The sequence below is a fragment of the Medicago truncatula genome, chromosome 4 (assembly GCF_003473485.1).
Source record: "Medicago truncatula cultivar Jemalong A17 chromosome 4, MtrunA17r5.0-ANR, whole genome shotgun sequence".
Lineage (NCBI taxonomy): Eukaryota > Viridiplantae > Streptophyta > Magnoliopsida > Fabales > Fabaceae > Medicago > Medicago truncatula.
In genome coordinates this window covers 27,400,304-27,544,482 of record NC_053045.1, presented here as the reverse complement: position 1 = coordinate 27,544,482, position 144,179 = coordinate 27,400,304, and the positions used below count along the sequence as shown (strand labels likewise).

The 144,179-nt window shown below is 33.0% G+C and overlaps 12 protein-coding genes across 14 annotated transcripts; 5 read left to right on the top strand and 7 right to left on the bottom strand.

The window, feature by feature from the left end:
- Positions 1 to 12,013: 12,013 nt before the first annotated feature.
- Positions 12,014 to 21,447, bottom strand: LOC25492296 (alcohol-forming fatty acyl-CoA reductase). The gene is made up of 10 exons (XM_013600388.3): positions 21,194 to 21,447; positions 20,977 to 21,080; positions 18,134 to 18,336; positions 17,928 to 18,028; positions 17,601 to 17,793; positions 15,600 to 15,761; positions 14,443 to 14,524; positions 13,696 to 13,965; positions 13,265 to 13,392; positions 12,014 to 12,610 (listed from the first exon to the last, which is right to left on the bottom strand). The coding sequence occupies exons 1-10, from the start codon at positions 21,270 to 21,272 to the stop codon at positions 12,457 to 12,459; spliced, it is 1,476 nt and encodes a 491-aa protein (XP_013455842.1). The 5' UTR covers positions 21,273 to 21,447; the 3' UTR covers positions 12,014 to 12,456.
- A 20,491-nt stretch (positions 21,448 to 41,938) lies between these two features.
- LOC25492293 (protein HIRA) lies at positions 41,939 to 51,877 on the bottom strand. 2 transcript variants are annotated; one of them, XM_013600385.3, is made up of 10 exons: positions 51,331 to 51,877; positions 49,944 to 50,231; positions 49,080 to 49,331; positions 48,534 to 48,931; positions 47,162 to 48,182; positions 46,550 to 46,760; positions 44,566 to 44,806; positions 43,832 to 43,954; positions 43,331 to 43,445; positions 41,939 to 42,544 (listed from the first exon to the last, which is right to left on the bottom strand). In XM_013600385.3, exons 1-10 carry the CDS (start codon positions 51,436 to 51,438, stop codon positions 42,206 to 42,208), a joined length of 3,096 nt encoding a protein of 1,031 aa, XP_013455839.1. In that variant the 5' UTR covers positions 51,439 to 51,877; the 3' UTR covers positions 41,939 to 42,205. The 2 variants fall into 2 exon arrangements, with proteins under 2 accessions (XP_013455839.1, XP_024637866.1); XM_024782098.2 differs by lacking the exon at positions 51,331 to 51,877 and having other exon boundaries at positions 49,080 to 49,334; positions 49,944 to 50,076.
- A 14,012-nt stretch (positions 51,878 to 65,889) lies between these two features.
- LOC25492290 (subtilisin-like serine-protease S) lies at positions 65,890 to 71,213 on the bottom strand. The gene is made up of 11 exons (XM_024781769.2): positions 71,110 to 71,213; positions 70,758 to 70,849; positions 70,497 to 70,594; positions 70,268 to 70,420; positions 70,081 to 70,192; positions 68,834 to 69,371; positions 68,478 to 68,572; positions 68,060 to 68,299; positions 67,832 to 67,946; positions 66,705 to 66,912; positions 65,890 to 66,603 (listed from the first exon to the last, which is right to left on the bottom strand). The coding sequence occupies exons 1-11, from the start codon at positions 71,185 to 71,187 to the stop codon at positions 66,056 to 66,058; spliced, it is 2,277 nt and encodes a 758-aa protein (XP_024637537.1). The 5' UTR covers positions 71,188 to 71,213; the 3' UTR covers positions 65,890 to 66,055.
- A 1,411-nt stretch (positions 71,214 to 72,624) lies between these two features.
- On the bottom strand, positions 72,625 to 77,970 carry LOC11443452 (subtilisin-like serine-protease S). Its single transcript, XM_024783018.2, has 11 exons — positions 77,856 to 77,970; positions 77,437 to 77,528; positions 77,207 to 77,304; positions 76,974 to 77,126; positions 76,788 to 76,899; positions 75,825 to 76,362; positions 75,464 to 75,558; positions 74,824 to 75,063; positions 74,598 to 74,712; positions 73,957 to 74,164; positions 72,625 to 73,423 (listed from the first exon to the last, which is right to left on the bottom strand). Exons 1-11 carry the CDS (start codon positions 77,931 to 77,933, stop codon positions 72,876 to 72,878), a joined length of 2,277 nt encoding a protein of 758 aa, XP_024638786.1. The 5' UTR covers positions 77,934 to 77,970; the 3' UTR covers positions 72,625 to 72,875.
- Positions 77,971 to 78,811: 841 nt separating this feature from the next.
- LOC11446229 (protein SUPPRESSOR OF K(+) TRANSPORT GROWTH DEFECT 1) lies at positions 78,812 to 84,560 on the bottom strand. Its single transcript, XM_003606074.4, has 8 exons — positions 83,781 to 84,560; positions 82,915 to 83,020; positions 80,922 to 81,120; positions 79,933 to 80,001; positions 79,779 to 79,853; positions 79,578 to 79,676; positions 79,331 to 79,486; positions 78,812 to 79,237 (listed from the first exon to the last, which is right to left on the bottom strand). Exons 1-8 carry the CDS (start codon positions 84,250 to 84,252, stop codon positions 79,112 to 79,114), a joined length of 1,302 nt encoding a protein of 433 aa, XP_003606122.1. The 5' UTR covers positions 84,253 to 84,560; the 3' UTR covers positions 78,812 to 79,111.
- A 4,003-nt stretch (positions 84,561 to 88,563) lies between these two features.
- On the top strand, positions 88,564 to 92,625 carry LOC11445165 (serine/threonine-protein phosphatase 2A activator). Its single transcript, XM_003606076.4, has 2 exons — positions 88,564 to 89,792; positions 92,250 to 92,625. The coding sequence occupies exons 1-2, from the start codon at positions 88,633 to 88,635 to the stop codon at positions 92,254 to 92,256; spliced, it is 1,167 nt and encodes a 388-aa protein (XP_003606124.2). The 5' UTR covers positions 88,564 to 88,632; the 3' UTR covers positions 92,257 to 92,625.
- Positions 92,626 to 92,893: 268 nt separating this feature from the next.
- Positions 92,894 to 94,140, bottom strand: LOC11445733 (fasciclin-like arabinogalactan protein 11). The gene has a single exon (XM_003606077.3). It carries the CDS (start codon positions 94,066 to 94,068, stop codon positions 93,178 to 93,180), a length of 891 nt encoding a protein of 296 aa, XP_003606125.1. The 5' UTR covers positions 94,069 to 94,140; the 3' UTR covers positions 92,894 to 93,177.
- A 6,987-nt stretch (positions 94,141 to 101,127) lies between these two features.
- LOC11443449 (uncharacterized) lies at positions 101,128 to 105,688 on the top strand. The gene is made up of 5 exons (XM_003606080.4): positions 101,128 to 101,439; positions 102,290 to 102,396; positions 102,960 to 103,464; positions 105,066 to 105,184; positions 105,318 to 105,688. Exons 1-5 carry the CDS (start codon positions 101,203 to 101,205, stop codon positions 105,514 to 105,516), a joined length of 1,167 nt encoding a protein of 388 aa, XP_003606128.1. The 5' UTR covers positions 101,128 to 101,202; the 3' UTR covers positions 105,517 to 105,688.
- A 294-nt stretch (positions 105,689 to 105,982) lies between these two features.
- LOC11443450 (UDP-D-apiose/UDP-D-xylose synthase 2) lies at positions 105,983 to 108,927 on the bottom strand. Its single transcript, XM_003606081.3, has 9 exons — positions 108,451 to 108,927; positions 108,244 to 108,336; positions 108,041 to 108,142; positions 107,660 to 107,774; positions 107,276 to 107,409; positions 107,075 to 107,176; positions 106,730 to 106,822; positions 106,529 to 106,664; positions 105,983 to 106,304 (listed from the first exon to the last, which is right to left on the bottom strand). The coding sequence occupies exons 1-9, from the start codon at positions 108,709 to 108,711 to the stop codon at positions 106,195 to 106,197; spliced, it is 1,146 nt and encodes a 381-aa protein (XP_003606129.1). The 5' UTR covers positions 108,712 to 108,927; the 3' UTR covers positions 105,983 to 106,194.
- A 1,342-nt stretch (positions 108,928 to 110,269) lies between these two features.
- Positions 110,270 to 112,731, top strand: LOC11446970 (protein WHAT'S THIS FACTOR 9, mitochondrial). The gene is made up of 2 exons (XM_003606100.3): positions 110,270 to 110,404; positions 110,678 to 112,731. The coding sequence occupies exon 2, from the start codon at positions 110,706 to 110,708 to the stop codon at positions 111,777 to 111,779; it is 1,074 nt and encodes a 357-aa protein (XP_003606148.2). The 5' UTR covers positions 110,270 to 110,404; positions 110,678 to 110,705; the 3' UTR covers positions 111,780 to 112,731.
- On the top strand, positions 110,279 to 116,849 carry LOC11443451 (uncharacterized). Of its 2 annotated transcripts, XM_024782653.2 has the most exons (8): positions 110,279 to 110,404; positions 113,419 to 113,577; positions 113,673 to 113,792; positions 114,081 to 114,286; positions 114,695 to 114,838; positions 115,126 to 115,343; positions 115,880 to 116,138; positions 116,242 to 116,835. In XM_024782653.2, exons 2-8 carry the CDS (start codon positions 113,502 to 113,504, stop codon positions 116,368 to 116,370), a joined length of 1,152 nt encoding a protein of 383 aa, XP_024638421.1. In that variant the 5' UTR covers positions 110,279 to 110,404; positions 113,419 to 113,501; the 3' UTR covers positions 116,371 to 116,835. The 2 variants fall into 2 exon arrangements, with proteins under 2 accessions (XP_024638421.1, XP_003606130.1); XM_003606082.3 differs by lacking the exon at positions 110,279 to 110,404 and having other exon boundaries at positions 113,425 to 113,577; positions 113,677 to 113,792; positions 116,242 to 116,849.
- Positions 116,850 to 118,363: 1,514 nt separating this feature from the next.
- On the top strand, positions 118,364 to 119,358 carry LOC11445167 (zinc finger A20 and AN1 domain-containing stress-associated protein 3). Its single transcript, XM_003606084.4, has one exon. It carries the CDS (start codon positions 118,661 to 118,663, stop codon positions 119,171 to 119,173), a length of 513 nt encoding a protein of 170 aa, XP_003606132.1. The 5' UTR covers positions 118,364 to 118,660; the 3' UTR covers positions 119,174 to 119,358.
- The last annotated feature ends 24,821 nt before the right edge of the window (positions 119,359 to 144,179 follow it).

Here is a 144,179-nt window from a genome sequence, read left to right as displayed (position 1 = left end):
TCAGCATTTCTCTAAATAGAAGGCGAACCGAACACGAAACATGGGGCATGTTGGTGATAACGGCTTTGAACATTTTAGTGCTAGTTAATAATTACTCCTAGTTTGATCTTCTTAAAACAAATTACTGCAGTTCGATAGTATATATTACTACTATATATCAATAATCATTAACCACAATATTTTAATTTTTGAGAGGAACAACAATATTAATATTGATAGCATTAAATATATTACATGTATAGCCATATAAAATAATGGATCATGTTAACTTGTTCCCTAAAAAAATTAATAGTGGGAGGATGGGGTCAGTGCCACTCCCTGTCGACACCCCTCAATCCGTCACTGGTTATGGGAAATCATTTTTCCTTATAACCCTCGACACTACAAGAGAATATGTGATTAGCTACGACATTAATGGTAGCTATATCCTAGCTAACTTCTAGCAAAAGTCATTCAGCTACCATTTTAGGTCAAATGCATCTAAAGGTCCTTTAAGTTTTTCGTTTTTTTCCAAAGTCGTCCTTTAAGTTTCAAAAGTCTCAAACAAGTCCTTTTAGTTTTTGAATCGTTTCAAACAAGTCCTTTTAGTTTTTGAATCGTTTCAAACAAGTCCTTTTAGAGGATGATGGTGATGATTCAGATGATAGCAACAAAGAGCATTATCCACCATTTGACATGCCTAAAAAGATGACTAATTTTAAGTGGGTGTTAGGCGCCAAATTTGGTACCAAAGATGAGTTCAAGGAAGCAATTACCAACTATGGTATCTACAATAGGACTTGTTTGAAACAATTCAAAAACTAAAAGGACTTGTTTGGGACCTTTGAAATTTAAAGGATCACTTTGGGAAAAATGAAAAACTTAAAAGAACTTTAGATGCATTTGACCACTATTTTACTGTGAATTAGCTGTCATGTTGATCCTAGCATGGATTGGGTGGCAAATTATCTAGGAAAATGTTTACTAGTTAATTTGCAACTAATTTTAATAATATCCTAGCTAAATTCCAACCAATACGTAGTAAAATAATGTTCAAATGTTTATGTTCATAACTATATAGCTACAGTGAAAACAAGCAATTCCGTAGCAAATCTATAGTTAAAAATTTGTATAAAATTTTAGAATTTTAATATTCTTACACATATAAATTAGGATTCACAAAACATACACACACATTTGAATGGATACACTTCCTTGGTTGGGTTAATAGTGCTTTTCACCCCTGTAATATATGTCATTTCCGATTTTCGCCTCTATAAAATTTTCGGTTTGATTTTCACCCTCGTAAAATTTTTATTTTCCGGAAAACACCCTTAATAGGCCATTCAAAAACCAAAATTTCTTGAAAAAAAATTCTGAAAATGGCCTATTAGGGGTGTTTTCCGGAAAATAAAAATTTTACAAGGGTGCAAATCAAACCGAAAATTTTATAGAGGCAAAAACCGAAAATGACATATATTACAAGGGTGAAAAACACTATTAACCCAATAAATAAACAGGCTTTTACTGCAAAGTAGAACAAACAATAAGATAATTTCTCATGCTCAATTCAAACACTCCTATTCTCTGTTTTACATAGCCAAATATATAGAGATATCAATTTTATTAGGATAAAAAAGAATCAAAAAGCAATCTTAATTAATAGGAATCAGCTCAGAATTACAATCACAAGATCCAACATAGTTGTGGCTAACATAGAGTTTTCTTTCATAATATAATATTACAATTATTTTAAATCGCATTAGTAATATTACACTTTTCTACTTCTATCTAATCATAATTTCCTTAACTTCAATACAAAAAAAAACATAAATTATGTATAAAAAAATACAAATTGCATCCTATTGGCTAAGTTCCTCATGTCTGTTATTGCATACCTGATGACAACATAATCAACATATCAAGAATTAGAAAAAAGCTAAGATGTGTAATCTCCACCAATGAAAGAACAATTTAGACAAGTAACTTCAAAAATAGCTTAGAGCATATACAAAAACAATTTAGCTTTATTTTATCATTTGCTATAGAACTAGCTTATGTAACCTTATACATAGGTGCTTATCATGAAAAGTACTTGTGCTATAAGCTCCGAATAAGATGTTTATCTAAACAGACTCTAACTGAATAGTTCTCCAAAGTTTGATGCAGCATAACAACAACTCACACTTGCTCCAAGGGAATTTCAACATTGAATAACACATCAGAAATTCAAATCAAAATAAGTTGAGCAGACAAATTTCTAGGTTGCGGAGGAATGAATTGAACTAGAAACAATACGTAGTCAACAAGAAAACTCAAAAGGATACGAGATGAAGATGCACCAAGGGGGTGTTTCTTATTACAATCATCTGAGATGGGCAGCAACAATTTCACATATTGAGATTCTAGTTTCCTGAATAGAAAAGAAACAAAAATGAGCATAATTTACAAACATTAAAGGCAAAGACAACCAACTATAATAGGCTGGCACAAAATTCGTAGGCAGAAATACTTATTCAATAAAAGATTGCTGAAAGACGAAAAGCAAACAACCACAACAGAAACAAACCTGAAATCATCTGAAAATTCATTCGAGAGAGCAAAAACGTCTTCCTTGTGGAAAGAAAGGATAGCTAAGAAACATGCAAACCGAAAAACAATTGCTAGTTGACCTATACTTTAATATAACACTTACAAGAACATCAAAATGCCACGATTCAGGACCGACGAGTTGACCATTACTGAAAAAATGGATATAATAAACGAGAAAGAAGGTCAAACAAATTCTGTATCGAAATGAGATCAAAGACATGCTTGCCTCTGAGGAAGTCTTATCTCTTTTTGACAATCACTGAATTGCTTAACACCATTGGGTTTCTTTATGGCTTGGTTCCTTGTTAACAATTTGCTCCATTTTGATAGCAAAACCCTTGCCCTTGCCCTTGTACGGTTGAATGCTTTTAAGCTACTTCATAAGCTAATTGAGTTATCACATTGCTACAGCTTAGATCCCGCAGCAAGTACAAGCTGAAAAATCCAAATCAAAAAAAGAAAAATTAAGGAAGTACTTTCACCAAAGAGCCAAACAAAGTAAAAATAGCAATTTGACTAAACAACTGAACATGCCAAGCTTCTGGCTGAGATCACCAAGACTGCGTCAGATACACCGACAATAACAATTTGAAACAATCTGAAGTTATATACTAATTTAACAAGTTTCTCAACAAATTACAAATCTACATTTCAAGAAAAATTCAAGCAATCGTAAAACATAGAAAATCAGTCAAACTTTTCAAATGGTAGAATGAGGGTTGGAGAATTCAAAATCTCTCCGATCTCACTCATTTCCAAGAACAGTCAAAATACACTATGTGAATTCAAATATTTAAACTAGTTAGCAAGCACTTTATGAGGAAGTGTTAAATTCATACTTGTCATCTTGCATGTAAGGAACTCGTAATATGAACTCATATTACGAGTTCCATATTACGAGTTCCTTACATGCAAGATGGCAAGTATGAATTTAACACTTCCTCATAAAGTGCTTGCTAACTAGTTTAAATATTTCAATGTTCTGGTAAGTGTCGTTTCTTGTTTGTTCTAATTTGATATTGCGGTAATATCTTAGGATGTAGCATTGCACAAAATTCTATATGGCTTAATTTTGAGAAAGAGATAGAGTATAACAAGCTGAATGGGAAAGAGATGGTTCCATCTTTTGTGAAATTCTATATGCATCGGTTGGTATATATATATGTCAATTTTCTTGTAGTGTCTTAATTTTTTGCCTTAAAAAAACATCCTTAATTTTTTATTTCCACATTCAACACTAGTACTATGTCATACACCGTTAATTTGAAGGAAACATAGGACGATTCTCCCCTTTTGTTAAAATTTTCAAAGTGTGATAAATGTAATACGCAGGTTAGTAATTTTTTATGTCTCTGTAGCATGCAACATGATATCTAATGATTTTGGTAATAAACCTGACACTTACAATTGGACATTAACATATTTTAATTTAGATTTAACCTCTCAAGCTATATCCTGCTGCAACTATAAGACAATTCGTCCTATATTTCCTTGAAATTAGAAGAGTGTATTGATGGTCGGATATATCAAGTGTACCAAATCGTTTACCAAGTAATAAAGGGATAAGTAGAGTATCGTATCCACAAGAATTGTCGTTTCATCCAAACAATTCGCGTTACTTATTTTTGTAGGTTGACAATATAAAAGTTAGGTTGCAATATTTATTTGTTTGCAACACAGCAAGTTTACATGTTTTTGGTTGCAGAAAAGTAAGCGGCGGTTAGGATTCTTCGAATCCCCCCTGTTTATATTGTTGGATATTAAGTAACAGTAATGTCGCGTTTATTTATCTTAGGTAGACTATACAAGTGATGAGGCAGTTGGGACGTTACTAACCTAATTTGGTATATCCCTCCGATGGCTAACTGCACCTGCTGATCACACGATGATCCACTGCATCTAGGTTGCCAAGAGAGCCTACATCATTCTCCGCCACAACATCATCATCAGGAAAAGCAGGAGCCACAAAGCAAGCTCCATCCTCCATCAAACCCAAACCTTGCGATGAACAGTAACTGCATTTGTTAATCTGAAAATAGGAAACAAGATAATTAGTGAGGATACAACAGAAGGTTTAGTTGAACTGATGTTTTCGCAGACAAACATGTTCGATGACGAACTTATATACAAATGTCAAACACTACTCCATATTGCATCTGTAATAAGGGTTGTATACTTCATAATATTTATCTATCAACAAATAAATAAAGTTCAAATATTGAATGACATAAGAGCTTGAGTTTAGAATAAGCTAGCAGAAGTATTAAACGAGAAAATATACTATAATCAAAAAAACTTATCAGACTACTGGTAATAATATTCTTATCATACTACTAAACTTTAACATACTAAAAAAGAGAATTGAGAATAGACTCATAACACGTCTGCTAACATTCATTTCATACTAAAAGTACTTGAAACTACAGAATGGGGGCAATGGGAACTTGTTCTCTAGTTTCATAACACATTCTAGAAAAATTATTGCATCATTCACAGTTCTTTCCCATCTAGACATTACAAAAGTAAACTGCACTTCAAACGAGCATACACATGTGACAGAATGCTATAGAAGATGCGTCATCAAACAATCACATAAAAATTGAATCAATTCTAAGTACAAAAATTACATAAAAATCTAATCAAAGGCACCAAAAGACATCCTTTGACAATCACAACATCTATAATCGATCATTCATATAAACAAAAAAAGATATTTCTAATTCGACCAATGCTAATTGCAAAAAGTTCCCATCAACAACCACTTATATATAAGAAATTGCGTACCATCATCAGAGTGTGGGCTACCGGTGGACGCAAGGATGGTATCCTTTCAAACACGATTACCTAACACAATCTCATATAAGAACGATGTATATAGGAAAATGCTTATTATTATACCATGAAAAGTTAGTGAGCAATACATACCTCAAAAACTAGAGGGCCCCCTATTAATATATGCTCACCAGGCTTCTCCATCTTCCCTTTCAGATCTTCAAGGGGTCCATGGATGTGATCATAGACAACTTTTGCCCAGTTGATATTATCAAAAATCTCCAAGTCTTCGACTAACCTCCAAATACTTTTACGGAAATATTAATGTTGCTGGAGCACAGCAACAATTGGTCCACCAAATAATGCAACATCAATTTTTTAAACCATAATATTCTCTCCTCATCATCTACTATCATATCTCTAAGGATTTGTTTCAAATATTTTGGTTGCAAGCTTTCTCTTCCAACTAAATGTTCATATTTAAAGATTTCTATAAATTCGGGTATTTAACTATCTTTAGAAAAACATTTATATGCATTTCCGTCATCTTTGATGCCAAGTACATCCGCTACCTCCTTGGTGCAAAAACATAACAATGTTTGGTCGTTAACGACAAAACACCGGTTTTTTGTGTCATAAAATGTGCACAATGTTGAATCCAGAGTTGCAGAACACTGTCTTGCATGATTGACTTGTACAAGTTTATGAAAAACCGAGTTTTTCATTAACATTTTTTTTTAGTTGTTAGCTTAAGGTAAGTAATCATACTCAGGCTGCCTGCAACCTTAATAGGCTTCCTAGTTTTATCTTACAAAAGGAAAGTAACGATATATGACTAAAGATGCTAAATTTCGTCTCAAATCCACAGGAAAAATCAAAGAAAATGTCACAAAATTGTTTAACTAACACAAATGAAATCAACAAACAGTAAACGTACGTACATCAATTCAACCATTTTAGTATATGTAGATAATATGATTGGTATATAGATTAACGTTGATGCAAAGTACATCCGCTACCTCCTTGGTGCAAAAACATAACGATGTTTGGTTGTTAAAGACAAACCACCGGTTTTTTGTGTCATAAAATGTGCATAGTGTTGAATCCAGAGGTCCAGAACCCTGTTTTGCATGATTTGATTTAAATAAAAGTTGCGTGAGTTAATTAAGACAACAAAGTTCGTTAATTTTTCACATTGGAATTTTTTTTTCGACAACATAAAAAAACATATGTAATACTAAAACAAAATTAACCCAAATCAAGAACACAACTAGGGTTTCATAGTTTCCACATTCTCTTTAACATATCTCGACACGAAAATATAACCCACATCTCCCTAACCCTAACCCTAAATGGTGATGTGGGTTTTATTTTCGAGTCAATATATGCTAAAGAGAATGTGGAAACTATGAAACCCTAGTTGTGTTCTTGATTTGGGTTAATTTTGTTTTAGTATTACATATGCTTTTCAATGTTGTCGAAAAAAAAATTCAATGTGAAAAATTAACGAATTTTGTTGTCTTAATTAACTCATGCAACTATTATTTGAATCAAATCATGCAATACAGGGTTCTGGACCTCTGGATTCAACACTATGCACATTTTATGACACAAAAAACCGGTGGTTTATCTTTAACGACCAAACATCGTTATGTTTTTGCACCAAGGAGGTAGCGAATGTACTTGGCATCAATTTTAATCCATTTATACCAATCATATTATCTATATATATACTAAAATCTTTGAATTTATATACGTATGTTTACTGTTTGTTGATGTGATTTGTGTTAGTTAAACAATTTTGTGACATTTTCTTTGATTTTTCATGTGGATTTGAGACGGAATTTAGCATCTTTAATCATATATCGTTCCTTTCCTTTTGTAGGATAAAACTAGGCAACCTATTAAGGTTGTAGGCAGCCTGGGTAGAATTACTGACCTTGAGCTAACAACTGAAAAAATAATGTTAATGGAAAGCTCGGTTTTTCATAAACTTGTACAAGTCAATCATGCAAGACAGGGTTTTGCACCTCTGGATTCAACACTGTGCACATTTTATGACACAAAAAACTGGTGTTTTGTCTTTAACGACCAAACATCGTTATGTTTTTGCACCAAGGAGGTAGCAGATGTACTTGACATCAAAGATGAGGGAAATGCATATAATTTTTTTTCGAAAGATAGTCAAATACCCGAATTTTCAGAAATCCTAAAAAATGAACATTTAGTTGGAAGAGAAAGCTTGCAACCAAAAGATTTGAAACAAATCCTTATAGATATGAGAGTAGATGATTAGGAGAGAAAATTATGGTTTAAAAAATTGATGTCGTATTATTTTGTGGACCAATTGTTGTTGTGCTCCAACAACATCAAATATCTCCGTAAAAGTATTTGGAGGTTACTCGAAAACTTGGAGATTTTTTATAATATCAACTGGGCAAAAGTTTTCCATGATCACATCCATGAAGTCCTTGGAGATCTGAAAGAAAACATGGAGAAACCTGATGAGCATATATTCACAGGGGGCCCTCTAGCTTTTGAGGTATGTAATGCTCACTAACTTTTCATTGTATAATAATTAGCATTTTCCTATATACATCGTTCTTATATGAGATTGGGTTAGGCAATCGTGTTTGAAAGGATACTATCCTTGCGTCCACCGGTAGTACCACACTCTGATGATCCTCCCATACATAAGTACAAATCCCTAAGGAAGCCGAATTGGTTGGAGCTGGCCACACTCAGCCCCGAGACGGAATGCAATTTCTTATAGATAAGTGGTTGTTGATGGGAACTTTTTGCAATTATCATTGGTCAATTGATAATTATCTTTATTTGTTTATATGAATGATCGATTATAGATATTGTGATTGTCAAAGGATGTCTTTTGGTGCCTTCGATTAGATTTTTTATGTGATTTTTGTACTTAGAATTGGTTCGTTGAATATTATCATTCTTCATTTATTTGAATGCTTCAATATTAACTATCTTCCTAAGTGATTGTTTGATGATGCATCTTCTGTAGCATTCGGACATGTGTGTATGCTCGTTTGAAGTGTAGTTTACTTTATGTAATGTCTAGATGGGAAGGAACTGTGAATGATGCAAGAATTTTTCTTAAATGTGTTATGAAACCTAAGAACAAGTTTCCATTGCCTCCAGTCTGTAGTTTCAAATACTTTTAGTATGAAATGAATATTAGCACGCGTGTTAGGTGGCTATTCCCAATTCTCTTTTATCAGTATGTTAAGCTTTAGTAGTATGATAAGAATATTTTACTAGTAGTCTGATAAGTTTTTCTTATTATAGTATATTTTCTCGTTTAATACCTCTGCTAGCTTATTCCAAACTCAAGCTCTTATGTCATTCAATATTTGAACTTCATTTCTTTTTTGATAGATAAATATTATGTAGTATACAACCTTTATTACAGATGCAATATGGAGTAGTGTTTGACATTGATATATAAGTTCGTCATCGAACATGTTTGTCTGAGAAAGCATCGGTTCAACTAAACCTTCTGTTGTATCCTGACTAATTATCTTGTTTCCTATTTTCAGATTAACAAATGCAGCTACTACTCATCGCAAGGTTTGGGTTTGATGGAGGTTTGGGTTTGGGTTGCGTGAGTTAACTCACGCCGAAATTAACGTCTGCGTGAGTTAACTCACGCAGGTTCTGTTTTTGCATTTTCAGCATGTAAGTACTAAATTTATTTGGGTACATGAAACATCATCATCACGTATGCAAAGTACACCATGTCCAGGTTTCATTCTTTGCATAGATGATGATGATGTTTCATGTACCCAAATAAAATAGAAACATTGTTATGTCCAACATGTTTAAGAATGAAACCAGGATATGGTGTACTTTGCATACGTGATGATGATGTTTCATGTGCCCAAATAAATCTAGTACTTACATTGTGAAAATGCAAAAACAGAACCTGCGTGAGTTAACTCACGCAGATGTTTATTTTAGCATGAGTTAACTCACGCAGCGTGAGTTAAGTCACGCATGTGTAAAAACTAAGTCACGTATTTTTTATACTTGTGTTAGTTAACTAACGTGTAGGAGTATTTTGGTCAGTTTGGTTGGATGGGAGCGAAACTTGCTGGGAGAAGAGCAGAATTCCACATACAATCTAAGGGAACGCTCATCGAAATACAATTGGGCCTAACTATTGCTAGCCTGACAATTTTTGTATGATGGAGAAAACGTTGATATTGTATTATGACATTAAAAAAAAAATACCACCTATAATTATTATAAAACAACATCATATATATATATATATATATATATATATATATATATATATATATATATATATATATGTTGTTCCTTTTAAAATTAAATACTTCTTAGGGTCTCAATTATAAGCAACATTTAAAAAAAAATTAGGTTCATTAAATAATTATTGTATTTAATCTATATTACACACCAAATATATTAGTTATTCAATTAATCCAAAAAATGATTTTTTTTCTATTTATAATTGAGACCTGCTGGGAAAAATAAATATTGTGTCTAGCATAAAAATGATTTCCACCTAACATTTCTCAAAATATAAACAACACCACTAAAATAGAACTTTAAATTACAAATTAAAAATCAGTTAAATCACATTAAAATATACAACACCACTACAATAGAAATAGTATTTGAAACTATTAAAAGTACTTACTTTAATTTGTTTGTCAAAAATATTTGATCATAGTATATACTTAAATTCATATATCATTTTATATACAATTAAACACATAGAAAAAAAGTTTTCATGAACTTAGCTCAGTTAGTAAGGACAATGCATAATAATATATGTAAGATCTGGGGTTCGAACCCCGGACAGTCGGACACCACCAAAATACATTAATAGCATCTTTCCACTTGTAATAATAATAACAGCAGTAATTACTTAAATATATGTTATGCAGTCTGCATACATGTTATATTTCGAAAGAGAAAATGAAAGAAAGATACAAAATAGGATAGAACTAAGTCATAAATTTTGTACCTTATTGTGAAAGCGGTGCGAGACAGTATTTGCATTTTCAGCTCATAAAAGAAGATAAATCTTAACATTTGGTTGAACTCTCATGTTATCTTCTCCAAAAAAACAATCAAACATACAAGCCACGTACATATATCCATTTTTAAGGTATATATAGAGAGAGACATAAAGAGAAGTTAGAAGGAGAAAATGGTCTTATCTTAAAGAAAATGGAGTATATACTACTTCCCAACGCCATTGTAGTTGTACTAGTGAATAAAAATCAAAACAGAAAAATGTGTCAATTAATTAATTAATGAGAGGAAAAAGTTGAACAATGAGTTTTTCCATACAAAACTGACACAAAAGAGTGTACCACAATTATTTCTTCAGAGGTTAAAACTTAAGTAACATGCGTCAATGTTCAAATGTAAATGGCAGGTTTTATTAATTATTATCAAAATTATAAAGAGAAACGGATAGAAATGTAACAAAAAAATATATAAATGGATAGAAGGAACATACACCATAATGGAGAAACCGTTTCCTCCCTTCTTAATGGTGAAAATATTAATTACCAAAATTCACAATGATGGATGATTTCACCTAGCACCAGAATTAATACGCACCTTCATGGTGGATAGAAAATGTTAGAGCACCCACATCCATGTCATCCATATGGGTGGTATAAATGGACTCCACTACTTAATACATTATATTATTTTACACTTTTTAATTATTTAAACCATTCACTTACATTTTCTAAATATTCGTACCACTCATCTAAAATTTTAAATGGTCCCATCAAACATCACAATATCTCTTACATTTATATTTTATACTCCCTCCGGTCCTATTTACAAGAGAAAATTGATTTTTTAGATACATTGAATAATGTATGTATCTAATCAAGAACCTAAACCAAATACATAAATTATTTAATGTATTTAAAAAGTAAATTGTTTCTTGTAAATAGGACAGGAGGGAGTATTATTTTTATCAAAGAAAACAGGAAAACTACCGTAGCAATGCACTACTACGGTGCCAAGAAAAAGCCTGCAATATTGCTATGGGGAAATTATTTATTATATACTATCAGAAAATGTATACTTGAGTCAAAAACAAAAATCATACAATGTATAATAACTTAAACTAATATTTTTTCCCATTATTATAAGATATTTAAGGTAAAGCATAATAACCTCATTGTCAGAGAAAGGAATTGTTATGCTGATAAATTGGCGATTATTGGTTTAACCACTAACTATTTGGTTTGGATGAATGACATTCCAATTCAAGCTAGAGCTGATTTCATTAGAAATTAAATAGGCTAGGTTTACCTTGCTATAGATTTGTAAATTTCTACAGGTTTAGGTCTATGTCCCCCTTTCTTCTTGTTTTGTTTGTTTCCTTTTTAATATATAGTTGACGCTCTTTGCATCAACAACCTTTATATTAAAAAAAATATAAAATTAATTAGAGGGAAGTTGAATGTATGAGAATATCACTTGTCAATTGTTATAATTAGAAAAACCTTACTTTTATATATAGAGTTTATTACTTAAATGTTGATATCATACATTGAATTATAGTAGAATAACATTTGATTATTACTTTAACATCATATAGAAAGAATGGTCGTGATTAAGAGATAATGAGAGAGAGAAAGTGATGTTATCCAACAAACCAAGCTGAAATAGTATTATATGAAATAGTTATATTTAAGAGAAAAGAAACATATATATGATATTTGATAATACACTTATCAATATTGATCAAACCTTTGAAATTAACATAATTGGCAGCTAGCTAACACAATTTAGACTACCATCAAGCAACACTAGTGTAATTCTTCCATCACAAATTTGAACTTAACAACATTATTCCAGTGATAAATGCTAATAACACTCTCTTTTGAGAACTCTATCTATCATTCACTATTTTATTGGTTTAAATTAATGTGGGACCTATACTTTGAAAATGAAGCTTGCATAAAGTGGTGGACATACATTGATTTCACCCAATAAAACAATGAATGCTAAAAAGAGCGCTTAAAAGCGCTTTTTGATACAATTCATATTCTTCCAGCATATATATGTATCTCATCATTTTATATGGTATCACTTTAGAATGTATTTAACGACGCCAGGGAGGTGAATGTTCAAGAAATAATCATCCCATTTGATCACTTTGGGATCAAAATAAAACAAATCTGTCTCCACCCCACCTTGTCTTGCTGCCATTCTCAACTTCTCTGTATTCATGTCATCAAATCTGCATGCCATAAACAATATGTTTAAGCTTATATATGCTTCAATAATAGCATCTCGGGATAGATAACCTTTAGAAATTGATTTAACTACTTAGAATTTAAATTAACCCTAATTAATCAACTCATCAAAACCGGCTTGTAATGATAATGCACGAAGCATATTTATCACCTAATACTTGGTGACCCAATGGATCTAAGATATACATTTTTAGAATTCTTGTTGGATTTAGCTCCACTAACTACAAAATCAGTCAACCCTTAAAAATATCAATTTGTAAGACGAGAAATGTCTCTCATTTATAAAGGTTAGGACTAGACATCTGAAGTGTGCCCTAAGTGACCTGACAGCGAGTAGTCTAATGAATCTTGGATGATATATATATATATATATATATATATATATATATATATACAAAATTTGGGTTGAGTGCATGCCACTTGGGTCAAATTCTAGCCTTGCTAAATCGGCTTATAGGGCGAGGGGTGTCTCTTACTTTTTAACATATTTTCAAGTCATATCTCATTAACATCAAAATCTTAATTTGACTTGTTAGATGACAATTTTCCACCACTTAAAAGTATTTAATTAAACATATCTATTCAAATATTTGATTCAAAACATAGATGAAACATATAGTCATTCTAATAATACTTACACGCCCTTGAAGAACAAGTAAGGCTTGTAGAGGTCTACCAGCCGCATAACAATTTGGATCTTCCTTTTGAGATCAAGATATGTCCCTTTGAAATACTGGCAAAGTGCAGTATTAGCTATCTCAAGTCCCTACCAAATGCAAAAAGTACATGAGACAAAATTAACTACTTTATATCCTTGTAAAATTTCTAAGGAAAAAATTGAGTGATTGTGAATTAGTGATCATGGCTTTAAATCGCGGTCTGCAAACGTAATATAAATGATTTTGTGGTCTCCATAATGGTATCCGACTGCGAATTTGAGTGTATCAGGTTGCATTTTTTTCCGTATTTTGCCACAATATAATAACTCGCACCATAACTGTGACCGCAATTTAAAACCATGTAAGTCATTATAAAAAATAAAGATATAGAATTAACTCTAGCTAGAAACCTTTAACATAAGAAGGTAACGAATGAACATGAATCTGCTGAAGCTGTCCATGTTGCTAAACACTGTAACTTTACCAACTTTAACAGGCTTTCCATCTTTGTTTATATATGGTTTTGCTTTGAAATGTCTAAAGCCAAATTCTTGAAGATCACTATACATAAGAGGTCTTCTAATAGAGGAACCAACATGATATATAGCATCGTTATTAGGATGATTTGCATGAGCTACAATGGCCACTAATATTGAATTCACCACCATGTCAGCTGGTATCTGATTATTGAATAAGTGGCATTTAAGATGAGACTAGAAAATTAATGGAGAAATTATAATTAGGAAGGGAAAATATAGATACAGTGACAAAATTTATCAAGAAAATTTCAAGACAGTTTATTTGTTAACACCTATGAAGCACGAACACTCCTCGGATTAGGTGTGTCCCAGTGTCGGACACGTGTCGTGTCCAATACCGACACGACACCAACACTTGTAATTACACCGAATTATGTGATATTTTCAAATTATTAGTTGTGTCGGCGTGTCAGTGTCTGTGTCGTGTCTGGTGTCTGTGTTCGTATCCGTGCTTCATAGGTTAACACCTTTCCTTAATTACACACCATTACTTCCCTTGATTTCCGCCAAATAACAAATTTAATTGGTTGAAAAATTTTCTTGATAAATTCTTAAATAAAACTCTCTAGATAAATAGCAATTAGGAATAAATACTATTGGTTTCATGTAGAACCTCACCACATCAACAATTGCATTAAGATCTCCAAGGAAGCATGTTAATTTTCCTTTCCCATAAGCTACAGCTAAACTGTCAATAGTCCTGTAATTAACAAGCACAAACATTGATATAAATTAGGTCTTATTTTTTCAATCAAGTCCTACTATAATTTTTTTTGAAATAGCACACATAAAAATTTGGCTACTATTAATATTCAAAGTTGGTCCTCAAATTTTTAGGTATATGAAAAATTAATAGTAGCACTTGATTGAAATAATTTTCAAATTTGGTCCTCTTGATTGAAAAGAAAAAAAAAATAGAAAGATATTGGTCATCAAATAAATTTATTTTTGGTCGTTTCCTAAAAGCTGTACAGAATACATCAACTTTTCCAAACCTATTTTTGTTTATATAATTTGGAACAAAGAGGCTATTTCTATCAAGTCCTACTATTAATTTTCATTTACCTAAAAATATCTCAACATTGAAGGTTCTAAAGTTAAAACAAAATAAAAACTTGGAGAATGTAAGTTTAGAATTGCAAGAGGGTAAAATTTAACATATGTTGATTTTGGATAAAAGTTTTTGTTTCATTCGATAATTTAAGTAAAGAATGGATTTTAAATGGTTGAGTTAATTTTAAGCAATTGGGGCGACGCAGAGGATCTGCAAGACCGTAAGTATATTTAAATGAAAAAAATACTACAAAACTGAAGGACATAAAACTTGATCAAGTTTCCTCAAAACAAAAACAAAAAAACTTGATCAAGTGTTATGGAAAAAATGAACAACCCTAATGGGTAAATAGGCAACAAATCAAAATTTGGTACACCACTTGCACAATCCAACGAGTCCACATACGGACATGAAACCAAATTATAAAAAAAATGAATTAGGTGTGTGTGCTGATGAGCATTGGACCTAGATTTTGATATATAACGACAAGAGGTTTGATGTTAAGATATTAACGAATTCACCAACCAACAATTTACTATGAATTATTGTCATAAACATAAATGGTTGAGTTAATTTTAAGTAATTTTCAATCAAGATTTTTTTTTTTTTACTAAATTGCGAAAAATTATTGAGTGACCAAAATTATTCATCATTTATAGTGAAATGATTAAGATAAACAATGAGATTAAGTTTAAAAAGGTAAATTTAAAGGAAATTATACCTTACACCTTCAGACCAACCAGGGAAAGGTTCTTTGAATGTACTGGTGACAATGGCTGGACGAATAATAACAACAGACAAGTTTCCTTTCAATTGCCCCACAAGCATTTCTCCCATTGCTTTTGTGAATACGTATGTGTTTGGCCATCCATATAATTTTGCCCTAGTTTGATTGTTCATAAAGTAAACTAAAATTGTTGTCCCAGAAACATAAACCAGTATTGATTGAAATTAAAGGTAGTGTACGTGCCAAATATCTAAGAATTTAAGGCTTTGTTTGTTTGTTTGTTTGGCCCAGAAAAACACTTTTGACTTCTCAAAATTGTTTTCTTCTATTTATGATAAGATAAGGGTCATGCTACCTTATGCCCTAAAAGCACATGTTAAGCAACTAAAAAGTAGAAGAATTTACAAATAGAAGAAAACAATTTTGAGAAACATTTTATTACGACTGCATTTGAATTTAATTTTACTTTAGGGCTCAAAATGTTAAGGGTCATACTATTTTGTTTAGGGTCTTGCTATTCAGTGCTCTCAGGGCAATGGTTAAAGAATTTATAAATAAAAATTTTGTCTTGAAAATATAATTTTTTTTTTAATCAGCAAATATTATTAAGCAGAGCTAGCATAAGGTGCACTTAACCCGCATAGGAGAAAAAAGAGTATACAGAAAGAGGAAAATATAAGATGTTACTTTTGATAAAGTAATGATTACACAACTTTTTCATAAAAACTTACTTGTTTTAAATTCTTAATCAATACCCTTGAGGCATTAGTTAGCATTCTCTTTTATTTTAATATCCTCTAAAAATATTGTTCTAAACAAAGTGGGAGATTGATAGGAAATTTTTTAAGGCAAAACAATAGTAAAGACAAAATTAAGAGATGTGGGTGCATCTCGTATGCCAATGGTGGTTAGTTGAATATATTTATTACTCCCTAGTCTTAAGATTGCAAAAATATCTTCTCTAGCCTTAAAATTTTGATTGGGACTAATTAATAGTACCAGTATAAGAGTGTCTCCAATCTATAAACACATGCACATATATATCATCTATTTTAGGACTATAAACACACTCCCCCACATATTTATTTGACGGAAAAATTGCAAAATCTCTTCTCTTCTCTCTTGAATTTATGTTCAGTTTAATCCATATTTATAAATCCAACTCATAAATTTATGTTGAGTGTCTATCTCGTCTTCTTATAATATATATATATATATATGCATGAGGATTGGGTACATAATCTTTGAATTTAAGGGTTTGTGCGAGAAAGTAGGAGGGTATAGGGTTTTTGATAAAACGAATGATAAAAGGAAAATTGAAATATATATATAAGGAGAGTTTTAGAGGGTTCAGCTAAATTCTTGATGTAACCTTCAAAACTAAAAATGTATCAACTACAAACATTTTTATGTCATACTCTACAAACAAAAAAAAAAAACTTCCATAATAGTTGAAATATTTCTCTTTTCCTCTAATCCCCCGGTATGTTTGACCCATGATCATGATTCATGAGTGAGTTCTAATATCTCTCTTCTTAAATATATCCAAGAGAGATGGGTTGTTCATGTTTGGTAAGAAATTATTTAAAATATTTAATGGAGCAAAGGCAAGCCTTGTGTCGATTAATTAACTACTACTATAATTAAGTTGGGTGTCAAGCTAATAAATCGGCCATTAAATTAGTCAATTTTTTTATAAAAAAAATGTTAGCACTAGTGTAATACTAAACAATCCACGAGTTTGTCCTTGTGAGCTTAGCTCAGTTAATATGAACAATGCATAATATATGCAAGGTCCGGGGTTCAAACCCCGACCACCATCAGAAAAACAATCCACGAGTTTGACTCGTGAAGTCACCAACTTTAAAGATAGTAAATGTCCCATTTCGACTTGAGAAATAGTCTCATAGCAGACCCAATTAGCCTAAGCCATAGCAATGGATAATTAGAAGAAAACAATTAAATAAATAATCCTAATTAATAATTTTCACAAACCTGCTAATACCCAAGTTCTTCATGGCCATTTTAATTTCATCCTCTGTTGCTCCCAGCTGTTGTAACTCACACAATTTATCTCGCACCACTTTCTCTTCTATGTCAACATCTAATCCATTCACACCATTTAAGGAGTGACCCAAGTGATATGGTTTCTCTAATATGAGCCCTTCTCCCTCCCCACATACATATGCTGAAATTAATTAGTTAAGGTACAATAATTATTGTGAGGCCCTTTCAAAATAAAAATATTGTGAGGCTAATTAATATTTTTCCTAACTTTTGTGATTGATATTGACATAAATTTATTTCTTATTACGTACTGACCTGTTGATACATGCACAAGAACCTTGAGTTTATTGCATTTTTTTGCAAAGTTTATAATATACTTAATCCCAAATGTATTTAGGCCCAAAGATATATCATACCTGCATAGAGATGAAAACAAAAAGTAAAATTGAATATAAAAAAAAGAATGAAGGAATAAAAAAATCTACTTTGGTAGAGTAATAAAAGCCTGATATTTTTAGTACCTTTCATCAAAGTTTGTATTTGCAGCTAAATTAACAATAACATCTATTTGATTGTGAATTTCTTCCTTTAGAATAGAATCTTCCAATCCCAAGTCTTCAAGAGAAATGTCCCCAGGTACTAGAGTCAACTTTTCCGAAAGAAATGTAGTAAAATTTGCCCCCAATTTTTCCTTTAGACATTTAAACAAGTCCTTTCCTATTATCTACATAACAAAATACATATTTAGTTAGCTTCAAGCTTCATTAACTATCAATGATTGAGAAAAATAGAAAAAAAAAATGATACCCCACCTTAGTTAATATATAAGCTGGTTTATTTAGTTTTAAGCATATTGTAAAGAATATTTACCTCTGTTGGTATAATTTCATTGATATATAAGGGTTAAAGTTTTAACTTCGAATTTATTCCGTTTCAAATATACATATTAAAAAGTTCTTCTTTTCAAAAATGTATTTTAAATCTCACTTAATATTTAAAATTATTGGGTCTGAGTTGATGAGAGATTATGAGGCTAAATAGTACAAAGAAACGAGAAATGAAATTTCACGACAGTGCAATATAGGTAACCATGCATGGATAATATGGTAAATAGAAAATGGTCTACGGGATAAACAAGTAATTACAAGGATGATGTGGTAAATAGAAAATGATTTGTGGGACAAACAAGTAGTTACAATTCAGTAATAGTTCAATTCTTAGCTTGCAAAATAAGGGTGGATCACTATATTAACATACCTACCGTGATATCAAACAGATTATACATTTTATATTTCAAAAAATAAGGGCTTAGTCATTGGCTAAAACAGACTCAATCTGAAGAAATATATCATCTTTCTTATTTTTACAACAAAATGATATATAGGGCTAGGCGTACCAACAGTACCCTAGAAACCAAACAAAACAAAAAAAGCAAACAAAAGGAAACAAAAAAGACTCCCACTGCCTACAACAACACCAGCAAAACCACACCAAGCCTACTATCCCAAAATCTCAGGGTACGTTCATCTAAATACATTTATGTCTAAGACCATCCATAATAATGGGTGTTTCACCTATTTATCACCACATTAAATAGGTATCTCTATTGTGGAGTATAATATATGGAGGAGGGTGGCTATGGAAGCATCCTCTCTCTCTCTCTCTTCAATTTTCATGGGTCCCATTTAATATATCTTAGTAAAATGAATAAAAAAAATTTAAAGAGACTAAAATGAAATATATTACCACAACAAAAAGTCCTTCCTAGCATAAGACATGCCAGAAGAAACAGAGTTTATACAATATTAACAAAGGTCACCAAATTGAAACGGCGACAGAAACAAACAAACAGACAAAAATTATCCAATGCCCAAAACAGTGAAGGGTGAAAAAGCCACCAGCCATGATAGTTGAGGTGATCAAGTGAAGGAAACTTCGCCTTCAACCACAAAAAAGGTAGCGACTTAATTTTATTAACCACCTTATTAAAAATGTAATGGTATAGAGTTATTTGTGGGGCCTAGTTAATAATTTATTTTGAGGGGTTGGATTAAAAAAAATTGGTGTTTATCAAATGTTACCGTAAAATTGATGACGTGAACATGGGGCCCATTTAAGCACTCAATATGGAGTGCTCGATTGTGGATGGTCTAACTATTGCTAACATGCTAATTTGGTATGATAAATAAAGAAAAGTTGATATTGTATTACGACACTATATATAACAACACCATATATAAATATAGTATTCCTTTCAAAAATAAATAATTAAATAAATATGGTGTTGAGCAGAAAACTTATTTCCACTTAACATTTCTCTTTCTCAAATTTAAGTTAGACTTTTAGTTCTCAAAATTTTAGACTCAAAAAATCAATTTAATTATAAATATATAATATAACGTGCTAGTTATAAATGTTTGTCCGGTTTAAATATTAGTCAAGATGAGGACTCATATGCTCTGTGGTTTGAACCTTAAGCTTAGCAAAACTTGATTTATTTTATTTTTATAAGCCATGTGCTATATATATTTTAAAATAAAAGAAAAAGGTTTTACTATTAAATTTGATTTAGACCTCTACATATGTTAGGTCGACTTTGCTTGGTAATAAGAATGTAAACATTATAACTTCAAGAGATGAAATTCAAATCTCATATGAAAGGGTTAAAAAATGGTTATTTGTGTGATTACTGTTATTAAAATTTTCTCCTTTACTAAATTTTTTAAACTACTATATAATAATAATAATGATAATAATAATAATAATAATGATAATAATAATAATAATAATAATAATAATAATAATAATAATAATAATAATAATAATAATAATAATAATAATAATAATGATGATAATAATATATACCTTTATATAAATGGAATACATGATTTTGTGATACCTTTTTCATTTCAAATTTTATCCTTGAGTTAAACTACATTATATTTACAATTTTATCCATTTTAATTTATGACTTAAATAATTAATAAAAAATATCAAATCTCATTAAAAAAACAACACCACTATAATATGAATTTTAATTTTAATTATTAATTAAAGAAAATTAAATCACATTAAACTATGAATAACACCACTTCAATTGAAATAATATTTTAGACTATTAAAGAGCTTATTTTAATTTGTGTCGCCAAAAATATTTGATCAGTAGAAAAGCAGATAGACGAACACGTTAATGTCCATCTTTCATCGATAATAACCATAGAAGTAGTAATTTCTTAATACTTATGGATACAAAGGGAAGAGTAAATGCCATGACTACATGCAGTCTGCAGACATTTTTTGTTTTGAAAGAAAGTACAAAATATAAATTTGGCCTGGCAGAGACACTGAGTTATCAATTTTGTACCTCATTGTGAAAGCGATGAGAAGCAGATTTTGCATCTGAAGCTCTTAAAAGAAGATAAAGCTTCTTAACATTTGGTTGAACTCTCAATATCTTCTCCAACAAAACTGTCAAACATACAAATCCAAGTACATAAGTGCACATATTATAGTACCATCTTTAAGGTACATAAAGAAGAAGAAGAAAAAACATTGAGAAATTAGAGGGTACTCATTCATACTTTTAGCAAGAAAACCAGTGGCACCAGTGATTAAAATGGTCTTATCTTGAAGAAAATGGAGTACACTTCCCAACTCCATTGTAGCAATAAAAACAAAAACAGAAAAAAGAAGAATAAAGTGTGTCAAATTAAGTATTTAATGAGAGGAAAAGGTTGAACAGTGAATTTTTCAGAGAAAACCGACACAAGAGAGTGGAGAAGTATAAGCCCATTTGGCCATTTCATATAAAGAGAAATCAAGTGGGAACAGCAATTATGAGATAGAGTATACGCAAGCTATTGGAATAGTGTTGATAGTTTAATTAATATCTTAGGTAGACTGAAGTAATTGCAATAGCAATAATTTCATTTCTATAATCTTTCTTGTGTTTTGTTGTTCAGGAAAATATTTAACCAATAAAAACCCAAATGTAATTTTCTTTTTAATTACTATTGTACACAGTTTTACCTACAAAATGCAGGTCAACAATATAAGTGAATATAGCAAGAGTCCTGTATTTGATGAAACATAACATGAAGATAAGTTTATAACTGGGGCAATCTTCATTTACAATTTGTTTGGGTAAGGTTTTCTTCATATCAAATACTATTCAAAATTCATCGGACTACTTGTTATCATATTATCTTTATTGTGCTACCTAAGTTACATTACAAATCTGTAATCTCTAATCCGATATGAGGGATGTGTTAAGACCACCATATTAAAAAATTATAATATTTTTCTTACAAAATCTAATTACGTCAACCAAAATTTTAAGAGTAATGTTGTAACATCTCAATATTTGTATACGCTATATATGTTGTTAATAATTTTCTTGATATATTAGAAAAAATGATATTTGTACAACCATTTTAGTTAGAGCTGTTAAAACAGGCCGGGTTTTATGAGCCAGCCCGTTTAACCCGATTAATTATAGGGCTTGGGCCTTAAATATTGAGCTCGAATTTTAATAGGGCTTTTTAGCCCGGCCCTAAAAAGCCCGGTACCCATTAGGGCTAATCCGAACGGGCCGCGGGTAGCCTGTTAGCCAGCATCACAAAAAAATCCTATAAATTATATATATATATATATTTCAAATCATTCTTTACTTAGTTGATTATCAAAGTAAAAAATAAAAGTGAAAATTCAATGAATTAACACATATGAATGTAATATAAAATTATATTTATTCGTTTCGTTATTTATAATTTTAAAGATCAAATATATAAATATCTATAACTTTTTTTTAGGGAAATAAATATCTATAACCATAACGTATCTAATTTATCTTTAAAAAAAAATTCCTCGCCGTTTTAGTTTACGGCTAGTGTACGAAAATGTTTATAATTTATTTTTGTGCTAGACATTATTTAAACATATTAAAAATTTATTTATAAAAAAATCTATAGAGTATTTTATAGTACTTTTTTATATAAAAAAAAATGTAATTTTTAATACGGACCGGCCCGTTAGCCCGCGGCCCGTGTAGGCCGGGCTCTGGTAGTATATTTCAAGCCCATTTTTCAACCGGGCTTTTTGGCCCGGTTTGATAAAACCCGAAGCCCGTTAGGGCCGACCCGTTTAGGGCCGGGCCGCCCGTTTTGACATCTCTAATTTTAGTACAACTTTCTCTTTCACTCAGATTATGTTTATACTTTATCTCTCTATTGCTTTGATTTTCGTATTAATAACTACCTTTTTTTAGAGAAATGATATTTGAACAACCATTTTTTGACAACTTATCTATCATACTCACATTATGTTTTAACTTTTTCTCTCTAATGTTTTGGTTTTTGTGTCAATACTTCATTTTCTTTGTAAAATTTTGATTGTCTCAAAAGTTGTCATATAAATGCATCTTCAAATAACACAAATCTTTTTTTATAAATCTATGGTTGTCCCATAAGTTGTCAACCAAATAGTAGTTTAAATAACATACTTTGAAGGCATGAAACAAGAGATCAACATCGGTTTCAAACAAAATTGATTTGTCGAGTGAGGAACTTATGGAGGCAACGGTGGCGGAAAGTGCTTTGGCGCAGTGGCAATGAGTTTTCGCGGTGGGACAAAAGGTGTTTATAAGCACGTTAGAACTCCAACGCTCAAGTCAATATGAGAAATGAGATGGAATGTGTGAAAAGTGTGGGAAAAAAGAACATACTTACCTTGGTAGCATAAGAGTGAACAAAAACTGAAATTTTTGTCACTCTTAACCATTGGACAACTTTTTTTTTTTAGAGTACAAACCATTTTTACAACTTTTTCTCGAAATTACAAACTATCAAAAATACTAAAATCCTTTTTTTTTTATTTACTACATAAAATGTATTATCTCTCTCTATTCTCTCATGTAATAATCCATCTCTCAAGTTTCTCTCCCTCCCTTATCACTCTCTCTCCTATCTCTCTCTACTTTCATATCTCTTTCTCTCCCTTTCTTAACTATCTCATGCCTTTGTCCCTCTCTTCTCTATATCTCTCCTTTTTTTTCTCTTTCTCTCACCCCCCACTAATCTCTTTCTCTCTTCTCTCTTTTTGGTGGCATTGTTCTTCTCTCTTTTTCTCCTTCTCCTTTTGGTGACATTGTTCCTATCACTTAATCGATCATTCTTTTTCATCTAAATAATTTATTTTAATCATTCATGTATCATTTTCTCTCCTCTAAAATACATTAATATCACCAATGTCATCAAAACGCTATTTCACTCGAGTGAAATCCCTCTTCTACCGTTGTCCTTCTTGTCTCATGTTTTTCTCCTTCTACTCTCTCAGTGTCTCTCTCTCTTCTCGCTCCATATCTTCTATCTCTCGCATTTCTCTCTCCCCCTCATATCTCTTTGTCTCTCTCTCATATCTTTTATATATAATCTATATCCTACGTTTCTCTTTTCTTTCTCTATCACTCGTCTCTTCTCTCTCTTATTTCTCTCCTTTCGCTATCTCTTTACTATCTCTCTCTCTACATATCTTTTTTCTCCTCCCTCGCCTTTATTAATATTTTCATTCAAACACGTGTATATATATAAAGAACAATGTAGTAAATGGTATACTATTTTATCTAGTGCATAGACATGTCAAATAAGATATAGTACAAAAATATATTCTTTTATGCATCAAGCATCAAACTGAGTGGAGTACAAAAAGTTGGCACGTACAATTTTGTAATTTTAAAAATTAACGATTTTGTATTGTCATGCACACTTTTATTCATTATTTATTGTTTTGTAAATTAAACACACTCTTAAAATAGAAAATTATTCGTCATTGCGTTCATTACCATTAAACTCTCTTCAGATACTTAGTACTATAGAAGATTACATTGTTTAAATTGAGTTGTTCTCTCTTGATATAAAAAACGAGATATTTCACTTTTGCGAATAATGGAGATCTCACTAGGAAAATTAATTATATGGTCATAACCGTTTAAACACAACATTTGAACACACTCATACAAAAATATATGTAATTTACTTATTTTATAAATAGACATTATTTAAGTCTTTTTCCTTTTTACCCCTTTTCAAATATGTGTGTGCAAAAATAATGTAACAAATAGTTGTAACATGTAAGACTTCCTCGTTCGCTAGAGCATAAAATATTTTCAAATTCACTATACATACAATTTCAATTCCAATTGTCATTTTTATTCTAGAACTAGAACTCGATCATTTGCGATAAGCACACACAATAGTGTTCTAAGATAAATTAGTTGGGATCAAAATTTGGTAAAAAAAAATATAAAAAAAATTAGTTGGGAAGGGTTCATGCATATTGAATGTGTCAAGTCGGCTGGGGACCATTATTAGTGTCGAAAAATAAATTACTATAGGATAAACGTGCTTGCTATGTTAGGTCATTTAATTTTCCTCAAAGAAAAAAAATGTTAGGTCATTTAATTTAGGTGGGCAATCCTTGTAGGTTAAGGATGGGACCAACTATATTACATATATTACCTTTGTTCTTAATAATTTAAAATTTGGATAAAAACTCTGATATCCTAATGTTTGATTAGATATGTATTTATCATATAAACGTTCAATTATTGTCATACTTTTATTCTAATTTATTTTAAAATAAATTCAAAATTTGAATGAAAATACTGACTATAACTTATCGATATCCAACCAAAGTCAAGTCCCTAAGATTTTACCAATATGTTTTTCCCAAATATAATTAAGTTCATTTCCTATTTATTAAATGCATTTATCGATCACTAATTAATTAATATTATTAACTTATTTTGTAATTTCAGAGATTTCTATAGTCAATATTTTTGCGAAGTCTTAAATTAAATGAGATATTTCTTAAACTGTGTTTATAAGCGATTGACAATCATCACTTTACGACTTGATTTTTTGGGATTGAAGTCTAACTCGAACTTTAAGATTGTGTTAAATTTTATCTATATTGATTACATCATCTGTTATAAGACTTTTCCGGTCACACTCGAGATATTAAGTCTATATATGAGGAAAAGCGTGTTGCAAAAGTCTCACATGAGATAGAAAATGTGTTTATAAATGTTTTAGTCCTTTCATTCAATTAAGTGATTTTGTGGGCTTGACTAACTTTCTATCCAAATTCTAAGAAATACTATTAACTAAATGATACTCCTAATCAAACAATGAAAAGGAAAAATATATTTATAAGGAACCTAGGAAAAAAACAAAGTCGTCATATTCTAACTTTTTTCCAAAGGTTCCCTCTACCTAGGGTATTCTATTTATATTATTTGTTAAAAATTCATCAATAATCCGTTCATGAACAATGCTCTTTAAAAATATTTTCTTTATTACTTTTTTTGACTGAAACAATGTTTTTTTGATTAAAATCAAAGTAACACCATGCATGTGTAGTGCTAGCAATACTCTATTTTGAACTCTCGTTAATATTTGAATCTCTTATTTAGTTTTGAAAATAGAACTCATACAAAGTGGTGTGATATACGTAAATTTCATCTAATAAAAGAGTAAGTGTTAGATGGTCATTTATGATCAAACACTCTAAACTAGATCTAAACTGTAATTTAGGTGTTGCATGTGCATGATGATATTGACCAAATGAACAAGAAATCCAAAATCTCATTCTTATTAGAACCATGTGGACTTAAAGAAGTAGGTGAAAGAGAAGCATTGATTATTAGCAGACTGATAATTTGGTAAGTTGGAGGTTATAGTCAAACATGTAAGAGCCATTTTTCTTCACAAACGTGAACTATAAATGTGAACATGTTAACTATTGGTTAGTATAGTTAAGTATAAAGCAACAAAATACCACAAGTAAGTTACTTAAGTCAATTTGTTTCTCTAAAACAATATAACTTTCTATTATTAAGCTAAACAAGTCTTTGTTTTTTCTTGTTGCTTTGGGTGAAAATTACGTTTGCATTTCCTTAAATGAGTGACGACATGGAGAAGTCCCATTTATTTTGGCCTCTTTTCACAAACAAATAAGATCAAATTTGAATTGATTGAGTGATTGAAAGTGGGTTAGGAAGTTAAAAGTTTAAGATTCAAGTTCGTAAAAAAAAAATTAACATAACAATTAACATATTAATATTTTTTATTAAAAAAAACCACGTGATTAAAATAGAAATATTTTGTAATAACTGAGAGATTTTTTAAATGACAATATATATATATATAAAGATAAAGAAACGGTACAAAATACATTAAAAGAACCGTCAAAAGATGCTCCGAAAAAACCCCTAGGAACGATCCCCAACTCGAAAGAGTCCGAAGACACCACACTGGGGCACCAAGATAAAACACCTAAAGCAAACAAGAGAAAGCTACACCAAAGAGAAAAAACAGTAGCCCATTAGCACAAAGTCAAACCGCCAGCCTCCAAAGACGGAAAACATAATAAACAACTCAGAAAGTCGACTGGGAAGGAAGGAGACAAAGAACCCCCACACAACCCCCAACGTGACCCCCGGACCACCACCACCACAAAATCCTACCGATGCCAACAAAGGACAGGCTACACCTCCCACTCATGATAAGTGCAGGAACTAGCAGACACTTAACTAGGAACCACTTCCAAGCTAAGAACTTTGCTCTATCCACCACATGCTCCTCAGAATGGGCGCCACCAGCAAATAAAATGTCATTCCAGGAAGTTCAGATGGTCCAAATAACAACATACAAAATAAGAATCAGACCTGACCTAACTCTCTTCCCCCACCTAAGCCCGTAAAGGCCTGGAACTGCTGAGCAAGACCAAAGGGGGAACAAACACCCAACCCAGCCACTTAAAAACCTGATACTACACCGGAAAAATAGAGAGGCACAAGAGAAAAAGATGAACCAAGGACTCTGACGGTGCATAACAAAAGCCACACCCCAGCCCTTGTTAGGTTTGTTCAAGAAAATGTATTACTATAACTTTTAGAGAAATTTGAAATAAAATATTGTGACAAATATTTTGTGAAGAGTGAAAGCGAAAGAACAAGAATCAAAACAAAGAAAGAGTGAGAGTTGAATAAAATATAAGAATAATACTAAAAAAAATTCATTTTATTCACTCTCTTGTTAGCACTTGTGTACTATTAGAATATCAATAGTATATAATATTGGTCAATGAAGATGTGTCACATAGCACTTCACATGTATATATATTCTCTTTTCTCTTTAGACCTTCTTATGTGATATGCCTTCATTATTCAATGTTATACATATGGATCTCACCATTTTACGTGAATTTATTATCAAAATAATGTGACTCTTATGTATTTCAAATAATAATAAGAGAATGAGTGTTAAAAAATTATGCTAAAACGAGTGTTTCTAACATTATTCAAATATAAATTAAATTAAAGTTTGCACCAACTTCTGATAAGCATCAAAGTTCCTAATGAATGAGGTCTCACAATTACAGCCTATATTCCTTTAAAGCCAACTACAAATTTGTGGCAGTGGCAGTGGCAGCTATAGCAGCATCCAACGCTACCTCTTCATTAATTCAATTCAAGTAGTTTAAAAACACTGTTCAAAAAAATAGTTTATAAACAGGTCTGCAAAGTCCAAATTCACCTAAATTTAATGCGAAAGGTTAACATTTGATGCTCTCATATTTTTACAGAAAAATACAATAGAAATAATTTGGAATAAGGATTTGAAAAGAAAAATAATAAAAATAAAAGGGGATATAATTTTTTTTGAATAAACAAAAACGGAATATATTACTATGAACACTGTAATTGTTGAAGCACAAGACGTGCCAAAACAATCACAAAAAAATTACAACCCTGTCAAGATTACATCAAAGATAGTCAATGCCCATACATAGAAGTGGGTTCGACCACCAACTATGTGTACCAAAATAAAAGGGGATATATATAAAGGGTTTTTCTATTATGTGCAAATTTGCACATGTTAAGAAGTTTAAAATAGAAATTTTGTATTGAAACTTGTACATTTAATATTAAATATAAAACTTTTGAATAAATAATTGTTGTTTTCCAAGAAAAAGTTACTACTATTAGTTGTTTTAACATGTGCAATGTTGCACATGTTAGACAAACCTATATATAAATACTCCCTCCGTTCCATAAAAAAATAAAAATTAAGAGGTCATCTGTTTTAAATTATAAGTCGTTTTGATCATTCATATAAATTAATAAATGTAATTAATTTTATATGGTAAAAAAATATTAGCTATTTTAAAAATTAATGCTATGAAAAAGATAAATTAAACAATTGAAAAAAAAAAAATAATAATAACTAATTAAGGATACAATAAGAAAAATAATATTAATATTTTATTGGTATTGTAAAACGTCATATAATAAAAATAAAAATAAAGAGAGCGAGGGAGGGAGGGAGGGAGGGAGAGAGAGAGTGAGAGAGCCGGAGGGGCGTGATGACTGCTTCAGCTTGGTGGAGAGATGTGGCGGGGATCCGTGGTGTGGGTATGAGTTGTGTAAGGTGGTTGGTGAGAGTGCTAATACTTATTTTTGGACATACACTTGGGTGGGGGCGTCTCTTTGTGTGATAGGTTTAGCTGTTTATTTAACTTATATGATAATCAGTTAGTAATTGTGGCTAATATGTGTCATATAGGATTGAGTGGGGTGGGGGGAAGCTTGGAAATAGAGGCGGAGATTGTTTGCGTATGAGGAAAACCTTGTTAGAGATTGTAGTTATGTGCTTCATAATATTGCTTTGTAGGAAAACGTATCAGGCAGGTGGAAATGGCTTTTAGATCCGATTAAAGGTTATTCTGTTCGAGATGTTTATCATTTTTTACAATAGAGGATGTGGTTGGTGATCGTTTATGGGTGATAATATGCGGCATAAACATGTTTCTTTAAAAGTTTGGTTTTCTGCTTGGCACTTATTTCGTAACCTTCTACCAACAAAGGACAATTTACTAAGACATAGTATTATTCAAGCAAATTTTGTTTTGTGTGTAGGTGAGTGTGGTATGGAGGAATCGGCTGATCATCTTTTTTTGCGTTGTAACTTTTTCGGTAGTATGTGGTATTTTATATGAGATTGGCTCGGACTTTCTTCAGTTGATCCGGGAACTTTAGCAGATCATTTTATGCAATTTATTCAATCACGTGGTTTTCAGGGATCTCTTTGGCCTTTTATGCTTTTGATTTGGCTATCATGTGTTTGGATTATCTTAAAGGAAATAAACAATAGAATTTTTAACAACAAATAAGTTCAGCTGTCCCAATTTATTCAATCACGTGGTTTTCAGGGATCTCTTTGGCCTTTTATGCTTTTGATTTGGCTATCATGTGTTTGGATTATCTTAAAGGAAATAAACAATAGAATTTTTAACAACAAATAAGTTCAGCTGTCCCAATTGCTAAATTAAATTAAATTGCAAACTTATTGATAGTTGAAGGCAAAGAAGTCAAATTTTACTTTTGATTATCATATTTGGTGGCTAAATCCCTTATTGTGTGAGCTACTACACTAAGTAGTTTTTCTTCTTGTGTTTGTTTCTTTTCTTATGTTTTGATGTGATCCTTGTAATTAACTTTATCTGTTCTATTTCGGTACATCTTAAATAGAGTAGAACACGTAGCTCTTTTTTATAAATTCATTTTACCTTGTTAAAAAATATTCTTCTAAAATGATTTATAATTTCAAACCAAAACCGGGGACTAAAACCGGGGACCAAATGATTTATAATACTCCAATTTTGCTTGTCTTTTTCTCAATATACATCTATCCTTACAAGTTTAGTCTGCAAAATATAATAAGCAATAGGAACATAATTAAATTGGATCACAATTGACAGTTCCATTAAAGATTGAACTGAACCAACCAGATTTTGTTCGACTTTCTTTCACTGTTTCTTACAACACGTTATTATGTTTGACTCAGTTGCAGCCAGTATCAGAACTGAACACCGATGCTTGGGCGCGTGTTGGTCAACTACAAACTTTTTGCACCTAAAATCTTGTCTTTTTCTATCAAGAGACCTTAAATAATATTTCTCAGTTTGTTGTAGATTCTAATTATTTTAAAAAATCTTGTTAAACGGTGCCTCATGTAGAAATAAAATCAAATTTTGTATTGAAAAGAATAATTTTTTTTGTCAAATAGTCTAGTAGTTAGAGCTCACACGTTATAAATGTGAAGAAATGGGATGTCTCACACTTTTTTAACTTTCAAAAGGTAAAATACACAATTTCCAAAAAAATATTTCATTTTATATTTCCTTAACAAATATTACAAATACTTGTTAACATTTCCCTTTTCAAAGACTTAACAAATGGATTTACTATATTTTGTTGTCACTTTAAAGGAACCGCCTTATTCCATATAATGTTGGTTACTTTATAGCGAATAACATTGTCATCCTTGGTTAAAAAGTGATAAACTCCACGAACGGTGTACCCTTACAAGGATCTCACTGCAAATCCCAAGTATTGTCCACTCTATCCTTAAAAAAATATTATGCAACAACTAGCAACACTCACTCATTTCGTACTCCTCTCAAACTAACAACCTCTAACGCCAATATCAGTCTCTCCTCCGACACCCCATTCAGGGGCAGGTCTGGACTCACAATATTAGTGAGACACAATTTTTTGCAAGTCTGTGAGAAGGATCTGTTTACTCTCACTATTACTAGCTTTGTCTCCATCAATGGTGGAGTCAGGAGTAATTTTTTGAGAGGACAATTTCTTTAGTGTGTATATATTATTTCTAAAAATAATTATTCATAAAAAATTGTATGTATAATGGTACATACTTTTGGACCATATGTCAGTAACCATGGCTCAAACACCTGATTGGTGCGAGCCTTTACCACTAGACTACACCAAACACATGTGAATTATTTACAAAGATTGATTTATATAATTTAACATTTAGCTAAATATTTGAAGAAAAATGGGCCTTGGTTGGAGTGGCACTTGCCACACCGGGCCTAGTTTAGGTCCACCCCTGAACCCATCCTAAACCCCTCATATCAGCAACAGACACAAATCGGTTCACCGTTAAATCAAAAAGACCGTGAAATCGAGGACTCAACGGTCCTCCCTCCAACCACGGATCTAACTAAAAAGACGTTTTAGTCCCGCCACCAACCACCCTCACCAAATTATCATCAAACCAACTATCAACACCTAACCCAACTTTAGAGTCCCTGGCCCCTGATCATATTGAGCTAATAATACTTGATACCGCAAACTCTACTCCACATGCATCCTCCAACATATTTGCCTCCCGAATCCTCCTCATCCTTAAACCACCGGCCTGCTTTTTCAAACAAATAGTATCTCATTTAATCTAATTTATTTTTCTAATTTCTTCACATCACACGGAAAAAAACATTTAAAAAGAGATACAATATAGGAGATAATACCTTTGAAAGCATTAAAGAAAGAAAGAAAGTAGACTGAAATAGAAGACATGACGAATTTCAAAAGTACCAACCGACCACCCAAAAAAATCTTTATGCTATTCCACTCTGATAATCTTTTTTAACGTGCTCAATCAACGAATACCAAAAACTTAGACGCCGAGGGTCACCTCCAATTGGGAGGCATGGAATTATTTTTATATGTACACGAAAGTGCAAACGTCACATAAACTCACACACACAATTGGGAAATTTTAGATTTGAACTCAAATGAAGATGTCCAACATAACAAATTCGATATTGTCACTTGAGTTAATCTTTACGGATCAGTAAATGGATGATTAATCATAATTGTCCTTTTTTCTCTAAAGAACACATATTTTGTGTAAATCAATATCTTATGCATGCAACTGCAGAGATTAATCTTCGAATCTTGTGGACTGAATTGGGTGGCAAACTCTATATAATGATTTTAACGTTGCTGCATACTCAAGGCTGAATTTAAACACATAATCTTAGTTAAGATAGAAAAAATCAGTATCATCTCATCTAAACATCTTAGATGCTGCCATCTTTATACCCTATTTAAGAACTAATCATAAATAATGCCTCTTGTCAGCTATATAATTGAGAAGCTTCAATAAACTATTCGCTTATTGTGTTTTCCGGCTAATAAATTCCGATTGGTCAAGTATATAAATTGTGAGCTTTTTGTGAAGAAATCATCTTTCGTAAGCAATGGGTGTTGAAATTTTATTTTATGATTTATTTTAAAGTTAATTAATTATTATTTTGATTGTTATTTTACTCAACTTTTGTTTTAAACGTTTCCTATTTCTACGTAACGTACGTCAAAATATTGCTATTTATTTGATAGATAATCGTTGCAAGCTATAAATTATTCTTCCTTTAATTTCGGTTTTCCAATTCCCAGTACGTGCGTGGTTGTATATATAAGTGGGTATTGAACTTAATTTTTTTTTTCACAGTTTTTTATCGGATATACAATTGAAAGAAACTATATATTAAGTGAAGAAAAAAAAAATCAGTTCCTATGATCATCCAAACAGCTGTTTTAAGGCCTTGTTAATTGACGTGCGGTGCTAGTAAGAAAAGACTATTGTATCCTGAGAGTGTCATGAGACCAACTGCATCGAGTGACCTATCCGTGGTGGCGAAATATTCAGTGTGGTTGCACGCATGACGCATCAGTCATTAAAATCGATAAGTTTTTAATACTCAATTTATTTTATTTAAAGTCAATTTATTTGTGTTTTTTTTAAGGAACTCAATTTATTTGTGTTAATTTTTTTTTCTTGATCTATAAATTAATGATAATTCTATATTTAATTTTTTTCAATGGCCACCGTCGTTTTTATAAAATAGTTATCACATCAATATAAATCGCAGTGGTATACTATTGGTGAAAATATAATAAATTGCTTTTAGGACAAAACTTTCCTCTAACACTAGTTTAGCAAGACCAATAATAACATATGTGTTTGAATATATTTTACGGAAAATGTTAACCAATGTATTAGTTAAAGAGACTAATAATTTATTCATATGTTTAAGTCTTAATTTTTTTTTTTCCTCTCAAAAAAAAAACTCTTAATTTTTTGTTTTTGAAGAAAAGTTTAATTCTCGATAAAGTATAAAAACTTAAATGACAGAAATTTAAAAAACAAGAAAAAATATTTAGCAAAGATTTTATAAAAATGTAATTTTTTTTTTTTGTCGAACACAGAATCTCCGAAAAAATTCTCTTACCATTTCAGTCAAGTGTTTATGGTTGTATTTTTTATTTTATTTAGTACAAAGTTATACTAGAATTTTTACCGTGCTACCGCCCAGGTCATAAACAGTGGAGAAGCTAATATGTTGTAATATGACGCCCGTTTATTTTGGATTTTTTTGAAAATAAATATATTTTTTAACTAAAAAATCACTTTTTTTTTGTAGTGTTTGTTTTTTATTTTTAAAAAAATCTTCTTACTAAAAAAGTCATTTTTAGCCTCACCATCATAGTCTTCAGAAGTAAACATTTTTTCATAAGAATTCTCAAAATTAACCTGATAATGGACAAAAGGGGATGGCAAGACATCAAAGTTATGGAAAGGAACAACTTGATTCTCAAGCTGAAAAATCATTGGTGGGGTAAACCTAGGAGTTGGTATCTTCCTTCGAAACCTATTCATCAAATGGATAAAAAACTTGCCCATACCAACAAACACCATAATCACCCAGGATTCGAGACAAAAACTATAGAAGTATTTTAGGGCATGACAACCCTTAGTCAAATAAATGTTGTCATTGTTCCTCTCGACCAACACCTCAATCTAATTGTAGTTAGAATCCACCAGACTTGTGTAGCGTCCAATTTGGTCTCCAAAGTCATGGCCAAACATTCTTGGCAAAACAACTATGCCCTAATAGTAAAAAAAAAATACAAAACAACATGTTAATAGATGAATGTGAATGGAAAGGATGATCTAAACGAATGCGAGCAGAAAGAAAGCCTCACGTGTAGAACATCAAGCTCAACGACATACGTCTTGTACTTAGTACGAAGATCATTGACAACCCTCTCAAGTTCGGATGTGGGATTTGGGTTCAAAGGGGCTAGCAACAAAACACCAACAAAAATGTCAGTATTACGATAACATGATTTATATTACAGCAAGTATAAAAAAAAAAATGGCAAACCCTAAACATGTCAAAGCATGGTATGACAACAAAGCTTGTATGTCATTGTCGGCCATGCTTTTGTGAATGCGATGGGATTTGAAAGGATGGGATCCAAGAAGAGTGAATCAAGTGCATATCAGGAAAAGTGGAAATCCAATCAACAGTGCATCAAGTGTCATAAACGCATGGAGGGAAATGAGTATTTGAATTCCTTCATGTTATGTGTGCAAGCCAGATTAAAGATTAGATCAAGGGCTGATAATACATCCTCACCAAATGTTAAAGATCCAACAGTTATCATAGTTTGGTGCCTAAATTTTTAGGTTTAGGGTTTGGAGTGATCATTGCAATGTTAATTAATTAGAAATAAGTATGATTGCTCGCTTATCAAATAGTGTTTTTGGATGGGGAAATATTTTGAAGTAATGTAATGTTTTGAGCGAATTCAAATAATTTGATATAAATTCTATTGTTTGGATAATAATATGGAGAATTTTTAGAATGATGGAAATTTATGAATTATTCAAGTTCAATTTTGATAATTTCAAATGACACCTAAAAGTTAAGAATTTCAAATTTCTTCATTCTTATAATTTTTCAAATTTGGCATTTTGGTCCTCAAAACTTCCAAAAAAAAATTGTAAATTGACCCATATTTTTTTTTAAAATTTCAAATTTACCCCTCAATTTTTTCAAATTATAAGTTGACCCCTCAATTTTATTAATTTTCAAATTAACTCTAATTTCAATTTTCAAATTCATACTAAAAAAATATAATTTATAAAAGTTGTCCAAAAATGATGACAGTGAAATTGTTTTATTAATTCATCCCAACAAGAGCATTTAGAAATAAAGACAATTTAATTGAATCATCTAAATTGCCTAAAATTTTAAATTCTTTAAAAAATTCTAATTACCTCATTCAAACACACTCTTAACATTAAAAATAAAATAAAAAGCTAAAGAAAAAATTTCAACACATTATAGAGAAGATTCAAAACAGACTTGGTGGTTGGAAGAATCAATATCTTAGCTTTGTTGCTTTGTTGGCCGCTTTACCCTATCTAAATTTGTGCTCAGTTATGTATATCCCTTACCTACTTATGAGAACCTAAAATTCTCATCTTCTACAAAAGTTAATTTAATAATGGAATAAAATGAACCAAATTAATTTTGGTTCTAAGTGTTATTTTCGTATGAGGTTATATGGTTGTCTTGTTTTTGTCATATATAGGGTTTGGAATGTTTGATTAAGGTGATGTTTAATGCGTTGAAAAGCTTAAAATATTACATAAATTTCTTATGTTAGATTCAAGGTCAGATTCGGCATATTTCTCGATGTAAAATGCACATGAAGTGGATGACGTGATTTTGATCAATGAGATGATGTAAGAGAAGAAACATCACATTAAAGAAGCATAATGGAGATTAGATGCAGCTGAATTATGAAAGTGTAACGTCTTAAAACTATTCAGCCATGATAATTAAAGAAGCAAATGAATGTGTAACCTCTTCATGCATTGATGAAGCCTACCTTGGAGAGTCATTTTGTAATTTTTTTTGCATTAATCAACCACCAAAACATTATTGTAATTAGTGGCTGCATTTCATTTCATTTTCAAAGAGTTTTAGAATCAAAATCATCATGTCTCATATTAACAGAGCACAGAAATTATATGTAAGGGAGGTGGATTAAGTTAAAAAAATCACTTTGTGTGAATTTGGGAGTTTTGCTTATTTATGGTTCTGAATTGAACCATGTTTTGATCTTATCAAGAAACTATGTTTCTTGTGCCGACCCTCTACCAAGCTAAACATCTTCCTTAGATTGAGAATTTGTTTGGTTTTCATTTATGTTTATTCTCAACATTTTTTAATCTTATTACCAAATTTCCTCCAATATTCACAAATATACAAACAAACAAAAATACAAATTTGTAACCCTTTTGTTCTTCATCAGGAAAGAATGATAAGAAGGTGGATGAGGAACGTCAGAAGCAATATGATTTCTTGATAAGATCAAGAATAGTTCAATTCATAACCACAAGGGACAAAACTCTTAATACCACTTGATGAGAAACAAATAGGTTGCAATTTTGTATATATTTTTTTTTTGTATATTTGTGAATAATGGAGGAACTTTGGTATGAAGATTAAAGCACGATGGGAATAGACAGAAATGGACACCAAACAAATTCTCAATCCAAGGTAGATGTTTAGCTTGGTAGAGGATCGCCACAAGAAACATGCTTTCTTTATAAGATCAAAGTTTGGTTCAATTTAGAACCATAGATAAGCAAAGCTCCCAAATTCACACAAAGTGATTTTTTTTAGCTTAATTCATCTCCCTTGCATATCATTTTCGTGCACTATTTATATGAACATATTACATGATTATTTTGATTCTAAAACTCTTAGAAAATGAAAGGAAATGCATCCATTAATTGCAATAATGTTTTGGTGGTTAATTAGTGCAAAGAAAAGGTTATAAAACGACTCTCCAAGGTGGGTGGCTTCATCAATGCCTCGAGAGGTTACACATTAATATGCTCCTTACTTAACATGGATGAATAGTTTCAAGATGTTACAATTTCATAATTTAGCTCAATCTGATCTCCATTGTGCTTCTTTAATGTGATCTTTCTTCTCTTACATCAACCCGTTCATCAAAATCATGTCATCCACTTCATATGAATTTTACACCAAGAAATATGTCGAATCTGATCTTAAGTCTAACATAGGAAATTTAGAATATTATAAGTTTTTCAATGCATTAAAGATCCCCTTAATCAGACATTCAGATCTCTAGATATGACAAAAAGAAGACATTCATTATGAAAATAACACTTGGAACCAAAACTAATGTGGTTCACGTTATTCCATTATTAAATTAACTCTCGTACAAAGTGAGAATATTAGTTCCCATCATACTCCCCCACTTCAAGAAAATTCGACCTCGAATTTATATCTTGAATACCTTCGGGATCAAAAATAAATCTATAGAATGCATCACATGCAATTTCCATTTTTGAGAATTCGACTTTTGAAAACTCTTCATTTTGATTGGAAGAATTTTTTGGATTTTCCTCCCTTGTGATTTGAGGACATAATCATCTTTCCAAAGCACATAATTTTCTTCATTCTCTTTTGTTTCCTTCATTACATAAAGAAATTTGGCAATTGAATAATATAAAAAGAAAAATCCCAACATTTGAAAACACAAACCAACTTAGAAGAATGTACTAATGCAATAGTAGGCCAAAATTTTCCAACATATTTCTCTTCCTTTTCCTTCTCAATCTCCTTTTTTTCTTCTTTTTTCTCTACTTCTTTTACATCACTTTCTTTTGTCTCTTATTTTTCCTATTCACATTCTTCCTTATGAGTTTATTTTACAATGTGACTCTCTTTTTCTTCAACATTTCTTTCAGCTCTCTAAAATCATTTTGGATTTGAATGATATGTTCCTATAGTATTTTAGAGGTATCCGCAATTTCTATATCAATCATTTCCATCATTCCTATCTCTTTTTTCTTTAAAACTCTCTAAGTGCACAAGAAGGGCTTGATCTTCTCTTCATATCCTCAAGCCTTGTTTCTCTTCATAATTTATCAAAATATTAAATTGAAGCTTGGATTTCTTAGACATTTTTTAAATATTTCAAAAGAAAATGAAATGTAGAAATTTCATGGACATTATGGAAATGAAAAGTATTTTGAAATTGTAAAAGAAAACTTAGTCCCAAGGGAACCTAGCTCTGAATACCACTTGATGAGGAACAAAATGGTTGCAATTTTGTATTTTGATTTTTTTTTTGTATATTTGTGAATAAAGGAGGAAATTTGGTATGAAGATTAAAGAACGAGGGGAATAGACAGAAATGGAAACCCAACAAATTCCCAATACAAGGAAGATGTTTAGCTTGGGATACGATCGTCACAAGAAACGAAGTTTCTTTATAAGATCAAAGCATGGTTAAATTCAAAATCATAAAGAAGCAAAGCTCCCAAATTCACACAAAGTTATTTTTTTTAGCTTAATTCATCTCCCTTATATATCATTTTCATGCTCTATTTATATGAGCCTATTACATGATGATTTTGATTCTAACACTCTTAGAAAATGAAAGGAAGTGTAGCCACTAATTCCAATAATGTTTTAGTGGCTGATTAGTGCAAAGAAAAGGTTACAAAATGAATCTCCAATGTGGGTGCATGGAGAGGTTACACATTCATTTGCTCCTTTAATTATCATGATTGAATAGTTTCTAAGACGTTACACTTTTATAATTCAGCTCCATCCAACCTCCATTGTGCTTCTTTAATGTGATGTTTCTTCTCTTACATAAGCTCATTCATCAAAATCACATCATCCACTTCATACACATTTTACACCAAGAAATATGTTGAATCTGATCTTAAGTCTAACATAGGAAATTTAGGAAATATTCTAAGTTTTCCAACGCATTAAAGATCACCTTAATCAGACATTGAGAACTCTAGATATAACAAAAACAAGACAGCCATATATCGCAAACGAAAATAACACTTTGAACCAAAATTAATTTGGTTCATTTTATTCCATTATTAAATTAGCTCCGGTAGAGGGTGAGAATATTAGGTTCCCATCATACTCCCCTTCTTCAAGAGAATTAGACTTTGAATTTATAGCTTGATTACCTCTGGTGTCAAAAATAAATCTATAGAATTCATCACATGGAATTTCCACTTTAGAAAACTCTTCATTTTGATTGGAAGAATTTGTTGGATTTTCCTCCCCTTGTGATTTGTGGACATTATCATCTTTCCAAAACACATAATTTTCTTCCACTTGTTGAGAAATTTTTTCTTCATTCTCTTTGTTTCCTTCGTGACATAAAGAAATGTTAGGCAATTGAATAATATTAGAAGAAGAATCCCAACATTTGAAAACACAAACCAACTTATAAGAAGGTACTAATTTAATAGTAGGTCAAAACTTCCCAACATTTTTCTCTCTTCCTTTTCCTACTTATTCTCCTTTTTTCTTCTTTTTTCCCTACTTCTTTTAACTCACTTTCTTTTGTCTTTTCTCTTTCCTTTTCAAATTCTTCCTCATGAGTTTCTTTTACAACGAGACTCTCTTTTTCTTCAACATTTCTTTTAGGTTCTCTAAAATCATTTTGGATTTGAAGGAGATTTACCTTTTAAAGATATAATCAATTCCTATATCAATTATTTCCATCATTTCCTATCTCATTTTTCTTTAAAACTCTCTTAAGAGCACAAGAAGGACTAGATCTTCTCTTCAAATCCTCAAGCCTTGTTTCTCTTCATAATTTATCAAAATATTGAATTGAAGTTTGAATTTCTTAGACATTTTTTTTAATATTTCAAAAGCAACTAAAATGTAAAAATTTCAAGGACAATATGAAAATGAAAAGTATTTTGAAATTGAAAAAGAAAACTTAGTCCCAACGGAACATAGCTCTGAATACCACGTGATGAGGAACAAAAGGGTTGCAATTTTTTTTTTTTTTTTGTATATTTGTGAATAATTAAGGAAATCTAGTATTAAGATTAAAGAAATATGGGAACAGACAAAAATGAAAAATCAAACAAATTCTCAATCTAAGCAAGATGTTTAGTTTCGTAGAGGATCGCCACAAGAAACGAAGTATCTTGATAAGATCAAAGCATGATTCAATCCAGAACCATAAAGAAGCAAAACTCTCAAATTCATCCAAATTGATTTTTTTTTTTTAACTTAATTCATCTCCCTTACATATCATTGTCGTGCTCTATTTATATGAGCTTATTATATAATTTTGGTTCTAAAACTCTTAGAAATGAAAGGAAATGCATCTACTAATTGCAATAATGTTTTGGGACTGATTAGTGCAAAGAAAATGTTACATAATGACTCTCCAAGGTGGGTGGCTTCATCAATGCATGGAGAGGTTACACATTCATTTGCTCCTTTAATAATCATGGCTGAATAGTTTCAAGACTTCACACTTTCATAATTCAGCTCCGTCTAACCTCCATTGTGCATCTTTAATGTGATGTTTCTTCTCTTACATCAGTTCATTCATCAAAATCACATCATCCACTTGATGTGCATTACACACCAAAAAATATGTTGAATCTGATCTTAAATCTAACATGCGAAATTTCAGAAATATTTTAAGCTTTCCAACACACTAAAGATGACTTTAATCAAACATTTAGAACTCTAGATATGACAAAAACAAAACAGACATATAATCACCTACAAAAATAACACTTGAAACCAAAATTAATTTGGTTCATTTTATTCTTATTAAATTAACTATGGTAGAAGGTGAGAATCTAAGAATCTCAAAAACAATGAAATCTACTTCTATGCTAAACACTACCATCAGAATCTAAGAATCTCGAGATAAAATACATAAATTCTACTCTAAATCACTCAAGAATCAATATTAGAAACAGCACAACAAAAGTGACAAACTAAGAAAAGTAAAATAAACACACATTAAAGAACCAAAAACAAACAAAAAATTTATTATTAGAAACAAATACCATGAGAGAAAAAGAGAGCAATGCTTTTTGAGCCTTTCTTATGTTTTCATTTGCCAGTTGCCACCGTCAAAAAAGAAGAGCAAAGGTTTCTATATTTTTCTTTGCACATCAAAGAAAGGAGGGCAAACGTTTTTAGTTTTTTGTGGAACAAATGTTAAAGGGAATGAAGGTAAAGTTAAATTGCCCAGGTCTTTCAAAAAAAGAACGAAATGTTTCTTTTTAAAAAATATATATATATATATATCTAATTAATTTAACAAGTATAAAAACTCTTAAAATAACTAACATAAATTATTTAAATTTATATTATATATTTAATCGAGCCAACTTGTGAACCAAACAAGTCGAACTGTATATAGCTCAAGTTCAACTCATTTAGATAACAAACTTAATTTTCAACTCAAGTTCAGCTCATTTGATTCATGAACCAAGTTCAACGAATTAATTGTCAAATCGAGTTTCGAACTATTTTCGAATAAGCTCGGTTCATTGTCAGCCCTCCCTAGGGAGCGCTCCAAAATCTCCTTTTAGATGACATGTCCAGAGCTTGCATTAACATAATCTTAAAATCAAATAGTTAACTAAACTATCAAAAATCACATATAATAAAGAGAAACAAGATATACTTAAAAGGAAAATCTCCACATGTACCCTTAAGCAATATCTAATTTCCCGGCACTTGATTATAATTTTGATGAGACAAACTGCAATATAAAATTTTGCTACGTATTGGAATTCAGCTTTAGAGTAAAGCTCCAAGTGTTGAGCTAGAAAGTTGACTTTGACCATCAAAAGAAAATGTTATCATTCCTATTAGTAGACATTCTAAACCATAGTATATGATATGTAACAAAATGAAAATGTTACAAGTAGATTCATTCATTGTTCATCCATGACACTTTAACAACACCCCATGTTGGTAAAATACTATTAACAAACTCCAAAAAATGATAGATTCAGAGGTCAAGAACCTCATTCCTGATCTGGTGTATCCTGAACAACTTGATCATGTGCACTAGCTTCATTAGCAGCAGTAGTGAAATTTTCACGACTTTCTACCACCCGAGTGTTATTGTCCATGCTGTCCTCAGGAGTGTCATTTACGTATGTTCCTAAGGGACCACTCTCTATTAGATTAGTGACAGGTGAAGATGTCTTGAGTAATACTGGATTTCTTTGATCATGATTAGTATCAGCAATTTCGTATTCGGATACTAGATCCATGAATTCGTTGAGCAGTCTCTGGACTTTCCTATTTGAAGCCATGGCTGGAAGAATGTCTTCGATGAGGAGTTTGTGTTTCCTCATTCCCTGCAAAGATTCAAATGGGAAAGTTGATTAGTCGATGAGCTCAACATGTGATGATTTGGTACTCAAGGCCATGACTATGAAATCGCGAATCAAAATACCTATTTTCCGAATCGTGAATTGAATCTTACTATGAATTGTAAGATACATTGCCATTAAAAATATGTCATTTTAGGTAAAAAAAAATAAAAAATAAAAAAACAAGAGACATAACAAGACTATAACCTGGTATATCATATATGAACTTCAAAGTAATTCAAGATTTAAGTCATTAATTAAGTGACAAAACAGAAGGGTTTAGTTTTCGCAAAGTTGCCAAAAAAAAAAATAGGTAGTGATTCATTAGAATGAATCAAGATTCATCATAGTGAATCGGGATTCATCATAAAGAATCGTGATTCATGATACACTAAAGATTTGTACCGATCGAGTCAGTTTATTATCGTATCAAGATATGGCTCTAATGCAACTTAAGATATTGTACTACCAGATCATCTAAATAATCAGTCAATTGAATCATTCAATATTTGCTACCATCATATATCATTTCAGTTACCACTGGGGTCTAGCCCAATTGGTGCGCAGGGGTAAGTGTTGTAAACTCCAGGGTAAAGAATTTGATTCTAAATATATACCATTTCAGTTGTAATCCACGGCTTATGCAAGAAAAAATTTAGCCCTAATGCGGTGTCATTCTTGCAGTGACTTATTTTTTGCAGAAAATAAAAATATAACCACAGTTCACACAATATGTATTAATTACGCATATGGATTAAAAAATAGTCTTACAAGCACAACAGGATCCCATGCCAAACTCTTATCGGATGATGCTTCTTCAGCCATGCCTGTTGGAGGTCCAAGGAAACTCTCACAGACTTCTCGTAATCGAGATTCATCTGCTTCTCTGCAAATATTTCATCATAATTTTTGTTTAGTCTGCTGATAGTCCAAACTCATACAGATACAGAGTGTTATGTGATTCAATAATTACAAAAAAAAAGTATAAAACTATATTTATAACTAGGTAAATGCAATCTCAGAATTTGAATAAATGTACGCAGGGCACCATTCTTGATAAATAAATATTTGAAGATTAATGTCAAAGGCCCCATCCCTCTCATAAAAGGTTACCATAATTTCATGAGACAGACAGTTCGATAGCTGCGAGATGGACAGCAAGAGGTTTTTTTCATCGGGGATGGGATGATGGACAGCATGCACGTATCGTGCAAGAGTAAGAAGGTGCCTAGATTGCATTTGGAGAATCATAAAAGAAAACAGAAATAATACCTTGCAAGAAATCGTACATAGGACAATAGGCATTGGCGATATTCATTGGGGGATCCCAAAGCCAAAGAAGAGGCCAACTGAGCTTCCAAGTGAGCACGTGTCTGCACTCCGTCATCAGTCATTCTATATCAAAAAGTTCAAGTTTACAAACTTTTAGTTCAAACATTAATATACTACCATTATCTAGAAGAATAAAATAACACTAGAGAAGAAGTATGATTTTGTATTCTTAGAAAACAAAAATATGAACAAAAAGGTATTTTTCGACTATAAAGATCTCTCATAAACCATAACTACATATAGACCATTTAATGTAGAACTCCCTCGATAAGCCTATTAACTTTCCTTTGAGCTTCAATATTAAATTTCACAAATTACAATCCATTTCATCCAACGCACTAGAATCGTGAAGTAAAAATATCCCACTATCTCCCCATCAATTTGTACGATGGGCCCAAGGTACTTAAAACATGTGACTTGCGATAGAAAATAGGAACACAAAAACAACAATCATATATATTTAAATGCTCATGTATGTTTGGACATCTTTTTATTTTAATACATATTTAGCTTGCTTACATACATATCTGAATCTTCAGAAATTTTAATGAACATATCTAAAATTAAACTAAAGCCCACTATGACAAATTCATACAATATTTAACAGTATTTTCAAAGAGAAGACAAATACTAACTAAAGGCTGCGTCAAACATAGAGACCAATAAACACACACCTAGTCCAACCTGGCTTGCGGGCCAAATATTTTTTAACATCGACCTGCAAAGCAGCCAGTTCACCACTTTGAATAGAGCCCAAACTCCAAGAGCTGGCAAAATTTGATGCAGGGAAGCAGTCATCAGCAACCCTTAACCAACACTTGAGACTCATGTCAAATATGAAAGCATGACGAGTTGCCAAAACAACAAGAGGAGAACCAGACTTTGATAGCTTTGCAGATATAACTTTAATGGTGCCTGGAATTAAAAATATACATACAATAAAAATAAAAGGAGATAGAGCCAAAGCATATAAAAACTTATTGGCAAAACAAAACCAGTTGCCCTCATAAAAAAAAAATGATAAGCTCTGACAAATTTGTAAATTTCAGGCAGCTCTGTATGGCAAAGCCAAACTACTAGCCTACGGAAGATAGCTTAGATAAGCATGTATAACTCATTGTCACATAATTCGCTGGGGTGAGTGGAAAACCATGAATTTGTTCGTGAGAACCGATTCCCGATACATTTGCAGATTGGTTAATTGGCACCAATTCATCTATAATTTGCTGGAAATGAAGTACCAGATAGACACAATCATCTCTGGTTTGAATGAGCGTGAAAATAGCTCTAACATTAAACTGGCTCTAAAGCTACTAGAACCGATTATAAACAAGCCTTGAAACCACTAAAATCAATTTTCCGGATAAAGGAAACAATGCTATTCACAACTAGCAGCGTTCTAATTCCTCTCCGGAAGGATACAACACACTGGTTATACACTCCTCTTTTATAGCTAAATCTACCTCTATTTCTTATACACTTACGATGCAGAAATGCAGAACTATTATAACTTGTTGGTATGAAAGCTTAAACCAAAGAGACTATGTTACACACTGTTGCACACGATGTGGTTAATCATATTATACTCCCTCCGTTTTAAAATGAGTGTCATTTTAGTGAGAGAAAAAATTGTTTCAAAATGAATGTCACTTTCAGTTTCCAATGCAATAATAACTTTTTCTTTTCAATTGTACCCTTCAATTAATACCATATAGTATATACACTACTTCCAAAGTATTATTTTTTCTTTAATGAAAAACAAACCAATAATTGATTAGGCTATTTTGGTAAAATAACATCTCTCTTTCTTTTAATTAATGCATTTCTTAATATGTGTGTAAAAACTTTAAACAACATTCATTTTGAAACGGAGGGACTATTATTCCTAGCTGCTGGGTTATATTTTGTTTATTTTATAAGGGGTTGTCTAACATGTGCAACATTGCACATGTTAAAACAACTAATAGTAGTAACTTTTTCTTGGAAAACAACAATTATTTATTCAAAAGTTTTATATTTAATATTAAATGTACAAGTTCCAATACAAAATTTCTATTTTAAACTTCTTAACATGTGCAAATTTGCACATAATAGAAAAACCCATTTTATAATTGTTAAATTGTTAATCAAATTAGTATGGATAATTCTTTTCAAAACAACTTACATAAATATTAGATCAAGTCTTCTTTACCTTCCAGCCTAAATCAAAATTATTGATAGCATACCGATTAAACTATTAGAATGTGCCATGAAATCTAATAATGTATCGACTATTTATATCCCCCACGCACCCATTACATCAAGAGTTGTGTATTGCGTAGCCGTACCACTGCCAAAGCGAATTGCGACTATGGTATAACTGGTTGGGAACATTATTCTCTTACGAACTTATCGGGTTTTTTGAGATGCTTCTTCAAACAGCGTTTGAGCTAATAGCTTATATTGTATCATTTTTATCTCATTTTCACACTCATTATTATAATTAACAAAAATCAAATATAAATTAAAAATATTTTTCTATGTGATTTTATATTTATCAACTAGTTCAACTGCTAATATTACCAAACACTTCAATTTCAACCAGTTAGCTTATTCGCTAATTCTTAGCAAACAGAGATAGAGATTATATGAAACATGTAGGTAATTTATGGTACCTACCTGTATCTTTAGCAGATGAGCTAGGACTTGAAGCAACAAGAGAAACCAACGAGTCTTGAAGGAGACAGGTTCGACTGAATAAATCCCATAAATAAAGTGATCCTTTTCTAGTCACCAGCAACAGCTTCCAACTTTCATCACAGTCTACAAATATTGCTGCAGATCCCATCATCATGGTAGGCATTGCTCGTCTCCCACACTTTGTGTAAATCTTCTCAACAGCACAAATTAGTCAAATTACATTATGAAGTGTATGTTCTACATCATAGGAATATAAATCATGCCATAGTTTTACAAGTGACAAAAAGTAATGAATCCCACATCACACGTCATACATAAATTAGTCATCTGTCAATGGAATGCAAAAGCTCAACTCAAAATTGAAACTTCTTAGTGTGTTTTGAAATTGAGAGAGATGGTTCAGTATCTAAAAGTGTTTTTCTTAATAAATGATGGAAATTCAGAATAAAAGATGAAATAATATGCAACTGCAAAAGGTAATGAATGATACAATACAATCACATTACGATATATCAAAATAGTTAACAGAAATTAAAGCAGTGGAAATTGAAAAGTAAACCATACATACACACACATAGAAAGACTAAATACCTGCAGGCATCCATCCTCACAACCAACCGCCAAAAAATTTGCATTTCCAGCTAAAACAGTGACTTTTCCTGATATCCTATCAGACCAAAGTGTTTGAGGCCCTCTAGTGCAAGCAATTTCTGTTTCCCTCATCATGGATGCATTTCCCACCCCTGCAATGTCATTAACAGCATGTTCTCTCGGCCTTGCTTCTAAACAAATAGGTAAAGTATCCTCCCCACTTTTCTTGTCAACTATCCTAATCGAAAGAGCGGCATGAGAACCGGTAGTCGTCGAATTTCCCAACTGCTCAACATTGATGGTTCCATCTCTGCCAGAAGAGGCCGGAACCTTCTCAATCACAAGGCTCTCAGAAATCGTAGCCCTGGCGGTAACCCCTGAGCGTTCTTTTAAATCTGAATTTCTGCCAGGTGCTCCACCTAAGGTACTTGTTCTTACGGTATCATTGTTAGATACAACTCCATTGTTACCCCTTTGGTGCTCAGAGGACATGACAGGGAAGCCAAGTTCTTGGGATTGAACTGCACCAGAAATATTTTCCTGCTGAACAGGAACTCCAACTGCTTCTGGAATAATTCTTCTCCTTCCATCAGGACGTCTATATTCTCTTTGCTTCACAGGGCTAGAAATCCGTGCAGAGGTTGTAATTTTGTTTAATGCATCACCACCAACGGGACCGTCACTCTTCTTATTAGGTTCAACTTGAGGCTCCACATTTTTTGCACCAACACTTTTTGCACCAACACGTGTATCAACATAAGCTTTTGCAATTGTCTGATTTTGCGGATTAGCAACCACCTTCTTGCTTGGTGTTTGCTTGGTAGAAGCTGCTTCTAGCAATAACTGTGCTGGACTCTCTGCTAAGTTTGCTTGACGACCTCTCACATCACCGTAGCGACTTCTCTTCAGCTCATCTAACTCAGTATCACTGAGTCTCTGACCAAGTTCTTTCGCCTCAAAATGAAATGTAGCAACCGATCCATCCAAGGAACAGGCAAAAAGTGAATACCCATCAGGGCTCCTGTTTCAAGAAGAAATAAATAAATAATAGAAATTATTATTAAAAAATAATTTTAACTAATTAACAAAAAAAAATAAAAAAAATAACAGCATTCAATGTCAAACTACACATATGATGCATCCATCAGTGTTGTCAGATAGCGAGGTTATAGCAGCACTACAGCGCTATAGCATTGCGGGAATTTAACAATCCGATATTGTCCCGCAGTACACGATTTAGTAAAAACTAAAAAGTAGTGTCACATAGCAGATATAGCAGCACTATAACATTGTAGCATAGTGTAATTTGAACAACCACTACTTTCTGCTATCCACGGTTGAAAAAACTGGCATCCATAGATCAATAGCATACCAGGATAAATCCACAACACTTTGAGTAAAAAAGTGCTTGGCCACAAAAAGAGGACGAGGACTTGCAGTAGTCCAAACAGTTATAGTTCGATCCTGACTTCCAATTGCAATAACATTGTACGGCTGTGGCTCTTTATTTCCAGTCTTGGAAGCCCCATTGGACCACCCGGCAGGCACAGACTTCACTTCCTCGGTGGTAGACAAATGCTTTTTGAACATTGAATGGTTGAACTTGACCACAATAATTGGAGCGTTGTGTCCTAAGAAGTCAAAAGTTGCAGACCATTCCCCTCTCTCAAGGACAGGGGCAGAATGCCTTGGCTTCTGGAAACCATGAGTAGTGGTGATAAAATGACCACATGGAGACCATCCAAGTCGTCTGAAGAAGGTTGATCCAAGCTGAAAGGTGTAGGAAATAGAAATTATATCAGTAATAATTTGATAAAATTGGATAATTGAATGTAACCACATGTATCGATGTCGGACACCGAACACGCCATCAATGTGAAGTTTCAGTGCTGCATAGACTTCAAAGTAAGAAACTTACTGATTTAGCCCAGTGACCATCTGTCCTGTGAGCAAGACTCCAATCACTAGTTTTCCAGATAATGACTGTTTTATCATCAGATTGACTTGCTATAAAAGATCCAATAGGATCCCAAGCAACGCCCTTAACCAAGCTAGAGTGGCCCCTTAGAACAGTTGTGCAAATGCCATTACTCATATTCCATATATGGATGGTGTTGTCCAAACTACCACTGGCCAATGTGGAATCATCAGGAGACCAATTAAGATCCACCTACTTTACACATGAACAAGCAGATCGCAAGTTAATGATGCTGATAAAAAAAATGTGAAGTTATTTGAATACTCAAGGTGATGATCAAAACAAAAAACGAAAGAGAATCATTTAGATGGAGCATCTGGTTTATTTAGGGTATGTTTGGATTGAAGGTGGCTAAGTCTATTTTGTTATATATTTGAGATTTTAAAAAATTTGAAATAATAACATGATAGATGAGCATATAACATTTCCATCAAGAGTAGTGCTAGCAACACTCTCTTTTGAACACTCTCTTTAATACTCACTCTCTAATTGAGTTAAATCATTGTCGGTCCTGCATTTTGAAAATGGAACCCACATAAAGTGGTGGGACATACATTGGTTTCACCCAATAAGAGAGTGGGTGTTTGAGAGTGTTGCTACCATTCCTCTTTCAATTAAACTTAGTTTATCTTTAACAACATTTTATATCTTCCATAATTTAGAAAAGAAAAACAAGTACTCATCTCTCCTCTCCTCCAAAATCCTCCATCCAAACATACTTTTACATTCAGAGAGAATATGTCAGTTAACTGGAACTAGAAAGACTTTTTAGAAAGGATACGAGGTTAAAAGCAATTGAATTACCACATCTGCAGTGTGCCCTCTCAAAGTCATTGCGACTTTCCAGTTTTCAATATCCGGTGGCTCTCCACTGCCGAATTCAGTGGTACCTGAACCAGGCTTCCTCTCATGAATTAATATCACCTGATCGTCCGACCCAGATGCAACATACCTTCCATGCTTAGCCCACCTTACGCAGTTGACAGACCCAAAATGATCCCGCAGGGTTGCAAGAAGCCTCTGAGAAGACTCGTCATTTGTTAAGTCATTTGTTAAGTCAGTAGAAACAAACTTCATATTCCATATACGAACCTGTAAAACATTTTAGTTCAAAGGACGATTTTTCCAAAATCAATACCATATCTCTCAGTCTCAGTCTCCTATTACCTAACTAACAAAGCATTAAACGTCTGTCCAACACTCTTTTTCCCATTGAGACCAGCAGCAATATACAACACCAACACTTCAGATTAAAGGTGTGTTCGATATCTGACATGTGTCGGTGCCCTTACACATGTCGTTACATTCAATTATACCGTTTTCTCAAATTATTACCATTGTCAGTGTCATGTTTGGTGTTCGTGTCAGTACTCCATAGGCAAAATCTATGAAGCCTGGATACACCAAAATTGGGGATTTACCCGTATCAGATACATATTGGATACCCGTACTCTGCAGATACACGCAGATATGCACCCTATAAGTATCTGATTGTTTTAGTTTTGTTTTACTTTTTATAAATAAAAAATCAGATACATATAAGATATTTCACCGATACACACAGATATGTATCCTAGGAGGGTATAAAAAGGTGAAACAGGGTTGTGGGGCATCAATGGACTTCATGAATTGACAAATTTATCTTTTGATGTACCACACTCGGAACACATGATTATTATGGTCGATGGTAATGTGGGAAAAGAGACTGAATTTGTTAGCATTAGACAACAATTTATTAAAGATGCTTTTGAATTGTTGACTATTGCATAGAGTCGATACTTGTTCAAGTCCTTTTTTAATGATGCTTTCATTGATATCCTAACATAGGATCCAAAACATATATCAATGAAGAATGATCGATGACTCTGTTTTTACAAGTAATCTACATGTATATTTCTTTAAAAAAAATTGCCAAAAGTATTGTGGCCGTATCATATCCTGAATTTCAAAACATCTAGTTATCTGCATATATTCATCATACCGCACTCGTACTATGTATCCGAGCCTCATGTCCAACAATACATACAAAAGGGCACAAAATTAACGCATTCGCTACGATATCAAATCAAACACGACAAAGGAGTCTCATTTTACACAACAAACTAAATAAAAACAGACCCAAAATTCAAATTAAGCAATAAAATAAGAATCTCAAACAAAACAAGAATGAGAAAGAAAACAAAAAACATACCTTGTGGTCACCACCACCAGTAGCAAACCTAAGGCCACCAGGTTGAACATCAATGGAGAAAATTTGCATGCCTTCATGCCTAACCCATATAGGTTTCTCAGCAATCATCTTTCACTCAGTAAATTAAGCTTTTTTTTTCACTATTTTCAGCAAATTCTACGAAAAGGGATTCTATAACAACCCTTTACCCAAAAATCGTTGTGAAAACCAGAATCAGCAAAATCAAGCGATTATATTGATGGGTTTTAGAAATAGAAAATAACCCTGAAAAAAAAAGTTATTTTTGTGGGAAACTAACAAGTTTTAGGGCTAATAAAGAAAAACCCTAAAAAAATTATGAAAGTGTTGTGAATGTGAAGTGAAAAAAAGGGTGAAGAAAATAGTACTTGTACTTGTTAAGTGTAAATAAAAAGAGTTTGAAAAAAAAAAAAGAACAGAAGTGAAAAAAGTACAGAGAAAGAAGGTGGATGTGATTGTGAAGTGAGAGGTAACGTACTCGTTAGTCGTTAGTGACTTTTGGATTCAACAAGTTTAATCAGATGTGTCCCCTAAAGCTGCGATATGTGATGATGTGGGTTGTGAGTGGACACTACGATTTTATTTTTAGGTTAATTGTAATTTTGTGCACTATTTTATAATAATTTATTTAGGGTTGGTTCTGGGATGGCAATGGGTATCCATTGGGCAGGGTACTATAGTGCCCTGTACCTGCGTTTTAAAAAAATCCTCATATCCGAGCCCATACCTTCGTGGGTAATAAGTTTGGTGCCCGTCCCCATATCCGATGGGTATCTAAGTGCCCGTAGTCGAACCCATTATCCGCACTTTCACAACAAAAAGATAATAAATAATAAAAAATATCACAACATGATTAAAATACGATATGAAATATTCTAAATCAACATATCAAATATTACACATCATATTATTTAGCCAAATAAAAGCATTTAAAATATAAAAAATAAGTGCATATTACAATAAATATCAAATACTTTGGATTAATAACTAAATTTAATATAAATAAAATTATTGGTATAGTATATATAATGTGCGGGCAGGGGGCGGGGTGGGTGCTAGAGTGCCCGCACTCATACCCATTCAAATTTGTGGGTAATTATCCGTGCCCATGCCCATATCCAACAATGCGGGTATTTACCCGCTCATCATGGGTATTTTTTGCGGGTGTCCACTGGGTTTGGGTCCAATTGTCATCCCTAGGTTGGTTATTCGGACGGTTTGGGTCGGAATCGGGTTAAAATATTCAATTTGGACAAGTCTGTCTGTTATGGTTGGACATTCGGTCGGTTTGGGTTAGAATTGGGTTCAAATACTCAATTTGGACAAGCCCGTTATGGTTGGACATTCGGTTGGTTTGGATTGAAATCGGGTTTAAATACTCAATTTGGACAGCCCATGAGGGCCACTTTCGATTGTTCTAAGGAAATTTTACACTATACCCCTTATGTGTGTCCAAACACATTTTTCCCCTCCCCTTCTCTCTCGTTATAGAGCAAGAGCCTAAAAAGACATATGTTACTCCATATTGATCGAATTGGTTTTTCATTGTATTTGAAGTCTTTTCTTCCGCTATAGAGCAAGAGCCTAAAAAGACATTGAAAAATCAACAAACCAACACATAGTTCAGGTAGACTTTATCCATCTCTCTTTATGTTTCAGAACCACAGTCATGTATCCTAATGTTATATTATTAGTATTGTGTTTACTGTTTATTCTTGACGTCTGTAACATAATTATTTAACTATTAAGTTTCTGCATCATAGTGTATATATTTTTGCTACATCATAGTATCTTCTATACTCCCTCCGTTTCTTTTAAGTGTCTTTTTATGGTGAATTTTTCGTTCCTATTTAACTGTCTTTTTGGTATTTTAAGGATACGATTTGTCAATTATACCCTTTGTCAATTACTTTTATCTTTTTTAGTAAAACTAAGTAATACTATCTATTTGAAAAATTAAAGTTTGTTTTTTTAAACATAGTTTGTTTGTTTTTTTTAAACAAAATTTGTTTCTTGTTATCTTCAAATTTAAACAAAATTTTATTCCAAACAAAGGTTTCAAGAAGAGTTAAAATTCTATAAATAAGATGAGTAACAATTGTTAAAAATTTAAAATGTGACTCAAGCATTAGTTGAAGCCTTAACTTTGATTAAAGGAGTTGGAAGAAAGTTAATTTTTTCTTAACTTTTGATAAATTTGAAGTTGAAATAATTTTTATATTGACTTACAATAATTAAAAAGATGTGCTCAATATTTAGAAAATTGACAATTGTTTGTTATGAGAGAGAGAGAGCGCAAAAAAAGAAGAATTTGTTGGAGAAAAAGATAATAATTGTTTGTTACGAAAGAAACATAACATATTAAATTTATTGGAAAGATAAAATGTGTTAAATAGAAATTTATTGGTGGATTAAAATGAGGGTATAATAGGAAGAAAATGTGCAAAAATATACATCGTTATCTTGGTATTAATTTTCTAAAAAGACACTTAAAAAGGAACGGAGGGAGTACTATATATAAAGAAAACATCATCTTTCAACTCTCTTGGGCTGACTTTTTCTCTTTCCAAAAATGTCATCAATTTTCAATACAAATATTACATGTAACAAATACTACAAAATGTAACAAACATGATATGAATATATATATATATATATATATATATATATATATGGTTTTTTTTCCTTTATCATTTAAAAAGTGTAGCAAACTAGATGACTATATTTATACTTACTTTTTCATTATCCTGATTATATCATTAAACAATTTCTTTTATAATAAAAATTGTTGTTGGTGTCATTAAAAAAAATTTAGAATATATATTTTTGTTATATTGTTGGTGTCATTGAAATAGATAATCATGGTTAGTTTGGTTTTTTTAAGCAACAAACATTTATATTTTTAGTTTTGATCAAAATCAAAATTTAATAAAAAAAACAACGTTCGTAATTTTTAAATGTTAGCGCAATAAAAATGGCCGTCTTTTCGTTAGTGTATATAAAAATAAGAAAAAAGAAAGGAGATAAAGATTCAAAACATTAGTCTTGTTATGTAATTTGTTCTCTAGTATTCAAACTTAATTCCAAAATTTTCTTTTTAGCTTACTTTTTCAAAAATGTCTCACGTTTAGTTCAACGGAGAGGAGGGGAGGGATTTTAATGGAGGGGAAAAATGTGTTTGGTTCACAAGAGGAAGGGAGGGATTTTAAAATTAATTTTCAATTTTATCCTTAAACTTAATTAAATATACATAAATGCTTGTTTTTACGATTTCATAGACGAACAAAACAATAAAAATGTAATCAATAACAACTTGATGTATACGATGAGATAATAGATTACTCACAGTTCACGTTGGAGGAGGTCTGAAGCAGCGGTTGGTGGCAACAAAATAGTAGCAGGGTTGGAAGAGTGGTTTTTACATGTAAACAAATAAGAGTGATAGGTAACATAAAAATAAAAGTTGTTACAATCTTTAAAAAAAAATGTTATAAGGATAATATATCTAATAATAATAAAAGTTGTTACAAGGTTAATATTTTAAATTAATTTAAGGATAATTATGTCAATGCGATAAAATTTTAAAGAGATTTGCTCCCCTCCCCTCCCTTTCTACAAATTGAACAAAACACAAAAAATTTAAAATATTCCCTTTCCTCTCCTCCAAAACTCTCGAACCAAACGGACCCGAAGTCTTGTTATAACCATTAAGACCTCATAAGTGTGTATTGTAATATTTACTTTGATTGACTATTTAAAAACTTTTCAAGCCTATGGTATTATGGCAGCTCTGCATGTCGACTGTGTTTACCTGTGTGTGTATGTGTGTTTCATTTGAGAGAAAGGAGGATGTTTCAAGCAAGTCGGTACATCAAAAATGTAGCCAATGAGAATGAACTTTAAGGTTATCATTGATAGGGTAATTTGATCATTTGATTGTCATTTTTCATTAACAACTTTGTTCATTAATGACAAGTAACGATACAAGTTTGAGGTTGTGATGACACTAAATCATAGAATGTTTAATATAGTTTTTTTAGTTGTAGTTTATTGAGTTTTAGGCTACTTGAATGTTGGAATGAGGTGAAAAGAAAAGACGAGCTTCTGAAGAATTATGTCACAATTACAGAACACTGTGAAGTAATTTCTGCTCCAAAATACCAATTTTAATTCATAAAAAATTATGGCACGATTGCTCATTATCGCGAAAAGATTTGAGGAGCAACAAAATGCAGAATTCAAATCTGAAGATCATCGCAATACGATTGTTGAACATCGTAGCACGATTTTGCTTGGAAGGCTTATGACACATGGAATTAACGAAGAATCGTGCCACAATCTATAAGCATCGTAGCGCGACTGGTGCATTTTAGACCAGGTCTATAAAAGCCAAATTTCATATCTTACCAAGGGTTCATTGAAGACACATTGAAGCTCTAAGCAACTAGTTTTCGATGTGTTTACATCATTGAACAAATAGTTGATCTTTGTTCTCATGTAATGTTTGCAACTATTTAGCTATCACTGCTTCTTATTTTTGTTACGTTAGTTATCATTGCTCTAAGTAGTAGTAGCTAATTTTACTTTAATCACATCTTAAATGATTTTAATTCGAGTTGTTTGAATCATGTAATTGTTACACTATTTTATGCAACTACAAGTCTAGTATCATTTATTATATGGAAAATTCTATGGTGAAAGTCATGAGAATGACTTTTTTGGTGATGTTAACACTATAACATCAAAAATGTAATGATTAACACTCCACCGTTTGTACAATGGCATCAAAAGTTCAGTCCTCATAATATCATCAATTCATCAGATTAACAAGACTACACTTAATCTAATTTTATCTTAGCTTGTTATAAGCGTAACACCCCACAACGTGTAACCCTTAAGTTTATAACATAATATCATCAACTCTGTTTGCATGTTAAAGATTCCAATGATAAAATAGTACATGTAAGTCCAAGATGTTGCAAGCATTACTAGATGAATTACTATTGATCATTAATCAGTAATCAATAATTTAAAAATTAATCAAACATTAAGATCAAAATTAACTTTTTTAAAAAAGTCAGTTTCCTGACTGCACCGTAGAAGCTCCCATATCATATATGTTCTTAATACCTTTCATATGTTGACGAATGAATGAATTGATTTTAAGTATCGAATGATTATTAACCACAACTTTCAAACTTGATATGATATACTTGTTCAATCAAATAATAATTTTAGACATATTGGATTATTTGATTGTGATTCTAAAAGTTAACGGTTATAAAACCTTCAATGATTTTGAACCAGCTTAAGAAATTAAGGAGTTATAATTAGAGAAGATGATTCTTAGTCAAGAAATTGATCTCAATCATTTTATTAATTTATTGTAATACTATGCTCTTGTAAAGAATAGGTATAATTACCAAACAACGAGAATTAATTAATTTGAAACACCTGATCATTTTTCCTTTGAAATCTTTACCAAAATTATTTTACATTTTTGTTCATTGAATTTATAGTTGTTGAATTGAAATATATCCCCCTTACACTCCTCGATGTACAATTCACTTTTAACACATTTCTCACATATCCACCTCATTCTCATATTGATTTGAGCATCGGAGTGCTAACGTGCTTGCAAGCACAATTCTCCTCCTCCGTGAAGGATCAACGTCCACCGAAACGGATCGTCCCACACAACTGTACTCTTTTCTAGATCTTCATCGGACATATCAAAAATGAAGATTTTTTTTTTGCGACATTTTGAAAATATGAAACACACGTAGAACGACTCTAATTCTTCAATTTTAAGGTGTCTTAAAATTTTAAATGTACAATGATATAATTTTTTAAATCTCCATTTTTTTTTAATGATAATGATGTGATAATTTTATCACTTGCATGCATTTACGTATTTTTTATATAAATACTTATCATAAATGGACCTCGACCCCACTTATTAAAATTTTTGGATCTGTCACTACCTCCACTTTGAAATGTCGGTGCTACACGTGTGGATGTCATTGTGCATACCAATTTCTACATAAAATATCATCAAAATATATAAATGATTAAAGCAATTAATTTTTGCTTATAGAAAATGATGTAAATGCATTTTCTGATAGTGCAAGGCAAGAATCACTCAACTTTATAGAGATACTACATTAACACCAATAGGACTCCTAACCCTTTGTTTACCATTCTTCCATGTCAAGGCACCAAACACAAAGTTCCCATTGCTATTCACAAAAGGGTTGAAATCAACCCTAAAAGTTAGCTTCTCCCCCGTTTTCCAGAACTTCAATGCCATTGGTGTAACTGTAACATTCACACCGAATGGATTTTCAACACTTGCAACATATACTGCTGGTTCCTGACCATAGAATGTTACAGTTCGATAAATCGATAAACTTCCATTCAAGTTGGATACACCAATGGAAGGGTAGTTGAAGTTGTAGGACGGTGTAGGAGTTTTCTGGCATTGAGTGAGTTCTCCAGTGATGTTTTTAAGCTGTGATGGGCTTGCTCCATTGCTGCAGAGAAAATCAAGAACATCTTGGGAGCTGAAATCTACACTAATCTAGGATTGAGCGGTGCAAGTGGATTAACGTGTCTGGATCCGTAGTCGAATGGCGTGGTTTAAGTTCCATTTGGATCTCTGCCAATGAGGTGGTTTGTGTTGTCCAGTATTGTTGCTGTAACATCAAAACAAAGGCATCAGTTAAGGTGGTTTGTGAGAATTTATTTCCTATTTCTCGAAGAAAAAAAATATATATTTCTAGAGGATGAAAAACTTACCTGTTGTCATTATTGCAGACATAATGGCTGCAGGAGTCCAGGTTGGGTGGTAAGATTTGATAATTGCTGCCACTGCAGATATGTGTGGGCAAGACATTGATGTTTCTGAAATGATATTATAGTCGACAGATCGGTGTTCAACTGTGGCTTCAGTAGTCACAGGAGACCATGCTGCCAAAATATTTACTCTAGGTCCTGTTATGTCAGGCTGCATTGTTGGATAAAAAAAATAAGCATTTCAATATTAGTATTTTATTTCAAAAAAAACAGCTCAATATGAACGGTAGTTAACTACCGCTGGAGCCCAGCGGCCGTTAACAACCGCCGCTTAGCCCAACGGTAGTTAACTACCGCTGGGGGCTATTTAGTAAATTACTTGTGTCATTGTGAAGTTCTCAATATCATAAAAGCAATTTTCTTATGGTTGGACATTCGGTCGGTTTGGGTCAAAATCGGGTTCAAATACTCAAATTGGACAAGCCCATGAGGCCCACTTTCAATTGTTTTAAGGAAACTTTACAATATACCCTTACGTGTCTTCACTCATACATTTTACGTAGACTACCTATTTTATCATCATATCTATGCATGTATTTATACTATATATAAAGAAAACTACATCTTTCAATACTTTTGGGATGGTTTTTTCCTTTTTCAAAAATACCCTCAATTTTTAATACAAATAACACATGTAATAAATAGATAAGAATAAATTTAAATATTAAAACAAATATAACAAACATGATTTTTGTTGTGTAACAATATGTGTTAAAACAAAACACACACGTTACTGTATATTGATCGAATTGGTTTTTCATTGTATCTGAAGTCTTCTCTCCTGCTATAGAGCTGAAGTATTCTCTCCCGCTAAGAGCAAGAGCCTAAAAAGACATTGAAAGATGAACAAGTCAGCACATAGTTCAAGTAGTCTTTATTCATCTCTCTTTATGTTTCAGAACCACGGTCTCATGTATCCTCATGTTATCCTAGTATTATGTTTACTGTTTATTCTTGACGTTTGTAACATAATTATTTAACTATTAAGTTTATGCATCGTAGTATTTTTTTTTTTGTTACATCATAGTATCTTCTATACTATATATATATATATATATAAAACTTCTTTCAACTTTTTTGGACTAACTTTTTCTCATTCCAAAAGTGTCATCAATTTTCAATACAAATAACACATGTAACAAATAGATAAAAATAAATTTAAATATTAACAAAATGTAATAAACATGATATGAATATATATATATATACATACATATATATATATATATATATATGTGTGTGTGTGTGTGTGTGTGTGTTTGGTTTTCTTCCCTTTATCATTTAAAAAGTGTAACAAACAAGATGACTATATTTATACTTACTTTTTCATTATCCCGATTATACGCTTTAACAATTCTTTTATAATAAAGATTGTTGTTGGTGTCATTAAAATATATATATATATATATATATATATATATATATATATTCGTTATATTGTTGGTGTCATTGAAATAGATAATCATGGTTAGTTTGATTATTTTTTTTAAGCAACAAACATTTATATTTTTAGTTTTAATCAAAATCAAAATTTATATAAAAAAAAACACCGTTTATAATTTTCAAACGTTAGCGCAATAAAATCACGTGTCCGTCTTTTCGCTAGTGTATATAAAAATAAGAAGAAAAAAAAAGGAGATAAAAATTCAAAACATTAGTCTTATCATGTAATTCATTCTCTAGTATTTAAACTTAACTCCAAAATTTTCTTTTTAGCTTACTTTCCCAAAAATATCTCACATTTGGTTCAATAGAGAGGAAGGGAGGGATTTTAAGGGAGAGGAGAGAAGGGAAGGGGAGATATTTTAATTGAAAATGTGTTTGGTTCACAAGAGGAGGGGGGAGATTTTAAAATTAATTTATGATTTTATCATTAAACTTAATTAAATATACAGAAATGCTTGTTTTTACGATTTCATAGATAGACAAAATTAAACAATAACAACTTGATGTAGACTGTAACACCCCATTTTCCCAACTAGAAAATTTCACATATAAATCAGAGTATTTCAAGTAAATGGAATGTCACACTTCTTATCATAAAATCATAAACATAATAAAATAATTATTTATCCTTCAAATTCAACATCATATCATTTATTACTTTGCAGCGGAAATTATTTCAACGTTTAAAACAACCTTGGCACAAAGGCCTCAACGTAAAATCTCATAAAATTATTCCAACAACATGTTCATAAAACTTCATAAAATAATACGTAAGGAACAGAAAGCAATAACATAATTCTCATCCTGTTACGTATCAGAGCACCTAAGACACACGTGAGAGAATCCACTCACGACCGCAACTATTCTTGGTTACCTGCAAGTTACCAAATTGTGAGGGCAACATTTCCAAGCAGAAGGGGTGAGATTTCACATTCAAATAATAATAAGCATATAAATCATCAAAAACATTTAACAACTTAAACTTCATCAATTAATAACATTAACTCTTCTTATAATACTTCATTAATAACTCATCCAACTTCTAATCATCATTAACTTCATATTCATCACATTATATACAACATCATATAGCACATAATAATCAGATCATAAACATCATCATATAACAACATAAACTATACATCATAGACATTTTCTAACAACATAAATAACACGTCATAAACATCATCTCATAACGACATAAACAACAACGATTAATAAGTATTAATACTTCACTTAGTTCTTTATTAACAACTCATTGACAAATGACAACTTATCGACAACGACAATGCGACTTCTACAACTTAAACTCAACATATGCAACTTCAACTTCTTAATCATGCATGTGGTACCAACCAGGGCATTAAGCCCTCAACATAAAGAGCATAAATACACTCACAGGGCATCAAGCCCTCAACATAAGATCAAAAGCTCACATAGCATCAAGCCCGAGCAAAAGCTCACAGAGCATCAAGCCCTCAACTTCAAATGAGTATGCATGGACTCAACAACTTACAACTTGGACAACATCAACAACTTATATGACTCCAATATCTTGGAACAACAACTTACAACTTGACAAATTTGACTAACATATGCAACTTAATGATTTAATAATCAATACAGCAGAGACAACAACATACAACAACTTCACAACATAGCATCATTAATAATAACAACTTGAATGGTATAACAACATTGTTTTCTATATCATACCTTTTCCACATAAATATATGTATTTCACATTAACCAACAACATTAATCATTAATAACATCATATAACATCATTTATCAACAGGTACATTCATATAAGAAATCAACTTCATATATCATCATATTCATATACATTCATATAATAATTAAATCATCCAACAAAGATATTCACGTCAAACCAAGTTAGATCCATCACAACATAGGTTAAATACTCTTAAACCCCCTTAATTAAACTCCTAGTACTTCTAGTTTTGAGGTTTGGAATTATTCCCTAAATTTTAGACTGACTTAGAAACGGTTATGCTGAATTTTCATATAATTTCACTAAGACCTCTTTGGAGTATTTTCATCATAACTCAAAAACTAAAAATCATTTTCAAGTCAAACCAAAGCCATTGGAAAGCTAACAAAGTTATCTACAACTTTCATGTTTACACTAAAGGCCAATTCAAAACAGAAACGTGTGAAAAAGACGCAACATAAAACAGAGTATGTTGTCACTGTGCAATTTCGCTAATAGCGAACAGGTAGCTAATAGCGAAATTGTTACAGAGGGATTCGCCAATAGCAAACTTCTAGCGAGTTTTTCCCCTACTGTTACGATTTCTGCACATTTTTCACCCAAAAAACTCAAATTTCATCTACCAAAATCCCAAATTTGATAGGAAACTTAACCTATGATTATTCTACAACCTGAACACCAATTATTTCCTTAATTCATCAGATTACCTACTCTTTCAACAATCAAATTGCAATTCAAAAACCCTAACTTCTTTTTAAAACTCTAACTTCTTTTCACAGCCCTAACTTCATTAACATCTTAATTTCAACAATCAATTCTACATTTAAAACAACTTCTAAACTTAATTCCCAAATTTCAAAAACTACAACCTACCACCTGTTAAATCCAGTTTCAGAATCATACAACTTAGAATTAGAGAAAGTTAGTCCCACCCTTACCTTAGATTGATCGACGAAGGACTATACCGCTTTCTCTCCTCTGACTCTTCTCTTCTCTTAGTTTTCTCTCTTTTTCTCCAAAAACAGGTTTCACGTAATCCGTTTTCTAATTCTAACTCTCCTCTTTTATATAAATCTAAATCCTTAACCTACTTATTTTCTCTTATTTCCAAATCTGCCCTCCAAGTCTCAATATTCTATTCTAATATTATATATATAATATAATATAAAATATTTCTATAAACAAATAACAAATATATCTCTATAACAAATATATTTCTACACCAGATAACATATATATTTCCACACCAAATAACATAATATTTCTACACCAAATAACGTAATATTTCCACACCAAATAACAAATATATTTCTACACCACATAACATATATATTATACTAATAATTAATATCAACATATAACATAATAAAATATCACTCATCAAAATAAATCGACTAAATTATAAAAAGACATCTAAATTCAATAAAATAAATAAATAATAAAATAGGGTGTTACATAGACGATGAGATAATGGATTACTCACAGTTCACGTTGGAGGAGGTCTGAAGCAGCGGTTGACGACAACAAAGTAATAGCAGGGTTGGAAGAGTTGTTTTTACATGTAAACAAATAAGAGTGATATATAACATAATAATAAAAGTTGTTACAATCTTTTAAAAAAAATAGTTATAAGGATAATATATCTAATAATAATAAAAGTTGTTACAAGGTTAATGTTAAGATTTAAAATTAATTTAAAGATAATTATGACAATTCGATAAAATTTTAAAGAGATTTGCTCCCATCCCCCTCCCTTTTTGCAAATTGAACAAAACTTAAAAAATTTAAAATATTTTCTCTCCTCTCCTCCACAACTCTAAAGCCAAACGGACCCTAAGTCTCGTTATAACCATTAAGACCTCATAAATGTGTATTGTACTCCCTCTGTTTCAAAATACATGTTCAATTTTTGCAATGTGCACTTTTCACTTGACTTACTTTGACCATATATACTTTTTAACTATTGTATAAATACAAATATTAGCATGTAAGATGTTGTTTGATTTGTCTCGATGAATATTTTCAAAATATTAAATTTTTATAATTTTTTATTTTAGATAATTAAAGATATTAACGGTCAAAATTGTGCATTGGCATATGTGAAGTGGTTGACTTGGACATGTATTTTGAAACGGAGGGAGTAATATTTACTTTGATTGACTATTTAAAAACTTATCAAGCCCGTGGTATTATGGTAGCTCTGCATGTCGACTGTGTTTACCCATGTGTGTGTGTGTGTGTGTATGTTTTATTTCAGTGAAAGGATGATGTTTCAAGCAAGTCGGTACATAAAAAATGTAGGCAAGGAGAATGAACTTTAAGGTTATCATTGGTAGGGTAATTTGGTCATTTTATTGTCATTTTTCATTAACAACTTTGTTCATTAATGACAGGTAAACAATACAAGTTTGAGGTTATGATGACACTCTCTCATAGAATGTTTAATATAGTTTTTCTAGTGTATTTTAGTGGTAGTTTATTGAGTTTTAGGCTACTTGAATGTTGAAATGAGATGAAAAGAAAAGACTAGCTTCTGAAGAATAATTGTGGCGCAATTCTGACACATGGGATTAACGAAGAATCGTGCCACAATCTATAAGCATTGTAGCGCGACTGGTGCATTTCAGACCAGGTCTATAAAAGCCAAATTTCATATCTTACCAAGGGTTCATTGAAGACACATTGAAGCTCTAAGCAACTAGTTTTCGATGTGTTTACATCATTGAACAAATAGTTAATCTTTGTTCTTATGTAATGTTCGCAAACTATTTAGTTATCACTGCTTCTTTTTTTGTTACATTAGTTATCATTGCTCTAAGTATTACTCCTAATTTTACTTTAATCACATCTTAAATGATTTTAATTCGAGTTGTTTGAATCATGTAATTGTTACACTATTTTATGCATAGAATATGTTCTTAATACCTTTCATATGATGATGAATGTATGAATTGATTCTAACTATCGAATGATTATTAACCACAACTTTCAATTTTTATTTTTTTTGAATCAGCAAAATTTTATTAAAAAACAGGTCTTTGCACAAGACGGACAGATACCAGTGTTACAGAAGGTACAAACAAAAGGCGCCGTATATAGACGGAACATCCGAAAACAAAACCCAACAAAGCCCCTCTGCCATCAACACCCATAGGGATAACACCCACCAAAATAAAGATCACCCCCTAAAACTGACTACCACTGAAAAACGACATTCAAAACACTCATTGCCGCTACTCATCTCTAAGGAACACCCTTGTAAAAGAGAAATCAGTCCTCATCACCAACACCAAGTCACAACCGAATAACTCCTCTTCCAAATATCATTCAGCTTCCACCACTGCGCAATCTCTGGTCCACCAAAAGAACACTAATAAAGCCCAAAACTTTCAAACTTGATATGATATACTTGTTCAATTAAGTAATAATTTTAGACATATTGGATTATTTGATTGTGATTCTAAAAGTTAACGGTTATACAACCTTCAAATGAACCAGCTTAATAAATTAAGGAGTTGTAATAAGAGAAGATGATTATGAGTCAAGAAATTGATCTCAATCATTTTGCTAATTTATCGTCATACTACGCTCTTGTAGAGAATAGGTACAATTACCAAACGAGAATTAATTAATTTGAAACACCTATTCATTTTTCCTTAAACTATATATTTTACATTTTTGTTCATTGAATTTATAGTTGTTGAATTGAAATATATGCCCCTTGCATTCCTCAATTTACATCCTTATTAATTATAATTAGCTAGTTGAGTCGAAATTATAATAATCCCAGTATAGATGAATTATCTTATTAATTTGACAAGTTTTTAGTACACTTGATAAAAGTCTATTACTAGATTTCATTATTTTTAATTAAAAATTTAAAAATAAAATTATCCTATGTGGCTTGCAACTTCAGCATTTTTAAATAAAATAATAAGAAAACGAACTCAAATATTATAAATAAATGAGATAAATAGCATAGTTCGGTCTCTCTAACCGCCTCCTACAGAGGCGCCGCATTTTAAGGAGGCATTTATTCTCCTACATAACTATATAAGGGTGATATAGCGTCACCTCTAATGTACAATTCACTTTTACCACATTTTGCACATATCCACCTCATTCTCATATTGATTTGAGCGTCAGAGTGTTAACGTGCTTGCATGCACAATTCTCCTCCGCCATAAAAGATCAACGTCCACCGTAACGGAACGTCCAATACAACTATACTCTTTTCTAGATCATCATCGAACATATCAAAATTAAGAAATTTTGTTTTCCGACATTTTGAAAATATGAAACACGTGTAGAACAACTCTAATTCTTCAATTTTAAGGTGTCTTAAAATTTTAAATGTACAATGATATAATTTTTCAAATCTCCATTTTTTTTTATGATAATGATGTGATAATTTTATCACTTGCATGCATTTACGTATTTTTTATATAAATGCTTATCATAAATGGACCTCAACCCCACTTATTAAATTTTTTGGATCTGGCACTACCTCCACTTTGAAATGTCGGTGCTACACATGTGGATGTCATTGTGCATACCAATTTCTACATAAAATATCATCAAAATATATAAATGATTAAAGCAATTAATTTTTGCTTATAGAAAATGATGTAAATGCATTTTCTGATAGTGCAAGGCAAGAATCACTCAACTTTATAGAGATACTACATTAACACCAATAGGACTCCTAACCCTTTGTTTACCATTCTTCCATGTCAAGGCACCAAACACAAAGTTCCCATTGCTATTCACAAAAGGGTTGAAATCAACCCTAAAAGTTAGCTTCTCCCCCGTTTTCCAGAACTTCAATGCCACTGGTGTAACTGTAACATTCACACCGAATGGATTTTCAACACTTGCAACATATACTGCTGGTTCCTGACCATAGAATGTTACAGTTCGATAAATCGATAAACTTCCATTCAAGTTGGATACACCAATGGAAGGGTAGTTGAAGTTGTAGGAAGGTGTAGGAGTTTTCTGGCATTGAGTGAGTTCTCCAGTGATGTTTTTAAGCTGTGATGGGCTTGCTCCATTGCTGCAGAGAAAATCAAGAACATCTTGGGAGCTGAAATCATATACTAATCCAGGATTGAGCGATGCAAGTGGATTAACGTGTCCGGATCCGTAGTCAAATGGTGTGGTTTGAGTTCCATTTGGATCTCTGCCAATGAGGTGGTTTGTGTTGTCCAGTACTATTGCTGTAACATCAGAACAAAGGCATCAGTTAAGGTGGTTTGTGAGAATTTCTTTCCTATTTCTCGAAGAAAAAATATATATTTCTAGAGGATGAAAAACTTACCTGTTGTCATTATTGCAGACATAATGGCTGCAGGAGTCCAGGTTGGGTGGTAAGATTTGATAATTGCTGCCACTGCAGATATGTGTGGACAAGACATTGATGTTCCTGAAATGATATTATAGTCGACAGATCGGTGTTCAACTGTGGCTTCAGTAGCCACAGGAGACCATGCTGCCAAAATATTTACTCCAGGTCCTGTTATGTCAGGCTGCATTGTTGGATAAAAAGAAAAAAGAAAAAAAAGCATTTCAATATTACTATTGCATGTAAGGTTTAACTAGGGTCTAGGAAGAATCTTGATTATGCAGATATGGACATCATGTTTGGATCGACTTATTTGAACTTATCTACTCGCATAAGCACATGTGAGATTGTTTGGAAGATCTTACAAAAACAGCTCATTACATTGCCATAAGCTGTTTTCAGCTTATTTCCATAAGCTCTCCAGGATAGCTTATATCAAAACAATTTGACTATTTTATCTTATATTATAGAAATGGGCTTGTATGGATAAATAGCTTAGTTAAGCACTTATAGCATAAGCGTTTATCGGATAAGTGTTTATGTTTTAAGTTATTTCGATGACAAAGATAAAATAAAGTCAAACTGTTTTTATATAAGTCGTAAGCTCTTTTCATAAGCTATCCTTATAAGCTTATGGACATGTCATAAGTTTTCTCCATAAGCTCTCCCAAACAGTCTCACGAGTGTTTATACCAATAAATAAGCTCTCCCAAACAGTCTCACAAGTGTTTATACCAGTAAATAAGCTCAAATAAGCCAATCCAAAATAGACTGATAGTTTATGCATAGGCACTTATATGAGAAGTGCTTATGCTATAAGTGCTAGGGAAGTCTTGACTTTTCTAGATCCTTCTAGTTTTATGTACTAGAGTATTCATATCTCTAGACTTTTCTTTGTTTATAGATATTTCTAGTTTGTAATGGAGAGCCTACCTAGAGTAGTATAAATAAGGCTCACCACCAAGTGTTTAGATATATTCAAGATACTCAAGCATTGAATCATTCAAGTAATATATACTTTTCTTTGAGAATATTAGAGAGTTTCTCTATTTTCTCTACCTTTCCTTTTGTCCGTGAGCCACTTTCCTAGTGTGTAAACTTGCCTTAATAATATCTGGTGTTACTACATTTGGCCCCATGGAAGAGAAAGCTGCTGCTTCCGGTGCAGGTTTGGTACCAACAACAGTTGTTGTTGGATATATTTTAGCAATAGGATTCCTGAAAATAGAAAAAAACATTAGCAGCAAAAACTTCACTGATCAATTTTTTGACATCTTCAAAGTGTGATGATGCGACTAACTTCCATATTGTAGATTTTTTCAAAAACTCACCTATCCGCTTTTATGTATGCTTGAAGCTTTTCCACTGAATCCTGACCGATAAGAGTGCTTGGAATAACGAATTGAAAACCAATTTCTTTGGCATTATGGTCAATAAGTATCATTCCAACACCACCACCTTGCCTTACTGTTATGGCCTTCTCTCTTCTGTTGTCACTGAAGCTTTCGATTGTGCATATAACAATTTTTCCATTGATTAAGGTAGGATCTAGAGTATTGTTCTTGCAGAAGCTGGTAAAAAGAGATCGAAAAATTTGGTTTAAAAAAATTGAATCATAGCATTCCAATGTTCATTGTTATGTCATCATGCAATCATGCAAACAGTAGATACCAAGAACAAGAAGCAAAAAGTTATGTAGAATCTGAAACATTTAAGTAACACCGATGAAGTTTATGTGCATTTCCATACCTAGCATTTGTTGCTGGAACTCCAGACGCCGCAGCTGCACTTCCATATATCAGACCATGAAAATGCTCCATTTTTATTGGATTCAAAGAATAACCCTGAAGGCACATAAACCGATCTTAATTTATTACCTAATATTTATACGTACAAGGCTTGAAAATAAATGTCTGCGACTGTGATCTAGTCCGTGTTGCGACATAACAGTTTCTTATGTTTCTAACATGCAACATGACCCTGATTGAGGCTGCATGCACTGCAATTCCTCGCAATATCAACGTTCGTGACACAACTGTTACTGTGACTATTTAGAACCGCATGTATCATATATATTTATACATGGTTTGTGCTTGAAATTTCACCTTCAAAATTTTCGAGTTACCAAGATGGATATTTGAACTGAATTCTCTGTCTACAGTGCTAGCAGCGACAGTGAGGATCCAAGGAGCAACATTACAAGCAGTGCGAGGCAACACTGAGTTTCCAGCTGAAGCAGAAACAAGAATTCCATTTTGGAATGCATGGAATGCTCCAACACTGATTGCATCCTCAAAGTAAATTGGCTGAGGAGGTTCAGTGCCAAGGGAAAGAGAAAGTATGTCGACACCATCATGAATGGCATCATCTACAGCTGAAAGAATATCAGCATCACTGCAAAATCCAAACCAACAGGTCTTGTAGATAGCAAGTCTTGCACTTGGAGCACCACCTCTAGCTATTCCTTTGGCCATGCCAAATAAGCTAACATTAGCAACACTGCGTCCTGCAATTGTTGAAGCTATGTGTGTTCCATGTCCATCATTATCTCTAGCTGACCTGAAGAAAATCTTGTTGAAATCTTCTAGAGGACCAAATTCTGCTTCAAAACCTTTTGGATAGAACCGTGCACCGATGATTTTCCTGGAAAGTTCAAATACAAGATCATGGTTATCAAAACGAGATTTAAATTGTGAATTAGAAGAACTATTTTCAGAAATGTTAATCGAACCTTATTATAAAGAGTAGGATACATTAGTAATAACAATATGACATGTTAAAGTAAAAACAAGTGATAGCGAAATTATAAGTCCATATATCATATACGAATCGCAAAATTATCAATATTCAAGTCATAAATTAAATGACAAAAGAAAAGTGTCTTATTATACACGGTGGACCATAAATGTGGTTCGCTTCACTATAGATAATGATTCATTAGAATGAATCGATTTTCATCATACTGAATTGAGATTTATCATAGTGAATTGAACTGAATTGAGATTTATCATAGCGAATTGAGATTTAAGATCAGATTTGTGTGCAAAATAGATAAACACTAAGGATTGATGTTGATTGAGTTTAATTTTGTATTGAATCGAGATATGACTCGTTAGTATCGTAAGATACTAATATCCACGGATAAGATGATATAAGTTTCATTCCCATGGTTTATTGACTTGAATATACATGTTTGGTTCATAACCAGTCTCTATCCCGGATAAAAAGGGAGGATTGTGTTAATCGGCATTCAACGTAAATCTTAGTCAAATCTTTATGATTATATAGTCTTGGTGCATCAATCTTAAAAATTAGTCTATGATGGATTTTGAATTCCAAAATGTATTCTTACTTGTTGCAATTGGCTAGCGTAAAATTATCACCGGTAACACACTCTCCCTTGAACTTCTCCGGCACAGGACCTAATCCATAATCATTGAAGCTTTCCGATTCCGGCCACACTCCTGAAAAACAATGTGAAGTGAGACTTTGTATAATCCAAATTAAAGAAAAACAAGAAAGCATCAAAGGAGTATTACCAGAGTCAATGACGCCAACAATGACATTGGATGTGAAGTCTAGAGCTACATGGTTTTCATCGTAGACTGGGTTTAATCTAAGAAAATCCCAAGAATGTGTAGTGTGGAGCTTACTTATTTTGCTCTCAAAAACAGACACAACTGAATCATATTCTGAAACATAATCCAAAACATTGATCAGAAGATTCTTTCAAATAAAGTAAAAAGATATAATATTGGAATATAGTACCTGCAAGTTTATTAGCTTGCTCTGGCGTAATCATAGCCGAAAAGCCTCGAAAGCTTTTACTATAATGGTGTAGTGCTGAAGTCTTTGCATCATCGAGACTGAAATGTTAGAGAATTAATTAATATTTGATAGAGCAAGTTTATTTTAGCCTAAATTACTCCATTTTGAATGTTCACACTCACACACATAAATATCAAGCTTAAAAGAACACAAATAGTAATCATAAGATCAAGAAATTTGTCTTAAAATCTATTGTCATGCCTTCCAGTAACTGAAGCTAGTATCTCATGGTTTGCTCTGATGACAGACTCGGAATCGGGGTGCGAATGATCTCCCATGTAAATTATATAATGCTGCATCGAGACAAATCACGAAGTTAAGCCTTGCTAGTATTGTGACATGATTTGAAACAGACAACATACTATCATAAAGGGCAATCCGGTGTACTAAAGCTCCCGCATACGCAAAGCAGCAATATAGATGCATGCAGCTTACGTACACAACATGCATCAAGCACTTGTCTGAGATTGTTTAGAAACAACTTGTAATATGTACGTAAATTATTTTCAACTTGTAATAATTGAGCAATATCACCTTTCAGAATAGTTCTTACCTTTGGGGTGGATCCATTCACCAAAGTACATCCAATAAACAAGAGAAATGTGAAACTTAAAATTTTGACAAACTCCATGATATCCTAAAAGGGTTTAAGACAGAAATCTGGATGCTGAAATGGTGACTTTTTTTATGGTAGATGATTCTCCCATTTTATAAGCCAAAACAAGCTAACTTGCATGTTATATTCATATAAAAAAATCAGTTGCCGGCTTAAACGTTTCTGCTTATATCAAATTCAAATTATATATATGTCAGACTTGCATGTATAATGCTAACTGGTACGGCTTACCATTATTGATGAATTCAAAGGAAGAAAATAAATTAAATATGCTTAGAGAACAACAATAGCTATAAGACACCAAAATGCCTGCTCGTAGGATAAACTTTTACCTTTCTAACCATATCCTCACATATAAAAACCAGGTTTTAGACAATTTACATGCAATTTTAGGATATATTTTAATTGATATTAGAAATTAATATATCACATTTGACAAGTGATTAAACTCAAGTGAGTTAAAGTCAAATTGAGTTTGAATATTGGTCAAAAAAAGACAAATTGTGTTCGAATATTGGTTAAAACAATCATTGGTCGGGTTTTATTTAACTATGTTCCTATTCGTCTCCGTAATAGATGACATAATTTTCTTCATTCTGGTGTTCATGTCATTTCATCGCATATTTTTCGTGACGGCCATGGTCACTCTGTTCAGGATTCTTGGTGGTCAACTAGCTTACCTGATTTCCTTAGGGAGGACTTTTTTAGGGACCGTTTTGGATTGCCCATGTATCGTTTTCCTTAGCTTTTCTTTTCTTTTGCTTTGAGGGTCACACCTAGCCCTCCTTTTTTGTACACACTTTTCTACTTTTTTAATGATGTTTATTTTATGACGTTGGCGGGAGAGGATGAGGGTTTCTCGGGGATGCCAACCTAATTGGAATGTTTGCGGTCCGCCTCTTGATTCAACTATATATTATTAGGGTCAGATCCATACAAAAAAGTAAAATGACAACATAGAAGCATAAGCTTTCCTTTCGGAATAAAAGAAAGCTAGCTTAATAGCCTGAGTTCAATAATTATCTTCACAAACAAACACTGAATTGAGAAATTAAGACTTCAAAGTTCAAACACATGTTTCAATATATCAAATATTCTTGCATGTAGTATTTAACCATCTGATATATACTTAGGAGATTATTTCTATCAATTATTACTCAATTAAATATAACAAAAAAACGATATGCTAATATATCATATTTTACTTTTGTTTTTTGAGAGCATATAATATTTTACTACTAAAAGTTATGGCAGAAAAAACAAAATGACAAAATTCGACCGGACCAATTTGTTTCATTCAGTGTAAAAGAAAACTTCATATACTATGTAAGATTTTGAGCAAGCATAATATCACATAAGCGATATCAAATATCAATTATGTCATTTGGTTAATGTCTATGAACCATACAAACATCAGACACAACACCCACAACGACACGTAGACACTGGTCATAGTTTAAGAAAACGAAAAATGATTGGTTGTTACTTGTTACCACATGTGTCGGTGTTGGACACCGACATATATAAGACATACAGACACACCTTCATTTTGAAGTGTCGGTGCTACACATGTGAATGTCATTGTGCATACCAGTTTACATCCAATTTCATCAAAATATATAAATAATTAAAGCAATTAACTTTTGCATATGAAAATGATGTAAATGCATTTTCTTATAGTACATGGCAAGAATCACTGAACTCTATATAGATACTACATTAACACCAATAGGACTCCTAACCCTTTGTTTACCATTCTTCCATGTCAAGGCACCAAACACAAAGTTTCCATTGCTATTCACAAAAGGGTTGAAATCAACCCTAAAAGTTAGCTTCTCCCCCGTTTTCCAGAACTTCAATGCCACTGGTGTAACTGTAACATTCACACCAAATGGACTTTCAACACTTGCAACATATACCGCTGGTTCCTGACCATAAAATGTTACAGTTCGATAAACCGATAAACTTCCATTCAAGTTGGATACACCAATGGAAGGGTAGTTGAAGTTGTAGGAAGGGGTAGGAGTTTTCTGACATTGAGTGAGTTCTCCGGTGATGTTTTTAAGCTGTGATGGACTTGCTCCAGTGCTGCAGAGAAAATCGAGAGCATCTTGGGAGCTGAAATCATATACTAATCCAGGATTGAGTGATGCAAGTGGATTAACGTGTCCGGATCCGTAATCGAATGGAGTAGTTTGAGTTCCATTTGGATCTCTTCCTATGAGGTGGTTTGTGTTATCCATTACTGTTGCTGTAACATCAGGAAAAAAAAAGGCATCAATTTTGGATGACTGTTACAAACATCATTTCTGTTAGAATATGAACCAGCACCTAGCATTAGAGTTTTAATTATAAGAAGTATGGGAGATACTGGATTGTTATAAATTTAGAAGTAGTTTTTACAAATTTATAAGTTGTTTTATTAATTGGTTTCGATATATCTTTGGTCCCTGCAAATATAGGGTTTTTTGTTTTGGTCTCTATAAGGTTTTTTTTTTGGATTCCCTCCATGCAAAGTTAGGAATCATCAGTTTTAGTCACTGACATTATATCTCAATCCGTTCGAAAATGCTGAGGTGGCAAACAGATGTTGACGTGGCCAAACAAAACAAAAAAAATCTTAAAAGGACCAATCATTTTCATGTATTTAAAGGTTGTTATTAGAAATGAAAATTATTTGTTTCAGTTTCATTTTCATAAGTCTTGAGAATTTATTTCCTATTTACAACAAATTCTAATGTTCTTTTGTTGTTAACAGGAACTTTTACAGCATAAAAACCTTACCTGTTGTCATGATTGCAGACATTATAGCTGCAGGAGACCAAGTTGGGTGGTAAGATTTTATAATAGTTGCAACTGCAGATATGTGTGGACAAGACATTGATGTTCCTGAAATGATGTTATAGTCGACAGGTCGATGTTCAACTGTGGCTTCAGTAGCCACTGGAGACCATGCTGCCAAAATATTCACTCCAGGTCCTGTGATGTCAGGCTGCATTTTTTTATAAGCAAAAAATATTTACATATTAGTATAGGGTCAACCTTCATCAATATACTCGTGCCAATATAAAGTTTAACTATGAAGAGTCTTGTTCTTGGATTGGATACCGAGTTTTAAAAAAAAAAAACTAGGAAAATTCTTGGAGTTATACATGTTTAGACATCCTGTGATTGAGTTATTTGACCTTATCTACTAACATAAGCATGTGTAAGACTGGTTTGAAATACTTATGGTAATAGCTTATGACATGTGCATACGCTTTTTTCAACTTATTTCCATAAGCTCTCCAGGATAGTTTATATGAAAAATGTTTGACTTTATTATATCTTTTGTTATAGAAATAACTTATACATAAGCATTTATATGATAAGCGCTTAATTAAGCTGTTTATCCAAACATGGATAGTCCGAGTGTGTAAACATGCCTTAATAATATCTGGCGTTATTATATTTGGCCCCATGGAAGAGAAAGCTGCTGCTTCTGGTGCAGGTTTGGTACCAACAACAGTTATTGTTGGATAGATTTTAGCAATAGGATTCCTGAAAATAGAAAAGGCATTAGCAACAAAAATTCACTGATAAATCTGTTGACATCATCAAAGTGTGATGATGTGACTAACTTCGATATTGTAGATTTTTTCAAAAACTCACTTTTCCGTTTTTATGTATGCTTGAAGCTCTTCTACTGAATCCTGACCAATAAGAGTGCTTGGAATAACAAATTGAAAACCAATTTCTTTGGCATTATGGTCAATAAGTATCATTCCAACACCTCCGCCTTGCTTTATTGTTATGGCTTTCTCTCTTCTGTTGTCAGCAAAGCTTTCAATTGTGCATATAACAATTTTTCCATTGATTAAGGAAGGATCTAGAGTATTGTTCTTGCAGAAGCTGGTAACAGAAGATATTAAAGAATTTGTATTAGAAAATTGAATCATAAAATTTCAGATATATTGCGTTCAGTCATTAACTTATCAACCTAAAATGGTTCCTGTACATTCATGCAGAATATGGAACGAGTTGCGACATCTTGTGATATTCGTTGGTCGTTTACTAAATTTAATTAAATGCATATTTGAAATGTGTTAGCCATCTAAGTTGTTGGCGAATTTTGATGTCAAATTTATGTGCCCAAATAACACAGCACTTATTATAGTAGTACATGGCACAACAAGCAATTTACAGAAGTTTTTACTAGGGGTTTGATAATATGACTGATAGGGAGATCAAAAGTTCTGTTGAATCTGAAACATTTATGTATCAACAATGAAGTTTGCGTGCATTGACATACCTAGCATTTGTTTCTGGAACTCCAGGGGCTGCAGCTACACTTCCATATATTAAACCATAAGAATGCTCCATTTTTACTGGATTCAAAGAATAACCCTGAAGGAACATAAACATGTCTTAATTTACTAGCTAATATTTATAGGTATAAGGGTTTTATATAAAGGTCCGCGATCCAGGCTGCAACAGAAACTGTTTTTAATGTTCCCGAAACTGCAATGTGATCGCAATTGAAGCTGCATCGGCTGCATTTGACTGCGATTCTAAGCAATATCAAAGATCACACACAAATACAACCGTTGTCGCAATGTGAATGCTATTTAAAACCCCATGTATGTATTCATGGTTTGTGCTATAAACTTTACCTTCAAAACTTTTGAGTTACCAAGGTAGATATTTGAACTGAATTCTCTGTCAACCGTACTAGCAGCAACAGTGAGGATCCAAGGAGCAACATTGGATGCAGTCCGAGGGAAAACCGAGTTTCCAGCTGAAGCAGAAACAAGAATTCCCTTTTGGAATGCATGGAATGCTCCAATACTGATTCCATCCTCAAAGTAAATTGGCTGAGGAGGATCAGGGCCAAGGGAAAGAGAAAGTATGTCAACACCATCATGAATGGCATCGTCCATAGCAGAAAGAACGTCAGCATCATTGCAAAAATTAAACCAACAGGCCTTGTAGATAGCAAGTCTTGCACCTGGAGCACCACCTCTAGCTGTTCCTTTGGCCATGCCAAATAAGCTTGCATTAACGACATTGCGTCCTGCAATTGTTGAAGCTGTGTGTGTTCCATGTCCATCATTGTCTCTAGCTGACCTGAAGAAAATCTTGTTGAAATCTTCTAGAGGACCAAATTCTAATTCAAAACCTTTTGAATAGAACCGCGCACCGATGATTTTCCTGGAAAGTTCAAATACAAGATAAGATCATGGTTATCAAAACGAGATTTAAATCGTGAATTAGAAGAACTGTTTTCGGAATTATTAATCAAATCTTATTATGAAGCGTAAGATACATTATTAATAACAATATGACATTTTAAAGTAAAAACAAGTGACAGCAAAATTATAAGTCGATATATCAATTATGATATACGAATCTCAAAATTATCAAGATTCAAGTCATAAATGAAATGACAAAAGAAAAGTGTCTTATTATACACAGTTGACCATAAATGTGGTTCGCTTCACTATAGATAATGATTCATTCGAATGAATCGATTTTCAAAGTAAATACTAGTCAAATCTTTATGATTATATCGTTTTGGTGCATCAATCTTAAAAATTAGTCTATGATGGATTTTTAATTCCAAAATGTATTCTTACTTGTTGCAATTGGCTAGCGTAAAATTATCACCGGTAACACACTCTCCCTTGAACTTCTCAGGCACAGGACCTAATCCATAATCATTGAAGCTTTCCGATTCTGGCCACACTCCTGAAAAACAATGTGAAGTGAGACTTTGCATAACCTAAATGAAAGAAAAACAAGAAACATCAAAGGAGTATTACCAGAGTCAATGACACCAACAATGACATTGGATGTGAAGTCTAGAGGTACATGGTTTTTATCGTAGACTGGGTTTAATCTAAGAAAATCCCAAGAATGTGTAGTGTGGAGCTTACTCATTTTGCTCTCAAAAACAGACACAACTGAATCATATTCTGAAACATAATCCAAAACATTGATCAGAAATAAAGTAAGAAGATAGAAATTAGAAAGATATAATGCTGGAGTACAATGCCTGCAAGTTTATTAGCTTGCTCCAACGTAATCATAGCCGAAAAGCCTCGAAAGCTTTTACTATAATGGTGTAGTGCTGAAGTCTTTGCATCATCGAGACTGAAATGTTAAAAGTATTAATTAATATTTGATAGAGCATGTTTATTTTAGCCTAAATTACTCTATTTCAAAATGTTCACATTCACACACATAAATTTGAAGCTTAAAAGAACACATAGTTATTTGTCATACCTTCCAGTGACTGAAGCTAGTATCTCATGGTTTGCTCTGACGACAGACTCTGAATTGGGGTGTGAATGATCTCCCATGTAAATTATATAATGCTGCATAGAGGCAAATCAAGAAGTTAAGCCTTGCTAGTATTGTGACATGATTTTAAACTGACAATATACTAGCATAACACAGGAAAAAAGCAGCAATATAAGATATAGCTCAAAGGCTATAGATGCATGCAACTTACGTAAACAACATGCATCAAACACTTGTAAGATTGTTTGAAAGAGTTTGTATAAACAGCTTGTAATACATGCATAGGTTTTTTTCAACTTTTTTGCATAAAACTTGTTCATTAACGTTTACATGATAATTGTTATGCTAAGTTTAGTTAAGAATAGTACTTTAGCAATGTCTACTTTGAGAATAGTACTTACCTTTGGAGTGGATCCATTCACCAAAGTATATCCAATAAACAAGAGAAATGTGAAACTTAAAAGTTTGACAGACTCCATGATATGCTAAAAGGGTCTAGGACAGAAAGCTGGATGCTGAAATGGTGACACTTTTATGGTAGGTGATTCTTCCATTTTATAAGCCAAAACAAGCTAACTTGCATGTTATTTTCATATAAAAAAATCAGTTGCCGGCTTAAATGTTTCTGCTTATAACTTAGTGTGCATTTGGGATTCTAAAATAGGAAATTTAAAAAGGTTATAATATAATATGAAATTCTAATTATATGCTTGACGTGCTACCAGCATTTGGAAGAAGAATAACAAACCACAATTATTGAATTCAGACCTGCATGTATACATGCTAACTGGTACGGCTTACCATCATTGATGGATTCAAAGGACAGGGTCTTCTCCTTGTCCAAACACGAAAGTATATTTTATGGAAGAGAATAAATTAAATATGCTTAGAGACCAATAGCTATAGGACATCAAAATGCCTGCTTGTAGGATAAACTTTTACCTTTCTAAGCATATCCTCACATATACAAACCTGGTTTTAGACATTTTAAATGCAAATTTTAAGATATATTTTAATTGAAACTACAAATTAATCTGTCACATTTGACAAGTGGTTGAACTCAAGTGAGTTAAGAAACAAATTGTGTTTGAATATTGGTTAAAAAAGACAAATCGTGTTCGAATATTGATTAAAAACAATCATTGGTCAGGTTTTATTCATCTATTGTCGGACTCCGGATTACCAGATCCCCTTCCCAGAGAACCGGAGGGTAGAGACCAAAACACAAACAAACCCTTCACATATAAAACTTAGCAAGTAAATGAAATCTTAACTGTCAAGTTACAATGAAACTAGTTTGTCTCATGGGTCAGTAACTTTTAGTATAACAGTTCAAACAACACAAGAAACCAACATCACAGAAATTATTTTTATGATTATTTCAGATTCTGTTTTTATACACAATTTAGGAGAAGTAAAATCAGTATCCGGCTCCATACAAGTGGGGGGAATTCACATCCACCATAAATAAAAAAGATGTATTTCACTTGATCCAATAGCTCAGTAACTTACAATTATACAAATTATAACAATATGTTTAAACAAGTGTGGATCTGAGATAAAATCCATCAGCAATAACCTTCCTCTCCGAACTCCTTTGTGAATCTCTCATGAACATGTTTAAACAAGTGTGGATCTGAGATAAAATCCATCAGCATTAACCTTCCTCTCCGAACTCCTTTGTGAATCTCTCGTGAACATCAAGGTCAGATTTGCTTACTGTGGGCCTTTGTCTAGCAAGTACTTTGTCAAAATCGATTCTTGATATAGGCGGTGGTAGGATCTATATAACAAACAAGAAAATTAAAACTATTATTCCCCAATAATCATTTTGACCAAGAACTGACAACAAAATCTGCATCATATGCATGAATACCTTTGAAGCTAGTCCCTGTGTGGCAAGATCCTGCATTGTAACTTGTACTGCATTTTGTTGCTTCTGTCCACACGGTATCCACATACCTTCCGGACTCTTAAAGAAAAACATGGCATCTTGGGTTTTACGAACAGGTTCAAATAAAACATCCTTCACCTGTAGAAGAGGTCCAAATACCTTTAACTTGAAACCCATATAGAAAAAATGACTATTACAACTAGAAATGTTATATAGAAGTCAAACTTACACAGACAGCTATATCTGAACCTGAAAACCCCTCTGTCTTGCGAGCCAAGTGTTCAAAATCACTTTCAGTCAAGTTATGGGGAGTATCTCCTAGATGCACCTGTTATTATCAATCCAAGAAAAAAATGGTAAGACAATTTGCTTTGTAACAATAAGATCCATCCTGCAATAAAGTGAATAAAATCATGAATATTGCCCTTGCCTTGAACATGTGTTGGCGAGCCTTTAAATCTGGCAGTGGAATGTATATACGCTTATCAAAACGCCGCCTTATTGCCTGCATTACAAGTTGATCAACCAAATCAGTATCTCATTGACTCAATATGAGAACAAATAAGATACTATATCTTTCTTACCTGGTCTAGAGCATAAGGTGTATTTGTTGCTGCAAGAACAAGAACTTTCTGATCATTGTGTCCGACACCCTACAAGGGAAAGTAAATACACTACATTACAACACTGGAAATAAATCTTATCTTAGTCTTATAATAATCTTAATATATGTATAAAGTGTCATGTAGTAACTTTTTCCCACCTAAACTATTAGAAACATTGTAATTTTCTTGGCATTTACTTTTTCTATATAACGCTTTACATTGTCACATGCTTTATGCCATCCTGTCACAATTTAGTAATTTACTTAGAAAAAAGAGATGTATGTATGTTCATAAAAGAGATGTATGTATGTTCATAAAAGAGATGTATGTATGTTCATTAACTTTCTTCAGCTTATTTTAACTAGCTCCCCAAAGTTGCTGTTCTAAAAATGGAAACAGCTCATCCGAAGCTTACTCGTCATCTCCTATCCGATTTTAATCTATATATTTGGAAATTATTTACGGGGAAAAACATATGGGAACACAATAGCTCATTCAACTTATGTGTTCATTGCATAAGCTCTCATATGGTAAACTTCAATTATTGAATAAGCACTTAATTGAACTGTTTATTCCAAATACCCCTAAAACAAATAATCCAAATTCGGAAGAATAATGAAATAAAGAAGCAAATAGTAAGATTGCTTCTTCAATTAGATAACTAATATATTCCAAAATATAATTGAAGAAATATTGAAATTTCTAAAATAATGCAAGATAACAATGAAACGAAACTAAGCCATTGCGTCATATGGCTCTAGATGACGAAATCATAGAGATCAAGACATTTCAAGTGATGATTGCACAGTCAAATGTAACAGGACAACAAACTATTGATAAGCAGAAGATGAATAAGATCAAATGTGGGCCATAATCCAACTATTGACTTATTCAAAATAATGCAAATCAAGTGTCAACAAAAACCATTTATTGTTCTTATCAAGATATCCCCACCATAAATTTGTTACCTGCATCTGCACCAGAAGTTCAGTTTTAATTCGTCTTGAAGCTTCACTCTCATTGCCTTCTCCACGCGTACCACATAGAGAATCTATTTCATCAACAAATATGATGGAAGGTGCACTTTCGCGAGCCATTTCAAAAAGATTTGAAACCAGCTTTTCACTTTCACCCATCCATTTCGAAACGAGGTCTGATGAAGAAACACTGGTAAAGTATTCAAACGTTAAATATGCTAGAAAATATATGTCCACGTACGTATGAACCTACCTACATTCATAATGACATAAAAGACCTTTTAAACAGTCATTGTTCACGAAAAAGTGGGAAAGTTGCATGCTCACATGTGCGGGAAATAAATTAAAATCACACAAACAACACCAGCATCAGAAACCTTTTCCTACCAGGTGGGATTAGCTTCGTGGAACAAATTATGTCCTTGACAAACCATTTTTATTTAAAAAAAATCGTTCTTAATGGTTTGGCAAGTAATTCTTTTTTCTTACTGGGTTTAAACGTCGTTTCCACTCGCACCTAAACTACCTAGGATAATACCTGCCATCCTTTTCGTAATCAGGAGGGCACATACAATTTCATATTAGTAGAAAATAATTTGTTGCCCCGTCCTGGGCTTTTATGTTACTTGTTGTAACCCATTGTGCGTATCTTTAATTACACAAATTTAAGCAATGTGAACTCCTTTCCTCCATAGAATCTTCTACAATACCACTTTGGTCAATTTGTGATGAAAATTTTTCAAATTGATGAAAACCATGAATGGGTCCTTCTAATTCATCCAATATCTCACCATCGATGTACATAGCACTTATATAGCTTCCACAATCAACCTTAGCGGCATTAACCAAATCATTTACTTTTGGTAATTAGGGTCTCTTGTCTTAATATCTACTCAATTAACCACTCCAATAACTTGATATTTGTTAGTATTCCCCTATGAATAATTTATGCAGTTTAATGCAACAACCTAGTTCTTCTACTTGATAAATACTTATACACTAAATCATTTGGCTGGTATAAAATTAGTTCACCTGAAGCTCACCTAGACCCTAGCAAACCCTATAAAATTTGTTGTAACTAACTGCAACAGATTGTAAATAACCTAACTCCCTTGTAACTGCCTCGCTGACATGTGTCAGTGAGGTTACCCTGTTGCTGGTAAAAACCAGTCGCCCACCCTGCAAGATCTTTAAATAGATCATTCTCATATTATTATTTTTTTGAAGGAAGATCATTCTCATCTTGTTAACTCAAGAAATTCATAATTACAAGAAATAGAATCACAACTCAAAGAGCAATTCAACACTTAGCATAAATTCTAGTATCTAAATAAGGGCAGTTGATGGAGATAAAAACTGGAAGAGAAAAAATAGAATGATTTCCTATGGACGGGCTGATTGGGGGAGAAAATTGAAAGGACAGTATGGGATGGCAGTGAGTTTTTCTCTAACCAAAAAAGAAAACGGACCGAGGGAGAGGAAAACCAAGAAAAATCATACTCTGAAAGCAAAACGAACACATCATTTTCCAAACAAACCAACATAATCACAATGTAATAATTCATGATGATAATTTTTTCTCGCCAGCCTTTAATTTTGTAACTGCCAGCTTAGATCACAGAGTAAATTACAGCCAGAAAGTCAAGAAAAATTAGTGAATACTACTTAGGCCCCATTTGTTTTGAGTTTATGAAAAATAGCTTATGTAAATAAATAAGCTTTTATTTTACTTTATAAGCTCTCACTAACGAAAATTGTATCTTAATAAACGGTTTTTTCTTAAACTATAAATAATACATAAAAACTTATTTATTTGCATAAGCTGTTTTCTATAAGCTCTAAAATAAGCTAATCCAAATGGGCCCTTAATAAGTGAAAACTTCACAATAATAATAATAATGAAATAGATAGATGTAAAACTAGAAAGCAATTTCATCATCCAAACAGTGTAGTACACAGTGTATAAAATAATGACAAAATTCACCTGAAAAATGTAGAATCAGCCTCGGTAGCAACAGCCTTGGCCAAGTATGATTTACCTGTTCCAGGTGGTCCGTACAACAAAAATGCTCTCCAAGGTCGTCTTTTACCTGAAATAGACCATGGCAAACCATATTAAACACTAAATCAATTGTCCCTTGTTTCAAATATCTATCTTCTATCTATCCATTCAAATAAAAAAAAAATTCCTCTAATTACATGTGGCAGAGTTTCGCTTCTCTTTTCAACACCATTTCCCTATGCACGAGATCTTGTTTTCAATCCAAAATTCGGAGCATCCCAACTTTCAACAGAAAACATATCATTATCGCAGAGTATCCAAAACTCTATTGCACTTACAACCATTGGGCCACGAACCTTGGTTGAAGTATGGCATCTTTACTACTAGTTTTATTGTAACAAATGTTCAATTGCTCCCGAATATTAAGTGAATGTTTGGATTGACGAAATCACACCATGCCATTGTAATTTTAAAAACAAAACATTTAGTGCACGTTTTGATTAGCGGTGAGTTTTACGGTGCGCAGAATCACAGTTGCACTGTCATTTTGTTGAAGCTCCAAAGTGTAACTTTTGTCAAAATCGCTATGTGATTCACTAATTCTATCACTAATAAATTTAAACATGTACTTTGAAGCTTCTAACAAAATCACAGTGTCACCGTGATTTCGTCACACTCACCATGATTCCAAACAGACACTAAATGCATCTGAAAATTGCCTATTTTAACACATTACTTTCCACAAAATTAAGATTCCACCTATGACCTAATCAATCTCACTGTGATTCCAAACATACACTAAATTCAACTAATCACGAATCACAATTACCATTCAGAATTTAACTCACCAGTAAAAAACTGAGGAAACTTAACAGGCAAGATAACTGCTTCCTGCAACGACTGCTTAGCACTCTCCAACCCAGCAACATCATTCCACTTCACATTCGGCTTCTCCCTCACAATCGCGGAATTCAACCCCGCCCTAAGCTTACTCTGCTCAGCATCCTCCCCTTCACCCTCCCCACCACCCTTCCCCTTCGTTTTCGGCTTAGTAGCAACAGCAGCATCTCCATTAGAAGCTGGACCCGGCCCACCATCATCAAGCACAGCACGGATCTCCTCCGCACGACGAAGATACTCGGTGAATTTCTGCGTAATTGCTTCCTTAATTTTAGGGTTTTTCTCGTACTTGAGATGAGTTTTGAAATACTCTAACGCGTTCATGTATAAAGGAAAGGCTTTTGCATAGTTTCCAGAATTGTCTTCTGTTACTGCTTGTTTCACGAATTCTATTGCTTGTTCCTTGAAATTGCTATACATCGTGTTCTTCTTAGGGTTTGAGATGAATCGATTATTGCATGAATTGATTGAGAATTGGGGGAAATTGATGAAACCCTAGAGCTGTGATAAAAACATGATTTGGGGAATTTTGCTTGGGGTTGATTTGTTTTTTGTTTGGGAATTGTAAACCCAAACTAGGTTGTGTTTTGGAGTGTGTAGAAAGAAAGAAAGAAAGTGCGTTTAGAATAAGTTGATAAAAAGTGGCGGCGAGTGAGGGAAGGTTCTCTTCTGACCTCAGAGGAGTGAAACTTCCACGTTTGATTTCTCGGAAAGTCAGAAAAATTTTAAAAGTTTCGATTTTGGTCTTAAAAGAAATTGTAATTTTGACGAGTTTAATTGTATTGTTTTTACCGTTCAAAATAGTTTTGCACATACAATCAATCAAAACACCCTGAACTATCATGTTTAGTCCACATAAATTAAAATCATTAATTGATATGTTAATTTACAATGTTTTAATTGATTGTATGTTCAAAATTGTTTTGGACCGTCAACCTATTATTGTTAAACTCTTTATAAAACGTTGATTTTGACGGGTTGATGCATACATGGCCTTTTAATTAACCATGTTACATATGTAATTTTTCAATTTTAAAATAAAAAAATCAAGCTCATCAAGCTTTCTAGCCCTCCAATGGTGTTTCGCACTCTCTCTATTTGGTTGGGTTTTTAGTGATCATTTTCAAGAAAAACGAGTTACACCTCTATTAATAAAGGTTCACAAATTTTTAGTTTGCTAGGCGATGCAAAGCTAGTATAATGTCAAGAAAAACAAGTTACACCTCTATTAATAAAGGTTCATAAATTTTTAGTTTGCTAGGCGAAGCAGAGCTAGTATAATGAATTGAGATTTCTTCTTTGGAGGGAAAAACCAATTGTCTTTAGATATTTTCTTGAACTGCTATAGTTCGTTAGACAAGCCAAATCTCGTCTAACGAACCGCCTTTAACATTTCCTTTTGGAACTCTCTATTTGGCTCGCTTTCACCTTGCTCATCTCGCCTAGTAAATTGGGCTTGTCACCCTATGTCTTTTGCGAAGCTCTAGCTACGCTTCTGGCGTGTGTGATTCCCTTTGCTTTGCTCTGTATTGTTGTAGTCATGTCCAAAACATATTTGGAAGGTTTTGTATTGAATTACTTGTAAAACAAGTCGATAAGTGCTATGTAAAATATCAATAATTTGACACATAATCTACGGCATGACGAAAAAGGGGTTGCGTGATGGTGCCTTAGTCGAATAGTTCCATGATCTCGTGAGGCAGATGCAGGATGAGATGCGCCCAACCACCATGCATCAGATATCCATAAGACATAGGCAGGAGATGATGAGGAGACATTAGTATTAGATTTACTTGTTTTTGGTATTTTGGTTGTAAACGATGGATGGAATGATTCTTCTTTTAATTGCTTTTAATTTTGCTAGGTGTAAATTAATGACATTGTGATATGAATGAGGCCTCGTTTGTTTAAAAAAAAATCAAAAATAATCTTTTTTTTTCCTTAAAAAAATCACTTTTTTCATTCTTAAATGTTTATTTAGGATTTTTAGAAAAATCATTCTATCAAAAAAAAATCTATTTTGATCCTAAAAAGAAAACCTATTAAAACTCTTTTTTTTTTTTAAAAAAAAAAAATTGATTTTTATGCGTAGTAAGCAAACAAAAATAACTTCAGATTTTTTTTTAAATCTCTAAAAAAAATCTCTAGATTCGTTTAACTAAAATCTATTTTTTTTTTTTTTTTAAAGCTGAAACAAACGCACCCTGAATGGTTTTGTTTCTTTTATTAATGTTTTGAATGAAGGAATGTATGAATGATCAAATGAATGAAAAAAATAAAGTCTTTGTGTCATTCTGTCTCTGATCTCAGTTATCATAACATAAGGACAATTAATTGCCATTGAGAGCGAGACTACTATTGGAAGTATTTTGATACTTTTCAAATGTTAAAAGAATAGTTTTTAAAGTGAGACGAGCACAATTCCAAAAATAAAGTGTAATGATGAATATCAAACTCAAATTGACATAATATTAAAACTCGAAGTCTCAGACTGGACAGTCGGATCGAAAACCGGTGAGGTAACAGGTTCGAATTGCATATTGGATCGGTCATGTTGACCAGCCGGTGCGCACCAACTAAACTCGGTGATGCGGCGGTTTGTGTAAACCGGACAGGTCAATGCACCTTTGACAATGCTTCTAAATATTTTTAAAAAATCTAAAAATTGGCACAGCAGGGAGTTGATCATGCGACCAACAACAAAGTTGAGGCACATCTTAAGTTCTTACCCAACACACCACATTTTTTTTTGTGACAATTATACTTTTTGCCTATTAGACCAAGTCCAATGGTGTGAAAATGCTATCTTGAAAGCAACATTAAACATGTGAAATGCTCCAATGGTGGTGTTGAAGGGTGATGTGGATGAAAGAGAGGTTGAATGGTTTCAACATTGTTTAATCTGACCACGCAGGGACACGTGGCAAGCTGAGAATGGCCAGAAATGGCACGTGTAGCACACGCGCAGACAGCAGCGCGTGAAGCTGTAGGAGGTGGAGAGAGAAACAGATTTTTGGATAAGTAGGGACACGTGTTCAGTTCTGATTGGTTGTCCGGATTCTTATCATTTTAATAATTGGACCTCAATTATTTCGTTTTAAATTATTTTTTTTATAAAAAAAAAATACCAAAATTCGTGATTTTTCTCTCTCTAGAAATAGAGACTTGGTTCATTTGATTTGGACACAAAAAAAAAAATCAAGTTTTTCACTATCTTAATCTTATTATTATCTTTCTATTAGCAAACTAAGTGAAGTTTTAATTTTATTTTTAGTGAAATGGATCCCAATAATAACCATTTCAACACCCAAAATTATTCTAATTACTCATTTAACTACGAAAATCCCAACAATTATCCAAATCCAAATCATGAGGATGAACGAGGTACATATGCTCAACGTTAGACCGATTTTGAGCAACCTGGGGGAAGTGGATCTAGTACACCGCAACCATACTCGACCGAGGCGTTACCAGCTTTTGCAAATCATGTGCGTGCTAGATCCGAGTTGCATGATCCATATGTTCATCATGAATTGCAAGCAGATCTAGTGAAGCACATATGGACAAAGTTTGGAATGTATCGTGATTGAAGATGATTTCTATCGTACTAAATAAATTACTTGTGTGTTGTATGCTTAGTTTGTTGTATTGCATTTTAAGTTAAGAAAATAAAAATAAATTATTTTGCAAAATTTTGTTTTTCCAAAAAACCTAAAAAATAAATAGTTAATTGTATTATTTTAATTTAATTATAATCGAATTATATGCAATTATAAAAACAAAAATTAAATAAGAATAAGAAATAAAAAGTGGTGGGGAAGAGTGTTGAATGAAAAACCATTGGAGATGATAAAAGTTGAATGAATATTGAATAAGAGAGAGAAAATAATGTTGAGTTTTGGAAATTGAAAAAGTGGGTGTTGAATGATGTCGAAAGGAAAAACCATTGGAGATGATCTTATATTTAAACATTTTCCTGTAAAAACACAACCGTTATGTCATTGCTGACATCATTCAAGTTGTAAATTTAACTCATATATATATAAAAAAAAGTTAATTTTACTCTTTTAAATTATCATTTTTTTTAACAAGTCTTTTTTAAATTATAATATATTTTTAATTTTTCTAATTTAATATATTTTAATTAAAATACATATATTTATTAATATTTTTGTTTCTCTCTAAACATATTTTTTAAAATTAGAATAAACTTATAATATTTATTTAAAGGATCATATTAACCGGTGCCCCAGGACACTGATTAATGACGTCAAAAGTGGAAATTTAAAAAAATACTTTTTAAATTTTTAATGCAATGAGTGCACAACTTTCAATGCAAGATACTACTATATTTGACGTCCAGAGGGCACTGATTAACATTTCTCTTATTTAAATATTGTATAAATCTGTGTAGGTATGAAATGCACTTATAGTGGTTAATTTTAATGAGTGTTGACAATCGGTAGATTCTATGAGTTTTTTATTTTTTGTGATTGAGTGATCTATATTAATTTGATCCAACTTAGTTTAATACAACTACACAGTGAGTTATAAATTCGAGTTAGCCGTTTTAATCCGCGGTTCAACCAATGACTCAGTGATTGAACAATTGACTCAATGACTTTATCGAATAACGACCTATCGAGTTTTTAAAACTATGCAAATTGAACCCAATTTCCATAATTAAAACCAAACCAAAATTTTGAAGGGGTAAATAAAACCAAACCAAAACAGTTCAATTTTCCTTCTTCTTCTTCCTCCTCAACATTCTCACACCACACTCTTCACCAAAAACCAACCATGTCAGAAGAATCACACCAACACCACCACCACCACGACGAAGACCACCGCACTCCAAACTCACCACCCACCACCGGCACCTGCTGCAAGTGCGGCGGCCCAACAACCTTCGCACCACCACCACCCTCCCCCAACTTCTCCGAAATCTCCCCACCACCAACCTACCGTCCCATCCGCGCTCCGGCGGTCCCACCGGACCCACACTCCCAACGCGCCATCATCCTCGCTCCGGTTCCACAAGCCCAACATGTTCCCGTTGCTTCACCGCCTTTCCATTTCCAAATCCCAGTCAAACGAATCCAATCCCCCGATGATATTCGTCGTTTTCACGACTCCGATTCCGGTAAAAACTTCACCGGATTCATCGTCGCATTATCGGATTCCACTCGTGGCCGCAAAATCTCGGATCCTTGCCACCAATCTGAAACAGTGAACACTATTGTTTCAATTCTCGAAACCCTAACCCTATGGATTGATGAAATTCCACCGTTACAACAAGCTGCACGTTACGGAAACATCTCTTATCGAACCTGGCACGAACGATTAGTAAATTCCGGTGAATCCCTCATGTTTAAGTTCCTCCCGGAGAATCTTAAACCGGCAACAGTTGAAATTGTTCCGTATTTTTCAGATAGTTTCGGTAATGCGAGCCGGATTGATTTTGGAACCGGGCATGAAACGAATTTTGCGGCGTGGTTGTATTGTCTAGCGAGGTTAGGTGTGATTGGTGAGGAAGATTATCAGGCTGTAGTGAGTAGAGTGTTTGTGAAGTATCTTGAATTGATGAGAAAGTTGCAATTGGTGTATTGTTTGGAACCTGCAGGTTCACATGGTGTATGGGGGCTTGATGATTATCACTTTTTGCCGTTTATATTTGGGTCGTCGCAGTTGATTGATCATAAGTATATGAAGCCGAAATCTATTCATAATAAGGATATATTGGATAATTTCTCTCATGAGTATCTTTATCTTGCTTGTATTGGTTTTGTTATGAAGGTGAAGAAGGGTCATTTTGCTGAGCATTCACCTATGTTGGATGATATTAGTGGTGTGCCGAATTGGAAGAAGGTTAATAGTGGTTTGCTTAAGATGTATAAAGCTGAAGTCTTGGAGAAGGTTCCTATTATGCAGCATTTTCTTTTTGGTTCTCTCATTAAATGGTATGTGTGCTTCTTGGTTTTTTTGTTTATTCAACTGTATTGCTTCTTTGTCCTATTTGATGTTGTGTGCTGTTGTTGCAATTGTATGACCACATGTTTTCTTTCCTCCTATCGGGGACAGTCATGTTTTAGGAATGTTTGGACACTATCTATTGGTGAGTGTTTGAACTGTAACTTGCCATGTTGTAGGAACTAGTCCTTCCGCCAGACCCAACCACAGTTGGTGGTTATTTGCTTGTTCACTTATAGTTGTGTGGAATGTGGACATCCTATTATTAATAAAAACATACGTTGGTTATCCATGTCACACCATGTTGCAGCATTGCGGAAAAGAAACCACATACAGATTTACCATTATTGTCTTATAGACCAAGTGTCAGTGTCACTATGACGGAAGATTTATTCTCGTTGATTTTCTCACGCGTGCTGATCATGTGTCCCATTTAGGTATAATGATATAGATTAAGAAGATGGAAACCATCATCTTAAAAAAGAATAAACTAGTAAAACTGATTTGTAATGAAGATTTTGCTCAATAACAGTGTTGTCGATTTTCCACCATCACGAATTTTGTGCGGCCATCATAAGCCGCAACACCAATTATATCCGCATGTTTCCACCATAGGCTGCAATGCCATGTTTATGTGTGGCAGATTTTTGGCTGTCCGCCATTTATTCATTTCTGGATCTTCTCCTGAATGGTTCATGTAAACAGTGGGGTGTGTCTATCATAATCCATACCGAGTCTCAACCATAGGCTGCAGTGCCATGTTTATGTGTGGCAGATTTTTGGCTGTCCGCCATTTATTCATTTCTGGATCTTCTCCTGAATGGTTCATGTAAACAGTGGGGTGTGTCTATCATAATCCATATCGAGTCTCAAAGATCCTCCGACATCTGTGATCACCACTCATTTCAAATAAATTAGAAATTGATAATTTGCTCCAGTTTTCTATAGAAATTAGAACATTTTACAAGTGAAGCAAAATACTTCTGCTTGCTGCCAAGAGCAACAGTCTTTTAGTTATGGGCTAAACAGTTGGCTAGAGTGCGAGGTCATGAATCTTTACAAGTTTTTGCTTTATCATTTATGGAAGTTCCAGTGTGCAAACAAGTATTCATAGTACTAAACATTAAACAAGTAACTTTTATGTGTTAATTTATGTAATGAAATCAGATAATCTGTTTTTCCTTTGTCTGCCTTGATTAATTTACTGCCTGCCGTTTGGTCAAAAGAAGACTTAGTTGTGTGTGCTTGAATTTTCTAATTGTGTTCACTTCTCCTCAGTGAATACGGGCTTGTGCCTACCTAAAAAATACTGGAAAACAGAGCTGTGATTTTCCTATCAAATTTAAACTCTCTAAACAAGCACCCTTTGCACTGTTCTAAAAACTCTCTTGCTTCCCTTTATATATTTAGTGATGAAATCATGTCAATTGTTCGATCCAAGCAAGGATTGATGTTTGCAATTTTTGTTGCCATTGTTGATGCATTTCAAGTAGTTAGACATTGCATTTGTTGCATCTGTTTTTGCTTGTTGATGAATTTTCGTAAAATATTTGTTGCATTAAATCCAATGATTTTCAGTAATGTATCTCATAATACATGCAAATCATATCTTGATTCAAAACAAGTGCATCCAATTGATATGAATTGTTGTGCATATCCATTTTGGACATGGATTGTAACATGAATTTTGATTCAATCTAATAAATTCTGATGAATAGAAACTTGTCCCTAAATTTTTAGTAGACAGGCACCTTTTTTGTCAACTTTGTTTGTGTAGCCTACCCTTGTTCGTGTGTTATTTTGATTAATGACTTAATCTTTTGAGGTTCGGATATAATATATTTCGTATGTTCTTGCTATGTCATCTTTCTTTACTTAATATTATCATATTTTTATTGATTATGTATCTTATGATTCATGAGAAGATTTGATTTGCGATTCAGAAAATTGGGTCTTACGGCTCACAATTAATATATCGATTTGATAACCATATTTAGTCACTATTGTGTGGTTAACTGTTCTTTGAGGGAATTGATGCACACGAGAGATCATATCATGCAGTAAATTTACATTGGATTTTGATTTACTGCTGTCCGTTAATACATGGGTGTATGTAAAGTGGTGTTATTCTGTAATCTTATGTCAGATCCAGTGTTTTTATATTTGAGCGCTGCTTTAAACTGATTCTATAATCTTTTGCTTCATAAACTTCCCATCTTTACCGTGGAAGTCAGGTTGATTTTCTTAAATGTGTCAGTCTAATAGCCTATAGGTTATGTCTTCCCTGCATTTTTTAGATGATATAATGTGTGTATTCCACAACGTAGAATATTATTTTTACCTTCATGTTTGAATTGTTTCCTGACTGACTGAAATTATAATATGGCCAGCATAAATTTTCCCTCTTCTTTCTAAATTGCTGATTTTATGTTGTTTTCTTCTGCTAGGGAGTAGTGCTTTGAGTCACTTTGCTGGGGACATTGCCGAGGCCAAGCTATGAACCGGGTAGATGAGTTTGAGGATAGGAAGCTATTAGAGGCATTATATTATATTTGTAGAAGTTATATAATCACTTTGTTTAAGTATTTGTTCTCTGTCGACTTGCTTATTCTAGATAGACTCACGTTCGTGAAAGTAAAAAGATAATGGATAGAGTTTCTTCCTATTGCTGTATGATGAGTGATGACGAAAATGTTTTTCTTCAAACCGAATAGTGGTCATAAGCTCACAAGATCTGGTTAATGTATTTGATTCTGGATCTTGCATATTGAGCAGCTTATTATACCCCTTTTATCTTGATGATGAGATCTGAAATATTTTAAATTTTGTAGTGTAAAAAATAAGTTTGAAAATTCACTGCGTGGTTTCCAACTTTATATTCTTTTGACTAGCGAGTAATTGTAGTGCAAAAAGATAAATGACTTCCCTCGTGGCCTAATATCGTCATTGGCTGTGGATATTTTTATTTTTATTTTTATTTTTATTATTATCATTGAAAAATATGTTAAGAAATTTATGAATGTCAATTTCTTTAGAATAGTTTATCAAGTTTCAAATATGTTTCAACAGTTTATCAAAAGTTTCATCAGTATTGGCTCTATATTTTTTGTCAAGTTTATAAATTGAAGAATGTTCATAACACACCAAAAGAAAAAGTACAAAAACCACCATAGCCAAATGCTCGAGTAATAAATAAATTCAAATACACAACAATCTCAGATCTCCTAACCCCGATGTATTCATCACCAGCATTCACTCCTTTTTTCATATATTTTTATAACACTCAATGTTTGATAATAATAGCACGAAAATTTTGACCAGGAAGTTGGTAACTAAATCCAAACCAGAATGTGAAATCAGTTATCACATTCTGATTTATTGTGGCATCATAGTCACGAGAACTGCTCCAAAAACAAGAGACGCCCACCTTCCATACACATTCACTTTCACAGCACCAGAGTTATCATTTGTGGGTTTAACAGATGAATCTGAGGAATCTGGCGATAATGGCTTCTCCTTATCGGCTTTTGGAGTCATTGTTGAAGGCTCTGGTGCCAAAGACAGTCCCTTTGTTGGTGCCTTAGCAACAGAAAAGAAATCCATAGGAAGAAGCACTTTGCCAACTTTATAAATAGCAAGACGTTTATCAGTATATATAATGCCATCGATCGTTGTGTTCACTTCCCCTGTTGATATGTTCACACTTCCACCGTAACTTATCACATTCAGTTCCACCTTTCCGGGTTTAGCTCCAGCAAGTGTTCTCACAGGGTTTGTCAAAGTATCGAAATTAGAGCTAGATACGTAGTCTGAAATAACGTGGAACTGTAACAGCTCGAGTTTCTGTCCATCGGAAAGAGAGTTGAGAAATCCTGCTTTGAGTTGTGAAAAGGCGTTGTCATCCGGTGCAAGAATTGTCAACCCACCTGATTTTGTTGCCAATAGTTGTGAATTGAGTTGGTTGATCAATTGTGTTGTTTTCATAAGTCGGATTAGGACGTTGAATGACTTCGCCTTCCTTAGGATTCCAACGATGTCAACGGCCCCTGAACTGTCAGGGGTGGAATCACTGGGTGCCTCTGGTAATGAAGGTACCAATGGTTTAGGGGCTGCAGCTGGTGTGGTTGGAGCTGGTAATGTAGGGTGTATTGGAGCAGCAGCTGGTGATGGTGATAATTGGGATAAAGTAATGGTAGTGGAATACAAGAGAGAAATTAGTATTGCAAGTGAGAAGGACAAAAGATGAGATTGCTTCTTCAACATCATTTTGGTTTTGCTGAATTAATGATATGGTGCTTTTGCAAATGGTAGGAAATGTAGTTGGAAATTAGTACTAGTGTTGATGCATTGATGAGATTCATGAGTTAGCTTTTATAGGATCAAAAAATATGGTGGATAAGTTGGTAAGAAGGGTTTGTCTTAAAACCTTAAACTGTGATTTATGAACACATATACAGTTGCTACTTTGCCAGGAGATTGTGATTTGTAATCAGAAAATTAGTGTTTCTTTTTGCAACTGAAACAGAGTGAGTGAGATACCTAACCTAACTAATGAATGTATCAGTAATTTTTACACAACATTTGGCTCTGAGTATTTGAGATATTCGAACGAAAAAAAAAAAATGTAGAAAGATAAAAGAATTAAATGTGTATTTTTCAGATAATATAAATGATATTTATTTTTATGCGTATACTATCCTTCAAAAAAAAAAAAAAAATATGTGTATAATAGTAACACACCCGTGCATCCACGCAAGTACTGGTTCGGGAGTGTATTTTTGTAGTATGAATTTGACATTAATTATTTAGTAACATTTAAAATGGATACAAAATTGAAAGAGAACTTTTTATAAAAGTTTGTATGTGTATATAATATCCAAAAATTAAGGTAGTATTAAAAAAAAATAGTTAATGATGGATATAAATTATATTAACTTGAACCTGTCATAATTTAATAATGAATAGTAAAATAGAAGCAGATGAAAAATAAATAAAAAAATAGTAATTTAGTAAGTCTACAAAAAGCGTATAAAAGAAAAATGAAGATATAAAAATGAATGTGATTAAATTAATAATAATGCTGCAATATAATATAGAATAAAAAGAATAATTAAGATAGCAAAATAAAAGCGGTGAGAATAGTAAAATAAGTATTGGGCTTAAGAATAATTGCTGGCCCAGTTATTGAGTCACATAAATTTAGGGTCCGGTTTGTTTATATGTATGGAAAATTAATGTTTACACTCTTGTAAAGGCTAAGAAACACCATAAAATGATAAATTTAACCCCAATTTTCTTCGGCAGTTAACTACCGTCGGTTAAAATCTATCGGCAGTTAATTGTCGATGAGGTTATTTTGGTATTTTAACGGTGTTTCCCAGCATCTTTTGAAGTGGGAACAACATTAATCATATATATGTATGTTGTTATTTGGATTTGGCAAAAGCTTGAGTCTGTGTATTATATCTGAAATTTTGTTGCTTGAAGATGTCAACAGAAAAAAGGTAAAATCCTAAAACACATCACTTATATTAGTTAGTAAATGTAAAAATCATATGTTAATTTGGTTTTATGAAATGAACTATGCAGTGAGCCAAAAGTTGTTGATGGAGTTGGATCTGGTTCAGGTTCCAAAGATGAGCATAAGCTTGAATATTATTACCGTATACCAGTTGAGGTACCTCCATGTTTGAATGTTCGTAATAATTTTTGGGAGATTCTTGTGAACCATGACCATTTGCGTCCAACCCATAAGCTTGTGAGCAAATTCGATTTTTTTAAAATACAAATAGTTATATGAAAATATATTAAATATTGTTAATATACTACTTGATTTAAAAAAAATTGCATTGAATTCCCAATCATATAGTAGGAGATCGTTATAATCCAACTCAAGAGACTTTGACATTGAATTTACTTGATTATGAAGAAGAAACAGTGGATTTGTTTTACTGTTACATTGTACTCGAAGATGGTGATTTGTTGAAGAAATTCATAGGCAGGGTTGGCATACATTTGTGAATGGAAGCAATATGGAAGTGTGTGATAGGTTATTGTCTAAGATGGACACTAATCCTGGAAATTGTTATGCGCAATTTTTGGAAAGTAATGTTTAATAGTTGTGTTTGATTGTGCAATTTATGTCGAATTTACTTGTTCCTTTTTATTGTGATGTGTGATTGTTAGTTTGTAATATGTTTGGTAAGTACCTTATAATTAATTAATTGGTCTGAATTTTGAATTATGTTGTTGTGTCTATTTGTAATCACTCAACATTGAAATTGTATGTGTTTTGTACTATCCTTTAATTGAACTTGTAATATCCTTTGTATGTGTTTTGTAATGTTTGCAATGAATGGTATCGTATGTACGTGTTTGTAGAAGTAAATATTTTAATGAATAAGAGTATTATAAGTAAGTTAAATAGTAGTTAAAAGACAATTAAAAATATGAAAATTGTCGTAAAACTTGGCAATGTGCATAATATATTTATTAAAGCATAACAAAAATTAAGGATGTTGGTTATTATTTGATTGGAAATACATATTATAGTTAGTTGAAATTTTGTCTGAAAGATGGAGAATACTTGAACACTAATACAATATTGGTTGCCATGATTGAGTCACATTTAAATTCTAATCTATATTTTGAGAGAATATCATTCTGATGAACAAACTTCTTTCAGCCTTTGATAATTTTAACAACCCCATTTTGTTGATTTTCTTCATTTGGATAAGATATTTTGCAAATGGTAATCTGTTTGAAGATTCACATAATTACAATTCTTTATGATTTGTCCTTGTCAACAAACCTCCAAAATTAACGAGTAAATTCTGACAAAACAATTGATGGATTCATAATTGTTTATGAAATAACGAAAATTAAATGAATTGAATATGATAGGTAGATAAAAAGAAAATAACTAACCGCCATTGTCTCCATTAAACTGTTGTTTGACATTATAACTTCAAATACATGATTTCTAGTTATAGAAGTTGTTTTCATATGGAAACGTGGAAATTCATTAGTTGGGACAAGACCATAAAATATATTGATATGGAACGCACTTTGTCTTAAGGGTCATGTTAATTAGGCACAAGTTAAGAATCTAAAAAATAATTAAAGCATAAATTTTGTATTGAAAAAATAAGTTTTTAAATTTTCAAGACATTGAATGCACAATTTCCAAAAATAAGTTTCTATATTTGGCTACTAAACTTGTGTCTTAAGGGCACAAGTTAATATTTCCCTTAACCTAAATATGAAAATGAGATAAGGCCATAATCATTACTACCTCCGTTTCTTTTTAACTTTCGCTTTTTGACATTTTACACAAACCAAGACACTCAATAAATGTTACTTTTTCTTATACAATAATTTATACTTTTAATATAATAGCCTTAGTAATTTAATATCTTATTTCATATATTTCTCTCTCCGCAATAAATAACTAAGGGTAATGTTGGTAAAACAACTTTATTATTGCATTGAACTTTGAAAGTGACAGTTAAATGCATCTAAACATATGAGTTAAACTACAACAACATAAAAATACATTAGAATATATGGTAGTTACCTCTAAACATGAGTAAAACATATCTTTCCCCGAACTGTTTGATACCCTGAATGTCATCATCAATAAACAACTTTGTGACAGAGTAACTTAAGCAAGGAGAAACGACCTACAATATCAAAGAGATCCAAAATAAACAATATTATACTTAAGCAAACATAAGTCCAATGACTATATGGACGCAAACGTATTAAACATAACGAACATTCTTCTTTAACTTTGGCATACTTCAACATAACAATGACCGGTCCATATTCTTTTCTCTTATTATCGTGAATAAACTTCCTAGCATAGTCCTCTCATGGAGTGCAGTTAAGAGTAATAACACTCAAGTCTCTCAAAGTAAAGTTGACCTGCAGTTTTTTACCGATTCCCTCGTGCAGTTGACAATAACTCATATCTTGGACAACTCCAATAACATCTAAACATGAATAAAATTCTAATTAATATCGAATAACATATAACAACATGCTAATAAAATTATAATCAAAAGAAAGCATAGAATACTCACGAACTAAGAGATCAACTCTCCATTTTTCATATATAATTTCAGAAAAAGGTTTGAATTTCAAGAGAGGATTGAGGATATCATGAACATTAACATTAATGGATGTTGTCCCACTAGTCCATTTCAAACGGTACTTATGATCATATGCTTTAAATAACAAATCATTAGCACCAATTTGATAGTCGTTCAATGTGCAAGTGTTATTCTCATTTAGAATCTGATCATACAAAGCTTTGTATGTAGTAGGGATCACAACCTGAATATCATCTCCATATGAAAATAAATGAAACAGAGAAATATATTACATTCAAACTTATTAAAAACATGAATAAGCAAAAAGATAAATATCTTCGAGATGACCACCTTATAATCAACAATAACCAACTCTAACTGCTCCTTTCCATCTTTAACAACAATCCATTTGTCTTTCACTCTTACAACCAGTTCCAGAAATTTTTTTTGTCAGTAATATCACCAATAAATTCGAAGGGAATTTCCATTGTGAATCCTACGAAAGAAAGAAGTAATATGCTAGAATGAGTTTTTATATTGTGAATGGTACGACGAAGACCAACATACAAACATGAACCTATAATGTGTACAACAATCAACATAAAAAGAAACAGAAACATGTGTAAAAGTGTTTAAAGAAATGAAATGTTTATATATTTTCATATATGATAAACAAATAGAACACAGAAACACATTGCAAACAGAAAAAAACACAAACAAACCTATATTAGCAGAAAAACATTAAAAAGCAAACTCAGGACAACAAAACAAAATAGCAAAAACCTAGTAAAGGTAAAAAAATAAATATGGACAAAAATAAGAGTTGGATTATGGTAAAAGTGAAGAGTTCTTACCAGAGACATTTTAAAACAAAAACATGTGTAAAAGTGTTTAAACAAATGAAATGTTTGTATAGTTTTTAGTATAACGAGATCTGATAAACAAATTAAACACACAAACGCATGGTAAACAGAGAAAAAAAACACCAAAAAAATGTGAACAAATAAAAAAAAATGAAAAAGCGAACTCAAGACAACACAACAAATTAACAAAAATCTGGTATAGAAATGTAAAAAAAATGAAACAGGAACAAAGTGAGAGTTCGATTATGGTAAAAGTGAAGAGTTCTTACTTGAAAAGTTAATAGTAGAGTGTTATGAGAAATGTAAAGTAAATTATGAAATGTAATGTGTTGTAGTGTTAGTAGTAGTAGGATAGGTAATGTGTTGTAGTGTTAGTACTTTGTAGTAGTATGATAGAAATGTATGATGAAAAATGTTGAGAAGAGTGAAAAGGTACCTGCCTTTTTCTTGAGCTATACAAAAGACAACTATTTACTTTTTTCCTTTTTGGTGTTGTACAAATGCTGATTTGTATAGTTAGGATGGAACCGGACAGAAAAATTTGAAGTGCAATTAAACCAACTCATATAACTGAGGTACTTAGATGACATCAAATATGTTGTGCAAAATAAAACAATCAATAGAACTGGGATAGTTAGATGACATCATATGAGTAATTAAGTTAGAAAAATCAAATTTTAGACTATAGAGTGGGTTATGTGTGGGTTTTCCACAACATTGTATTTTCTTATATTGAGGGGGATGTTCAAATATTTTGTTATGTTCAACTATAAATTTAATCAATGAAGCAGAAAGTTGTGAAGTGTGAATTTGTCTAGACAGTATTTTGCATCAAATTTAGTTGTTTTTGTTATATAAATTAATGTATATTTCACGAAAAGAAAATTATTTGCTTAATAAGAAAAAAACTGGCATTTTAAAAATGGGCTTTGTTATATGTTAGAAAGAATATGTGCAAGAATTACAAGAATATACACGTGGAAGAATCTTAAGCAAATAGTTGTTGATACAGTTGATATTGGCGGAATACATGGGGTAGTGGGATTTAAGTTAATGGGTGGGATTTATTCTTGTGTTTTTTGGCTACATATTTTCTTGCAAATTAGCATTTTCCTTTAAGAATTGGAGACAAAAATCGTAGGACAGATAAAATTGAGGGATAGAAAAGTATTTAAGCCTAGATAATTTTATTTGTGTGTTATACTAGTTCAAGTTCAACACTAGTGAGCGACAAACACGTTTAAAGACAACAAAGATGTTCAAGATTCAATAAAATTACCCAGGCTTAAATACTTCGTTAACCATCGATTAGCTTATACTCCCCTGCATTGTCTTCCTATACGTTACATTTTGTTGTTGTGCAAACCACAATTTTTATTCCACAACTATAGACACAAAATTCATATGTTCATTCACCACGTCACACACTGCAGATGGATGATCGTTGTTTTTGCTTTGTAATTTTAAACTATTGCTCTTGGATGAAGTTACTGTCGCAAAAAAATTTATACTTTGATTTTAAGATTTTTGGATATGAAATTTAAAAAGATGAAGTGAAAGGAGGAAAAAAATGGACAAATCAAATATATCTATGCGATTTTTGTCAATATTAAAATATCGCACATATTTTCAACTCAATTTTTTTAAGGGAATATTTTCAACTCAATTTATTAAAAAAAATCTAATAGTACAAATATAACGCAATATTAAGGAATATGGTGGATAGTCTTTATGGTTGTAAAAGTGTCGTCTCTAATTATAGTGCAATAATAAATAATTGTAAATGTTTGTTAGCTTCTGATTTAGTAACCTTTGATGTTAGGTTTATTCGGAGACAAGCCAATAAAGTCGCTTATAGTTTTGCTATGGTGGCTTTGCGTCATACTAGTTTTCACATTCATATTAAGATTGTATCTTGTATCTCTACTATTATTATGAATGAAATGCAATAAGTTTTTTCTAAGGACTAATTGAAAATAATAAAAAAAAATCAAACGGCGGATCTAAAAAAAATGGTCAAACTTAAGGAATGCGGACATAAATTTCGTAACTTATTGATTGAACAAATTTTTTTTAAAAATTTAATATTCATGATAGGTTATTATCATTATTAAAATTAAGATCCTTATAAATATTTAAAATTTTATCTTTAAAAAATATAATATATTATCTCTAAACTGTAGAAATAATTCATACTTTATTTTTTACAAATATACAGATAAATCATACTTCTTAGTTCATATAACATTTTCAAAGACAAAAACCGCTAATATAAAATGATTATAGAAGATAAAAATGATGATAAAATATTTTATGAAAATTTAAATAAATTAAAAAATACGTTTTTATTTTGCAGTATTAAAAACAAAATTGTGAATATTTGGAGACCTGGTTGATGGTGCAGTAGAGTAGACGGCGGTAGAAGGAAGGGGTTTTGGAACGGAATGGGAAAACGAGAGAAGCAGAAGCAGAAACACGATAGGAGTCAACGTGGCAGAGATTACTATCTCCAAGACAACAATGAAGATGATACTTCAACAATGCTTTCACCCTCTCACAATGAAGATGAAGATGAAATAGAAGACGCTGCTGATTCTGATGCTGACAACAACGACAACAATGATCAACACCCATCTCACGATATGCCTTCTAAATTCCTCCTCTACCAACAATCTGTCCAGGTTTCTATAAACTACTTAATTAAGTGCTTATAGCATCATATAACTGCATATGCTATGGTTAGATAAACAACTTAATTTGCAGCTCATACATAAGTGCTTATCATGTACATTGTTAAAGAGTGAATTGGTTGAGAGATGGTCAGAATAAGTGTTTATATGTGGGGTAATCCTCACCTCACAAGCTGGTTTTGTGTTAGGCCCGATTAAGATTTCGAAGATACACAAATTAAACGAAAATCAAATTGTTTTTGTATAAGCTATAAAATGTTTTCATTAGCTATCTTGGAGAATTGATTGAAATAAGCTGAAAATAGCTTACGAATATGCCATAAGTTTCTATTGAAATAAGCTGAAAATAGCTTATAAACATGTCGTAAGTTGTTTTTATAAGTTCTCTCAAATAAACCCATTTGGGTTGATCCGGTGGTCTTGGCTTGCGACCTTGGAGTGTCTCATATTCGATTCTTCCCCGTGTTAATTTCAGTGGGCTAGTTTGGCTTTTCCAAAACAACAAGTTCTCCCAAATAGTCACAAATGCCCATGTCAATAGATAAGCTCAAATAAGCCAATCCAAATAGGCCGCATTTATACAACGAAAGATAAAATAAATTCAAGTTGTTTACATATAAGCTATACTAGAGAGCTTATGGAAATAAGCTGTATTCAGCTTATGTACATGTAATAAGTTGTTTCTATAAGCTCTGGCAAACAGTCTCACAAGTGTTTTTGCTCGTAGTTAAACTCAAATAAATCAATCGAAGCAGGGTATTAATTGGTTATTGTGATTTATTAGACTTGATTGAGAAGTTCATATTGTGGCTTTTGTGAACTATGCTTTTTGTTATTGCAGTCTCCCAAAGGAGACATTAGTTATTTGCAAAAGTTCTTTCTCATGTATGTGGGTGGAAGGGTGCCCCTCCATCTTCAAGAAGATTTCTGTGGCACTGCGTTGCTTAGGTACAGTACATTCTCTTATTCTATTCTTGTTGTTGTCATTATCAATGCATTACATTTGAAAGTTTGCAAATTTAACACTTTTGACATAAAATTCAGATGTCTTTTAAATATTGAACACGTTCAAAGAAAGATATAGTTCACTATCTCCAACATTTAAAGACAAATTGTACGGGTTAGGATCACTTTTAATATTCTATAGTAATATTATTTATGTGCACATAAAATCTGGTTTGCTTTAAAAAAACATGGTTGCTTTTTGTCCTGGATGGAGTGTATATTTCTATTCCTGATGTTTCATTTCAAAACTTCTAAGTTTGGAATCTCTTATAACTCAAAGTGTCAGATGATAAATCATATTTTGTAGAGGGATTTCAATTCACTTAGACCGCATTTGTTTAAGATTATTTTTGATAAATCACTTTAATTAAGAAATCATTTTTTATGTTTGTGTAAGCTTTTTTTCAAAATTCATTTGTTAAAAAGGTTATTTTTATGCTAAAAATGAAAAGCTATTTCATCCTTTTCTCTTTCTGACATGTCTTGCATTTACTTATGTTTGACAGTGCAGAATGGCTCCGCAGCGATCCAAGAAAGACAGCTGTAGGATTAGATTTGGATCTTGAAGCACTTAACTGGTGCCTGGAAAACAATATACCTAAAATTGGGGCTGACGGGTTCTCTAGAATATCTCTCTTTCATGGCAATGTCTTACAACCTCTCCAATCTAAACTTGTGAAAATCGATCCTGAGGAGCTTGTAAGGAACATTTCACTGTCACAGAATACAGAGAATTTGCAGACTGATGTAATCGAGTCTGATGTCCCAACAAGCTCTGCAGCTCAAGATGATGAGTTAACTATGAATAACTTTACACTGAGTGGAAGAGATATTGTGTGTGCTTTTAACTACAGCTGTTGTTGTCTCCATAAACGCGCTGAACTGGTTTTGTATTTCAAGCATGCTCGTGATGCCTTGTCAAAGAAAGGTGGAATTTTTGTAATGGATTTATATGGAGGTACATCGTCAGAGAACACGTTGAAGCTTCAGAGAAGATTTCCTAATTTTACGGTACAGGATTCTAACCGTTAATTTTGTACCAAGCCATTACATTAGCTAGTAATATTTCGACAATGCAATCTACATGAAACTGTTTCAGAGGTTATGTGGGGTTGAGTGAATCCACTTGGACTGGATGCACTTGAAAAAAGAAATTGAACACACTTGAAACAGGACAGATCATTTATACATGAAGCACAATCACTCTTCCTTCTTTAATGAAATCATTCAATTCTCAACTTATATTTAACTTTGTTGCGCCATGGTCCATAACTTTGTCACCTCCTAACATTTCCTTGATGGTTTCTTCACTCATTGTATGTCTTTCATGATTGAACTCTTGCATTTTTCGGCATGTCACAGTTTCACTTTTAACTTTCCAATACTAGTTTAAGTGGTTGAGCTCAGGTAGTTAAGGTCAAATCGACTGGGAGTACCTGAGTTTGGTTAGAACCCTTGGTGAAACAATCAGTCTTTGGCTCGACTTTTTGCCTTTCGGCAGAACTCTGGATTAACATGCTCCTTTCCGTAGGAACCGGTGGGCTAAGGCCAAAAAAATATCAGTTCTTCTTTAGCGTTTTCTTTTTCTTATGCTATTTTCTGTAGCTTTTCCCCTCACTATTGTGTTCTTTTTATGTGATTACGAATCCTTGGATATATAATATATAATATGCACTACATTGACTCCAAATTTGAAGAGTTTATAACCTTTTAACCTGTGCGACAGGGGCATTATGTTTCTGCAATAGAATAGTTAGTACACGACATGTGTGTCTTATATAAATTTTTACTATTATCAAATGGATTTAATTCATATTACAGTGTCGGTTAATCACAACTGTTACCAATAGAAACATTTGACTTTCATCTGAACCACCTTTAAAGTCACACAGATGATTGGTTGTGATGGGCTGACAGTGTAAAACTTTTTACACAAACAGTGCATAGAAGTTATACTCTTGTCAAATATTAAAATGATTTAATAATAACCAATATGGGATTGTGTTAAACTATGTGTCATTAATAAGTATCGGAGGAGAACTAGGCATGCTAAGCCGGTCTCCTAGTCTTCAATTATGCAATTATATTAATATTATGTGTAGCAAATATATGCGTAACAGTTACCTGTAAATCTGTGTGTTTTATGTATTGTTAATAAACAGGGAAGTTGTCGTCCTAGCTCAACTATAAAAAATGCCGAAATTGCTAGGCCGGACACCGTGACCGGGGTTCGAACCCCGGCTCCTCCACTTGTGTGTGTGAGTCTAAGAAATATATTGCCATTTCATCTATCTACCAAATAAATATATAAATAAATAGGGAAGGGTAATGGGGTTGTCTTGGATTAAGGAAAGGAAGGGAATGGGTAGGAAAACATCCTTGTAACTACACTATCCTTATTCTCTGAACTTCTATGATGTAGTTGCATCTGATTATTGAAATAAATGTGCAGCCCTCTGTTTGACATATGATCACAGGGTGTTTGTTTCTATTCTATCCTATTTTTCCTGTCTCTTAATTATACCACATTAGATACTAGTTCTAACAGATTGCTGTGAATATTCTCCTGGATTATGGTTTTTTTATGTTAACCTTGTGATCAAAATCTGCAGTACGTATGGGAGCAAGCTGAATTTGATATAATTCAACGGAAAACAAGGATTAGCCTCCATTTTCATCTGAAAAAGGAAAAGAGAAAAATTCGTCATGCATTTTCATACAGCTGGCGGCTGTAAGTATTTTTGTTTTTTTTTGTTTCCCCTTCAATTCATAAAAGAATATTTTCCAATAGCTCAAACTTTTTTAGTATTCTTGTTTATATTTTGTATTTTCTTAAGTTTCTAACATTATAATGTGTTACTCAGGTGGACATTGCCTGAGATCAGAGATTGTTTAGAAGAGGCTGGATTTCGGGCCGTTCACTTTTGGGTTAGAGAGATGCCAGACTCCACTGAAATTACAAGAACTGAGGGATTTGGTGTGGGAAAGGATATAAAATATGAAGAGGCAACAAGTTTTCAGCAACAAGATTCTTGGAATGCTTACATAGTTGGTGTAGCATAGATTCTTAGGATGTTAAACTTAGTTTCTGCTGCTTTATTTCTGTCATAATAACTAGAAGACAACACTTGCATTGATCAGTTTCTTTGCTTGTAACATACTTTTCTTTCTTTAATATTTTATTTTAAATTGGATTATGAAGCATACCAAGCTATTAGAGTTGCATTCATATTAAGTTTGGTTTGAAATTTTCATCAATTACTACTGAGAAAACTCTGCAAACAAAAATTATGTTTTGCCATGTATGGATATGCAGATGATTGAATAATGAAACATCTTTAAATTTTGTAAATAAAATAGTTTAAATGATCAAAATAGTTTGGCTTGAGCACTTTCTCAGTGAGTTTTGGTGATGTTAAAAGTTACAGATAATTTTTTTTTGCTGAGTTTGGAAGTATAGATTTATCTGTTAAAGGTTTGGAAATATAATTTAAACTTCTTACAAATAGAGTTGATTTAAAAGAAAGCAAGAGACAAATAAGGGAAGGGTTTGCATTCAAAAATCTAGAGTTACAGGAAGAATTAGCAGAAGATATATGACTATAGGTGTACGCTAGATTTGTGATCTAGACCTCACAATTAGTGTATCATATACATTTGTCAGATTGTCTCTCATGGCAATGACATGTTTACATAAAAATAAGAAGTAAACTAAATCTCCAATTCAACTTGCAGAGTTGCTCAAGTTGAAGGTTTTGAGAGTTCTTTCTTGATGGCATGAGAATATGTCTGATGTTGATATTGAAGGGTAGAATCCAACAGGTCATCAAGAGATGTCTTTGGCTTCCAACCTAAATTCAAAAGAATAAACAGTAAGAAGAATGTTGAATTTCTACAGAACAGTACGTATATGTTTAGACTGACAATGAGTTTGACAAAATCACAATGTGCAACTGTGATTTTATCAAAAGCAACAATTTGAAGCTTCAACAAAATCACGGTGCTACTGTGATTTCTTCGAACTCACTCTGATTCCAAACAGTGCATAGATACAAAAGAATTAATGACAAAATACCAAGCTGCTTGGTGATAATTGTCATGTCAGGGATACGCCTGTCGCTGTCATCATAGCCTTTACCATAGAAAACCTCTGAGCTCACATCCAGAGTCGATAGACTAGATTCAGGTACACCAGCCACCTTTGCATATACCTTGATGAAAAAACAAAATGAGCCACCTTTGCAAATACCTATCTAAAGACTAATTTAGAAGCTACCTTTATCATCAGCTCAGCTAGTTGCTTAACAGATACTTCATTATCTGGGTTTCCCACATTAAAGATGTGTCCATTTGCTCTATCAGGGTTATCCTGCATGTGACATGATAGCATATACATACATGTAAGCTCAATGTGAAACATAGAATCAATGTTTTAAAATCGAACCATCAAGACTTCCCGGTAATGGTTCAACTATTTTAAATCGCTCCAACCGGGACAAATGGTGGCTGAATCGCTCAAATAACTGAATCGTGTACAGTGTCAGTTCAAAATTCATCTGGTCGAACAGTTTAGTTTGATACAGTTTTTAAAAAATTATTAGAAGTTTAATTCTGAACTTACAATCATTAACATAACAGCCTCAATTGCATCTTTGATATAGAGAAAGGTTCTCTGGGAATGTCCACCATCAACAAGTTTGAGCGGCTCGCCACGCAGGAGATTCTGGAGCAAGAAACTTAGTGAAAAAACAGTGGTGTATATATATTTTTCTTAAGAATATGAAGACATGAACAAGAAACAGAAGCAGATAGATGATATTACATTACTGAAGCAAGCTAAAACTCTTGGGACACCATCACTTGGACCATCCACTCCAGGAATGAAGTCCATTCTTGGTCCAATCCAGTTATAAGGTCTCACAATAGTGAACTTGAGTCCATTCTCCGCATGCTCAGCTATAGATTTATTAATATCAAGAGTAAGTTAAGGAAAAGAACAAGAAAATCTTATCATAACAATCACAATCTTTGTAGCACCGACACGTCAGATTGAAACCATGTAAGGTGTCTGACACTACACATATACATTTAATTACTTTTATTTTCTTAACTTGTGTCGATGTGTCAATGTCAGTATGTGTGTCTGGTATTTGTATGACTGATTCATAAATTACAATCAAAAGAAAAACACAATTCCTTTGTTTACCATAAATGAGCCTATCGGTCATTTGCTTTGCACATGCATAAGACCACCTCTGTTTATGAACAGGTCCAAAAATACAAGGACTCACATCTTCTTTGAGCTTGTAATATTGAGGTTCCTGCATGATGCAAATTTGTGTTCAGAAAGCAAATAAATATCAGAATATGATATTTGATTTATGTAGTATCGACACTAAAAGTTAAATATATCTTTGGTGTCCGATACATGTCAATGTCGAACATCATGACACCGAAAAATATGATTATATTCAATCACTTTCATTTTCTTAAATTATAACCATTATCTAGGCGTCAATATCGTGTCCATATTATGTTTTAAAAATTCTAAATGAAATGAACTTGCCCATAGAGATTCTTGCTGTACCTTTCTATATTCCTCAGGCAGAAAGCTACCTATAGTCTTCCCAAAGACCTCACAGGTAGAAAAATGAATCAAACGCTTATTGTTCTCAGTACAAAACTTAATCTGCATTATTATTACACCATCAATCACATTTCATAAAAAACATGAAATCAAAGACTATATAATAAGAACGTCAATGAAATTTCACAAAATAAAAAACCTACCACCGGGATCGCATCGATGAAATTACTGTAAATAGTATCCAAAGGCCGCGTGTTATAATCCGCCGGTGTGCAAATCGCAGCAAGATTAATAGTCTAAACCGAAAACAACATCATCAAAAATCATCAAAAATAAATAATAATGGCAAAATGATTCAAAAAAAAGAAAACAAAAACGGAACCAGAAAATCGAAAAGAAAGAATATATACGAGATCAGAAGCTTTGACAAGAGTTTCAAGACGAGAATCGTTCTTGATATTCATCTGATGAAACTCAATACGGTTAGCCCAAGGATGAGACTTATCAAGGAGATGATTGACTTTCTCAGAGGAGACATCAATGACTATGGCTTTGTGGGAAGTTTCGGACATGAGCTTTTCGGTGAGGTGTGATCCGATGAATCCTCCACCGCCGATCAAGCATATTGAGATCGGCACAATTGGCTTTCCGTCAAGGTTCACTCGATCCATATCTTTTGAGAGAAGAAAGAAAGAAAATGCAGAGAGGTAGAGAGAGAGAGAGAAGGTGTGTGTGGAAGTTAGTTAATAACTGGTTTCTTTTTTTTCAAGATGGTGATTGAAGAAGGAACTGAGAATACGGTGGTATTGATGTAAATTCGACCACAATTTCAGTTATGGACGTTGCTTGTTGTGATTACTTGCATTGCATGCCATATATGGTTATTATTACTTGCTACTTTATCTTTCAAACCCATATTATTATGGCTCGTGATTTTTTTTTTTAGCACATCATGGCTCGTGATTATTATTAGGTTTTTTCTAGATTACGTTTGAAAAATGGTGGGTAATTTACCCATCAACCAATGAAAATGAGAAATTTGTTGGTGGGGTCAAGATTGTTCATGGATACCACTTAAAAATGTGCTTATGTGGTTAATGTGTATTGGTTGGGGTAAATTACCCACCATTCTTCCATGGGTACCCTAGTTGTCACCTTATTATTATTATTAGTATTATTTTTCGTTTTTATAGGTAAATAATGAAAAAAATGGATAGATGTACAATGTTGGTGTAAACTAGTTTTAAATGGAGGACCAACCATAATTGAGTATTTGATACTTAATTTTTATTTAAAAAAAAACGGTTATAATATATGCTTATATGAGAATGTATATAATAGATTCGAATGAGATGGTAACCATCTCTACTTCGAATTCCTTAAAAAAAATGTATTCTCTACTTCGGATATTAACGATCAATGCTGTTAAGTATAACCTGAAGTTTACCCTTACTAAGGTTGAGGTTGAGAAAATGTTGGCTATTTTAGACTGAACCTCGGTCCATTTTGTCAATGGACTGGATCCCCAAGTCACTAGTCACACACGAACTATCATTTGGACTTGCTTTAAATACACTAAATCACCATCGCCTAAGGCAATATGCACCATCAATCTAGATTCTATCCAAATATAGTTGTTCGAACTAGGGTTGGGAAAAGATCATAAACCTTAGTTCACTACTATCAAAGCCAACACATAACCTCCACTCATATACACACTTTCTACCCAAAAACCTCACATACTTTATGAATGAGGGTAAAAATGTTTGCAGGTACATCACCCCATTTGGTTAGATGAAGGAGTTGTTACTCAAAATCTATCAACCTCAACGAATCACTACTAACATCTAGATCACAAATCTCTAGTCCACTAGATTAGTGGCGCCGCCTATGAAAAATGTTCCACGTATTTCACCGTCTTCATTTCACAAAATCTAAGGGTCAACACTCGATTATAAGTGGTAGCCAACGGATCGTTGACAATGTCCACACTCAATAGTTAGATGGAACCACAACTTTGTCCTCACCACAAAACCAAAACCAAAATTCGTCCCATGACGGAGCCGAGAACTTGGTGATTTAGGAGATTATACCCTTCAATAACAAATTGGAGACTAACAATATTTAAAAACATGTAGAAAAAATCATTCAATTATTTTCATTTTGCATAATAAAATATATTAAAATGTTATAATAATACAAAGCGTATTTTTTGTAATAAAAGAACATAAAAAATCTCTGTAGATCCATCCATGAAAATTGAAAACAAGAGATTGCAGCCGCTTTACTCGTTAGAGTCGCACTGATCTCAACTGCCCGGAAAACGCAGACGAACTTGCTCATCGACCGCCCATCAGAAACAGAGTGAGTCTACAATTCCATCGCGTCGCACTCTGCAATTTTCCATTTTCTATTCATCTTCAATTAATTTATCAACTATGAAAAAACTCACTCTCCTCATGAATCAACTTGTTATGTTAATTTCTGCTGTATTTTTTTTTTAGGGTTTTACTTTGATTTCTTTTATGAATATTTTAGCATTGATTAAAGTATATAACTGATATAGATACACAAGTTATATAGTTTTAGTTTAGAAAACAAATTTCTACCCTATGACAGACTGTTTCCACATTACAGGGTAGTGTGAGTGAGCTGATTCTTGTTAATGGCTCAATCCACCAAACTCTTTCACCGGTTCGACCACATTAGGACTTTCGTCAATGCGAGGGTTAAATGGGTTCGAGATGACTATCTTGATACTGCAGTCCTCAAAGAGAAAAATCTCAAACACGTCATTTCTCTTAAGAATCATATCGTTTCGTCTCCATCGAAATCCTTATCCCTTTACAATGCTTCTATGTTGAAAGCTTCGCTTAATCTTCCTATGATAACTATCAAACTAGTTGAGAAATATCATCATGTTTTTATGCAATTCCAACCGAGTCCTGGTCTTCCTCCACGCATTAAGCTCACTGCTCAAGCTTTAGCGCTACATAAAGAAGAAATGGAAGTTCATAATTCGAGAACTAACCAGGAAGATGCAGCTCAGAGGCTTGCAAGGCTCTTAATGCTTGCTGGCATGGCGAGATTGCCGATTTATGTAATCGAGAAGCTGAAATGGGATATGGGTCTTCCTCATGATTATGTTACTACCCTTTTGGCTTATTACCCGGATTATTTCGATGTTTGTGTTGTAGAAGATCCGTTGTCTGGAAAAGAAGTGCTTGCTTTAGAACTTGTTTCGTGGAGAAAAGAACTTTCTGTGTCTGAGTTAGAGAAGAGGGTAATGGGCTTTAACTATGATGCAGATAAAAGAAGACATGATATTCAATTTCCCATGTTTTTGCCTAAAAGTTTTGCTTTAGAGAAGAGGGTGAAGACTTGGGTTGAGGGTTGGCAAACATTGCCTTACATTTCTCCGTATGAAAATGCATTTCATCTTGACTCGAATAGTGACCAGGCAGAGAAGTGGACAGTTGCAATTTTGCATGAGTTGCTATCTCTTTTGGTGTCAAAGAAGACAGAAAGTGAGAATTTGATTTGTTATGGAGAGTGTTTGGGGTTGGGCTCGAGATTTAAGAAGGCCTTGGTTCATCATCCCGGTATATTTTACCTTTCTAATAAAATAAGGACTCAGACTGCTGTGCTTAGGGAGGCTTACAGAAATGAATTTCTTGTTAAGAATCATCCAGTGATGGGTACGAGATATTGGTACATTCACCTCATGACCAAGGCGTAGAGCCGCAATAAACTAGTTGATTGATTTAGAGGATGATGATTAAATTGAAGCATAGCTTCTGAACCTGAAGTAGATCATAGTTCAAACTATCTAACTTTAATGAAACTTGATTTCCAAATTACTGGTTGTCGCAATTGACAAAGTGATTGTTAAGATGATTCCATTGGAAAATATTGGCTGCAAGTTCAAGAGCTACTTTATGAACGGAATTTATTATGTTGCGTGTTGGAAATTTTTGCCAGTTGCCATTATTTTAAAGTGTGGACAAATGCAATTGTGATTCCGACTCCAATATAAAACCTTATTAGTTGGTAGCAAATCATAGAGGAATGGATGTATGTGCCTAAACAGCCATTTGTCAAGAGTTGATCATCGACCAATAATTGTAGCCCCAATAGTGGTTGATCATCGACCAAACAGTGGAAGCGAGTAACATCCCCGTCTTTGATTTTTGACACGGACAAAGAACCTGTTTTGCCCACTTTAAACATCACCTTGTACAGATTGAGGGCCTTTTTTTTTTTTAACAGAAAGATTGAGGGGCTTATATCTTTCATCCATCACATACTGAAGCATTTTATCGTTAGTTCCTCTTGTTTGGTTACATAATCATATAAAAGGGACTGTTCTCAATATCTCTTCGCAACCCACCTATTACTTCGCATGTGGCAAAATTTGCACCCTATGCATTTTCTGCTATTGAAAGGGAAAATCATAATTTTCTTGAAGAAAAAAGTGTTCCATCACCCAAGGGGAATGATATTGTGATAGTTATACTAACTCAGTTAGATACTGTTATCTTTTTCTGATATCCGTTATAATTCTAGTTACTGATATCTAGAAGTTTCCCAGTCTGTTAATGACTATGAGATGGTGTCAGAATTGTTAGTACAAATGCATTGTAATCTCTCTCTATTATTCAGATTATAATATAGGACTTAAGATTCAATTACATGTTCCATCTGCACTTTTCTCTCTATCTCAGATTCTATCATGGTTGAATGTCTATAACATGGATTAAAATCTCTAAATTCAGGAAATTAGGAAAACTGTAACAGATTTCAGAAATATAAATTAAATCCTAATTGTGAATAGCAGATATGTATACAAATACACTCCCCCTTAAGTTTGAAAATACAAATTAAACGCTCTAAGCTTGGAACAAATAAATTGAATTTTTGCCCCCATTTTGTGACATATCTACCAATTGATAATAAGAGCTAACAACATTAGCGACGACTTCTTTTGAAAGAATTTTCTCAGCTGATATTCTATTTATACACCCTTAGCAATAAATATAAATATAATTTACATTTGCTAGAAGATTAATAATATTGTGACTTCTTTAAAAAAAAAAAATATTGTGAACTTAATACAAGGTTCACTCGGTCCATGAAATATTCCGTAAGCACTCCGCTACAACTTCCAATACTAACATCAGCGTCTTTTGGCACCTGAGTTGGACTTGGGATGGGATAATCGCCTACTAGTCTATTCCTGTCCATTTAAGTATGGTGATATGCTGGCCTGTGCCAGCAAATTTTTCCATATTTAATTCTTTTTTTTTTTCTTTCTGTCATCTATTTGTAATTTTAGCATTAAAGCATCATCCTAAGTTCATTTTCTAATTTTTGTGCAGCTGTAGTGCCATTGGTTGCAGGACATTAGTTTCTTCCTCTTCTTTTTACATGGTATTGGACATCAAGTGAGCATTTATGAAGCATGAAATTGTTCAGTGGGTGGCGTCGTTTTGCTTTTGGTATTCTATTAATTTTCCTCCTTACTCATCTGTTATCTGGTAGGCAATCTCTTTCACTTTTTTCTGTAAGTACAAATCATTCCGTGTCATGTATAATTGAGCTTTACAAGTGAACTTGTTTGTATTCTCATCAGTCAGAGAGTTGAACAGCTCAAAAATGGTGGAAACCCGTAAACAACTTAACAAGAAATTTGATCATCTGGTACTTGGTCCTGCTGCTGGTCAAGGCTTGTCAAACCGTTTGCAATGCCAAGGTTCGTTTTGTCTCTATATAAGTAGCTATTTAAATTATGGTCGAATTCTTGAATTTTTTTTACTCAGAATGATGTGATTACAGGTAGGCTGTCTTAGAATGTGTCATTGCATCTTATAATTCTCATAGGACTAAAACTTGTAACTATTATTACAAATTTACATCCATTTCTGTAGATTGCAAATGTTTGAAATTTTTCATTATTTGCACTTCACTCATAATTATCTTGTCCGCCTTATTTTGGTTTCGATTTATTTTTATAATGCATTTTACATCTCTACAATCACAGGATCAAAAGCTCTCAATAGGACCCATTCTTCAAATGGGAGATTCGGGGTAGATGGAAGTATTACATTTGTCACTGTCTTTACCATTTATAACTCTTCTCTCAATAGAGTAGATGATAAATCATCAAACACATTTGTCGGCAATGCTTCATATAATAAGGTGGAAAGGTCAATGGCTGTGTTGAATGTCTTCATTGACTTCATTCAGGTAACTATTGAATAAACTGTGGGTTTGTTAGATTGCAAAGAGCTTATTGCCTTTGATTATTGTCTCTACTGTTACTTTATCGAGGATTGCTGTGTTAGATTGCTGTGTTTCACATACTCAAATCCAAGCTTAACTTTGCGTGTAAATGGTCCAGAGAGTAATGCTAACTACAGACTTTTTAACACACTCTTTTTGATTGGTTAAAATTTATATGGGTCCCGCCAAATTTATACCCACATGATTTGGTGGGATCCATGTGAATTTTAACCAATCAAATAGAGTGTGTTGGAAAGTGTGTTGCTAGCATTACTCATGGTCCAAATATTGGAAAACTGATATTGTCATTCATTTTCTGGCAATTATACCAGATAGACATAATTTAATATTTGGTATGGATAACATATGCAGGTAGTAATGCCCCAGAGTGAAGTGATTATTCTCACGGATCCAGTTTCTGACCTTTCAGTGCACAGAAATAGAGTCTCTCTGTATCCCATACAAGGTGAATATTCAAGAGACAAGTTGATGCTCCAAAGGATCAGGTCTTATATTGTAAGATCACAGTCCATCGACAGTATATTAATCTTTTTTGGTTAAAAATAGTTGCTTGTTTTTTCCCTCTAATTCTTTTTCTGTCTACTAATTGCAACACAAATACTATAGCTGCGTTTTTCCCGAATCACGTGCACCAAAATAGATCATTGGTGCTTGCTATCTTCATCATTCATTCTCTTAGACGTTATGTCATCATATAGTGCTAGTAGTCTTGTTTTATCATTATCTGTGATGATAAGAATGTCAAAATTTATATAAATAACCTTTTGTTTGCTTCTTTACAGACCTTTTTAGAAACAAGACTTCAGAAGCTTTCTCAGAATCCGAAGGATATCACTCATTACATCTTCACTGATTCTGATATAGCAGTGGTTGATGATTTAGGGCAGATTTTTCGTGACCATCCTAATTTTCATATGGCTCTGACCTTCAGGAACAACAAGGCTCAACCATTGAATTCAGGATTCATTGCAGTAAAGGGCACCCCTGATGGAATTTTAAGGTAAATAAACTGCACTATCTGTAGTTTTAGTTTAATTGCAGTAACATGATATACTACGAGGAAAAAAAAATTATAGACTAATTATGTAATTAGCTAGTATTTATGCAATTTTCACTGTTTAACAAAGTTTCAAGCATCTGATTTGGACTTGACCTTTTTCGGGATCACATACATGACCTGCCACTAATTGCCTGACAATTGGCATGATCTCATTTCCGGTTTCTGAGGAGAATAAAACAATGCACCTTTGATATTTAATTATGATCTGTTTTTAGTGCAAAGGTTTACTCTATAGTATATACTATCCATGAGCCATTTTTATTTTGGAAGGCATTTTACCCTGTTTGTTTCTCTTAGAATCTAAAATAAACAGGTTGACTGTACTATACCTTAATATTGTATTTACAAGTTAAAGTGATAATACGTCATAAATTTCTTGATCTATCTCTTCCGTTTTTCTGGTATCTCATGCTAAATTCCTGATTTATTTCTTCATTTTTCTGGTATCTAAATGTTAAATTCAATTTGAGAATCAGGGCGAAGCTTTTCCTACAAGAGGTTTTGAAAGTTTATGTCTCAAAGTACATGAGTGCTTCCCGCATGCTGGGTGATCAGTTAGCTCTTGCTTGGGTTGTGAAGTCAAAACCTCAATTTGATGCCAGCAGGTTTGCCAAAACAGTAGCTTTCTCTGATGACATTGGTGGTACTTCAATATTGTTCTTACCGTGTGCCCTATACAACTGGACTCCGCCTGAGGGTGCTGGTCAATTTCATGGAATGCCATTGGATGTTAAGGTATAATGTTCACTAGCTGAATGCTTGGACTTAAATTGGATTTGGTTCTGAATTTTTTGTTCAATGATGTATCATTCGTTCCTGGTTTATTTCTGGGTTGCAGGTTGTTCATTTTAAAGGATCAAGAAAACGTCTAATGCTCGAATCATGGAATTTTTATTCCTCAACTCCTGACATTGCTGATATGTTATGCCTCATTTTGGGAAGTGGAAGAACAAAATATGATTTTTGAGAACGATTTCTCCTAAAATGTTCACATCATATATTGCAGCGTCATGCTCCATCAAACGATTCCCAATTGTAGGACAGAAAAATTCAGCTACTGCTCCTTTGTCATTAGTCATTCCTCTTTTGATTGGTACTGATAACTGCAAACCAGAAGGCCAGAGCTGGACCGTGAAATAGGTTGAACTGCTCTACTCAGGATAGTTCTTTTTAGAAGGCACTTTTTTTAGATTTCAACATATGAAGAGCATGTAGAATGTGATATTATTGTTTTGAAATGATGAAAGTTTATACATTCAACAGTCAATATTATTGACTTTTACTGGATCATCAACTTTCATTATACAATCAATCATTTACACTCACTGCTTTTGGAATCAATGTAAGTGACAAGAAAAATGAGCTTGTTGTTTGTTTGTACATTGAAAACTATGTTACAACAACTACACTTTAGCAAAGCACCACTTTACAACTAGCCTTTAGCAAGGCATCACTTTACTCTCTTTAATTACTGCGTCGGATATATGTCTAAGCCTACATTTTGTGCTGTTTGGATAAAATCTTGAATACAAAAATGTCACATTGTGTTGGGTTAAAATCTAAAATATCATTTGTGAACTGTTATTTTCTTTGGAAAAACCATTGTGAACTGTTTAATTACCTCTATTGAATAATGACATGCTTTCTTGAACTTTTTTTCTTCGAGATCTAGCATTTTCCTAAATATAGTGAAAATTTGAGATATGAAATTGGGGTTTGATCTATCTGATAACACATCCCATATGTTGTGTTTCACTCATCACTATTAGCTTCGGATACCAATTATTATTTTCTATGAAAAACTTTGATTAACATTATCATTGGTTTTCGGTTTTCCTCTCAAATAAATTATTCATTGTTTTCTTTTCTTTTCTTTTCTGAGAGTACAATTAATTATTCATTGTTTGTTGGACAATTCTTTTATTCTTCTGGAGTTAACAACAAGAAAAGTGGTTAATTACATCAGTTTCATATAATTTGTTTTGAGTTTTATTCTTTTTCCTACCTTTTGAAGAATAAAGCATCAAAATTAACACTGATGCTCGTTCTTATTGAATTTTTTTAAAAATAACTATCTCGATTTTATATATCATATACTTTCATGTACATATCAATCCGACTTTGTTTAAAATGCAATAACAATAAATCTAAATGTTCCTTTAAAAAAAATTAAATGTTCAAAAACTCTTTTAAAATCACATGCTTGTATTATCTTTATAAATAAAATATAATTGAATATATAAATCTTTTAACGGCAAATTTAATTTAATTGAATAGTTCCGTGAACTTAACTTAATTTGTAAAGATATTATATGATATATGTAAGAGCTAGTGTTTGAACACTAACATTTCACTTACTAAGAAGCGAAATTATTATTTTTTGATCAAATAAGAAGAATTTTTTAATTTTTTTACAAAAATAAGTACATTTTTAACCACTAATCTACTTAATAAAGAAAATTAAAAATTCAATTAAATATAAATCCTTTATACAAATTAAAGAGAACCAACAATCTAGAAAACAAATTAAAATCACACAATTGCTTAAGGAGAAAGTTAATAGTAATGACTAAGATATATGCAATCTTACTATTAATTAGTTTAATACATTTTTTTTTGAATGGTAATAATTAGTTTAGTACTATTAATCGTTAATTCCTATGTACGTAATTACTAAATTTTGTTGTCAAATCGGATAAAAAATGGTCAGCTGTCAAAAAATAATTTGATTGATAATTCTAGATTTTCTTTTAACCAACTTAATAATAATTCATGAATATGACACGCATCATAAAAACAAATCAAATAATAACAACGAATTAAAGATCCAATCACCATAACCAACTTACCAAAAATAAGCATAATTACAACACTATTACACCATCCATAAAACACTATTACCCCCCATTAAACAAATCTATTCTATAAATAATATTAAATTAAGGTTGAATGGAGTAGGTGTGTGTGGAACATTCTGGTATAGAAAGAAAAGGAAACCATTAAGAAACCGACCTTAACGTGTTTTCTTTTTTGTTTTCTGTGGAGGAGGTGCTTTTCTTTCTCCTCTCCTCTATTATTAACACATTCCAATTCATTTCTTCATTCATCTCTTTCTTCTCTTCTCCACAACGCATATTATTTTCTCTCTTTCTTCTTCTTCTTATATTTTTCGATTTTCCTTTTTCTTCCTCCTTAAAGGAAAAGGAAAATCCTAAAAGATAAAATAAAATTCTCTTTGATTTTGAACCCCCCCTAACATGGCTGAAGAACATAGATGCCAAGCAGCTCAACGTCTTTGTGCTAACAACTGCGGTTTCTTTGGAAGTCCTGCCATGCAAGATCTTTGCTCCAAATGTTACCGTGATTTGCAGATGAAGGAACAACGTTCTTCATCTGCAAAATTGGTTTTAAACCAAACGTTGATTCCTCAACAGTCTAATTCTTCTTCTCTAGATACGGGAATTATTCATCCATCTTCAACTTCACCGTCGGTGATGATAGTTTCTTCATCTACACCGACGGTGGAGTTGGTAGCTGCTGCTGCTGGACCTTCGGAGGCTGAACCACCGAAGGTCCAGCCAAATAGATGTGGGACATGCAGACGACGCGTGGGGCTGACAGGATTTAAGTGTCGATGTGGATTGACGTTGTGTGGGACCCACAGGTATCCGGAGCAGCATGGTTGTGGATTTGATTTTAAGGGGATGGGAAGGGAGGAGATCAAGAAGGCAAATCCAGTGGTGAAAGGAGAGAAGCTGAATAAGATCTGAATGAATCAAGGGTATTGTTGTAATTTCGGGGTTGTGATTGGTTTGGTTGTTTGTTTTTTCTTACAAAAACAAAACAAAAAAGGAGAAATTGTTGGGATTTGGTGTTTGTTGTTATTTCGTTGTTATGATTATCATTTGTTAATATTAGCTTAATAAAAATTTGATTTTAGTTTCCAAGTTTTCTATGATGTTTTTCTTGCTGTCTTTTCTTTTTGTCAGCATGATTATGAGGATAAGACGAAGGATTAGGATTATTTTTCATCATAATTTTTTAAGACGATTAATTTCCTGATTATTGATTATAATATGTTTAGTATGAGCTTAAGAATGAATGCATGTCACGTTTAAATTTCTTGATGGTAACTGAAAAAAAATGAAATTGAGTTTTTTTTTTAAGGAAAAAAAAAATGAAATTGAGTTATGTCCATATAGTCTAATTTGCTCGCCAGAATTGATCTTGAAAAGTTTTGTCCACCGAACATCGTCAACGGGTTCAAATTTCGTATCTCCACTTTGTGTATCTGAATCTACGACGATTTTGTCATCTCGTCTATCTAAAAAAAATATATAAACAACCAAATCCCACTTTTTTATTTTCATTTTCTCCTCCTATTTCTCTTTATCCTTCATCACCATCACCACCTTCACGCCATCTTCATCTTTCAAGATCAATTCCTTTTCCCATTCAACAACAATTCATTAACAGCAAACAATCATCACTCATTTTTCTTTCAACAACATTATCCTAACGTTAAACCAAACATGCAAATAAAATTGTTGTGTTTTTCAATCACACCAATTCCATTTCCTAATTTGCTTGGGTTATATATTTAGCCCAGGATTTCATATGCTTAAACACGTTATGACTGATACAAATACATCAATCCTTTAATATTACAAGGTATTTATTTAAAATTTTGTAAGAAATAAATATGCCCTTCTAACACTTACAAGGTATTTATTTAAGGGTTAATACATTATTATTCTGTAATATTAGTAATTTTTGGTTCATCTTCAATAAAAAAATTGTTTAGATTTTAGCCTGTAATTTGAAGATTATTTGATTTTAGACTTCAATGACATCAAATACAAAATTAAAAGGTACTTTTGCCCCTAATTTGAGAATTTCAATTTACCCTATAATATTATCAATTTTGTACCGTCAAAATTATGAAGGTCTAAACCAATTTTTTTTTTAAATTGCAAGGTTGGAATCTAATTTTTTTTTTTATAGGTGGTAAACTGGAAATCGCTAATATTATTGGGATTAATCGTGTATTAACCCTTTATTTAACTATTTTTAAGAAAGAAACATGCATTTGTATTACTTGGACGAGAATATATGTTTTTATAAAAAAAAAAAAAAAAACGGTATAAAATGGGTAGAAGAGTTATTAAATAGATGAAAAAAAGTGACATCATTTGAATAAAATTCTTATTTGTTTGATGAAAAAAAAATTACATTCGACCATAAAGTTTGACATCAAATGCAAACATGTATTATCATTAATTCATCAAAGCAATATATCTACCAATATTGATTGCCCTCGCTCTCCATTGCATAAGAGATTGTTCATCTTCTAAGCATCTTTCGCATGCTCTCGGCTTCTATCTCGTTTCTTTTGTAAAATATTTACAAAAGAATACTTGAATATTCACACAAACTCAGAGAGTAGTAAACTAATTGAGCGCGGTATAATTGAATTGTGTCTCTTTGATAATTTGTTTGATGTTTCTTAACAAGGTTGCCTAGTAAGTATGTAATCTTCTTAAGCAATTGTCATTCTTCTTATAAGAAAACCCTAAATACGTCCGTTGTTGAAGAATCATTGTCTTCAATTCTTGACTATTACTTGCCGTCTTTACGACGATTACAGTTGACGAATCTTACATTGAACGTCACCATTGATGCACGTGAATGTTCTTTCCTCATGTATGCATGTCAAAGCTTGCTTTCCATATTTGTAGAAAAAATTCTTGCATCACTTGATGTACAAAGTGTCACCTTAGTCCAGAAGATCACTAAATCTAGATGGTTGACCAAAGAGCTTTGTCTTGATTTCATGTGTTTGTTTTTTACGGTCCCGAAGATGACTTCCAGTCCAGAGTGTTGATCATAGAAGATCAAATACGTGTATTTTACTGCCTACTTTAACAAAGATCATGGTATCCAACTGTTCTCATATACATTGTTATCATCAAAATTTCGAAAAAGTTGTACTTTAGTCCATTTTGGTTTAACAAATTGGATGTTAATATGTTTGATTAATGTTTTCCTTAGGATACTAAGCCTACGTTTGTCATTTCTTGTTTTTGAGGATGTTAAGCACTCTTGAACAAGGGTGAGTATCAAATAACGTGAATGATGTTATTCTTATGATGTTAAGTATGAATCGAGTGGTATGCAGATGAATGCATAAATAAAAATGTAGAAGGAAGGTTAGTTCCTAAAAACTAGCTTTTAAAGAGAAATCTAATTTTTGACCAAATATTATTAGTTCCTAAACTTATCATAAAGACTAAACTAAAGAGTTAATCTCTTTCAAAGATAATCCTAAGATAAAGAGCTAATCTTTTTTTAAGGAGGTAATCTCCCTCGAGGAGCTCAACTATACATGTAAACTTACTACTACATAATAATACTAAAGTTTTGCTACCCGAAACTACGCTATTATCTCTCCCTAAATATACTAATACAGTGCTATACATCATACCAATCTCATGATTAGCTTTAATGGTCACAATATTTCCTTCCTTATATTCTGAAAGCAAACAGATCCTGGCATGCTAAGTAATTAGATAAGTGTACCAAATCGTTTATCAAGTAATAAAATGTAAGTAGAGTATCGTATCCACTGAGATTGTCGTTTTGTCCAAACAATTTATATAACTTATTTGGTTTAACAAAACATAAAATGAAAGAGTTGAAGGATAGAGATTGCAAATTTTATATGTTTGCAGCAAAGCAAGTTACCTGTTTTGGTTGCAGAAATGTAAGCATTGGTTAGGATTCTTTGTATCGCCCTTATTCATTTGTTGGAATTAAATAACATTCATGTCACATTTAGTTATCCTAAGTAGACTATCTAAGTGAGGAGTCGGTTGGGATGTTCTAACCTAATCGGTTCGTTAAGTTGCACCTATTGATCGCACAGTCATCCTTACGTGCGGGGCCTCACTCTCTTAGTTGATTTTGGTCTATCCCTCCAATGTTGAGTTGCACCTGCTTAAAGGGAAATCGATTACCAAAACAGGCAGCAGAATAAAATATTTCGATTTCCTTTCCTTGGATCATTACAAATTTGACATGATGAGTGATTAGTATGTTACCTCTCGAAGTGCATAAAAGAATCATGATCACAGCAAAGAAAAAACAGAGCCTCTACTCGTCCACACGAACGGTGCTCCTCTAGTTCCCGGTGCAAGCCAAGCGATCAGAGGTTTGGGAGAATTAGGGTTTCTGAAACGTGTAACCTTGACTTCAGCACAAGGGTTCTATTTATAGAACTCCTAGCGTGTTCTGCAAGTCAGAAATCACTATTGGTCTTCCGTAAGCCCATTAACGCATTTAGCCTTCTGCTAACTAATTAGTGATATTTGCTAAACGCACCCATATTATAAGTCTTATTTATATTTCTCCTTTTGACTGTTCTTTTGTGTATGACCCTATAGATTCTTGCCACGTTAACAATAATATTAAATCCTATATTTAATATTATAAATAGTGAGCGATATCTAGCAACACATCACTGCTACCCAAGTGACAAGAATGTCAAGTGCTCTAACGAAACCTTTTCCATGATAATGTTCATGTGTACAATTCCTCCTATGTCCTCATATCTATATTGATCACAAGGCATAGATTTTGTCACCTTGTATAGATCAATATTTATATTTCTTAATCTCGAAATATATTGAATAACGACTTAGTCCAATATCTCATATTGACTTATGTTATCATGGTTTTTGGGTGCCAAGCCATTAATTGGACTTGAACCTTTCGACCGTTGATATCTCTCTTTTTTCTTGGGAAGGGTAAAAGGAGAAAAACCCTTAAAAAGTTCTAGATTCGGGGGTCGTTTTCGCTACGGGAAGGTGTTAGGCACCCGGAGCGATTATGGTATTCCATAAGAACCGTTCTCCTAAGTTTATTTCTACGCTTTAGTTTTATTGCTTATTTGTAAAAAAGAAGGTATGGTTAGTGAAGAATGGGGGTGAGAAGAAGTAGAATTTGATTTTATTTCGGCTTGGAGGGGTTAAAGTCCCTTGCCTACGTACCGTTTTACGGGATCAAAACCGATCGTAGTTCATTCTCAAAAAAATAGTTTTTGTTTTTGTTGGTTGATTTTAAGTTTGAAAAGAGATTTTGAAGAATAGAGATGAGAGGCCTCAAGGGCATGAGATTTGGAAAAAAGTGAGGTGGAGTTAGCTTTTTCAAAATGAAGTCCAAGTATAGTTAAGATTTATTAGAAATTTTACTTAAGAAAATAAAAGGGAAATAAGGAGTTTTGACCCGGTGGCAAAGGGTACTGATGATAAAACGGTGGGAAGAACGGATGCTGAGAGTACGGCACATATGGGTATGACGGAGGCATTTGAGCTGCATTGATAGGAGCAACGGTAGCCATAGATTGACCGGCTCCAGCTGACACCATCCCCACTTCCGTTTCTTTCTTCTTGTGGTGTCCATTACCATACCTCTTCGATGCATTCACAGAGGATTCAGCTTTCTCAAACACAATGATTCCATCCCTGACGGCTTCCTCAAGACGGGTTCCCATGGTGACCATCTCCGAAAAGTTGTTCGGGGCAGCGATGATCATCCTCTCAACATAATCTTTCTTCAAGGTCTTTAAGAATGTCTGGGTCATTTCTTCTTCATCTAAAGCAGGAGTGATACGGGCAGCTGCCCCTCTCCACCTTTGCGCATATTCACGGAAACTTTCTTCCTTTTTCTGAGATAGGGACCTGAGAAACTCCCTATTCGGCTTCAATCGAGTGTTAAACCCGTAGTGGCTCTTGAAAGCAGCGGCTAGCTCATCAAAAGTATGGACATCGTCTTTGCTCAGACTAGTATACCACTCTGCAGCATCTTCCATCAGACTGTCTTGGAAGTAATGGATCATAAGGGAATCATTGTCCTTGTAGTTGCCCATCTTCCGGACATATTTGACAATATGATTTTGAGGACAAGTCAGCCCGTTATACTTGTCGAACTCCGGGACTTTGAACTTTTTTGGAACATCTACCTTCGATACTAAGCAGAGGTCCTGGGTTTTAATGGAGTCTCCACTTCCCCTGTTGGCCTTAATTTCCCGTCGGAGCTCTTTGGCAAGTTCTTCCATTCTCTCTTCCATAGTTCCGGTTGTGGCAATACTCCCGCGGTGCGCATTAACATGGACAAATTGAGGCACCGTATTCACAATGGGCTCGGTAACAGTTGTTGCGGCTTGAGTCAAGGCGGTACTAACAGGAGTTAAGTTTGCCCCTGAGATTGGGCCATTGTTGGTAGTACCAGAGGTACCTGCCCCTGTATTAGCAGTATAGTACGGCGGAAGTCCGTAAGGGTACCCAGATGGCATGATAAAGCGGGGATCAGTTGTTACGGTAGGAGTCACATTTGCAGCTGCAGAAACTACAGGAACTGGTTGTTCTTGAGCAGCCAACAGAGCAGTCATAGCATCATGAGCTTTGGCCAATTCCTCCTTTAGAGATGCCAATTCGGTACGGAGCTGCGTGTTCTCTTCTTCCATAGCCCTTTTCTTTCTTCTATATTCTCTGGTTCGATCGGTTCTATCAGGTTCGTAGACCCTCTGAGCACGAGCCACTTTTCACACTGCGGCAGAGGAACCAGGAGATAGTGAGCACTTGGAAGCCTTTGTGACCGATGCATGATGCATATGATGCATGATATGCAAATGCAAATGCGAAAGACTTATTTTTTCATCGAAGGATTTTTAAACAAATTAGAAATCTTGCAAATAATCAAAACTACATAGCGTTTTCAAAAGGAAGACTTTGAAATTTCAACAAGATAAACAAATGAAGCCCTCAAGCATAGGAAGTAGTCGGAAGATCATCGGACTCGGAATCTGAATCACAGTATCTGGCAAAGAAGTCTCGTCGTCCTCTGGCTCTCTTGGAATCCCTCATAAGCAGCTCGTCTTTCTCTTCCAATTCCCTCCGGACCTTAGCTAGTTCTTTCTTCAACATCAGATTCTCATGAGTCTTCTGCTCATCTCTACCATCCAAAGTCATGATTAGATTCTCAGCTTGATTGTACCGAGCTTTCCACACTTGCTTCTCACGACTTTCCATAGCTAGGTGCTCCTGATACATATCCTGAGTCGTGGGAAGTAGAGGTAAAGGCATAGATGGAGCGGATGAAGACACGTATCTCATAGCTGGATAAGGCATACCAATCTCCTCAGCTCGGTCTATCACCCACTGAGTATAAGTCTCATGAGCAACACCGGTTCTCACACCTAGATGCTTCACACTCTTCCTTCGAACCTTGGACCAAGCATCCATGAAAGCTTTCCTTTGTCCGGTAGGAGCATTCGTGTAGAAGAAGAACTCTGGAGATGTAGCAAGATTGATAGGCTTCGACTTCATAGGGAAACCAAACTGTCTCATAGCAAGCTCGGGGTTGTAGTTAATTCCTCCACGAGTACCAAGAAGAGGTACGTTGAGAAAGTCTCCACAACCCATGATAATTTCCTTGGTTTGAGCGGCAGGAGTGATCCAGACCACCTCATTAGGAGTGAGAGCCATAATCCGCTGAGAGTAGGACCAGTTTTCCGAATTGTCATGGAAGGAACTCGGAAGGTGCGAAATAAACCACCTATACAAAAGAGATATGCAGCAAAGAATATACCCACGGCCCTTGAGAGTCCTGTCATGGATGGCGTGGTAGGTGTCTGCTAGTAAAGTAGGAACCGGGTTCTTGGAATGGAAGACCTCGATAGCATTCATGTCCACGAAGTTGTCGAGGTTCGGAAAGAGAATGAGCCCGTAGATAAGCAAAGCAAGGATAGCCTCGAGTGTATCCTGACGAGTAGTACTGAGATTAGCCTGCTCAAGAAGATACTTCGAAGTGAACCCCCGGATGTGAGACTTGGTAATAAGATGGTTGGAGACGTCGGAAGTCTTGAGGTAGAGATCCTTAGCAATAACCAGAGGAGTAAGAGAAGTCCCGGGACCGGTGAAAGGCGTCTTCTCGGCTATAGGTAAACCCACTAGATTGGAGTAAGCCTCGAGAGTAGGAACCAACTGGAAGTCCGGGAAAGTGAAGCAACGGAAGCTTGGATCATAAAATTGCACTAGAGTGTGCACTAGCTTCTCGTCCACATCGGTTCGGAGCAAAGTAAGCAATCCCCCATACCGGAGTCGGAACCCTGTTTGACTCTTGACCTTGAGTGCCAACTCTCTTAAACTGACCAAATCCACTTCCTTGAACTTGTAGCACTTAGTCTTCTTCATACCTGTGATTATTTACAAAAATTCCCATTTGTTTAAGCCCTTCGATGAATGCATGAAAAATGTTTATGCATGAATGCATGTATGCATGATTGTGTTGTTTAGTTACAAAGAACAAGGTGAGTTGAGATTCAAAGTAACAGGGCTACGGATGGACACGGCGTCCGGTGAACTAAGGCTTTGGATAGTAGTAACCAAGGTTCTAACACAGTTCCCAAACTGCAACCTCTCTCACATATATCATGGTAGTACAGGACGACACCCGTTCCATGATTATTTGTGAGAAGGTCTAGTTTGAGTGTAGTATCGCGTGACGACTAAAGTTTGAGACAACACTCAATTTAGCCACCGCACTACGTCCTAAAAAGGCTAGGATGGGTTTGGTAACTACGGTTCATAGCTTCGTCGAACAATTGAAAGTGAAGTGCCTAAGCATGACAACACACGCCGACAATATCACCTTCAAAATGCCTCAGCTATGTGAGATTGATCGCATAATCCAATACACGAGGCAACCCCCGGATCGAATTGTCGATTATATCTCTACCTAAACATAAGTTCACTCAGCCCGGGTATAGGACTTTTGATATTCTCACCCCACACGTCAAATGAAAATAAACAAGTATTCACATATGCAATAAAACAAAGCGTAAATATAAACTAAGGAAAACTAGGCGCGACCCGCTAAAAAGAGTCCCCAGTGAAGTCGCCATTTCTGTTATCATGGTTTTTGGGTGCCAAGCCATTAATTGGACTTGAACCTTTCGACCGTTGATATCTCTCTTTTTTCTTGGGAAGGGTAAAAGGAGAAAAACCCTTAAAAAGTTCTAGATTCGGGGGTCGTTTTCGCTACGGGAAGGTGTTAGGCACCCGGAGCGATTATGGTATTCCATAAGAACCGTTCTCCTAAGTTTATTTCTACGCTTTAGTTTTATTGCTTATTTGTAAAAAAGAAGGTATGGTTAGTGAAGAATGGGGGTGAGAAGAAGTAGAATTTGATTTTATTTCGGCTTGGAGGGGTTAAAGTCCCTTGCCTACGTACCGTTTTACGGGATCAAAACCGATCGTAGTTCATTCTCAAAAAAATAGTTTTTGTTTTTGTTGGTTGATTTTAAGTTTGAAAAGAGATTTTGAAGAATAGAGATGAGAGGCCTCGAGGGCATGAGATTTGGAAAAAAGTGAGGTGGAATTAGCTTTTTCAAAATGAAGTCCAAGTATAGTTAAAATTTATTAGAAATTTTACTTAAGAAAATAAAAGAGAAATAAGGAGTTTTGACTCCTATCTTATTTTCAAAAAGGTTTTCAAGTGAGGTCATTTGCATGTTTTGGAAAAAGTTGGATTTTCTCTAAGTGCTTAAACCTAAGCGTTTATCTAACCATGCAATCCTAGCCATACATCTACACATACAATCCTAGGCATACATCTAGGGTGAGTGTGTGCGTGCCGGTGCGTCATAGTGTCCATAGTCCATATTACAAAAATTGCCTAAATACATTCTATGGCCCCTTTGCCAAGCTACAAACCAATGATAACAAATTACATCACCAAATGGATTAAAACTTGCAAAAAATAAATACTAAGCTAAAGGAAGTGAAGGAGATAGTGGTGACATGGAGAAATGCTCATGAAATGAATGGAACAAAAGAAGTGAGATGATTAGTAAAATAAAGCATAGAATAAAAGAAGTGCACAAAAAAATATTAAGAGGAAAGACATAAAAGAGACTAATAAAGTGACAAAATGTGCATGAAAGTGGCCATAAAACTCTAGCATGTGTATGACCTATGATCCCTTCATTATGGCAAAATTTTAGAAGTCTTGCTTTGTGCCATAAGGTGAGAATTAATAGGACATATTCAAGCTAAAACTCATGGCACATTTTTAAGACATTTTGCACCTTATTTATTATTAAAACACATACTAATTGCAAGGCAAGAAGAAAAATAAGATTCATATTCACAAGCAGCAAGCCACACATAGGATCAGCAACAAATTTATCATAAAATTGCCTATTAATCATTCACAACTTATGCCATCATCTTTTGAGAAAATGCACTACTAAAAAAAATGCACAAATTTGTATCAAAATACCTAATTAAACGAAAAATATCACATGCATTTTTTTATCATTTTTAAAACTATTGAAAAGTATCACAAAAGCATGAAAATACATCAAGAAACATGTGATAATTTTTTAGAAATTTTATTAAGAAAATTTAAGCATGCAGAGGTTCCAATAGCAAAGAAACAGGGTGCAGGTAGCAAAAAAAAACAAAAAAAACGTAGAAAAGCAAAAGAAGAGGCCCAGGCCCAAAGCCAGGGGATCCGGATGCACAGGAACCACACGATTGATCCAGGATCCTGAAACCCTAGATCAAACGGCCAGGAATCAAAGGAGGATGGACCGGACTGGACCGGTCCGGTTCGCTGGCTTATAAAAGGGAAGGAGCTCCGGTTTTTTCATTTTCCATTTGGCTTTCTCTCTCTAAGTCCTTCTCTCTTCTCTCATCTCTCACCTCTCTCTAGAACCTCACCGCCGGTGAGGATGAAGCTACGGCGGAGACCTTGAAGGTCCGCCGGAAACTTCATCTTCTCCGGCGAGACTATGAACTTCCGGTGACCTAAAAATTTCCAGAACACAAAGATTTTTGCATCTTTTGATTCGTCCTTTAACCCTAAACACGAATCCAGCAATTATTTTTTCAAATACAGCTTGAAACGACGTAGATCTTGAAAAAACTTTATACGGTTTTGAAATGATTTTTGATTTTTGAACAAAAACGTTTAGATCTTTAAAGATCTACATCGTTTCGTCGTTTGATTACTTTTCTGGTACTCGTTCTTGCTTTCAAAACTTAGATCCTTATGGATCTAGGTTTCGTGCTTACGGTTACGGTTTTCTTTGAATTCTGGAAATTTTTTGATATGCTTGCTCGCGTGATTTTTACAGGTTTAAACTATGATATTATTTCCTAAGAAGAAAATCTGAGTTTTACCTGAGGTTTTGGTTGAAACCTTTAATGGAGAAAATCTTTGGAAATCTTGATGCTATTCTTGATGATTTTGATTCTTCTGTTTGTTCTTTGGACCGAAAATAAATCGGTTTACCGGTTCAGCTTTTTCATCTTCTCTGATTCTTTCTCTACTTCTCTCTCTGTGATTACGTGCTTGAGCTTGCTTCAATGCTTCTTGAATCTGCGTGAAAAATCCCTATGATCAGTGCTTGAGCTTGCTTCAATGTGAGCTCGCACTTTGAATTGTAGGAGAATTCTTCAATCCAGTGATGAAGATTCACACGAATCTCTGAGGATTGATGCGAAAATCAATGCATTTGTGTATGAATTTTGGTTCTGGAAATTTCTAGGGTTCTTGTGTTCTTGATGAATTTGATGATTTTGATCTATAACTGAAAGGAGAGAGAGTGTGATTTCTGTTTGTGATGTGGCGTGTAATTAATGGCTCTGAATCTGACTCACTGTATTTATAGCTGACATGTGTGCATTGGAACCAATAGGAAACTGACATGTGGCATTGGACTGAGAAAGGGGGCGCTGCCCTATAATTCTGACTTGAAGGACCTGTTTGCAATTTTGAAAGAAATAGGGACTGGACTGAAAAAATAAAAGCAAGGACTGAAATGAAATAAAAAAAACTTTTTGGACAAAAATGCAATTTTGGAACCTCAATTGAGGGACCAAAATGTAATTGAAATAAAATTGAATAAAAAACGCAATTTGACCAAACGTAAAGCGAAACAAAAGTAAAATTGACAAAACGGACTAAAACGAACCAATGGCCTAAATGAGGTACTTCAAAGTAACCTCTCTATGCCAAAATTTTGTGTGAAATGACCAAAATGCCCCTAGGGCTAAAAATGACCTCAACAGATTCAAATTGACTCGACACTGACTCAGATGCAAGTTTGAAATGAATTTAACAAGGTTTACTGATGAAATGTTAAAAAACAATCTGAAAAGACTCAGAGACAGTCACAAGGATGAGAATGGGTCCCATTGCAGGAAATGACCAAAATACCCTTCTGTACGACTTTTTGCAAATTTTGAAATAAACTGTAGAAAAAGCAATGTAATGATTCAGAGACACTTTTGAATGACTTACAAGACAAGTAAAGACATTTCGAAAGGTTTTATGCAAGAAAAACATAGATGAAATTGTGGTTGAAAATACTGCGAGGCAGAGACAATTTGAACTGTGCAGTTGAAATTTAATAATTGACAAAGTTTGAAATGAAATTGGGCCCAGTATTTTTAGGTCCAAAAACAGGGTATAACAACTTAGTTTAGCATGGCCATGCAATTTTACAGTCATATTTCATCAAGAGGCCTAAAGATTAATCTCCTATTTTGAAGGAGGGACAAATCACATGTAGGACACTCACGTCCCTCAGAATGATTCGTCAAGTGCCCATTAACTAACGTTATGGTCATCCTGTTACAGACAACGTTTGAATGACAATAAAGCACTTGAGTCCACATCTAGGGATCATAATGGTTTCAGGTCTAAGAGTGGTATACACCATTATCATTGGTGAGAATATCTTATGACACTTTCATAACATACTATGTAGTACTCTCACGGTGGGTCAATCCAGTATAAATATTACTCCTAATATTTATACCTATGTATAGATTTAATATCTCATACTCATGACCCATGAGATGTGGTCATCAGTCTACGTATATAATAGTCTCAACACTTTATTATTACCCCAATTTATATTAAAGCTTGACTACGGATACATTTAAGAATAGCGTTCTTTACGTTAATGTAATCTCATGATTAAGTCACACTTAATATTCCATTACACGAACTATCTATTCTGAGCCCTAGGAGCTCCAGCAGGTGGCTCCTCAGGAATAGGTTCATCAAGCACTTACAGTTTTTTTCTCATGTGTGAGGATAATCCTCATGTTTTGTGCCAGTCTAAAAAGTTAGTTTCAGACATTTTTTCTTTCTCAATGAGTGATCGCAAAATGTTGTTTGATATGTTTGATGCCATCCATAATTTTAAAATATACAAAATAAGTATCATGAAAATAACATATTTAATTTGGCGTTTAATTAAATACGCTCCCACTATTTTACTCAAATCAAATAACCTTCCAACATCTGATTCGAAAAATCCTGTTGAAAGATTTTATAGCGAGTTAAAATCCTTATTTCACCTTGCTTTGAGTCAGCGGGGGCTGATCCCTCAAAACTCAGTTATTTAGGTAGGAACATTTTCAATTGTATCTTATAAAACATTCAAATCAATTGGGCGAGTAACTCTTACTCAAATCTATCATATAGACATTTCCCAATTATTGCTTCTAAATTTATTCTAATCTTATTAAAATTAATTTAGCTAAGTTAAACCCCAAAGAATAACACTTGGGTAAATGAGATTACTGCTGCACAACTTACCGGTATAGAACATGTGCTTCACGGAGGCAAACCCACACATTCGATATGAGTCTTGAAGGATGTTATCCTTTTGGAAAGCATTAAATTTAATATATCAAATTGAAGGATTTTTATTAAGTTTGATCTCGCTTCACCACGACTTATATATCATATATATTCGCACTACAATCATTCAAACATGCATAATAATTATACAAAATAAAAGTTACATGATTATTGCCTCCTAACTCTATGACTCTCTCAAGCCAATGAGAGAATCTAAACTTATCCTAGAAAGGACCTTGCTTTTCCAAGCTAGACTTCCAGGACTATCCTAATGTCTTGAGCCTTATTACCTCCTTGTATTCTAATTACATTACATATAGAAAAAAACTCGTTTTACATACGAGGGAGTGGATGAGAAGAGAATGTACAAATAGAAATCAAGAAAAAGGCACGACACGCAAGCCGTATTTCAAAATTCAAAAAATAAAATTAAAGGACTAAGGCCATAATCATTAACAAAATAATAGCAAACACATTATTATTATTATTATTATTATTATTATTATTATTATTATTATTTACACTTCATAATTAAATAAATTAAATTAAAATTTGCCAATTGATCACACTACGCAGAGTTAGCCGGGGGTTCCGCTGCCCGGTCATCAACACTTGATCCGTTTCTGATCACCCTTACCGTAATTTGGAAAATCTTAATTATGTTACAACAATATGATCTTATCAAACAAGTACTCTAATTGTTTGTTCAAATATGAATATCGAATTTAGGACACTTCACCAGAATCGGTTTCGAAGCTCCACACATTAATCAATCAATATGAACAAATATCATCTGACTTATTCAATGGACGATCAAAACTAGTATATCACATATACCATTGTTACACAGAATTTATCGACATGCTTCTGTCGATATGGATAATCAATATATTGATGCTTCACTAGTATCGATTTCTGAAGCTTCAAACAAATTGAAAAATCATGCACATACATGGGATTGATATCATGACATGTGTTTATGATCGATCAATCATGCTTCTGTCAATATGTATAATCGATATATTGATGCTTCACCATAAACGGTTTTTGAAGCACCAAACAAATCGAATAGCCATGCATAGAAAACATGATATGATGCCAATTTTAATTCTCTTTATTATTTAATTTTATTCATTATGTTTAATCGAATTAAAACATAAAGCAATAAAAAAGTAATATGATTCATGGTTTCGTAATTGGCGCTAATACCACTGAAGGGAAATCAATTAACAAAAATAGGCAACGGAATAAAAATTTTGATTTGCTTTCTTTGGATCATTACGAATTTGACATTATCAGTGATTCGAATGTTACCTCTCGAAGCGCAGACAGGAATCTCGATCAAAACAAAGCAAAAAGCAAAGTCTTTACTCGTCCACATGAATTGTACTCCTCCAATTTCCAGTGCTAGTCAAGCGATCAGAGGTTTGAGAGAATTAGGGATTTTGAAAACGTGCAACCTCTGACTTCAGCACAAGGGTTTTATTTATAGAACTCCAAGTGTGTTCTACACGTCAGAATTCACTATTGGGCTTCTGTAAGCCCATTAACTTGTTAACTTTTGCTAACTGATTAGTGTTATTTGCTAAACGCACCCATAATGCAAGTCTTACTTATATTTCTCTTTTGATTGTTCTTTTGTGTATGACCCTATAGATTCTAGCCACGTTGGCAATAATATTAAATCTAATATTTAACATTATAAATAGTGAGCGGTATCTAGCAACACATCACTGCTATCCAAGTTACAAGAATGTCAAGTGCTCTAACGAAATCTTTTCCATGATAATGTTCATGTGTACAATTACTCATTTGTCCTTATATCTATATTGATCACAAGACATAGATTTTGTCACCTTGTATAGATCAATATTTATATTTCTTGATCTCGAAATATATTGAATAACGACTAAGTCCAATATCTCATATTGACTTAGTTTGGCATGGCCATGCAATTTTACAGTCACATTTCATCAAGAGGCCTAAAGATTAATCCCCAATTATGAAGGAGGGACAAATCGCATCTAGGACACTCATGTCCCTCAACATGATTCGTCAAGTGGCCATTAACCACCGTTATGGTCATCCTGTTACAGACAACGTTTGAATGACAATAAAGCATTTAAGTCCACATCTAAGGATCATAGTGGTTTCAGGTTTAAGAGTGGTATACACCATTATCATTGTGAGAATATCTTATGACACTTTGATAACATACTATGTAGTACTCTCACGATGGGTCAATCCAGTATAAATATTACTCCTAATATTAATACCTATGTATAGATTTAATATCTCATATTCATGACCCATGAGATGCAGTCATCAATCTACATACATAATAGTCTCGGCACTGTATTATTATTTATATTAAAGCTTGACTACTGATACATTTAAGAAAAGCGTTCCTTACGTTAATGTAATCTCATGATTAACTCACACTTAATATTACATTACATGAACTATCTATTCTAGGAACTTTATTGATCTTACAACAAATATAATAAAGAATGTCATATATTATTTAATACTTCATCCGTTTCAAAATACATGTCCATTTTAGAGAAATTTTTTGTTGTAAAATACATGTCATTTTGATAGTTTAAGGATACATTTTGTCTATTTTACCATTGTCTACCAATTAATTGGATTCTAGATGTTCTCCTCAATAATTATTTTACACCAGTAAATGTTGACCCAATTTTAAGTGGATTTACTCATGCACTCTCCCTAGAAATTAACCCATCCAAGAAATTATATTTTTCCAATACTACTGGACTCTCTAATCTATCGTGTGAACCAACCAATTAATTGGACTCTCTAATATGCTTATAAAAATGACAAATTTATAATTAAAACTACAAAGGAAAGTCTCTGAAAGTTGAAGATTTGCAAAATGAAAGAGTTGAAGACTCTTTCGACAATATACAATATGAAAGGGTTTAATTAATTTTGGTATTGGTATTGGGAGTAATTATTAGATGGGGTAAATAAATATAAAATGGAGGAAATCAAAGACAAGGGTATAATAGGAACTTTTGTGTCAAACTAGCTTGTCCTTGGTTACTGCAATTTCTCCAAAATGGACATGTATTTTATAAAATTCATGATACATAGCATAAGTTTAACATAAACAATTGGCCTATAGGGCTTAAACCAACAACCATGACGAGAAAGGTGCAATGGCAACCATTAAGAAAGTTCCAAGTCAACATAGCCACGACGGCGTATACTCTGAAGATTTTGATACCTAATTTTAATGAGTTGAGTCCAAAACTCTTCAACTTCAAATTATTCCATCTTCCATATAACAAAATAAGTTCTCCTATAATCGTTCGAAAAGCAAAGACAGTTCATCAGTACAGATGGATCAGCAAGTGACATTTCATTAAATTAAAACCACACACGGAGGCATCAAATGTGAGCATGTATATGTTCCCAGATCAAGTGAAACAATCACAAATTCCTTAACATTAATGTTCTTCCAATCATATAAACCAGGACGAAATTCACGTTGAAGTGCCAACCAATTAAAACTACCATTCAGATAAACATCATCACTCACATCGGAATGAGTACGCTGAAAAGGAAGAAGAACCGCCGGAAAATCTTGAATAGGTTTCCAAACATTATCACGCAAACTTAAAACCCGCACACGAGTTCTGTTTTCATCTTAATCAAAAAGTAACATCACAGATCTGATGCATTATCATAACCGAACCCAAACTTAAAATTGAAATATAAACCCAAAAAACCGTCCCAAAAATAGCCCAACTTCGGGGACATTTAACGCATGGCAGGGTTCCACAAACATAACCACATATTTTCACTAAGGGTATAATTACCAGGCAAACAAAGCAATCCATTGCTTGAACCAAGAACATATTCACAGTAGTTATTTTTTAATCGTTAATGAGGATCATCGGGAAGGGAGATTTGCGGTTCTCTATTAAATGACTAGCGGGGAATGGTACAACATTGCAATCCCCATAATACTAATTGGATTCAAATATAGTGTCATATGAGGGTTTATAGAGGATCACTTAAGGTGAAGTTTCACAAATTTAGGATCAGAAATTAGAGATTTCCAAGACTTGGATAAACACCTCATTTACATGAGGAATTTCACATCAACGAAGGAAAGAACTTCAGTGATAAGTTCATCTGAGAGAAATAATATTTCTTTAATGTTATGATTAGATTAAATGAAATGTGGTGATGACACCTATACAAGTTGGAGGTGTTTATAATATGAGAATTGTTATGGCATAAGGAGTGGTTAATGTTTACCGTAAGATGTTAAACAAAAGTGACAAAGAGTGCATCACATTCCCATCAGACACTTAATTGGAATACCCCGCCTGCAAACTGGCACTTGGGAAAAGTAAACTATGTTACTACTTAGAAGGTAAAATAACTGAGTTGGTACCTACAAATCTCTACAAGGTTTACAACCTTATAAGTAAGACAATAAACTTTTAGATATTCAAGTAAATTGTAGTTCTCAAAAGTCTATGATTGGGTAATATATGCATATTGAATGCTTCACTGTTGTTTGGATAATATATGCATATTGAATGCTTCATAGTTGATACACCAGAACCAAACCTTATACTGGCTTCATGATGTGGGTTGCAGTGCTTTCCATGTATTCTCCTATTGATTGATTGCTCAATAAAAATTCAGGGAAAATTGGAGAGGAGAAAGCCATGACATAACACCATCAACTAGAAGAATGCAAAAGTTCTCTAGACAACTCTGAGTTTCGGTATTTAACATTTCAACCTAAACTAAAAGAGTTTGATTGGATCAATTATGAGGTTTTGCCAAATTTAACACATGTACATTACTAGAAAAGAGTCGAAATACGTTTCACACCAAAACAGTTTATAGTGACACATTTTGACAAATAAACAAACAAAGAAGAAGATCAACATTCAATCATAGATTACTGGATCTTGAACAACTACAACAATATTTACGGTATACTGAAACGATCTTGAAAACAACACACTTAAAATATATTTAAAGATTGGGTGACATTCACCTAGTTCTGAACAAATAAAAGTAGAGTTGTAAAACAGACTATAAAAAAACAGTTGAATGGCCATAAATTATTAAGTAGTGAGTTGCTTCAAATGTTTTCAAAGAAACCTAAACAAAAGACATATATTCTAGAGGGCCATAAATGAATGGTATAAAATAAGTACTATAATTGAAGCAGTTGTAGCTCCAATAAACCTGTAGTTAGGGTTGATGTGCCTGAAGTTGGGGTTTGAGATTTTCAAAATGTAAGAGAAACCAAGCTTTCAACATAAGCCTTGACAGAGAACCATTTTATTTTATCAGTAATTCTAGTTTGCACCGCTCTATTATCTCTCAAGTTTTATATAATTACTTGCCGCTCTCCCTTTTCAAACAACATCGGTAGATCTGGATCATTGAGCATTTTAGCCAATATGAGTGTATCACCATGATCAGAAAGGTGAAATGGTAACCATTTAGAAAGTTTCAAGTCAACAAAGTCACGATGTATACTCTGAAGATTTTGATACCTAATTTTAATAAGTTGAGTCCAAGACTCTTCAACTCCAAATTCTTCCATCTTAAATATATCAAAATCAGTTTTCTTATAATAATTAGAAAAGCAAAGACAATCCAACAATATACATACGAGTGGCTTAATAAGTGACATGTCATAAAAACCACAAGGAGGCATCAACTTTGTGTATGTCTTTGTTCCCTAATCAAGTGAAACAATCACAAATTTCTTAACATTCATTTTCTTCCAAGCATAAAAATTAATGTAACCAAATTCAATCGGATGGTCCAACCAATTAAGACTACCATTAAAATAAACACCGCCATCATTCACACCAGGGTCAGAATCACTAAAATAAAGAAGAACGGCAGGAAAAATTTGAATAGGTTTCCAAACATTATCACGCAAATTTAAAACTCGCGCACGAGTTCTGTTTTCAGCTTCATCCAAAAGTAACATCACAACCTTATAAGTCTGCGATGAGTTATCATAATTAAACACAAAGTTAAAACTAAGATATAAACCCATAATACCATCCTAAAAATAGTCCAACTTTTGGGACATTTTACGGATTGCAGGATTCCACAAACGGAACCACATCTTTCCATGGAGGGAAGAATAACCAAGCAAACAAAGCAATCGATTGCAATAACCAAAAGCATGTTTACAGTCTTTATCCTTAATCCATAATGAGGATCATTAGGAAGGGAGATCATCGAGTTCTCTCTTAAACGACTAACGGGGAATGGTACAACACTGAAATCCCTCTAGATACTGGATTTATTAAAATACAGTGTCAAGTGAGGGTTTCATGCAAATCGCTTAAGGTAGAGTTTCACAAAGTTAGGATTGGAAATTATAGATTTCCAAGAGATCCATACACACCTCATTTGCATAAGGAATTTAACATCGGAAAACGAAAGAACTTTAGTGACAAGCTCATCAGGGAGGAACACCGTGTTATCACCTTTGATCAGTAATCTCATACGACGGTCAGTTTTGTGAGATAACATTTTATTCTTCAACTTTCAGCGTGGACACTTGCCTCTCATTTTTTGAGTTCCTGATTTATTAGGGTTTTGGTTTTTGTGGTCTGGTTCCTCTTACTCTTCTACAGCCATTGATTAAGGCTTTTCTTTTTCTCTATTTAGATTACGGTTTTAGTTTTAATTTTTTCTTTGAAATCAGTAGCAATTAAACCCTAATTAATTTTAATATTATTTAGTGCATGACGAGTTCCGCCTGCAACTTTTAAAAAAAATTCAAGGCAACTTCAATTATCTTTTATTTTTATCTTAATAAATAAATCATCCCTTCAAATAAATAATCTTAATAAATAATCATATATTCTGTGATATAATAAATAAATCATATATTGTACCTTTTTCCGAGCGAAAACATTTTTTTTACAAGGCAAGATGAAATATATTAACAATAATAAGCATTTCCCCTAACACAAGATATACTAGAGAGAAACACCAAAGTCTTACCAATCGTAATCAAGCAAACCATAAAGAGAAAAAATAAAAGCAAAAGAGAGTTGTTTGCCAATGCACAAACAAGAGAAGTGGCTAAGTTGCTAACCATCATAACCAAAAACTAAATTAACGTATTTTTCCTCTAACTACCAATAGGATGGAAGGTTGACTTTATCCAATAAATGATAATACTATATTATCAGCTCTTTCCGTATTACTCAAACACATGAAAACCAAATTACAGACATAATAGATCGCCGAACTTTTGAACCACCTGTTAAATATCAAACTAAATAAAATGGTTTGAAATAGTTAAAGGATCAACCAAAGAGAAATCAATCCAATGGTTAGATTAAGTGAAACAATCTTAAATTTCTTAACATTCATTTTTTTCCAAGCATAAAAATTAACGTAACCAAATAAATCGGATAGGCCAACCAATTAAGACTACCATTCAAATAAACACCGTCATCATTCACACCACGATCATTATCACAAAAATGAAGAAGAGCCGTCGGAAAATTTTGAATAGGTTTTCAAACATTAACACGTAAATTTAAAACTCGCGCACAAGTTATGTTTTCAGCTTCATCCAAAAGTAACATCACAACCTTATAAGTCTTCGATGAGTTTTCATAAAGTAACGAAAACTTAAAACTGAAATATAAACCCAGAACACCATCTCAAAAATAGACCAACTTTTGGGACATTTTACGGATGGCAAGATTCCACAAACGGAACCACATCTTTCCGTGGAGGGAAGAATAACCAAGCAAACAAAGCAATCCATTGCAAGAACCAACAACATATTACAGTCGTTATCCATTAATCCATAATGAGGATCATTGGGAAGGGACATCATCGGGGAATGTTACAACACTGAAATCCCTATAAATACTGGATTTATTAAAATACAGTGTCAAGTGAGGGTTTCTTGCAGATCGCTGGAGTTTTACAAAGTTAGGATTGAGAAATATAGATTTTCAAGAATTGCATACACACCTCATTTGCATAAGGAATTTAACACCGGAAAATGAAAGAACTTCAGTGACAAGTTCATCGGGGAGGAACATTGTCTCATCATCTTTGATCGGTAATCTCGTACGGCGATCAGTTTTGTAATATAACATTTTCATCTTCGCCTTTCAACGTAGACTCCTGGCTTTCATTTTTTGAGTTCATGATTTGTTAGGGTTTTCGTTTTTGAGGTCTGGTTCCTCTTACTCTTCTATAACCACTGATTAAGGCTTTTCATTGTCTCATGTTAGATTAGGATTTTGGTTTATTTTTCTTTGAAATCAGTAGCAATTGAACCCTAATTATTTCTAAGATTATTTAATGCAATACGAGTCACGCTTGAAACTTAAAATAAAATATCCATGGCAACTTCAATTATCTTTTATTTTTATCTTAATAAATAAACCATTCCTTCAAAAAAAAAAATCTTAATAAATAATCATATATTCTATAATATAATAAATAAATCATATATACTATCTTTTCCCGAGCGAATTTTTTTTTTAAAAAGAAAAATGAAATATATTAACAATAATAAGCATTTCTCCTAACACAAGATATACTAAAGAGAAACACCAAAGTCTTACCAATCGTTATCAAGCAAACCACAAATAGAAAAAATAAAAATAAAAGAGAGATGTTTGCCAATGCACAAACAAGAAAAGCAGCTAAGCCACCAACCATCCTAACCAAAAACAAAATTAATGTATTTTACCTTTAGCTACCAATAGGATGGAAGGTTGGCTTTATCCAATAAATGATAATAATATATTATTTTGCTCTTTCCATATTACTAAAACACATGAAAACCAAATTACAGACATAATAGATCACCAAACTTTTGAACCGCCTGTTAAATATCTAAACTGAATAAAATGGTTTGAAATACTTAAAGGATCAACAAAAGAGAAATCAATCCAATGGTTAGATCAAGTGAAACAATCACAAATTTCTTAACATTCATTTTCCAAGCATAAAAATTAACGTAATCAAATTCACTCGGATGGGCCAACCAATTAACACTACCATTCAAATAAACACCACCATCATTCACACAAGGGTCATTATCACAAAAATGAAGAAGAACCGTAGGAAAATTTTAAATTTTCAAACATTATCACGCAAATTTAAAACTCGCCACGAGTTATGTTTTCAGCTTCATCCAAAAGTAACATCACAATCTTATAAGTTTGCGATAAGTTATCATAAACAAACGCAAACTTAACACTGAGATATAAACCCAAAACACCATCCCAAAAATAAACTAATTTTTGGGACATTTTACGGATTGCAGGATTCCACGAACGAAACCACATCTTTCTATGGAGGGAAGAATAACCAAGCAAACAAAGAAATCGATCGCAAGAACCAACAACATATTTACAGTTGTTATCCATTAATCCATAATGAGGATCACAAAGTTTGGATTGGAAATTATAGATTTCCAAGACTTGCATACACACCTCATTTGCATAAGGAATTTAACATCGAAAAATGAAAGAACTTCAGTGACAAGTTCATCAGGGAGGAACACCGTTTCATCACCTTTGATCGGTAATCTCGTACGGCGATAAGTTTTGTGAGTTAACATTTTCTTCTTCACCTTTTAGCGTGGAGACTTGCCTCTAATTTTTTGAGTTCCTGAGTTGTTAGGGTTTTGGTTTTTGAGGTCTTGTTCCTCTTACTCTTCTACAACAACTAATTAAGGCTTTTCTTTTTCTCCTTTTAGATTAGGGTTTTGGTTTTATTATTTTATTTGAAATCAGTAGCAATTGAACCCTAACTAATTTTGTGATTATTTAGTTCATGAAGAGTCACGTCTGCAACTTAAAAAAAATCCATGGCAACTTCAATTATCTTTTATTTTTATCTTAATAAATAAATCATCCCTTCAAAAAAATAATTTTAATAAATAATCATATATTTTGTAAAATAATAAATAAATCATATGTTGTTTCTTTTTCATAGCGAAATCAATTTTTTTTTATACAAGGAAAAATGAAATATATTAACAATAATAAGCATTTCTCCTAACAAAAGATATACTAGAGAGAAACACCAAAGTCTTACCAATCGTAATCAAGCAAACCATAAAGAGAAAAAATAAAAGCAAAAGAGAGTTGTTTGCCAATGCACAAACAAGAGAATTGGCTAAGTCGCCAACCATCATAACCAAAAACTAAATTAACGTATTTTCCCTCTAACTACCAATAGGATGGAAGGTTGACTTTATCCAATAAATGATAATACTATATTATCAGCTCTTTCCGTATTACTCAAACACACGAAAACCAAATTACAGACATAATAGATCGCCGAACTTTTGAACCGCCTGTTAAATATCCAAACTGAATAAAATGGTTTGAAATAGTTAAAGGATCAACCAAAGAGAAATCAATCCAATGGTTAGATGAAGTGAAACAATCATAAATTTCTTAACATTCATTTTTTTCCAAGCATAAAAATTAACGTAACCAAATAAATCGGATAGGCCAACCAATTAAGACTACCATTCAAATAAACACCGTCATCATTCACACCACGGTCATTATCACAAAAATGAAGAAGAGCCGTCGGAAAATTTTGAATAGGTTTTCAAACATTAACACGTAAATTTAAAACTCGTGCACGAGTTATGTTTTCAGCTTCATCCAAAAGTAACATCACATTTTTATAAGTCTACGACGAGTTATCATAAACAAACACAAACTTAAAACTGAGATATAAACCCATAACATCATCCCAAAAATAGGCCAACTTTTTGGACATTTTATGGATGGCAGGATTCCACAAACGGAACCACATCTTTCCATGGAGGGAATGTTAACCAAGCAATCCATTGCAAGAACTAACAACATATTTACAGTCGTTATCCATTAATTCATAATGAGGATCATTGGGAAGGGAGATCATCAGGTTCTCTCTTAAACGATTAATGGGGAATGGTACAACATTGAAATCCCTATAAATACTGGATTTATTAAAATACAGTATCAAGTGAGGGTATCTTGCAGATCGCTTAAGGTGGAGTTTCAAAAAGTTAGGATTGGAAAATATAGATTTCCAAGACTTGCATACACACCTCATTTGCATAAGGAATTTAACATCGGAAAATGAAAGAACTTCAGTGACAAGTTCATCAGGGAGGAACACCGTGTCATCACCTTTGATCGACAATCTCGTACGGCGATCAGTTTTGTGAGATAACATTTTCTTCTTCGCCTTCTAACGTGGACACTTGCCTCTCATTTTTTGAGTTCCTGATTTGTTAGGGTTTTGGTTTTTGAGGTATGGTTCCTCGTACTCTCTTATAGCCACTGATTAAGGCTTTTCTTTTTCTCTTGTTAGATTAGGGTTTTGGTTTTATTTTTTTCTTTGAAATCAGTAGCAATTGAACCCTAATTGATTTTAAGATTATTTAGTGCATGACGAGTCACGCATGCAACTTAAAAAAAAAATCCATGACAACTTCAATTATCTTTTATTTTTATCTTAATAAATAAATCATTCCTTCAAAAAAAATCTTAATAAATAATCATAAATTATGTAAAATAATAAATAAATCATTATTGTATCTTTTCCCGGGCGAACACTTTTTTTTTTACAAAGCAAAATGAAATATATTAACAATAATAAGCATTTCTCCTAACACAAGATATATTAAAGAGAAACACTAAAGTCTTACCAATCGTTATCAAGCAAGAAAAGAGTGTTGTTTGCCAATGCACAAACAAGAGAAGCGGCTAAGCCGCCAACCATCATAACAAAAACTAAATTAATTTATTTTGCCTTTAGCTACCAATAGGATTGAAGGTTGACTTTATCCAATAAATGATAAAATGGTTTGAAATACTTAAAGGATCAACCAAAGATAAATAAATCCAATGGTGATCATGTTTCCAAATGATGCTGAAGAAATTACAATCCAAAAACAAGTGATTAGCCGATTCTGTATAGCACACACCACTCACACAAAGCTGGGATTACACAATGCCTCTACTAACTCCGACCACTGCA

Coding starts and splice junctions, on each gene's coding strand:
- LOC25492290 (XM_024781769.2), bottom strand. CDS start 71,187: ATGGAGTTTGTCAAAATTTTAAGTTTCACATTTCTCTTGTTTATTGGA. Junction 70,595..70,757: donor CTAGCTTCAGTTACTGGAAG/GCATGACAATAG, acceptor CTAACATTTCAG/TCTCGATGATGCAAAGACTT. Junction 67,947..68,059: donor GCATACATAAAAGCGGATAG/GTGAGTTTTTGA, acceptor TTCTATTTTCAG/GAATCCTATTGCTAAAATAT.
- LOC25492293 (XM_013600385.3), bottom strand. CDS start 51,438: ATGATTGCTGAGAAACCTATATGGGTTAGGCATGAAGGCATGCAAATT. Junction 49,332..49,943: donor GAGGGCACACTGCAGATGTG/GTAATTCAATTG, acceptor TGTGTAAAGTAG/GTGGATCTTAATTGGTCTCC. Junction 44,807..46,549: donor CTCATCTGCTAAAGATACAG/GTAGGTACCATA, acceptor TTTTAATTCCAG/GCACCATTAAAGTTATATCT.
- LOC11446229 (XM_003606074.4), bottom strand. CDS start 84,252: ATGTATAGCAATTTCAAGGAACAAGCAATAGAATTCGTGAAACAAGCA. Junction 83,021..83,780: donor GTTTCCTCAGTTTTTTACTG/GTGAGTTAAATT, acceptor GGTCTATTTCAG/GTAAAAGACGACCTTGGAGA. Junction 81,121..82,914: donor GCTGATTCTACATTTTTCAG/GTGAATTTTGTC, acceptor ATACTTTACCAG/TGTTTCTTCATCAGACCTCG.
- LOC11446970 (XM_003606100.3), top strand. CDS start 110,706: ATGGCTCAATCCACCAAACTCTTTCACCGGTTCGACCACATTAGGACT.
- LOC11443452 (XM_024783018.2), bottom strand. CDS start 77,933: ATGGAGTCTGTCAAACTTTTAAGTTTCACATTTCTCTTGTTTATTGGA. Junction 77,127..77,206: donor GCAAGCTAATAAACTTGCAG/GCATTGTACTCC, acceptor ATTATGTTTCAG/AATATGATTCAGTTGTGTCT. Junction 76,363..76,787: donor ACGCTAGCCAATTGCAACAA/GTAAGAATACAT, acceptor TGAACTTTCCAG/GAAAATCATCGGTGCGCGGT.
- LOC11445165 (XM_003606076.4), top strand. CDS start 88,633: ATGTCAGAAGAATCACACCAACACCACCACCACCACGACGAAGACCAC.
- LOC11443450 (XM_003606081.3), bottom strand. CDS start 108,711: ATGGATCGAGTGAACCTTGACGGAAAGCCAATTGTGCCGATCTCAATA. Junction 108,143..108,243: donor TCATCGATGCGATCCCGGTG/GTAGGTTTTTTA, acceptor ATAATAATGCAG/ATTAAGTTTTGTACTGAGAA. Junction 106,823..107,074: donor AGGCTGTTATGTTAATGATT/GTAAGTTCAGAA, acceptor TGTCACATGCAG/GATAACCCTGATAGAGCAAA.
- LOC11443451 (XM_024782653.2), top strand. CDS start 113,502: ATGAAATTGTTCAGTGGGTGGCGTCGTTTTGCTTTTGGTATTCTATTA. Junction 113,793..114,080: donor AAACCGTTTGCAATGCCAAG/GTTCGTTTTGTC, acceptor CTACAATCACAG/GATCAAAAGCTCTCAATAGG. Junction 116,139..116,241: donor GAATGCCATTGGATGTTAAG/GTATAATGTTCA, acceptor TCTGGGTTGCAG/GTTGTTCATTTTAAAGGATC.
- LOC25492296 (XM_013600388.3), bottom strand. CDS start 21,272: ATGGAGTTGGGAAGTGTACTCCATTTTCTTCAAGATAAGACCATTTTA. Junction 18,029..18,133: donor AATACAAACTTTGATGAAAG/GTACTAAAAATA, acceptor ATCTCTATGCAG/GTATGATATATCTTTGGGCC. Junction 14,525..15,599: donor GGTTGGTCTGAAGGTGTAAG/GTATAATTTCCT, acceptor TGTTAATTACAG/GACTATTGACAGTTTAGCTG.
- LOC11445733 (XM_003606077.3), bottom strand. CDS start 94,068: ATGATGTTGAAGAAGCAATCTCATCTTTTGTCCTTCTCACTTGCAATA.
- LOC11445167 (XM_003606084.4), top strand. CDS start 118,661: ATGGCTGAAGAACATAGATGCCAAGCAGCTCAACGTCTTTGTGCTAAC.
- LOC11443449 (XM_003606080.4), top strand. CDS start 101,203: ATGGGAAAACGAGAGAAGCAGAAGCAGAAACACGATAGGAGTCAACGT. Junction 101,440..102,289: donor TCTACCAACAATCTGTCCAG/GTTTCTATAAAC, acceptor TTGTTATTGCAG/TCTCCCAAAGGAGACATTAG. Junction 103,465..105,065: donor GAAGATTTCCTAATTTTACG/GTACAGGATTCT, acceptor CAAAATCTGCAG/TACGTATGGGAGCAAGCTGA.